The 144,179-nt window shown below is 31.3% G+C and overlaps 7 protein-coding genes and 4 long non-coding RNA genes across 19 annotated transcripts; 3 read left to right on the plus strand and 8 right to left on the minus strand.

Annotated features, from left to right (window-relative positions):
* Positions 1-24,252: 24,252 nt before the first annotated feature.
* LOC143197273 (uncharacterized) lies at positions 24,253-25,052 on the minus strand. The gene is made up of 3 exons (XR_013005967.1): positions 24,926-25,052; positions 24,387-24,501; positions 24,253-24,330 (listed from the first exon to the last, which is right to left on the minus strand). It is a non-coding gene; the product is annotated as an uncharacterized LOC143197273 (long non-coding RNA).
* Positions 25,053-26,540: 1,488 nt separating this feature from the next.
* On the minus strand, positions 26,541-29,089 carry LOC143197272 (alpha-tocopherol transfer protein). The gene is made up of 7 exons (XM_076405584.1): positions 28,379-29,089; positions 28,151-28,308; positions 27,940-28,096; positions 27,373-27,625; positions 27,199-27,309; positions 27,000-27,102; positions 26,541-26,948 (listed from the first exon to the last, which is right to left on the minus strand). The coding sequence occupies exons 2-7, from the start codon at positions 28,296-28,298 to the stop codon at positions 26,800-26,802; spliced, it is 921 nt and encodes a 306-aa protein (XP_076261699.1). The 5' UTR covers positions 28,299-28,308; positions 28,379-29,089; the 3' UTR covers positions 26,541-26,799.
* Positions 29,090-29,217: 128 nt separating this feature from the next.
* LOC143197270 (beta-1,3-glucan-binding protein) lies at positions 29,218-33,096 on the plus strand. Its single transcript, XM_076405578.1, has 8 exons — positions 29,218-29,363; positions 30,022-30,249; positions 30,934-31,100; positions 31,153-31,271; positions 31,703-31,857; positions 31,921-32,151; positions 32,242-32,330; positions 32,797-33,096. The coding sequence occupies exons 1-8, from the start codon at positions 29,231-29,233 to the stop codon at positions 32,995-32,997; spliced, it is 1,323 nt and encodes a 440-aa protein (XP_076261693.1). The 5' UTR covers positions 29,218-29,230; the 3' UTR covers positions 32,998-33,096.
* Positions 33,097-33,601: 505 nt separating this feature from the next.
* On the minus strand, positions 33,602-36,093 carry LOC143197269 (facilitated trehalose transporter Tret1). 2 transcript variants are annotated; one of them, XM_076405577.1, is made up of 10 exons: positions 35,955-36,093; positions 35,661-35,898; positions 35,510-35,600; positions 35,335-35,454; positions 35,116-35,278; positions 34,889-35,057; positions 34,663-34,834; positions 34,405-34,604; positions 34,128-34,350; positions 33,602-34,075 (listed from the first exon to the last, which is right to left on the minus strand). In XM_076405577.1, the coding sequence occupies exons 2-10, from the start codon at positions 35,733-35,735 to the stop codon at positions 33,810-33,812; spliced, it is 1,479 nt and encodes a 492-aa protein (XP_076261692.1). In that variant the 5' UTR covers positions 35,736-35,898; positions 35,955-36,093; the 3' UTR covers positions 33,602-33,809. The 2 variants fall into 2 exon arrangements, with proteins under 2 accessions (XP_076261692.1, XP_076261691.1); XM_076405576.1 differs by having other exon boundaries at positions 35,661-36,075.
* LOC143197271 (mesoderm induction early response protein 1) lies at positions 36,085-39,161 on the plus strand. 4 transcript variants are annotated; one of them, XM_076405581.1, is made up of 7 exons: positions 36,085-36,261; positions 36,449-36,690; positions 36,777-37,008; positions 37,068-37,147; positions 37,199-37,430; positions 37,499-37,662; positions 37,703-39,161. In XM_076405581.1, exons 2-7 carry the CDS (start codon positions 36,487-36,489, stop codon positions 37,721-37,723), a joined length of 933 nt encoding a protein of 310 aa, XP_076261696.1. In that variant the 5' UTR covers positions 36,085-36,261; positions 36,449-36,486; the 3' UTR covers positions 37,724-39,161. The 4 variants fall into 4 exon arrangements, with proteins under 4 accessions (XP_076261696.1, XP_076261695.1, XP_076261697.1 ...); XM_076405580.1 differs by having other exon boundaries at positions 36,086-36,261; positions 37,720-39,161; XM_076405583.1 differs by having other exon boundaries at positions 36,091-36,261; positions 37,968-38,129.
* A 4,791-nt stretch (positions 39,162-43,952) lies between these two features.
* Cadps (calcium-dependent secretion activator 1) lies at positions 43,953-83,050 on the plus strand. 3 transcript variants are annotated; one of them, XM_076405585.1, is made up of 26 exons: positions 43,953-44,070; positions 45,143-45,285; positions 50,485-50,592; positions 50,652-50,924; positions 50,987-51,162; positions 51,229-51,308; positions 54,942-55,084; positions 55,137-55,217; positions 55,316-55,645; positions 60,716-60,982; positions 61,040-61,322; positions 61,386-61,412; positions 61,472-61,660; positions 64,135-64,271; positions 64,331-64,518; positions 66,572-66,685; positions 67,702-67,889; positions 68,003-68,115; positions 70,476-70,664; positions 74,579-74,735; positions 77,050-77,191; positions 77,259-77,568; positions 78,930-79,088; positions 79,560-79,781; positions 79,867-79,997; positions 81,631-83,050. In XM_076405585.1, exons 2-26 carry the CDS (start codon positions 45,172-45,174, stop codon positions 81,809-81,811), a joined length of 4,302 nt encoding a protein of 1,433 aa, XP_076261700.1. In that variant the 5' UTR covers positions 43,953-44,070; positions 45,143-45,171; the 3' UTR covers positions 81,812-83,050. The 3 variants fall into 3 exon arrangements, with proteins under 3 accessions (XP_076261700.1, XP_076261701.1, XP_076261702.1); XM_076405586.1 differs by lacking the exon at positions 70,476-70,664; XM_076405587.1 differs by lacking the exon at positions 70,476-70,664 and having other exon boundaries at positions 66,584-66,685.
* LOC143197277 (uncharacterized) lies at positions 46,820-47,451 on the minus strand. The gene is made up of 3 exons (XR_013005971.1): positions 47,313-47,451; positions 47,006-47,047; positions 46,820-46,951 (listed from the first exon to the last, which is right to left on the minus strand). It is a non-coding gene; the product is annotated as an uncharacterized LOC143197277 (long non-coding RNA).
* Positions 83,051-86,748: 3,698 nt separating the features above from the next.
* Positions 86,749-87,827, minus strand: LOC143197275 (uncharacterized). Of its 2 annotated transcripts, none has more exons than XR_013005969.1 (4): positions 87,648-87,827; positions 87,325-87,586; positions 87,016-87,167; positions 86,749-86,955 (listed from the first exon to the last, which is right to left on the minus strand). It is a non-coding gene; the product is annotated as an uncharacterized LOC143197275 (long non-coding RNA). The 2 variants fall into 2 exon arrangements; XR_013005968.1 differs by having other exon boundaries at positions 87,016-87,273.
* Positions 87,828-89,810: 1,983 nt separating this feature from the next.
* LOC143197276 (uncharacterized) lies at positions 89,811-91,219 on the minus strand. The gene is made up of 2 exons (XR_013005970.1): positions 90,856-91,219; positions 89,811-90,643 (listed from the first exon to the last, which is right to left on the minus strand). It is a non-coding gene; the product is annotated as an uncharacterized LOC143197276 (long non-coding RNA).
* A 6,339-nt stretch (positions 91,220-97,558) lies between these two features.
* On the minus strand, positions 97,559-98,569 carry Cib2 (Calcium and integrin binding family member 2). 2 transcript variants are annotated; one of them, XM_076404699.1, is made up of 5 exons: positions 98,434-98,569; positions 98,314-98,348; positions 98,135-98,252; positions 97,925-98,072; positions 97,559-97,875 (listed from the first exon to the last, which is right to left on the minus strand). In XM_076404699.1, the coding sequence occupies exons 1-5, from the start codon at positions 98,482-98,484 to the stop codon at positions 97,658-97,660; spliced, it is 570 nt and encodes a 189-aa protein (XP_076260814.1). In that variant the 5' UTR covers positions 98,485-98,569; the 3' UTR covers positions 97,559-97,657. The 2 variants fall into 2 exon arrangements, with proteins under 2 accessions (XP_076260814.1, XP_076260815.1); XM_076404700.1 differs by having other exon boundaries at positions 98,310-98,348; positions 98,434-98,542.
* A 9,116-nt stretch (positions 98,570-107,685) lies between these two features.
* LOC143197485 (uncharacterized) lies at positions 107,686-127,061 on the minus strand. The gene is made up of 4 exons (XM_076406023.1): positions 126,936-127,061; positions 124,699-124,854; positions 120,452-120,728; positions 107,686-107,885 (listed from the first exon to the last, which is right to left on the minus strand). The coding sequence occupies exons 1-4, from the start codon at positions 127,059-127,061 to the stop codon at positions 107,728-107,730; spliced, it is 717 nt and encodes a 238-aa protein (XP_076262138.1). The 3' UTR covers positions 107,686-107,727.
* Between the last annotated feature and the right edge of the window lie 17,118 nt (positions 127,062-144,179).

Here is a 144,179-nt window from a genome sequence, read left to right on the forward strand (position 1 = left end):
TGTTATATTTTAAATTTTAGGTATTTTGTTTTTCTTTACTTTTCATTTTATAGCGTAAGTGGAAATGTAGACCTTTTATCGTGCTATAATAATCTTGGTCCGCAGAAGTCAAGCCAAACTGAATAAGATTATTCTATAAATATTTGTATATAAAAGTTGAGTCATGTTTAAAATTATAAAAGTTATTTATGACAATACAGCAGTCTCCTCTCATTTCTATGTCTAGTGCCCACATGTCGTTGTATATGAGAGTAGCGGTTAGATGATGTAGCGATAGCTACAACCCTTTAGGCCACCACGCATTCACCTACATCAAAGTCAAAGGTTGGCAACGCTGGTGCATTGGTACCATACGGTTCCCGGCTATAAAAGAACACCACGATGACGTCTCGCTCTCTTTTCTTTTCTCTGTCCCCTCGTAATAGTACCACTTCCACAGCGCTACCGTACTTCCTTAACCTAACCTAATATCCTGTCCATTATCCTGTCGACCACATGTATCATTCAATATCGAAATAAACAAGTTTTATTCAACCAATGATTTCAGTTCTCGTGTGAATTCTTTCCACAATATAGTAGTGAGTGTTCTGACAAACAATCGCATCGACTACCACACTTTCCGACTGACCAGACGAACATTCCTACAATTGATGACCCCGACGTGGTCGAAGTGCCTAACTGATAAACCAGCTCAGCAGAACGACACGTACATGGAAGGATAGCACGGGGAACGGAACCCATCAACATCACATGGTCGATGTTATCACACGAGACTAGCCTGATGGACGATAACCACAGAAGCCCATCATGCGTAACATCAACAGATGAACACCCTTGCATCACGAAACGGGACATGTAAACCACCGCACTTATAAGTACCCTCAAGCTACCTTCCTAGTAACAAAATTCAATAATAGCGTACTAATTGGACAATAGATACACTCTCACGGAGCACTTGCTTTGAATTGATGATGATGATGAGTGCGTCCCAATAAACCTGCCAATCAGTTAAATGAGCGCAATGACAACGGTAAAAAGCATATTCTAAAATACGACATAAATTAAACAGTTTAAAACACTAAAAATATCTTAAATGTGGATATAATACACGGATATCGATGAATATAAATAATAGATACCAAACAAAAATCCACTATCTGTATTTTTACATAAAATACGGCTACAAATAAATAAAATTTTATTAGGTAAAAATTAGATTTTAAACAATTTTTAAGTTGCTTGTTATTTCATTTTAATATATTACAGCAAACAAACCTATAAACATGCTTGTTATTCTGTAATATTTTGTAAATCTTATAGCTTATTTACAATACCACCATAAATGAATAAATATTTGATATGTTTATTTTTTTATATTTTAAAGTCTGTTTTTTACCGACGAGAGTCTATCTGGACTGGACCTACTGTTTAACGTGGGTTCCGAACCACGGTCCTCGGTCCATTAAGCCTACCGACTGTCGAGTGCCAACTTAAAAATCATCCCAGAAGACATCTGGTCTTACCCAGCCCGGTTACTCGCTTGGCTGGAATCATTTTCTTTATCACACTATCACAAATATTAAACAATCGCAAACATAAATTTACGACCATGCAGAGCAGTATTAGAAACCGCAACTATCGCAACATTATCAGTTTGAAGTCGATACGAGCAACAAATTAGATTTTCGTCAGATTATATTATTACAGTTGGTAGTAGTTAAAATAATATTGTAAATATATAAATAGTAGAATATACAACACGTATAATAGATAGGTTAAATAAGGTTTTTGTTTAATTTTATTTAGTAATTATGATTACTATGTATATTGTATAGTAAAAAATATACTTTTTGGTGAATTCCTTATTTATTTTTTAAAGTCGGTTCATTTTTTTTAAATATTTTGTTTTACTCTTTTTAGTGTTAGATATTTATTTCATAAATTACGCGGTAACTTTATTAAGTATTATAATGGGTGGGTCAAGTAATGATGCAGCCCATATAGAAAATAGGAATTTTAAAAAAATAGGAATAAAGAAAATATAGAATAAAAAAAATCGCTAAAAATAGGAATAAAAAAACAATGATTGAAAATAAAGGACGATTAGAAATGATTTAACAAATGTTATAACGAAATACGAACAACAACAAAAAGTCATTGCCCCCGCCGGGAATCGAACCCGCGACCTCCGCCTGTGAGCTGAATGCTTTGACCACTATACCATAGATGCAGTTGCTTGCAATATTTCTACGGCTTTTCATATGATATGATTAGTGCTTACGATGCAAACTGAACGGCTTTTGCACTGAACGATTTGGGTAAGGAAACCCTTACTAAAATCTCCTCAAAAAACTCTGAAGGGTATAGCGGTGCGGTCCCTGCTTTCATCATCAGCTTACCTAAATAACTTCAAAGTATACAATTAGTTGTCTGTGCGTCCCCATAATATTTTAAAAAATATCCTCTAACTCCTAACCGTTGAGGAGTTGTGTATTTCGTCACATTAGCTCAGCAATAACATTATACAGATATATCTCATGTATCTTAGATTAAAAAATATGTGAAAACACTATTTGTGCCTTTGAAATTTGATGGTTTCCCTCGATTTCCCCGGATTCCACCATCAGATCTTGACTTGGTTCCAAAGGGACCACCTCGGAAAACAACTGACGGAGCAATGGTTGAACATATATAAAAATAGATATATACAAGAACATAGAACCTCCTCCTTTTTTGAAGTCGGTTAATTATTAATCTTTAAACTAATTAATGTTTGTGTGAATATTTTCCAATTCACAAGACTACTAAATTGAAAACGGTCGACCTGCCGATTTTATGCACCTACTTATTGAACCATTATCGATGCCATTCTCCATAAACATAGCTATGTAACCTTTTAGCTTTAATGCACGCTAAACAACACCAAACCCCCACCCCTCCCACTTGCCGCGTTCCTCTACACCAGCACGACAAGACAAAAGAAAACATAAAAATATATATATGTCGCGTTTTAAATTTCGAGTTACTGAATATGGATCATTTTAAAATTTTGTTCTGCCATTTTATATTTTCAATAGAGCTGTAAATATCGTTCTAAACAAACTTTGATATTTTAGCAACAAAAACTGATCAATAACGGAATAAAATGCCCCTGTGACTATGCAAATCATCAAAAATTGTAATTGAAACTAAATATTGACAAAAAGAATATTAGTTCAAAAAATTGCGGAGGCGGGAGAGAAAGGATTAAATCGAATTTTGTTCTAGCAAACTTCAGATTCATGCATAATTATAAATCCAAATTATATATTTCTGTGTCAAACATTTTATGTATTACTGATTAATTATTTATGTTACATATCAATTTAATAATATTTTATGTATGCATATGAATTTTAATCACGTCAAACCCTTTGGCATTTTTAAGTATAGTCTATTTGAAATAACAATGGACTGACGTCATCAAGATGTTTGATGTATTGCCTGTCTCAATTTCTATATTTGTTTTATATATTTGTTTTAGGATCAGACTATATTTTCCTTCTCATTTTATTCTAGTTAAAAAGAGACACAATGCAATCCGATAAGTTCCAACTGAGCAAAATCCTTCAAAATATTATATTTAATAACTATAATAACTATATATCAAGGAAGATTTATTATTTCAATTTGTGTATTTAGATGAGACGTGGATATTTCAGAATGCGGCCAATATATACAATGGTCACTCATGGCAAGATGATAATAAAAATATTGTTAAGATAACAAAAGTTGATGGAAAAAGGTAAACATTGGAATAACAACTGATTAGGTTTTAGTATTATTTTGACATGCTGACAATTTCCAAGACAGGATAATGAGAGTGGAAACAGCCAAAGGTGAGTATATAATTAATACACAATAACTGTAGGAAATCTTATTGTATGAAGTATGAAAGATGTATGTACACAGATATGTGTGTAAATGTTCAAAATATACATCAGCATTTGATATATTTTAATCAAGTGAAGAGAGAAAAAATACTAACTGTATTGCAGATGTAACAAATGCAGTAGGGATGATGCAGTGATTAAATCTCATTTTTGTCAAGAAAGATGTATATAGGTAGTAACAGAACAAACTAAGGAGAAATAGAGTGATTTGTAAGTCATTTTGATACTTTACAAGGAAACCCTGTTCGGAAGTAACCATGCTTTTAATAAAGCTAATAATATATATATAGAATGTATATATATATATATATATATATATATATATATATATATATATATATATATGCTTATATATAGTATATATATAGCTGTTAAATAAATGGTATTTATTTAATTAATTTTTGTTCTCACGCTTTACAGACAATAAAATAGATCAAAAGTTAAACCGGAAAATAACTTTTCAAAAAAACACTGGATAGGATTGTTTCAAAAAGACAGTTTAACTTACAGAATTGATGTTAAAAGATATGTGCAGGATATAAATAAAGACGCAAGAAGATTTTCACGCAAAGGAAAGAGAAAAATCGGAACAATTTTCCAACGTATATTGGATTTGTGTTATTTACATATAGATTTCAATTCAATGATGGAGCAATAATACAAACAAAGAACATTATTTGATGGCGCAGAAAAGCATTCGACGATATACGGGATATTTTATGCTATAATAGATACCAAACGTAGAATATCTAGACCTATAAGGCCGTCCTTTACCAATGATAAATGAAAGGGTTATACGGCTTCAGCATTCAATAAAATCGTCGAGCAAAACCAATACCACTTATATTGTCAATAAAATGCATAAAGCTGATGGTAATTGCATCTTATTTTATATTCTGAATATCAATACGTTATAATTCCACCTCAATATTATAAGTACCTTGACTTTATAATTGAATTTCAATTACGTATATTTCTGATGCAGTATTTAATCTGATATTATATTAAATATATCGTTTTTCTAACAGGTTAATTGAAAAGTCCCCGGCCTGACACATAAATTAAATCCATATAGTTTTAGTTAGTCCTAACCCTCAAAAGATGCGTGTATAACCCGCAAATGTGACTAGATGTGACCGTAAATTGAATTCCAGACCAGTTCTTCTTGATACAAGCCCACTGATAGATGCCCGTTGATAGATGATTGATGATAGATTATGGGCTTAAAGATTTGCTTATACAGCAGTATTTTATTACATGTTGACACGGAAGGTTAATTCGTTTGCTTCCTCGTTGTCTGTACCCAGAAAAAGTAGCTCTTGTACTATGTTGCAACTTATGAACATGACCTGTTGGAGAATTTTTTACAACGATCTTTGTTGATCATGTTCTGTAAATTCATATTTATTGCATAGCATTCCCTTTTTGGTACATTTTTTACTGATTTGACCAGAATCTTATTTATTTAAGGATTCACGTACTAAACCGGATGCCCGATTTTGGTGAGAATCTAAGGGTTGTTTTAACGCCGATTCCATCATCGGGCTCAATTGCTGATTGAACAAAGTAAGTGATGAGGTAAAAATCTACCGCCCTATTCGATATGAACTTGATTACGTATGTTTCCTTTGGACAGAGATTCTGTTTTCTACGAATTAGTCACTGACGAAAATAAGCCGTTTATTTGATGTGTTGTTTATACTCTCTTTTTATTAGCATTATTGAGTTATCTTGACACCAATTAAATCCTCGGCGTATCAAGGGATAACATCTCAAAAGATGCGTGTATCAATTTGACAGCTATCGGATCATTAGTTTGTGAATTATAGCATTTTGAGTGAAGCAACTTTTTTTTATTGTGAAAAAATTGATAAAAAAGAATTTCGCGTATTAAGAAAATATTGCTTTAGTTTAAAATTTAAAAATTAAAAAATACAGTTGAAGCAAAAACTTGCCTTGATGCCGAGTTTCCGGACACTGTCACAGGAAAATTAACCATCAAGGATTGGTATGTTAAGTTTAGAAGTGGTAAAATGAGCACCGAAGACGGTGAACGCAGTGAACGTCCGAAAGAGGTTGATACGGACGAAAACATTTAAAAAATTCACAAAATAATTTTGAATTGCCGTAAATTAAAATTCAATGATATAGCAGACACTCTAAAGATATCAACTAAACGTGTACATCATATCATTCACGAATATTTGGGTATGAGAAAGCTCTGTGTAAACTGGGTGCCGCGCGAGCTCATTGCGTCGATATGTGACAATGGATGAAACATGGCTCCATCATTTCACTCCGAAGTCCAATCGACAGTCATCCGAGTGGACTGCATACGATGAACCCGCTTCAAAGCATGGGAAAACGCAACAGTCGTCTGGCAAGATTATGGCATCTATATGTTGGGATGCGCACGGAATAATATTCATTGACCAAAAAGAAGGATTTGAAAAAAAGAAGGATCACCAGCAGCGACTATTACATAGCATTATTCGTTTAAAGGACGAAATAGCCGAAAAACTGCCGCAATTGAAGAAAAAGTAAGTGCTGCTTCACCAAGACAATGCCCCGTGTCACAAGTCAGTGAAAACGATGTCAAAAATCCATGAATTGGGCTTCAAATTGCTTCCTCATCCACCGTATTCTCCACATCTGGCCTCCTCAGTGACTATTTCCTGTTCTGAGATCTCAAAAAAATGCTCGCTGGAAAGAAATGTTCGTCGAATGAAGAGTTGATCGCCGAAACTGAGGCCTATTTTGAAGCAAAGGTCAAATCGTACTACAAAAATGGTATCGAAAAGTTGGGTCGCTATAATCGGTGTACCCTTGAAGGGAATTATGTTGAATAAGAAAAATTAATTTTGCCAAAAAATGTGTTTTACTATGGTAGGCCGGAGACTTTTCAATTGACCTGTTAGTACTTAGTAATGTTTTCATGAATACAATCGATTTGAAGTTAAATAGCTTGTTACAACTTATAAATTTTGGTTAATGCCTCACGCTGTTTTAAGATATTTTAAAACGAGAATAAAAAAGAACCAGAAGATTCAAATCAAATAAAGAAAAACTGGCTTAGGTAGCACAGTTGGTAAAATGACAGAACTGTTCTCTTACTAATCCCCAAAATGCAAATAATAACCAGGTTATATAAAATCAAATGTTGTCTGGACTATCTCTACATTAATCATTCACTAGTTGATCATTCACTAGGTTTAAAATTGAGATAATCCGGAGGCCAAGTTAAATAGTAGGTTCAGTCCAAAAAAGATTAATTACAGAAAAGATGTCATAAGTGCATAAGATTGATGACAAATATAAAGTAGTGCTTAAATTTTTTGTAATATACAACTGAATTGATAGCTAAATTATGTCCAAAAACTTTTAAAATTTCACTGTTTATCTATCCTTAAGAGCAACATTTCTATTACCAATAACGTATAACATTTTATTTTATTCATGTTACAACAAAATTATCATAATTTACTACTTCTGGTACATATTTCAATCTATCTCTAATATCTAATATCTGTTACAATACTTCTTTCCCCTGTTTCTGTCTTTAGGGATAATTAATAATATACCCAAATTAAATTATTGCTTTCCTCGAAAGTTGTTTTAACGTTGCAAATATCAGATGAAGAAAATATTACCTAAAACAAAACTTGTATTTCTCTTTGTCTCAAAATTAGCTATTTCTTGTGGCGAAACTAACAAATTCTAATATTATACATAATATACTGCATAACTTAAATAGAACCCTACTATTAATTTAACAAATTTCTTTAATTGAAAATGGTATTTTCGTCTTTATTGCTCTCAGACTACTATTAAATTTAACTCGTACTAAACGACAACAATTAACCAAACAATAGGGTAAAATAATAGCAAAGATACGTAGATTAATAAGATCTCTATGCGCTTCTATAAGTTCAGTTAAAATTAGAATAATGTTGTTTTATAAAAAAATACCTTACTATGATTCGACTAGTGTTTAAAATTCACATCAGAAAAATAACACATATTTAGAGATTATCAAACAAAACGACTTATCATCATGAAAATGTAAATTCGAAAACAATGACATAAGTTTTCACATATTTTTCAATATAGTCGATTACTGATGAACCTGCAATCCATATTAAGTGATCGATTAATAAGGATTACAGCAGTAAATGAAACTTAATACTTACCACTTAGATTTAAATAAACTCATATTGAAAAACTAAAATCAAATCAAAACTAAAGTAAAAAAATGTAGATTTTTGTATATCAACATGTTTTTTTTCTTTGGAGGAGGAACACTTTAAGCATTGAACTGACATGAGGAAAGTAAACGCATAACATATATCGTATATTCTTTTATCCATCAGAAGTACCTGCTATTTTCCATTAACATTCATTTTCTCATTATATCAAATACATGAAGGCATACATCAAATGCATACATATATCAAATACAAACATACATCAAATACATAAAGGCAGCATTATCAGTGGCTTCACTAATCACATTGACTCAAATCTCATCATCTTTCTTTCATGAAATATTCTTTAAAAAAAAATTGAACCGACTTCAGTCAGTAGTAGTTAAAATAATACTGTAAATAGACAAATAGAAGAGTAGAATATAGAATATGTGTAGCATACAGTTTAAATAAGGTTTTTGTTTATTTTTATTTAGTTATTACAACGATTATTATGTACATATTTTATTTTAAAACGTCTGATTATTTTTTAAATTTTAGTGAGTTGCTTATTTATTTTTTGAACTCGGTTTAATTTTTTTGTTAAAAATATTTCATTTTTCTTTTTTTAGTGTTATATATTTAGTCAATAACTTACGCAGTTATTTTATTAAGAATTACAATGTGTAGGCCAAATAAAGGTGCAGCCCGTATGAGGAAAAATAGGAATAAAGAAACAATGATTGTGAATAACGAACGCTTCATGCCTCGGGGTCCGCTACCTAAACTGAGTGATTTGACAAATGTTCTACCCAATCAGAACAACAAAAAAGTTGTTGCTCCCGCCGGGAATCGAATCGAACCTGCGATCTCCGCGTGTTAGCTGAACGCTCTAGTCAGTATACCATAGAAACAGTTTCCTGCAATATTTCTACGACTTCTCACATGATATGCTTAGTGTTTAAAAAGCAAACTGAACGGCTTTTGCACTGAACGACTTCCGGTCTTCCGTTACATCAGTTCAGCAATAACATTATAGCCAAATACCTGATTATTTTAGATAAAAAAAGTTAGTCATTAGCAACTTGAAATTGAAAAATTGTTTCCAAGATTATAAAGCAATGGTGTTTAGTTATCGAATAATCCAGACTTCGTTCTATGTTACAATAGATGCACTACTTTAGTTTCTATTCCTTGTGTGCATTTATATGTTTACACATTCATTTAATCATGTTGAATTGTCTTGAACTTCATTCTACCCTAAAATTGCTTATCTTGCTTATAATGTATCTATTCAAAAGTTATTTGGTACTACCTTTAAATAAATATTAAAAACTATATTTCTATAGAAAAACAACTTATCAATAAATAGTGTATTCATTGTTTATCTATAGTAAACGTATATATTCATTTTTTTCTGAAATGATTTTAGTTGTAGTTCCTATATTTAAAAATGAATTTAGCAGCAATATCGATATACATTATAAAAACCTAAAAGTCTTTCACAAATAAAAAGAACATTAATATAAAAATTAATTAGCCATGACTAACATATAATATTTAATAAATAAAATAATGGAACTCCACTATTAATTTAATAAATTTAACTTAATTGAATATGACATTTTTGTCTTTTTTATTCAGAGACCACAATTAAACTTTAGTCGCACTAAGGGACAACAATTAACGAAACAATAGACTAAGATAATAACAAAACTACGTAGATTACAATGATCCATTATAAATTCTATTCAAACTAAAATAATTATGTTTTTATCAAAATGAAACAAAACAAATTTACTAACATAATAATATAGCTGGATTAATTAATCTGAAGTTTAAAAAACAAAAATGATCTCTTTTATTTAATTTCATATTATTAATATGTGTAATCTACAGATAAATAAATATATAATTCCTGTGTTTATATGTTTAGAGTCAATAAAAACTAGAATTAGTTAGAATTAATTTACAGCTGAGTTTAGATTTCGAAAAAAATATTTAATAGTTCATGAAACCTTTCGCAAAATATTCTCCCTCCTTCGATACATCTACATCTTCCAAATCCTTCTTCTTGTTAATATATCTACCCAATATGTAAACAATTATGTATCTTTATTTCTTCACATCATTCCAAAAATTTCCAAAATTTATATTTGCATCATGACATTTTCAGTCGTAAATATATCTTGAACTGTTACATCTTCCTTCTATTTTAAAGAGCTCCAAGAGATGTTAACAGTTTTAGACTTGAAACTTACGTGGTGTTTCACATTTGAATAATTAGTTACCGAATTAGAACGCTTTATTGACTAGAACTATCCCACGTTTTTCAATCGTTGCAAATTGCATCTTCATGGTGGGAGTTTTAATGCTGAAGCTCCTAATCCGAATAAATCAAAGGACCCTTTTCTTCACGCTACATTGAATAATTAAAAAACCCGAGATGATGATGTATCAGATATTGTTGGTCTTACAACCCTTAATTTGTTCTAATGATTGGAAAATCTTAAAACCCTCTAGATGACTTCTATCAAAACAGCCTTATAGGATCGCTGTAGTGACCAATATCCATTCAGTGTTCAGCCAAATCTGAATGAACTGTGTGTTCATATCTCAATCATCGTTGATGTTCTTTTTTCCGCAGACTTATCATCGTCTCTGAGACAATTTACTGTGTGTTCAACTTTCTTGAATATGACTTTAATGGTGTGCCTCTTCAATACCCTCTCAATGGTCAGTTCCTTGAAGAAATCCCATATTAGGTTTTTTTGATAAATAACTTATATATACCTGTTAATAGAACTGTACTAACCAAGCAATAACCTACAATAAACGATAACAAAATTACGTAGATTAACATAGTGTATTCAGAATATAAAATTCATATTTTATTCATAATCATAATTTTATTAAATTATCCAAACTTGTATTTTACTCAGTGTGATTAATACGCATAAAGCGGGAGAAACATTTACAAAAATTCTATTTGAAAAATATTTCTAAAGTAAGAAAAAGATCTTTTTAAATATTATTTTTGTATAACAGTGTATCTTATTTTCGTCCTTCAGAAACAAGAAGGGAAAAAAGGTTACTCTCACCCATAGCTTTATATAAGTGGATAACTCTAGTTTTCCACTTTATATCAAGTTACAATAATTAAGGATTACCCCTTAAAGCTTCTACTGGGGCGTTAAGTGGAGTTTGCCCTTATGTCATTTACTTTCATGGTCTTTTGCTACTGTTTTTTTTAAGCAATGTAGTTACGTTTATTTTGATTTTGACACTGACCGCCTTTAGTGTAACATTATTTCTAGAAAGGAAATTATATACAGGATGATGTTTAAGTAAACACATTTAGTATTTTATATCATAAATAAATTTGTTGCATGCCCATTTTATTAGAATTCTTTCTAAATTAACATTTCAAGTAAACTCTCACGTGATTAGAACAGTAACGTAATATCATAATCTTACGTTTATATTATTCTTTTATTAGATAACAGAATAATAATCGATCCTAATAATAAAATATTAGAGAGTAGATAAAATTAAAAATACGTTTATTTAAAACATATAAGTTTATTAAACAATTGTACAGAAATATATCTTAAAATTAAGCCACTGCAAATGGGATCAACTATCAATCAAAGATAATATTTTAAAATTATTTTAAACTATTTGCAAAAAAAATCTGCATTACTAAATAACTAAAGATTCATTTAAATCTATTAGGTTTAATTAACTTGTTTAAACTAATATTGAGTGGTACCGTAATACTGTACTCTGCGTTTGCTTTTATCTTTTTTTTGCTCTAGATAAGTTTCTTATTGGGCTTCTGAAATAACACGAAGCATTAACAGTACTCCTCAATATATTTATTCTGAAACCGCAGAATCATGTCTAGTCAGTCATCAAACTAATTGTGAATTATAGCATTTTGAGTGAAGCAACTTTTTTATTGCGAAAAAATAGATCAAAAGGAATTTCGCGTATTGACAAAATATTGCTTTTTGAAGAGAAAAAGATACAGTTAAATGAAAAACTTGGCTTGATGCCGAGTTTCCGGACACTGTCCCAGGAAAATTAACCATCAAGGATTGGTATGTTAAGTTTAGAAGTGGTGAAATGAGCACCGAAGACGGTGAACGCAGTGGACGCCCAAAAGAGGTTGATACGGACAAAAGCATTTAAAAAATTCACCAAATAATTTTGAATGGCCGTAAATTGAAATTCAGTGAAATAGCAGACACTCCAAAGATATCAACTGAACGTGTATATCATATCATTCACGAATATTTGGGTATGAGAAAGCTGTGTGCAAACTGGGTGCCGCGCGAGCTCACTTTTGACCAAAAACAACGACCAGTTGATGATTCGGAGCAGTGTTTGAAGATGATAAAGCGTAGTAAACTCTAGTTCTTGCGTCGATATGTGATAATGGATGAAACATGGCTCCATCATTTCACTCCGAAGTCCAATCGACAGTTATCCGAGTGGACTGCACACGATGAACCCGCTCCAAACCGTGGGAAAATGCAACAGTCGGCTGGCAAGGTTATGGCGTCTGTATTTTAGGATGCGCATGGAATAATTTTCATTGCCTACCTTAAAAAAGGAAGGACCATCAACAGCGACTATTACATAGCGTTACTGGACCATCTGAAGGACGAAATCGCCGAAAACGGCCGCATTTGAAAGAAAAGAAAGTGCTGCTTCACCAAGACGATGCACCGTGTCAAAAAATTAATGGGCTTCGAACTGCTTCCTCATCCACTGTATTCTCCAGATCTAGCCCCAAGTAACTATTTCCTGTTCTCAGATATCAAAAGAATGATCGCTGTGTAGAAATGTTCGTCGAATGAAGAGGTTATCATCGAAACTGAGGCCTATTTTGAAGCAAAGGACAAATCGTACTACACAAATGGTATTGAAAAATTGTAGAGCCGCTATAATAAGTGTATCACCCTTGTAACCTTGATAAAATATAATTTTGCCAAAAAAAAAGTGTTATTCTATGGTAGGCCTGGGACTTTCCAATTGACCTATTAAAAAGGAGACTGTAAGATTTTAAAGAAATAATTCTTGTTTATTGATTAAGTTAATAAATATATTATATTAGAATACTATTGAAAGATAAATCTTAAAATTCATAATTTAGTTCAATCATTAAATATTTGCATCTTATTAAAATTCGTAATTATATTCTCTTAAAATCAAACATTTGTATATCAAAACCACGCTCTCGATTTATTTATTGGCGTAATATTTATCTTGTAGCAAAACATGGCCAAATCTATTTCCGAATGACATTGGCTCATCATTTACATGGAACAATTGCAAACTCAATCAAAATTTAATCCTATATTCGAACGAAAGGTGGGTCTTGTTTGAACATGCTTTTGTAGCAGACGGTTTTAATTATTCTTCAATAACTTTTGCTGTTCGTGAGCGGACAGGCAGATTTTCAGATACTACTAATTAATATGGATTCAAAATATGGTCTTTTTTAATATCATTTTTATGAATTTTTATGGCACATTGGCGGAGATGAACTTATTCGCCAATATTTCTTTTAAAGAATTTCTCGGTTTTCTTGTAAAGACATCTATAAATATCCTTAAAAGACAAATGCATTTTTACATACTCAACACAATATATTTACATAATCATTTTATATTAAAATGAGTATGTACATTTTAAAAATGCAAGCGGTGTACACAATAAGTACCACTTCGATAAATATGGAAAATATGAAGAGGTAGTTTTATCACAGAAGAATGAAACTTAGATCGAAACAAGAGGGGGGTTATGGTATACATTTGGGTATTTGGCTCCACAGTTAGCTTATATTCAAAAACAAGCTAAGTAAATGTTTATTGTGAATTAACTCCAAACAATGATTTTCATCAAGCTGAGGTAGACCAAGAGGTACTTGTGGTAGAAACGTATTTTGCAGGTCTTCTGGAAAGCCACTACAGTGATCCCAGAGTCCGAATCCAAAAATTCGATAATCAAAATCGATATCAAGGAAATTATATTGAAGCATCAAGTTATTTTTACAACTAGAAGATACTTTTATCATTTCCATTTTTGGGAACTTCCGTTTAAATGTCACAAACTTGTTGAACTATTTAGTATATAAACTCCTTGAAATTTGAACTGCTCATTATCAATAAGCAATAAAAAATTTACAAACCAACCTTTAAAATTAAAGATCAAAATTATGTATCAATATCAATATATTAAATTATCGACTACGATATAGAGCGTTGTCTTGGTGAAAGACACCATTGTGTTCAACTCGGGAAGAGTATCTTCTTCTGAAGCAATAACCTGCCGTTAGTGCCGCAATTATTTTGACCTCATCGTGAAAATTACTTTTATTTCATTATTTTATTTAGATTGGAATTTTGTACTAAAAATGTACTAAAACTCAAAGTTGATATGGCAACATTGCGATGTTTCGGCTTCATAAATTAAGATGACGTGAGTTCACTGTTTTAATGAACAGGCTATATATAGTCAATCCAAGGAAACAGTCAACATACGTCATCAAGATGTTTAATATATTGTCTACTTCAATTTGTAAATTCGTTTTAGAATCAAAAAGTATTTTTCTTCTCATTTTATTCCAGCTAAAAAGAGATAAAATGCTGTCTGATATGTTCGAAAACATAAGCGAATGAGTTTGCAAACGTCCTTCGGTTGTCAAATTCTTCTAAATATTAGTTATAACAGCTACAGGTTATAAATCTGCAAACGTTGTTTTAACGCTTTGCTCGTTATGATAAATTTCAAATCGCTGCTTATTATTACTCTGATTGAACCATTTTTACTGTTAAATATTAAGTTGCAACAGTTTTTATTGAAAATATTTTAACGTGTTGCAGCTGCACTGAATATTAATATGGACACGGTCATTAAAATATCTCAAATAAATTAATATTAGATTCACAGAAAACAAACAGTCCTCATACGAAACGGGTGACGAACCAAGATCAGCTTGACCAAAGCTTGACAGCAAGATCAAAGATCAAATATATTAAATGTATAAAACCAGTGAGTAGTTTTTCCAATATTAACATAATTTAATACACTTATTTCAAAGAAAACTGTCTGGAAAGTATCCATAAATAGCTTAGATCAATGAAATATGGTCTTTGATGCATGTAGTACACTGTTAGGTAATATAGGATTTAAATTGTGTAAAGATAACCCACGAAGAGATTTAATGGAACTTCCAGACGTTACTTTTAAAAGAATACAATTTTAAAAAGCATATAATAAAATCAAGGAAAACTTATTATTTCAATATGTGTATTTAGATGAGATATGGATATATCAGATTGGGACATTGGGTCACTCATGGCAAGATGATGATAATAAAAAGTGTTAAGAAGATAAAAATTGATGGAAAAAGGCAATTATTGGAATAACAATTGATTAGGTTTTATTAGCCAAAACATTTATTAATAATTCATTGCAGATATATTCTTGCATTATATTCTATATATTCTTATTCTTCTTAGAATTGTTGATTTGGAATGATTAATAACACCTTTGGTTTGGATGAACTCAATCAGATACATTGAAGAAGAAATTGACAAAAGATGAAATCTTGAAGAAATGTTAGATATATTGGAAATTAACAGCTTACTTATTCATTTGAATTAAACTTGCAAATTGTGGGATTGTGATTCCATGCTGACAATTTGCAAGACAGGGTCGTGAGAGTGGATACAACTAAAGATAAGTATATAATTAATATACAATAACTGTAGGAGGTTATATTGTAGAGTGTGAACGATTTATGTGCATAGATATGTATCTAATTTGTCAGAATTATACATGAGCATTAGGTTAGGATGTATGAGGAGAGGATTAATTCTAACTGTATTGTGGAAATACTAAATGCATTAGGGAGAATTTAATTCTTAATAATAATCTTCTTAATCTTCTTCTTAATAATGTGATTAATTTTATCAAAAAAAAAACTATAGCGATATCAAAATGACTTGACAAGGAAATACACCATCGAAGGAAACAAGAACTAAACATAAAAAGGTAAATATGCTCTCTAATGAAAGTAAAGTACGTTATTTGTGAGTCCACTATATAAAAAAACAAGCTTAGAACTCTACCTCATGGGTGGTGAGGAAAAGAGTTCAACGTAAATATAATAAAACAACTCTAACCTATAAACTATTGTGGCTGTACAATTAATTTTAGTTTAAATTATTCGATAAAATATGCATTAGATGTATTATAATATTAAAATAAATTATATTTGTATAACATTTTTGTTTCTTTATTTTATTTAGACTAGAATTTTGTTATATGTCAATGCCAAAACAAACTAAAACTCAGAGTTGATGCGGCAACATTACGACGTTTTGGCGTCATAAATTTAGATGACGTACGTTCATTACTACATTGGATAGACTATATGTAACAACATGTACATCATTTTAAAGATATTAAGTTACAAAATCACGATATTTGTAAAGGAAAAATAATTGTTAGAGCAAAAGACATTCCCGAATATGTTGTTAATATAATTTATGGCTATTATGTTATTAATATTTCGAGCTGTGATAACTTGTTTGTGCATCTAATATTTACAAAAAAAAAAGGTCGACGAGAACCTTCCCAAACATTATTTACACGATGCTGAAATTATTTTATATAATTATGTTCCGAGCATATTCTTCTAAATATATATTTTTTATTCGCTTTTCTTGTATACGTGGCGTAATCATACCATCCAATTAAAATTTTAATTAATAACAATATTATATTTCCAACTGGTCAACTAATTCGGTGAAATAACATATCAAATATGTTCAAGTTCTTTTCGCTATTGATTCATTTTTAATGAATTCAATGCAGACGTAATGGTCGTTTTACGAAATCGAAATGTGTCGTTTCATTACATAACAGATAATGAAAAATAAATTATATCACTGCGAGCGAATTCACAGCTTCATTGTTCTTTTCCAATTATTGTGAATGTCGATTAAGTTTTATAGATAGCTGCGAGTGAATTATTTTATAGATTTTTTTATTAATTACATCTTACATTAGATATGCTTATTAGAATCTTAATTTACAAATTAATTAATTACTACTGTTCTCTTGTACCTGCATTAATATACAAGCAAGGCGAGTACGGGATTAATACACCAGTATGTATTCCCAAATTAAAATAAAACTGAACTATTTAAGCTAAAGTTAAGAATACACTTAAATACTTATATAGAAGAGGATTCATTTATGGTATCCGAAGACCGAGAAACCGTTTTGGAACGCGAGAGCCCTATGCGGGTTTTACTGCTGTGTACACATCAGTAGTAAGTTTTACATTTTGTGAAGAATGGTAGTTGTCGTGGATTTCTAGTTGTGAAAGCCGAGACGATGTAGGAAACTGTTTAAAGAGAGGCCGTAAGAACGGCAAAATACAAAAAAAAAACATATTTTTAAAGAAACGATCAAACAGACCTGTGATGATGATAACAAACCGGTGTTGATACCCAACTGGCTAATTGAGGCCATGAAATGAAGAGGAGGCGGCGTGAGATGAACGTTGTATATCAAAATTATCCATAAATATTGATTTGAAGGAGGCCATAAACCTTTTCTGGTCACAAAGGAGAGCGCTTATAAAGAAGGGTCAGCATAACAGTTCAATTGAAAAGTCCACGGCCTGACACATAGACGGCACTACTAGAATTAAATCCTTATGTTTTTTAGTTAGCCCTAACCCTCAAAAGAGGCGTGTATCAATTTGACAGCTGTCGGAGCATTAGTTTGTGAATTATAGAATTTTGAGTGAAGCAACTTTTGTTATTGTGAAAAAATGGATAAAAAGGAAGTTCGCGTGTTGATAAAATATTGCTTTTCGAAGGGAAAAAATACAGTTGAAGCAAAAACTTGGCTTGATTCCGAGTTTCCGGATACTACTTCAGGAATACTACTACCATCCAGGATTGGTATGCTAAGTTTAGACATGGTGAGATGAGCACCGAAGACGGTGAACGCAGTGGACGCCCAAAAGAGGTTGTTACCGACGAAAACATTTAAAAAATCCACAAAACGATTTTGAATGACCGTAAATTGAAATTGAATGAAATAGCAGACACTCTAAAGATATCAACTGAACGTGTACATCATATCATTCACGAATATATGGCTGTAAGAAAGCTCTGTGCAAAGTGATTGCCGCGAGCTCACTTTTGACCAAAAACAACGACGAGTTCATGATTCGGAGCAGTATTTGAAGATGATCAAGCGTAATAAACCCGAGTTTTTACGTCGATATGTGACAATGGATGAAACGTGGCTTCATTGTTTCATTCCGAAGTCCAATCGACAGTCATCCGAGTGGACTGCACACGACGAATCCGCTCCAAAGCGTGAGAAAACGCAACAGTCGGTAGGCAAGCTTATGGCGTCTGTATTTTGGGATGCGCATGGAATAATTTTTATTGCCTACATTAAAAATGGAAGGACCATCAAAAGCGACTATTATATAGCGTTATTGGACCGTATCAAAAATCCAGCAATTGGGCTTCGAATTGCTTCCTCATCCACCGTATTCTCCAGATCTAGCCCCCGGCGACTATTTCCTGTTCTCAGATATCAAAAGAATGATATATATATATATATATATATATATATATATATATATATATATAGTAGCAGTTCGGTAGTGTGTGCCGGAATAGGGTTGCAGTGTTTAAATGAGCCAAAGCATTCAAGGATGGCCGCGAAACCGTCTAGAATGAGCCGCATGATCGTCGACCGCGACCCAGCATCACACCAGACAATATTCGCTGCATAGAACAACCCAGTTTGGAAGACCGTAGGTATCATCCACAAAAACCTTCAATAATGCAAAATAACGGCGCGATGGGTTCCTAAACTGTTGAACTTCGAGCAAAAATTTACACAGTTGAAAGTTTGTCGCCGCTTGCTGACGCGATACGAGGCAGAGGGGGACGGTTTTTTAACGCGAATCTTCACTACAGACGAGACACGGGTACACCATTACACTCCCGAACACAGATGTCATCTAAAGAGAAGAGGAAGAAGGAGGAAGAGGTGACAGTCAAAGCGAAGACAACCAGGTCGGCGCGTAAGGTTCTGTGTATGGTGTTCTAAGGCCGGCGGGGCGGGCTGTACGTCGATTTCCTGCGCACCCAACGTACTATTAATGCTGCATACTACTCTAACCTTCTGAAAACACAAGTAAAACCCGCTTATCGCTCGAAACGGATGAGCATTCCAGTACGAAGTGCGATTCTTCTCCAACATAACGCGCGCCCTCATACGACGCGTCTCACGCTCGATACAATATCCGAATTAGTGTGGGAGGTACTGGAACACCCCCCCTACAGTACGGATTTATTACCCTCCGACTACCTCATGTTTGGACCACTGAAAGAAGACCTCGGAGGTCAAAGATTCAACACCGACGACGATGTAGAGGAGTTCGTGCGAACATGGCTGTCCGAGTTTCCCAAGGAATTCTTCAATATCGGCATCAAAGATCTTCCGGAAAGATGAACAAAATGCGTAACTAGTGAGGGAAAATACCAAGAAAAACTGTACATTTTTTCAATACTAAATAAACGTGTCAAAGTATTTGCCTCGATCATATTTGAACCACCCTCGTATATGATCTATTCTTATTATTATATAATGACATACCTTTTTTCAATTTATTATAACTATCAGCAGGAGAGTTTTGTCGGAGACAATAGTAAAGAAGCCTCACAAAAATTACAACAGGCAAATGACAATATAAATAATTGGACACAAGCTTGGAAAATAAAGAATTAATGAAAGTAAATTTGTACAGTGCACCTATAAACACACCGTACAAGCACCAATAATATTAAATAATACTATCATTCGCTGGAAGGAACATATAAAGAAGAAAATAAGAGAACTGGAATTGAAATATAGGAAAATGTACTGGCTAATTGGAAGAAAATCACAATTATCAGTACATAATAAATTGTTATTATATAAACAAATACTAAAACCTACATTGGCATACGGAGTTCAATTATGGGGATGTTCTGCAACGAGTAACATAAATAAAATACAAATTTTTCAGAACAAAGTCCTGAGAAGTGTTGTGGACGCATCCAAATACTATATGACTGATTACCTACATCGGGACCTTCAGATACCCGCAGTCAGTCAAATCATCAGAATTGCAAGGGTGCATGAGGAAAGACTCATTTCTCGTTAGAATTGTAGGAATGTTCGTCGGGTCGGTCAGTCGGTCGAAATGTGTGGCTGCCGCTGCGATTATTTGTCAGAACACTCACTACTATATACATATTCACAGAATATTGAAACATTGCAGCTTTTAAGTACCACCAGAATAGGACACAGACTCAAAAGAATCAAACCATCTGATCTTGTGTAGTGTTGTGTAGTGAGGTGCATATATTAACAAAATACAGCAGTGACATGTATAAACATTATTTCACCAGAGACTGAGATAGGGCCGATGGGTCCTCCTAGTTATATACCTAGATTTAAGTTATCATAAAGACAAATTGTAGGTTAGACGGGAACGACTAGTAACGATGTATTAGTTAAATAATAAAAAAAAGTAGGAGAGTTTGACTCGTTCCCAACGCTTTACTCTTTTAAAATATATAACAAGAACAACAATAACTTATTCTATATATTAATATTGACTAATAATATTCATGTGTTTGTTTTGTATTAAACTTGTTCCTGGAACCTTTATCACATTAATTAACGAATTATTTATTGTAAAGTGGTAGGAAGCGAATTTCCCACTCTGTATCTTAGTTAAATGTATCAATATTTGCGTCTTATTAAAATTCGTAATTATATTATCTAGAAACTAAACCTTCGTACATGAAAACGACGCTTCCGTTTTATTTATTAGCGTAAGGTTTATCTTGTAGCAAAACATGGCCAAATCTATTTCCGAATGACACTGGCTCATCATTTACATGGAACAATTTCAAACTCAATCAAAATTTAATCCTATATTCGGGCGAAAGGTAGGTTTTGTTTGAAAATGCTTTTGTAGCAGACGATTTTAATTATTTCCCGATAACTTTTGCTATTCGTGAACGAACAGGCACATTTCCAGATACTGCTAATTAACCGTGTTCCGAAAATGTGGTCAGTTTTTGTCGGAAATTTGTTAGTACAAACCTAGATACATATTTTTTTAAATAATAATAATAATGAATGTATATTGTTTATATTATCAGTATGTCGTAATTGATTATAAAGAATTCAAAATATTTTTTAAATTTATTACAATTACTACAATTACTTTCTGGTTATAATGTTTATGTATTAAAACTGTTCTTAAAAATGTTTTTCTATTAAATGTACCTCACTATATTACACTACACAAGACCAAGTGACTTGATTCTTTTGAATCTGGGTCATGTTGTCCTGTGTCCTGCGCTGTCCAAGGGTTGTATCATAGAAAAATAGAAATTCGACAGTATAGGCGACTTGGGGAAATATTTTGCTTAGTTCAATCAAGGGTAGCGCTGCGATCAATTCCCACATTCAAAAGTCCCTCCATAAAGGTCAAGGTACTGTTAATTTGCTGTTCCCGCTTATCAACAGAGCCAGCAGGGTTCCTCTATCTATAAAATCTCTCCTGTACAAGACGCTGGTTCGATCAGTCGTTCTATACGGCTCCAGTGTCTATCTAAAATACGTCTCACCTAGCCAGGTGGTCCAAGTGTTTCAAAACAAAATTCTCAGGAGAATTATCAATGCCCCCTGGTTCGTCAGGAACAATCAAATTAATAGAGAAACAGACGTCCCCCAAGTTCACGATTTTATATCCGAGGTTTACTCGAGATATTTCTCCACTCTTCGTCTCTCAGACAATAACTCATTCGGCTCTTCGTAGCCTTATTCTATCACAGCCGACACTACCCCGTCGTGCTCTAACTCCTAATTGTCTCGACCTTCTCCTGCGAGCGATTAACTCATGTACCGCAAGCTGCGTGGTGTGATAACGACGCCACGTCCTTGCCTGGCCCTTGTGCCTCTTAACAGTGTTACCGGTTACGGGCACCCTCCTTACTAACAGTAAGAAGTATCAGTTAGGGTCATTCGATCAGCTGATAGGGTGGGGTTTAGTGGGTAGCCCACAGGCAGTCTCCACATAACCAGTCCAACTCGCTTATTCTTGCGGGTCTTCCCGACCAGGTATCCGTAACAGGATTCCCCTACCCGGTTCCAGGCCAAAAAAAAAGTGCTGCGATCGCAACATGTTATTAGCTAGTTTAAATTGCTCTAAAGCACCACTAAAAAGGCGATTCCACTAAAAAGGCATGTGGTTGGCCGGTCAAATTATGCGAAGGCATCATTTTTAAGTTTGTTGATTTAAATCGTTTTGTGTTAAGGTTAAGAAATCTTCGTTTAGAGTTGTATATGTTTTCTGTGTTACATAATTACCAATTTATTTCGAATGCTTTCGATGTGATGTCATCATATCAATAAATCTCCCAAAAAGCTAACTAATATATATTATATAAAAACTATACTTACTAATAAATATTGTCCTTAATTGGAAAATATCTTAATTATATTAGTATTACTTATATATATCTTTTACTTTTTAGAGCAACAATCAGAGTGTTTGTTAAAAGAAACTCCCCGAGAAGGTAATATTTTTTATACTTAATGTGTATAGTTAATACTAAAAAGCCTTTTTTAGAATGTAGAAGCTATAGCAGCCTTATAAATATGTTTGGTTCCACTCGGTGAGTACATTTGTCACAAGAAGGTAGGGATATTTCCAATTTGTATCAATTATCCGATCCATAATGATTTTCAAGGCCAAATTTTAAAAGTTATTGTGAGGTGTTCATTATATTTTTGGATTAAACAAATTCATGCAATATTAACAAGGAAGGATTTAAAGTTTACCTTCAGTATAGTGAATGTAGAATATATAATTCTAATAGACCCCATAAAATTGATAGCACTAAACAAATACGAAAAAGCCAGAAGGCATTATAGAAAAATATATTAATTATTTAGTATTGAGCTCTTAATTTTTTTTTTCATTTACACTTATATATACTTATGTATTTTATATACTTATATACTTTATATACTTATGTATTTATATTATTTACATTTATGTATAGGACCAATCAAAACAAGGTATTTTTCGCTACAGGTTTCTACACGATCACTTTAAACTAACCAATGCAATGTTGTGGCGACCGCCACGACCTTTCAGGCCACCACGAATTCACCACCAGCAAGCACAAAGGTTGGCAACGCCGGTGGATTAGTACCATACAGTTCCAGGCGATAAAAGACCATCACGACGACGTGACGACGTCTCGTTCTCTTTTCTTTTCTCCATTCCCTTGTAATAGTACCACTTCCACAGCGCTGCCGTACTTCCTCTACCTAACCTAATATCCTTTCAATTCTCCCGTCGACCACATGTATAATATATATTAAAAATAAACAGTATTTCTTCAACCAGTGTTTTCAGTTCTCGTGCAAATTCCTTCCAAAAATAGTAGTGAGTGTCCTGACAAATAATCGCAGCGGCAGCCACACATTTCGACCGACTGACCGACCCGACAAACATTCCTACAATGTCACGTTTTCAGCGCCACCCATGATTGAACTAAGCGAAACATTGCCCTACCGCTTACCATTGCAGTTACACTCTCCTGGATTGTATTACCTTCATGTTGACTTGAGATCTGTTCTCATATCTCCATGCAATTCTCTTAATTTCCTGAGTGGCAATAGTATCTGAAGGTCTTGGTGTAAGTAATCAGTCTTTTATTATCTGGGTGTACCTACAATACCTCTCAGGACGTTGCTCTAGAAACTTGCATGGTTATATTTATTGATGCTTATTGTTATTGATAATGATACCTGTTGTAATTTTCATACGTCTTCTTCCCTATTATCTCCGACCGCAAGAATCACAGAATCCTTAGCAAATTTAGCCACCATGATATTTTCCATTTGTGGTATGTGGAGTGTATTCAGCTTCTTTTACTGTAGGGTAGGCTTTCAAAATATTAACCGGCTTCAATCTACCTTTTGTGACCTTGCAATTTCAACTGCTATACTTTTGCTAGAACTTCATTTAATTACACCAAGAAACGTTTCGTTTGATTGCGGAACGATTGCCAACCTATCTTCTTGACCTAATAATTAATTTGATTCCAATTTATTGAATTAATTCAAAAGAAAACAGGCTCACTCGTTACATAATTCGGTCTTAAAACATATGGTCCGATTCCTCGAATACAGTGCAGTCCGTAGCCAGTGACATAGCAGTCGCGAGATATATGTAATGCGATCCTGATTGTCCAAAACTTGTTAAAAAAAATGTGTGTTACATATTTAGGTTTTAAAACAGTGCTCTGGCCATAAATTATTACAATTTAGGATGACTCCAATCAACTGAAATTTGGACTGAAACTTCACTGATACTAACTGATAGTTCAGGGTGTACGGCCACCAAAGGAGTATTGCAATAACTCACTTAGGCAATACCATGAAAGTTTTAGTAAAAACAGTGCAATTCAGAAGATCACCAAATAATTTTACCACAACTATAAGCTGTCCAAACAGTTCATAAATATTTATGTAAAACCGTCTTCTTATTGATTTCGTCCTCATCAACATCGTCCAGTTTAAACAGAAAAAACTCTATTGTTATGTTGCGATATTGAGCATACTTATTTTAAAGGAGTAAAATTATGTCTCTAGCTCAAAATATTCTAGACAATTACTTACTTGATCCTCCTAACCCTACATACGACAATGTTGGTTATTAAAAAATCGATAAAAGTGGAAATGATATTTTCTCTAGTCTATTGCTTCATTTCCAACTCAACTTGATAAACTGTCATGTATCAATTCGTTTTTTTTTATTTCGGGTTTTCACCATTTACTACACTAACACACAAATGGGGACAAATTAAAATATTGATTGAACACTAATATAAAACTTAATAAAATCAACTTTGCAAAAACTATTCCTTAGTAAAAAGTTTAACGTAAAATATGTATCCCTGTCCTAGTTAACGAGTTGTAGCTATATCGGAAATATGTTTACATACATATACTTCGAAAGATAATGAATCACAAATTATGCATAATTATCTTTGTTGTCAAGGTAATATTATTAAAAAATTATATTTGTAATTATTTAAAGGATATTACACCACAAAACTATATAAATATTATGAACAATAAAGTAATAATTATTAAAAGGCTTGCGTTGTTTTACTTTGTTCTACTACTTCAGATGAACAAAGATAACGTTTAAACATCTCAGGTGTCATACTTCTTATGGTATAATACATATACAGACGTTCCCTATCCTAATTAACAAGTTGTAGCAATATCGAAAATATTTTTACATTCATATACCTCGAAAGATAATTAAACAAGAGACTATAGAATAAATAAAAGTTCTTAAAATATTTGATGCCTATAAAATGTGTATATCCATTTCAGAGTCATTACGTATAAATTCAATTGTTTTTCGACCGTTTTTATCGGAGTTTAAAATTGAGCGAGTTCCCAAATATAATATTATCCCAGACAGATATTTTCCAATATTAATTTATTTTTAACAGACAAAATAATGATTATAAATCGACGACAGATGCATTCACGACTTAATAGTCAATTGAAAACTACGCGTTTTTTATTGGCGATGGCGAGATTTTTTTGTTTTCACGTCTGGATTGACGATGGATGGTTATTATAAAATATCCGCACTCTTTGGAAATGGAAAATTAATTTTACTAAATTTGGAAAGTAAATACATAAATTCAATATCTGCTTTATAAATCAGTTGTTTTCGTGTTTTAATACCCTTTTAATTGAAATTACAAAACCACGTTATTGCAATGATCAAAATAATAATGTATCTTCTTATTTATATTATATTTTTCTTCTAGGATCAATATTCGTTATAAATAGGAACAAATAAACTTTTGGATCCAAGAACAAATCTATAATGAATTACTGGTGGCCTGCATATTCAGTTTTTATTAAAAATTAATTTTATTATCCGAAATTAGTAATAAGTCAAAGTATAAATCGAAATAAAATAGTAGACGAACGTCGTAATAACTCAATAGCAAAACTAGCAAACTAAAATACTAAAAATAATTTTAAACAGAAGCAAAAAATTCTACTGATATACTAGTTGCCTACAAATACTTATTTAATAATTATAATTAAATAGTTTATGCTAAGTGATCAAACTAGATAACAAGTATATTAGGTATTACATTTCTAGAAATGTTTTTACACGAATAGTTTAAGTTCCACTTTTAATTATGTGTCTCAAGTAATCCGAAAAGTATATATTAAAAATGTTACTAAAATACAAACCTACACAAGCATTAAGTTTATTAAAAGATATTAAAAATATAACAAAGATATGTTAAACCATCCTGATTTTTTGTATGTTTATAGAAATGATTTGTCCGTTGCCTATATACAAATAATAAATTATAGTATGAAGCATAATTAATTTCCTCAAAAACAGTATTTAAATTAAAATTTGTAGTACCACCAACAAATAAGTATTTTAATAAAAGCATTATAAATCAGCAAAAAAGTCAAAAAATTAAAAATTGTATTGCTTATTTTTAATCAATATCTAGCTTTTTAAAATTGCCATAATATCCTAAAACTTCATCGTTTACTAATTTTGAAGGCCTTAATGATTCATTTACTCTAATTTTACTCAGTTTATCAAACAATCCTTCATATCTTTTGAATGCATCAATCCACAAGTCTAAAAAATAAATTATTACTAAATCATAATTAAAGTTTCATCAGTTCTTACTGTTTAATTCATCAATAGAATCTTCATCTCCACCAACATCTTTAGGTAATACAGATTTAGGAAAACTAGTAAATAAATCATCGCGATTCTTATGTGTGTGAAACTACAAAAAAAAACAGAAATAACACATTTAAACCATATTAACTTTATTATAGTAGTAAATATATGATATTATGTATGTTTCTTTTATTTTACTTACCCTTGATGCCACTTTTGAAGGCAGCAGTGACTTAATAACACTAATAGGTTTCTCCAAACTTGAATTATAGTTAAAGCAATGAATAGAGGCTACTCTATTAGCAAAAACTTTCTGAAATCATAAAAATTACCAATTATTTCTTAGTTTGCTAGACACCCAATGTGTTATAATCACCTCCATAACCAAGGAAGCTTTTTTAACAACCATTGGACTTAACTTAGCAACATGACCTATTTTAACTGATTTTGCATCAAAAACAAAATGGTACCCTAAAGAGAGATCTTCTCTAATCAATAATTCAAAAGTATTAAATATATGGCATAAATATTTTTCCATATCAAATGAATCTGGTCCATATTTTTCGGACAATGTGTTAAACATGATTCTTCTGTTATCAGGAGCTAATTTTGGTAATGGGATACAATATCTGAAATAACAAATTACAAATTACAAATAATTAGGTGTATTAATAAGATTATGTCAATGAGAAAATGTGTTTTTAAATATTGTATTCATAACGAGTTCACAGTAAACATAAAACCATAATTACTTTTTCAAAATATTTCTATCGGTTTAACGATTTTTCATTTTGACATTTGATATCAATCACAAATTATGCATAATTGTCTTTCTTGTCAAGGTAATATTAATTATTACAAAAAATTATATTTGTGTTTTTTTAAAGGATATTACATCACAAAACTAAATAAACAAGAAAGCAATAATTATTAAAGAGCTTACGTTATTTTACTTTGTTCTACCATTTCAGATGAGCAAGGATGACGTTTGAACATCTCAGGTGTCATACTTCTGATGGTATAATACATATCCAGACGTTCCTTACAGCGTTCTATACTAAACTTATTATAAATTAGAAAAACTCTAAGCACATCGGAACCTAAAAATATTTAGTTAATAAAATATACCCAATTAACTTTAAATAAATAATTACCAGGATTTTCTGGCAGGTGAGGTTGTGTTTTAATCCACTCCTCTAGAATCTTTACACTATCATCTATATCCTTCTTACTTTTTCCAAATTCATCACTAAGATATTTATAAGTAGTATCTTCATCTAATTCTAACAATTTTTTCCCCATTTTTAAACACCTACCCGTTAAAAATTAATATCAAATGTTATAGTTAATTCTGAAACATATTGAGCGATAATTAAACTTACCGATGAAGATCGATCTTAATCGCGTGTACATGTAATACATGTCATTTCTGATGACTTATATCACTTTATCTCTAAGATAAGGATATTTATACTTTTATGATTTATCAACATGAAATTAAAATAATACGTAACGTAAAAATGAACTTATCAAAGTATTAGTAATGTAGGTGCAAATTTGATTATTAAAATGAAAATAATAATTTTTTCTTTAATTTCAAATCGTTGAGAAAATATGTAAATTCAAATCGATTATAAATATCCTAAACGGTTAAAAATATATATGAGAACTGGTTTAAACATTAGCCAATAACAATTAACAGGCCGAAGATGTACCTAAGTTAGGTCCGGATTGAGATTTAGTTAATGGTATATTTATCGAATAAATTGTATGCGATTTTGTAAACACTTTTATTTTTTATAAGAAAAATAGGTTGAGCAACATGGAACAACATAGTTTTTTTAATATGAAGACCAGAATCTAAACCTGCTTAAAAATATGCATTAAATAACTGGAAATTGTTATCACATTAATCAAGATAATAACACTCAAATATATGGGAAAAAATCAGTTGTTTACTAATTTACTGAGTTTGAGTACGTTTTGGTTGATATAATATATTTAAAATATCAAAAATACATACTATCCATATATAAAAAAAAGTTTCACTAGATTATCATTATATATTATTTTAACTTAAACTGAAATCATCTATAGAAAAAAACCCAGAAAATTATGGGAAAACGTTGTTTAATATATACGATAAAAATAAACAGTACAACTCTGTCATTCCGCTCGCGACTGACCAGTCTTGTAGTTCTTCGTTTAACAGCATTGTTGTCGGTGAGCTCTCAATGGCTGATAGTCACATATTATTCTTAGTTTTCACGTATTTTATACGATATGTGTTCGGACAAAATACATTCGATATACCAGATCTACGGTTTGAGGCATTTTCCCCAAGAGGTCTTTTAGTTTCAATGCCATGTAAGTAAATATAATTTATTAAATACACAACAACCATAGAATTTTAAATAAATAGTCCTAAACAATAAAGTTAATTCTTTATTTATTTCATATTTTTACGTTTTAAAATTTTTTCATGTAAAACACATTAAACTTTACGCCACTAATGAAATTTTAGAATAATAAAAATCAAATGAATATATGTTATGTAAAATCGGCCGAACGCTTTTATTTCCAATAAGATTAAATCAAATTTTGATCAACGCAATAAACACCAAACCGCCTTCAAACTAAATTAAAGATTTTCAAACCAAAAAAAAATTTAGACAATTCATCAGAGCCGAATGAAGTAATCTCCATTTATATTAAATTGTCATTTTTATTGATTTTTAATATAACGTATAATTTAAATATAAATATAAACACTAGATTAATTGACTGTGATAATGTTAAGCAGAAAAAATGCATACGCAATTACCAATGCCTCATATATATGTAGTAGTAAACAAACGAGGGGATTCCTTTTAACCCACACAAAGTAATTTTTACGAATGTATTGCTTAAATATATATATTATTGGTGACATATAACCTTTTCTAAGATATAGCATATCTCAGTATATATTACCATGTATATATGCAGGAATATGAAGTAATGCAATACGGATGTACATTTTTAGATTCCTCTGACATCAAACTATTTGGTTTTCACGGCAACATCAATAAACCAATACAACAAATAGAACCTGGTGATATTAGTGAAGATATTACAAGACCAACTAATGGAAGATTTAATTATTTCAATCCCAACTTGGAACTAAAGGTTGGCGACGTTATAAATTATTGGGTATTTGTTCAAGTAGACCAACTTGGATATAGAAAAAGCGAATTATCCTGGAAAGTTGATAGTACGTAACTAAAATTGTACTATAAATTGAATTCAGTCATACAAATATATAAGATTATATAAATATAAGGATTAGATAAGTTTTGGCAACGTTGTAACGTACAATACTCAGTATATATTTTCTTTATCATTTAACCTTAACCTAATTGTTTATATGTTTTTCTTTATCAACGGGTTGTTTGTTATTTTAAGAATTTATATATACATTATGTATATAATGTATGTATATAATATTACTTTGACAATCAATTTGTTCATTAAACCTCCAATTGTATTATTGATAAAATGAACATATGGAAATATTTAAGAATTCTGATTAATTTGAAAATAAAGCGCTCATCCAATAATCATCATAACTCATAAAAAATCAAATCATTTTATGATATGAATCAATGAGTAAAAGTTACAAAAGTGGGTCTCAAAGCTAAAATGTATTTTTAAAAATTTAATTAAGACTCAATTTTAAATGTTTTAATATGTTTCTTTCTTACCAGGTTAAGCGTTAACGTCAAAGAAACTTTAAGAATGTTTATTTAATTATGACAAATCGCAAGGTAACTAATTAATAAAATCTGATAGTTATATTAAACATTTTTTTGTTTTAGTAATACTGTGTACTTGTATACATATTTTTATACTTAATTAGTATTAAAATCTGAAATTATTATAAATAATTTATTTTTAGAAATTATGTCCCTTGATAATCCGTCACCTACTAAGTGTCAACTTTCCAGTACATTATTCAATGGTATATCTAGTTGCGTTGGAAATATTCTCCATGAATCCAGATTTAATTTAAATAATGTGGATGGATATTTGTGGCTTACAGAAAAGTATTATCCAGATAAACCAGTAACTATTGTTATATCTTCTAAATAATGTTAAACTTAAAGTATTGTTATAGGATTATGAATATGTAATTTATGGAAATGATGAGGATGTATTAAACGTGGAAGGGAACTTGCTGCACATTAAACCAAAATTTAATGAAAGTATAGTCAGAAGTAACATAAATATTGAGGGGTAAGTGTTACATCGTGTGATTCATTATCTAAATGAAACATGTTCATTATCTTGGGTAATTTTTTCGACTGACATCCTAATTTACTACTTATTATCATCACTTTTGAACTATAAATAAATGATCTAAAAAAATGCTCTAATATGTATAGATTTCCCAAATAAGTTTATTCCGTATTTTATCTATTAATGACACTTTTACCCGTTTTGTTATATCAATATTTAATACACATGGTTTTAATTATGTGGTATTTTGATATATATATATATATATATATATATATATATATATATATATATATATATATATATATATATATATATATTAGATTGTACTACAAGTATCACTTTCGATATTAAATTGTGAGAAACATTATATACAGTGTGAATACTTACATTAACTATCTCATAATTAAATTTAAGTTTATATTCAGGTGTACTCGCCAACAAAGACATGAATGCGAAAGACGATTTGTCAGTATCTATCAGCCACCAATCATTTCAGCAAGAATAAAAACAAAATCGACATTTACTTTTGGAAAATATGAAATAAGAGCTAAACTTCCCAAAGGTGATTGGATATACCCAGGTATAAATTAGTTATATTTTGAATAAATTATTTTTACCTAGCAGTAAATCAATGTTTTTTTAGAAATATTCTTAGAGGACCCTAAAAACCCAACACGAAGAGTTATAATAGCATACGCGAGAGGTAATGAAGTTTTAACTGGAGATTCTGGTGATGATATTGGTGGTAGTCTACTTTTTGGTGGTCCCATGGCGAGCAACATGGAACCACAACGTAGTCGATATTTAAGTTCTTACCGAAACAAGCAACCTATTGCTAACGAAATGCATACTTTTATACTAGAGTGGACACCAGGTAAATATCTACTTTGTCACTTTCAAAACTATATAAAACAAATTAATGCTATTTGTAAATTAATTGATGATTTAATCCATTTATTTTCAGAACAAATGTCACTCTACATTGATGATATTAATTATGGAGAAATATCTAAAACAGCATTACAAGAAACTGGATTCAATAGAGCAACTCCTGTGAGTACTAAGTTCGTATGTTAAACAGTTTTAACAGAATTTAATAATTCCTCATTAAATCGATATTCACAACTTTTACTGCCTTTTTTTGGCGTAAGTCCGTAACCAATGAATGTCTGCAGTATATGGTAAATTCAGCGGGGCATTTTTCTGAGTACCCCGTTATCATGTTGCAACATCGTTTTGTCGCTTTTCTGTTTGTGTTTAACGAATAATTAGCTCAAACGCATCAATTATAATCGATTCCGATGGTTTGCTTTTTGAACTTTCATCGAATTTCAGTCAAGTGTGAAATAATAATTTGCACTTTAGTAAAAATTCATTCCAATGCTGAATATTGATTAATTATTTGTTATGTAAAATTCATTTTTAAGAAACTTACGATGTTCCATATTTAAGTATAAAAAATGTCAGGTGAAAATTATTTTTAACGCACCTTATATTCATTAGTTTACTGTATTTTCAGATGCATTTAGTGCTTGGAGTTGGAGTAGGAGGGCCAATACATTTTCCAAATGGTTACACATCAAAAACTTATGTAATGCCATGGAAATCAACTTCAAGTACACAATTAAAGAATTTTTATGATAGTAAATCATTGTGGTTGCCAACATGGGGTGATGATAGTCAGCTACAAATAGAACTAGTTAAAATAACTGCTATATAACACATCTATATGAAACTTACAATTAAAAAGGCCAGAATAAAATGGAAATTTGCTTAAAATCGACTGTATATATTTTATAATAAACAATATAAAACCCCATTATACTCGTTTTGAGAATAACATCCTATATATATAATAAAAAAATAATGAAAATTCGGAAAACTAATAAAGTCAAAAATAATTTCAAGGAACATTAAAACTGCCACAATAGATTAAAATAGAAATTATTTTGGATAAATTGTAGGATTAGCATGTTTCAAAGTTCGTCAAAAAAATCTAAAGCAGAGTTCGCAATTGTACTTTAAATATTTATCGAAAACACCTCTATTATTGTGCATATTAAAACATAGCCTTTTAGCCTGGGTAATGTAATGTAATAAGCTTGAATATTACAGTTTGGAATGTACAAAGTTACAAAATATTAATGAGCAAAAGCTGCACTCTTGAAAACCTTAATCTATATTACAAGACGACCACACACAGCCAAATATACTTCTGAGATCACTCGACTTCTCATAGTCCAAATAAAAATTTCAACAGTACATAAACACAATAGGTATCTAATACCCTACAAAACTTAGTTAACAAATTAAATAAAAATGTGTCTATATAAATATACATATATTTAAAAATAATTTGTGCTATACAGTTTAATAAAATTTGATATAGTACACTGCCAATATAATAGTTAAGTACTAATAAAAATATTTGTTTCTCATTTGGATTGTTATTGACTACTTTCAGTAAAACTAATACAATCACATAATAGAAAGACATAAAACATCAAAACATTTATGATATAAATTGTTTCATTAAACAATATCAGATAATGCCTCCTGTATCTGTGCCAACGTCTTTCCTTTAGTTTCAGGTACAACCAGATATACAAAAATTGTCCCCAGTAAGGAGGAAATTGTAAAGGCAAAAAAGACAGATGATTGGCCAGCAACCAACAAATATAATTTTGTAATGATAAAAGCTAAAAACCAATTGAAAGTCCCCGCTGCTGAAGTAACAATACTTCTAATCTCATTTGGAATAATTTCTGATGATAACATCCATGGTATAGGACCCAAACCTATAAAACACCCAATTAAGTTATCATTTCAAATAATCATTATTTTACTTGCCTAGAGAAAATGAAATTACAAATAAACATAAACTGCCTATTGGTATGAAGCTAATTTCTCTTAATTCTGACTTATCAAGGTGGGATTTGACTGCTAAATATATAGCCAGAATCATTGTACTCAAAGTTACAATCGATAAAGACACAAATAAAAGATATTTTCTGCCAAGTTTTTCAATAACTAAACTTGCGATAAAAGTAGCAACTACTTGGAATCCACCAACCTATAAATAGACTTATTAACTAAAAACTTTTAAATATACATGTTACAATAATACCATAATAGAGGCTACATTCACGTCTAAATATATTCCTGCCGATTTAAACATATTACTGGAATACAAAATAATTGCATTTATACCAGAAAGTTGTTGGAAGAACATCAAAGCAAAAGATATCAATATTCCAATTTTTATAGATTTATTTGAAAATATTGCCCTCAATGAAATAGTTGTATGCGATGATTCTTTTAAACTTCCTAAGAATTTAAAATTAACAAGAAACGTGGTTTAAAAAATCATTAATATTGGTTTTACCTTCAATTTGAATTAATTCTTGCTCTACATTATAGTTTTTACCTCTTAGTCTCAAAAGAGATTCTTTTGCTTCTTCATATTTATTTTTCTTAATTAAATAACATGGGGACTCTGGTTGAAAAACAAAGCATATGAAAAACACCAATGGTGAAACAGCACAAAATATAGTAAACTAAAAAAGAAAATGTAAATTAAACGATCAAGATAATAATGAAGGAAATGTTACTTGATATGGTGATAAGAATTTTCCAAATAAATAAGCCATAAATATACCAACGCATATCATTAATTGAAAGAAACTTCCCAGTTTTCCTCTAATATCTATATGAGCTATTTCTCCATTATAAAGAGGTGCCGCTACACAGCAACCTCCAACTGCCATACCCGTAATTAGTCTAAAATATAAAGAAACCAAAAACTCCAATATTAAAATTATGTGTACATAATTCCCACCTGCCAAAGTATAGTTCTACAATAGTTGATGCCCATATGATTAAAGCCCATCCTACTGAATATGGTAGAATCAACAATAATAAAGCATTTTTTCTGCCAACTAAATCACAAATAAATCCTGCTGGAAAACACATAGCCATTGCACCTAAAGTAGCAAATGAACCTATAAAAACAGATTAAATGTGTAACGATATTTATCTTATATATGTATATGCATACCAATCCACCCCATTTTATCATTATCTATAGGAATATTATTGTATTTCCCACTGGTCAGAAAGCTTAACATTGGTGAGGTCCATCCTAACACAAGCCCTGCACTTAAAGCTGACAAAGTTGCTAAAATAAACCATAGTTACATATTGAAATACACTGAATAGAACTTAATATTTACCCGAAAATCCTGCGAATAATTGCCTAAAGACTTTGGGGTGTGAATATACTAAATTATTAGGCACTTCAGTGTTTTCAGATGGATGTGTTTCCTAAAATAGAAACCATAACTTTAGGCACTATCTATAAATAATATTGTATGATATACTTACAATAGTATCTAATTGGTTACTGGAAATAAAATTTAATCTTCCATTACTTAATAATGAATCTCCATCTTGATTCATGATTTTAAAAATGTTACTAATATATGTTATAATAATGAAAAGGGATATTTATTCCTCAAACTGTCCCTTAAATTATTTTCTATTTTAAAATACTCTATATACCTTTTGTTGACATCTAATTCTTTCGTATTACTTTGGGTTTAAGATAAGAACCCCACCAAAACTGTAATATTTACAAATTTGAAAATATACTTAAACAATATTTCGTGATGATCTCACTTTTAAAAGTATTTATTCTTAACAGACATTTATTAACAAATATATGTTGATTTAGATTTTACATAATTTAAATATATATTAAAACACCTGTAGCGTGTAAATATACCTTTAGTTAAAAAAATACGGATGACAGATTGATATGAAATTGAGAATTGACAGATATAAACAGCGTTTTGTTTTGTATGTGGTTATTAAAGAATTGTATTTATCGAGCATTTGCCGAATAATAATCGAAATTAAAGTGTTTGAGTTGAATCACATTTTACTTTGTGAATTGTTACAAATAAAATCTGCTAAATTTTAGCAGGTAAGTTGATATTTTATTTTACCTATGGGATACTAATATACCTTGAATGCTGCTTAGCTTAAAACGTTTATTCGATTAAATTTTAGCTTAGTTGCGGACTGCATTAACTTTCTTCCCTTTTAATGTCGCTAAAACATCATGATTGCTGTCTAAAAGTTTCTAAACTTGTTCATCTTTTACTGTTTAGTTTCTAACATTATCTTGTAATGAAAACTGCGAGATAGAATGGATTCAAATGTGCCAAATCACAATGGTGAAAGAAGTAATAACGGGAGTGGAAGTGATTCTCCTACAAAAGACAAACTTTTTGATCCCTCAATTGATATGCTCGTAAATGATTTTGATGATGAAAGAACTCTTGAAGAAGAGGAAGCTTTGGCTGCCGGAGAAGCTAGTGATCCAACTGCTGAACTTTCAAACCTCCAAAAGGTTACTAATTTATGCTCATTCATTAATATACCTGCATGTACATATTCAAAAATATATGGGGAATAATATGTGTAATTTCTTTTTAGGAAGGTAATATGCCATTGGAGGAACTTTTAGCTTTATATGGTTATACAAACTCAAAAGAAAAGGACAGTTCTTCTGAATCAGAATTGGAGGAAGAAGATAACACTCCAGAAGAACAGATCTGTGAGCCACTGGTTGAAAAGGAACGCTCCCCCACACCACCAAAACAATCGAAGTTAAGTCTACTATATGAAACAATGACTGAAGAAGGAGATGATTCCAGACTACTTCGATGTAAGTAAAGTGAATGCAAACTTTTCAATTTTTCACTTTTTCATTGGTTTAAATTTTAGCTGTATCAAGAATAAGTGAATATGAAGAAGATGAGTATGAATCTAATGCAGAAGATGACGATTACAGAAAAATTAAAAAGGTTCATTGTGCAGTTTTATCTTAATTTGTTTTTATAGTATTTATTTTTCAGACTATTATGGTAGGTAGTGATTATCAAGCTCAAATACCAGAAGGCCTTAATCACTATGATAATGCACCACCATATGAAAATGATGATAAATTGCTCTGGAACCCAGAAGAACTTATCAGTAAGAATGTAGAGGATTTCTTAAGAAGAGCCCATGAAATAACCAAGCCACCTATACCCAAAGGGACTCTTTTGCGTGATGATGAACAAGCCTTATATGTACTACAGCAATGTGGTAAGCCATCACTTAATTTATGTAACTTTAAATATTATAAATACTTTTGGATTCTTGTTTGTTATTAGGGTATAACACTGAAGAAGCTTTAAGAAGGCTAAGAATGAATGTTCAAACAAGTCCAGCAATAAGCACTGGTAAAGAGACACTTTGGTCAGAAGAGGAGTGTAGAAATTTTGAATCTGGTGTGCGAGCCTATGGAAAGAATTTTCATTTGATCCAACATAATAAGGTAATATAAATAATGGAATTGTTGTACATTCTGGCGACAGTATAATTTCGTCTTAAGGTAAGAACTAGATCAGTTGGAGAATTAGTTCAGTTTTACTATCTTTGGAAAAAAACTGAACGTCATGATATATTTGCTAATAAAGTTCGTTTGGAAAAGAAAAAATACGCCCTACATCCTGGTTTAACTGATTTCATGGATCGATTTTTGGAAGATCAAGATAAAGACCGTAGTAGTTCTCCATGTGTACTTCCCGGTAGCGGTAGCGTCAATGGGAAACCTCCTGACACCTGATCTTTGCTTTACAGCTATTGGCTTTATAAAAACAAACAGGAGTGATGGGGTGAATTTTCTACCTGAATATTCTTCTACTAAGGCATTGTCATTGCCACAACTTGGAATTAACAACAAAACACATTTAAAATGTATGTACAAACATTTATTTAATTTAAAAAAGTTAATATAAATATTATTTAATTATGTTAGACTAAGGGTGTGATGTTTCATAAGGATGAAGCAGAAATTTATTTTGGATTCAATTGTGATCCTCCGAATACTTTTTACAGTTTTACATGAAGTGCTTTTTTTTAAATTACACTTTTTACAAATCAGGTATTAGCAGAGATGTTAAGTTGCTGTCAGTAAGCGTGCATTATATGCAGTCTACGACCTGTAAACAATGAACTGTATAATGTCCATTACTGTTTATCAGCCTGGGAATGACAACAGAGCTGAAAATTATCGTTATATCAGGTTTCGTCTGGACTTCTTTTGAAGTGTCAATATCGATATGGGAATATTTTTGATAAAAAAGTATGTTAAGATATTACTTTTGATTAAAAACTGAAGTTAATCGAAGGATTCACCATTTACTTTGTCTTTTTGTTCCTAAACAATTATTTCTGCTTCACTCTTTTTTTTTTGATAAAACAATTTTTTTTCATAGGGTTATATTCTAATTTAATCGCTATGTATTTGCTATTTATTTTCCTTTTTTTGTCATTGTTATGATGCATTGTGATTTTTAGTATTTTCCATAATATTATTTTGAAGCTTTTGTTATTCTAGTTCACTTGTTTTGTACTATTCCATTCCAGGGGGTACTTTAGGCTTTTTTATGCATTTTCGTTTTGTTTTTTCCTTATGAATGAAGTGTGCCAACAGACAACAAATACAATTTGTGTCTTTTATTTCATTCATAACCTTTTTATGTATATTAAAATTAAATATATTTGATCGATAGAAATATAAATAAAAAATATAATTTTATTATTGTTAGATATAAGTTTCTTTTTTTGTTTATATATGTATTGATATATACAAATGATTTGTTGGATTTGATGATTCAGATTAGATCAAAATGAAATACCAATAGCATTGAATCAAAAAGAAGTATATATTTGAATTATCAGAAACAATAAATCTATTATTCCTTATATTTGTAAGTTGAAGTATGGTCTTTCAACTAATGATTATATTAAATAAACAAAGTTATATCTATATTTCGGCCGTTTCATTTTTATTTGTCACATCTACCTTCTCAGCTAAATCAAGTAATTCTTTTTTTTGTATAAAAAATTAATTTTAGGTCTGAAAAAATAACAGAGAAGAGATATTTAATAAAACCTAACATAAAAATTTAACAAATATATAAAATGTTAAGCCATAAACAATCATGCCAAATTGATTTTCTGAAAAAAAAATTGTTTGTTTATTAAAATTTATGATATTTTATATCCCATTACAGGGAGTAGTCACTTCGCCAGAAGTAGACATCCCAGAAACTTCATTTCCTGATGACCAACCAGTAACGGATCAACTGCGAACAACATTAAAGTCCAGTAAGTCCATCGGAGTCAACCAAGTGACGACAAAAATGATCAAGGCCGGTGGGAGAACATTGTATCAACGACTTCATGTGCTGCTCACACAAATTTGGTAATTGGAAAGAGAAGCTTAGAAGAAAGCGATATTTGTTCCTACACTGAAGAAAGGTGACAGTCAACAATGTAAAAACTATCTAAGAATAATATAATATATAGGTATGTCTCCTATCAATTCTCGGAAAGCTGTTTATTAAGATCATATAAGTAAGACTTCAAAGAGCTCGCGAAGAGACAAGCCGACAAGAGCAGACGAAATTTAGATCAAATCTTGATTGTGTAGATAACATTTTCACACCCTTCCAGTTTATGAAGCTTTTCACTCTGCTTTCGGCTGTATGTCCTCGCTTTGTTCAAAGTTGAACATGTTCCCCTAAAAATTATTAAACTTCGTCGGGCATCTTACGATGGTTGCTTTAGCTTTATGCGAGTGCGTAATGATTCGGCAGATTAATTTGAGGTCAAAGCCAACATTCACCAAGGAGATGACTCTCCACTGCTTTTCAACTTAGTAGTGAACGCAATTATTGAAAATGTTTTGAAAACAATGATTTTCGCTGAGAATAGCTGCTATATTTGCTGATGCAGATGTTGAGGTTTTTGGCACTCTTCACGATATGGTTCGTATTGTCTATGGCTTCAAAAAAAAAACCAAAGCATTACAAATTGACTGAAAGTCAACAATATATACTTAGATAAGTGCAGGAGATCAAATACTTCAGTAATACAAGCGATGAAAGAGCCACCTATTGCTGAAATAATAAGCGGATTCGGGAAGTAATAAGCCAAGTTCCAGAAACCTTTGCTTGTCTAAGATGGTGGGCGTGGAAAATAAGAAATATTACAATCAAGACTAAAATCGACCTCCTTTCTTCCTCCTCATTCTTGCCAATTGTTCTGTATGGCTTCGAAATTTGCATACTGTTGCAGGCTGACATCTGTACACTTGTGTTTTTAAGACGATGTACTTTGAGAAGTACTCTCACTAAATGTCGGCTATGCATTGATGATGATAATTCTTTAAATACATTTCTTTCGTGTCTTTACTAACTGGGTACCAGTATTATATCTAGTGACTGGGCAGAGATGATTTACTCATTGTTCGCCATTACCACACCAGCATGATGGTTGTTGTGACTGAAATGATTATTTGTCGGATTTGACATTTTTGTTTATTGACAAACATAAATTACATCTGAGATTTGACTATAGCAGCAGTAGAAGGGTCCTTCTTCACCAAACAAAACACTTTGTACACGCTACTCGGATCCAGCTTGATGGTAGGTTAAATTGGAAGCATCACATTAGACAAAAAAACTAAACAAAGACTGTATTCTAAATCAAACAACTATATTAGTTTATTTTGTTTAGTTTGGGAATGTTGCAGCATGTCGCCACTTCTTATTCTTGAAATAAAATAAAATTCTAATTATAAAATTAAGTACAACGAAAGTGTGTGTTACGAAAATTTTAGGTTTTTTACTTTTTATAGTTTAGGGGTTTAATTTATTAGACCATTTAACTGTTTCTGTAATATTTGTCACATGGGAAAAGAACTATGACTTGACACAATATAAAATATCGCATTATATCGATTGTCTGGTGAAGCTAGGTCAAGATAAGAAAGGCACCGAGCAAACAGAAAACACCTGTCTAGCAAACAGGATGTCTCATCAGCTTCTTGTCAAGACTTCCGGATAATGGCGGTTCAGATACAAAGGTTAGACAAAGCGTGTTAGAAGTTAGACCTGGCAGAGAACCTATTATGGTGTCTATAGCCATAAGCTTTAAGAAGGCTCGAGATCAGAGAGACATCCGCGCCTACCAGTTGAGAGTGGAAAAACTCTCAATGTCGTGGCGACGAAAAGCCACATATATCTGCCTCATCTTTGACCGTAGATTCCTATGGTCAACAGATAAATAAAGCAATCTCCAAAGGCTACGGTGTCTCCACAGTGCTTAACCCTCTCATCTACAGAGGAAGTACATTGCCTCGGATGATTAAAGTTTTGCTTTACAAGTTGCTTATCAGATTTGTCATGTTATATGGATCTGACAGTTGGTATGTGTTTGTCAGACCGGAACTAGTAGAAAAGCTTCAGGTAATGCAAAATAAACTTCTCAGGCAAACGTAGAATACGCCATGGTTTGTCAGAAATACCCAAATTCATCGGGAAACTGACACACCAAAAATAAGCCGGTTTGTTTTCTCCTTATACAAGAAATTCCATGCAACCTCAGCTCTCTCCAGAAATTTGCGCATCAGATCCCTGTTAGAGGCTTTCCCAATCCGATAACCCCGAAGAATATTAAAGCGGTTCTCCAAGCTTCCTAACGTTCTCATACTCCAAATAAAGCGTTTTCACGGGCAATTCTCTTTTATATATTGAGTTAACATCAGCAAAGAAACCTTTTCAGCTGGTAAATTAGGCCAAAAAAAAAACAAGAATCAGAATTGATTAAAAAATTGCAGAAATAATTAACAAACTAAGAACAGAACATCAAATTTTGCAACAGAATTAGAATGAAATAGTTACAGAAACAAGACCAGAAAGAGTAAAATAATTATTGATTTAGTCAAAGAAGATAAATTAACAGTCATGAAAGTCGAGATTTAATCAGAATTAAGAAGAAAACAATAATATCAAGAATGGAAGTCAAGAATCAAGAACAGTGGAATTCTTATATGTCGTGTGTATAATCATCAGTTGGGTCCGATGACGGAATCAGTATTACCATAAACTAGACAGACGATTTAGTAAGTCATTTCCAATCAATTCACAATTCTTTCACCATTATGTATCGATTTAACATCTTTAATTGTATATATTTTATATTATTCATTTAAATAAACAAACTCGTGTTTGTGCATTAATTTACGAAAGGAAGGAAGAAAATAATTAAGTATTTCATTTGCTAAATTGTTTTCTCTCCGTAACAAGTCAACAGTGTGCTTTCGTCCATATACAAATCAAAACTGACGTATTTGTTGGGTCATCTAACTACGACAAATTAAAAAAAATATAAGTGGAATCCGGTGACAAATTATTGTAATATATTATTTGGAGCTAATGAAACTAAAAAATCGTCTTGGAAATACATTTTTAATAACTGAATCCTAAAGTTGTATCTCAGCACTACCAGTAGTAAGAAATTTATTAAGGGAGATTAAAAATTGGAGTAATTTATTTTCAGTTAATAATCATATAGTAATATATATTATAAAATGTTTATTATAATATATATTTATAAATAATAACGTATTATTAATATTAGTATAATAGGAAATAAGATTTATAAATCTCATTTAAAGATGTTATGTTAAAATAGATAATCATATTGTGTTTCCAAAATCTATACATTGAATAGCGACAGGTGTTATCGCTTCTATTAGTGTCACACTACATTATTCCTAAAATATTTCTCCGGTTAAGGAGTATTATATTTTGTTATCGAAATTAGGCATTTTCGGGTACGAAGTTTATTCAACAGAAACTGATATGAATTGGTTGGTTTTTGAATATAAACATTTGTCTACACATATTTTAAGTAAAATTGTTATTCCATTAACATAATACTTATTTAATACCTAATATCATTTGCGGAAAATTGGGCATTTTTAGTTGTTTTAATATAAATTTAAATTTGAGTTAATTTTGGGGTACAGCATTGTCATGAAATTTAAAATCTGAGTGATTAACTGTAGTCAAACTTTTCTACATCGTGGTGTTTGATCGTTGGCATTTTTAATTTTACTTGGTGTCGTTTACAGTATTATTACAATTTGCATACAGTATTCATTGCAGACATGCATAACCGAATGACCAGCATCAAAGAGCAGTATTCATAATGGTTTTGATAATGGAGTTGGAATTGACATGAAAAGTTGCAATAAATGGTACTCTCAACAGTAAAAATCGTCAGCTCTATTATTAAAGATGAGTTGAACAGGAGGGAAGAGAAGGGGAGTAATCAAAATTCAATGTTTTTTTTGTAAACTTTTCAATATTCAACTGAATCATAAGATAAATTACTGAATATCTTGTCTAGAGTCTTTGAATATGTATTAATTTTGTTATAATATTTTAATGTCAGTTTACGATTTATATTTGTAAATGACGTTTGTTTGTGATCTTATGAGAAAAATAACTCTGAAATAAATAAATAATAATTTTTTTTTTCTGTACTTTAAAATAATTTAAGAAATGCGTGGAAATGACAGCGTTGTTTGCAGGAAAAAGCGCTGTTTTTCATATAATGACAAGTTTTTGTTCCTCGTGGTAGAAATATTTGTTGGCGATTTTTCTCTGAAAATGGTCAATATTTTCCCTCAGTCTTATCATGGGCGTTTAGGCGCAGCCGCAAAGGCGCACTGACGCTAAAATTGCCATTGATCCTTCAGTTTAGTGTGCGATTTCGCGACTATAACATCCGTTAGATATTCACCACTGTAGACAATATTTTTAGCTTTAATACGAATAATTACTACTAACATAGGGTGACGTCCAAAAGGATGACTTATATTAAGGTAAAATAAAAATCAGTCCCTATTAACAGACGTTCAAGTATCATCATGTGTGAATAGTCATTTTAGGTCAAGTGAGAAAATCGATAATATACAATTTTGTTTGAAACATTGTGGGACTTTGTGGTTTACTGTCGTCGTGTATAAAAATTCTTTTGTTCTTTTATTCTCCCCTTTTAATTCACAAAGGAATTGTCCCATTATTTTCGTCTTTTAAATATCTTATTGCAACTTTATGAAACTAGACCAATCCAAAGTAAGTAAAAAGCGCTTTTTTATTACGAACATATCGATTAACGTAATAATTGTAATATTTAATTCGCTTTAATATTATTGATGGCCGGTAAATAATAATTACGCATTTTTTTAAATTAAATCTTTATTAGTTATAACCTATAATTTACTTAATAATAAATACAATTTTTTCCTTTGTCTTGGTACTTAACATTTTTATCAGAGTTGGCAATTAATTAGGTGTTAAAAGGTGATTTCTGAGACCCCCTAAGCTTATATTTTGACAGATGTAGTTTTTAATGTATACTTTTTATATTTTTTATGTATAATACCAATGTAGTATTATTTTCATTCAAATTATTTTATTAGAATATTATACTAGGCATTACGGAAGTAGTGAATAGTAGTTATGTTGGTAGTTATAATTCTAGTAGTTATTTTTCTTTATTTTTGTTAATGTTGGAGACAGTAGATATTGAAAGGACGTACATCAGAATATAAAACAACAATTTGTAAAGCAAATTACTAATCAAATATTGAAAACATTTATTTTATTTTTTTATTGAATGAATAACAAAATTTTCAATGACACTGTTATTTACTTACATTATTCTATGGAAACCTATAAGTTACTTAATTTTTAATTGAATTAACTAAATCAATACTAAAATTCGAAATATTAATCGATGTTAACAATTGAATTTCTACCCTCAAATTATGGAATTGCGCGTGCGCACTCTGAGATGCACTTGTATTTTACATTAACGATATAAATGTGCTATATTTAACGTGAGCTCATAAAATCGTCTGCGACCATTTCTTTTACCAATTCTAATTGCAGATCAACCTTTTCAAACGAGATAAAAGAAGATGATAGATCCATCATCGTCTGAAGAAGACAGCGAAGAAGAACATGGATCAGGGCATCATGTTGCACATCATGCACCAACACATCACCCTCATTACCAGGCGCATCAGCACCAAGTAAGAAATATTAAAATTTGCTGTTATTATAAAGGCGATTATATCAATATATAACAAAGAACATTTTATATTTGTACAGAATTACAGGACATACGGTTCTTTCATTGCATTTCTCTCTGCGTATAAATACATAAATCTATTTTAAGCATTAGCATTATAAGCATTATTGATTTAATGCCTTGAGCTAATATTAATTTTTTTTGCGCTAGACGTTAAGCTCTGTTATGAAATTTTTTTATTATTCATTTTCAAAGGATTTTATATTAATTTATTATATTAGCAGCAAAAATAACTCTACGTTTTTTCTATAAAAAATTATTATAAAAGAATAGAACTTTGTTTTATTGATTGTCCATCACTAGCTACTGTTTTTCATATTTTTGTCAGCAGACGGATATCATGTCAAAAGAATGTCTTTTGAGGCTATATACAAATCGATGAAAATTTTAGTATCTTGTTGAAGTGTTTCTTAGATAAGCGTCATCGATGGATAAATGTAGTAATTCAGGGGGGTATTCTAATGGTAAATTTTGGGGCAACGGTTCGCTTAGTCCAATCATTGGTGGCGCTGAGAACGTGACATATCATTGGTTAGCTTAAAATGGTTGGTTACTTTATGACGTCACATTTACTGACCAATGGTACTCAAATGAAAACCAAATTTAATATTTAAAATTTATTAAAATAAAATCCAATACAAATATAAATGAAAATATACAAAAATGTAAATAATATAAATATATAAAATACTTATATAAAATATAAAATATATAAACATAAGGCAGAAACAAAAAAATATAAGTGTATAAGTGTAAATGAAAAAAAAAATTAAGAGCTCAATACTAAATAATTAAAATATTCTTCTATAACGCCTTCTCGCTTTTTCGTATTTGTTTAGTGTCATCGATTTTATAGGATCTATTAGAATTGTTAAATTTATTAAAATCCTATACAAATATAAATGAAAATATACAAAAATGTAAATAACATAAATATATAAAATACTTATATAAAATATAAAATATATAAACATAAGGCAGAAACAAAAAAATATAAGTGTATAAGTGTAAATGAAAAAAAAAATTAAGAGCTCAATACTAAATAATTAAAATATTCTTCTATAACGCCTTCTCGCTTTTTCGTATTTGTTTAGTGTCATCGATTTTATAGGATCTATTAGAATTGTTAAATTTATTAAAATCCTATACAAATATAAATGAAAATATACAAAAATGTAAATAACATAAATATATAAAATACTTATATAAAATATAAAATATATAAATATAAGGCAGAAACAAAAAAATATAAGTGTATAAGTGTAAATGAAAAAAAAATTAAGAGCTCAATACTAAATAATTAAAATATTCTTCTATAACGCCTTGTCGCTTTTTCGTTATTTGTTTAGTGTCATCGATTTTATGGGATCTATTAGAATTGTATCTTCTCCTTTTGCTATACTGCAGGTAAACTTTAAGTCCTTCCGTGTTAATATTGCATGAATTTGTTTAATCCAAAAATATAATGAACACTTCAGAATAACGTTTAAAATTTGGTCTTGAAAATCATTATGAATTGGACAATTGACACAAATTGAAAATATCCCTAGCATATGCTCGACGAAAGGAACCAAACTTCTTTATAAGGCTGCTATAGCTTCTACATTCTAAAAAAAGGCTTTGTAGTATTAAATATACACATTATGTATCAAAAATATTACCTTTTTGGGGAGTTTCTTTTAATAAACACCCTCTGATTGTTGCTTTAAAAAGTAAAAGATAAGTACTACAAATATCGTTAAGATATCTTACAATTAAAGATAATATTTATTAGTACTAATTATCCAACTATCCTAATTAATTATTACTTTTTTGGAGGACTTCTTTATGTGATGACATAAAATCGAAAACATTCGAAACAAATTGGCTACTACTTAAATTAATATTTTCACTACCACCACTAACATTTTGATAAGAAGTAGGTTGGCTTTCTATAAACAAACAATATATAGATAATTGTACATGTACCTGATAAAAACAATGTTTGATAGGAATTTACCCTAAGACCTGTTCGTGGAGGAAGGGTTCTGAATTCCTCACTAAAATGTCTGTGACACACGTTAATATATTTGCATTGTGGTTAATCCAGAAATTTACTATTATTTACTTGATCAACCCGTTTTTGGAAGAATAGGATCATTGTTTGAAAAACGATGTCTAATTTTGGTAATAATTTTTTATTACACGGATGCATTGTAATCAACTTTTGTATTAATCACTTAATAAACAATAATGTAACACAGAAAATATGCACAACTCCAAACGTATATTTCTTAACCTTAACACGAAACCACTTAAATCAGCAAACTTAAAAATGGTGCCTTCGCACAATTTGACCGGCCAACCACATGCCTTTTTATTGGCGATTCCGGCAATTTAGATAGGACACGTTATTCTTCAGTCTTCTCCGGATTTAGCGCATGTGCATTTGAGCTCCACTTAATTTTAAAGTAGAGAAGAGTTTGCCGCATGCGTACATACAGCTTTATTTACTTACATTTTTTTGTATAATTTTGGAAATAACACATTTTATTTAAAAAAGTATTGAATAAAATGAAATAATAAAAACAATTTCTATATACCTTTCTATTTTTATAAAAACACCGTATTTAAATTAATTTACATATTTGAACAACTAACAAGATCTCTAAGAACCATATATATAAACCATTAAAACCATAAAAAAGACCAAAATCGTTTAGATCAAACCCAGCCAATATAGTTAAAACCAAATGAAAAAAACACCACTATATATGAAAGCAGTGAAATTTTCCTAAAAATCTCAAAATATGATCAACTATGATCGCTACTATTCTTGATCAACAAATCCCATTAATAAATTGACTACCCCAAGCTTTCGATAAACGTATTATACATTCACTAGCCTAAAATTAATGGATGATCGTACTTTTAAACTGAAAGAAATCTCAGTCAATACAATCATTATTTTTACAAAACAATAATTTATCATTAGGTAGTTTTATATTTTTTTAATTTGATCCAGGTGTACTTTTGTTAGCAAATTTATATATTTCATAGTATCACTGTACACTGTATCTTAGCAAAATGCTTTCTAATTCCTTCTTCCCCAAATTTCATATTCTTCGACTTTCAGTGTAAACAGATTCTAGCTATATCTGACCTATAAAATAAATTTTAAATCATTACTAAAATATATTATGTTTAAAATAAATGTCTAATTATTACCAGTTGTTGCAATTTTTGTTATTATTCTTGATGGACAAACCTCATTAATGACTTGACTAGTTCCAACACAAGAAGAATCATTTTCTTCTCTGTTCTTATTATCATTAAATTTTGGCATATGTTGATACCTATTCGATGTCATTGAAAATGATGTGTTATAAATTTGGCTGCTAACATTCCCATTATAAATAAAATTGATACTGTTTGGATTTTATAACTTTTAAAAACACAACCTTACAGTCTGCATTTACCCTCGTCCTTCTATATTTTAAAACCAATGTATGTTAAGCCATCAAGAATAACAGAACAATTTAATTATTATTAGTTGGAACTGACATGAAAAGTTGCAATAAATGGTACTCCCAACAGTAAAAATCGTCAGCTCTATTGTTAAAGATGAGTTGAACAGGAGAGAGGAGAAGGAGAGTAATCAAAATTCAATGTTTTTATTGTAGACTTTTCAATATTCAACTGAATCATAAGCAAAATTACTGAGTATCTTGTCTAGAGTCTTTAAATATTTATTAACTTTGTTATAATATTTTAATGTCAGTTTACGATTTATATTTGTAATTGACGTTTGTTTGTGATCTTATGAGAAAAATAACTCTGAAATAAATAAATAATAATTAATTTTTTTCTATACTCTAATTAAAATATATTTACTCAGTCAATACAATCATTATTTTTACAAAACAATAATTTATTTACTTATACTCTTATATAATAATGCATTGTATTTTCCTTGTCATTAGATCATTAGGGTGTTATTGGTAGTTTTACATTTTGTTTATTTGATCCAGGTCTACTTTTGTTAGCAAATTTAATTATTTCATAGTATCAGTGTATCTTGTTCTTACATCTTAGCAAAATGCTTTCTAATTTCTTCTTCTCTAAATTTCATATTCTTCGACATTCAGTGTCAACAGATTCTAGCTATATCTGACCTATAAAATAAAATTTAAATCATTACTAAAATATATTATGTTTAAAATAAATGTCTAATTATTACCAGTGATTGCAATTTTTGTTAGTATTCTTGATGGACAAACCTCATTAATGACTTGACTAGTTCCAACACAAGAAGAATCATTTTCTTCTCTGTTCTTGTTATCATTAAGTTTTGGCATATGTTGATACCTATTCGATGTCGTTGGAAATGATGTGTTATAAATTTGGCAGCTAAGATTCCCACAATAAATAAAATTGATGCTGTTTGGATTTTATAACTTTTCAAAACACAACCTTACAGTCTGCATTTACCCTCGTTCTTCTATATTTTAAAACCAGTGTATGTTAAGCCATCAAGAATAACAGTACAATTTAATTATTATTACTATATATCCTAGATTATTTGTTGTTTTAACCTGAACGACTTCGAAAGAATGTACCGCCATTAGAAAAGGAAGATAATATGGTTTTTATATGTATTCTTTTCTATGCAGTTTGTTTATAGTTTATTCTATGCAGGACAGTGCACATGCGCCAAAACCGGAGATGACTGAGGAGTAACGAATTCTAATTCAAACTAGCCATTAACATGTTGCGATCACCGCGCTACTCTTGATTGAACTAAGCAAAACATTGCACCACGGTCGCCTATACACTCGAATTTCTATTTTATTATGGTGGTAATCAGATGGGGCAATATCTGATGAATACGACGAGTAGAGTGGTTTTTCGGATTCCTATGTAGCTTTTTTACATCTAAATGGAAAATTTGTTAATGTTTAGATCTAGAGTGATACATTTTTTCCATTTTATCGAACTAGATATAAAAGAGATAATGAGTTTTACTTAATTATGTTTTATATAATAGTCTAAATTGGTTATTAACACCTTATTATATTAAAAAGCTGTTGTTTAAAGTAATGTTATTTTTGTTAGAATATTAAGAATAAATATTTATACATTTTCACAAATTTTGATAAAGGCGGAAGCGTCGCCGTACCATTCCCACGGATCTGAAGGCAGTGGCGTCTTAGAGATCCCCAACAATGCTGCACTGCAGCGATCTTTATCACCAAGCAGTGCCGTCTCGGTAAATCATCGCCTAGATCTATTTTAGTACTCCAGCGCTATTTCATTTCTGACTTATAGGTGGAAACCCACAGTATTGGGTCTTCCTCGAGAGCTAACTCTCTCCCAAGACCAACCAGCCCCTCCCCTTCAGTTGCATCGGAAAAAACCGAAGTTGACATCCAGGAAAAACAGGAAAGAGAAGAAGAGGAGAGGAAGAGGAGGATACAACTTTATGTTTTCGTCTCTCGATGTATAGCTTATCCGTTTAATGCAAAACAGCCCACCGACATGACCAAACGTCAGACCAAAGTTACCCGGCATCAGCTTGATGCAATTGTAAATAGATTTCAGGTTAAGTTTGATTTTGAGCAACAAATATTAAGTATATTTTCATTGCGCTCTTCCTGTTTTAGAGTTTTTTAAAAGGCGAGACTCAAATAATGGCTGATGAGGCCTTTCAAAATGCTATTCAAAATTATTATGATGTATTTTTGAAATCAGAACGAGTAGCAAAAATGGTACAATTAGGAGCTTGGACACAATACGACTTTCGAGAAGTATTTAGAAGTAATATCGAGAAAAGAGTCAGGTAAAATTTATATTTTGTTTGTACAAATATATTATATTATATAAACGTCACTGTTTGATATTTCAGATCATTACCAGAGATGGAGGGTTTAAGCAAGGAGACAGTGTTTACTTCATGGATGGCCAAATTCGATTGCATATTAAAAGGTACATTCTTTTATATATATTTTTAAATTATTCTGGAATTTTTATTTTTTACAATCTGTGTGTTAAGGAGAGAACACAATGTTGCAAATGAAATCCAATTTGTTTTCACTCTTCTTTTTATATATTAATGCACAAAGACGAGTTTGTTTATTTTAACGAATAATATAAAAATATATAAATTTAAAGATGTTAAATCGATACATAATAGTAAAAATAATGATGAATTGAATGTAAATGACTTACTAAATGGTCTGTCTGGTTTAGGGTACTACTGATTCCGTCATCGGACCCAACTGATTATTATACACACGACATAAGAATTCTACTATTCTTGATTCTTGACTTACATTCTTGATACCTATTCTTTCTTTTTAATTCTGATTAAATCTTGACTCTTTTAACTGTTTCTTAATTCATGCTGTTTGACTAAATCGGTAATTATATAAATGTTTCTGGTTTTGGTTCTATAACTCTTTTATTTTAATTTTGCCAATTCTTTAGTCAATTCTTTCATAAATTCTGATTGTCGTTGTTTTTTGGGACCGATTTGGCAGCTGAAAAGGTTTCCTTGCTGATGTTAACTCAATTTGTAAGAGAGGATTGCCCATGAAGGCGCTTTATTTGGGGTATGAGAACCTTTGGCGGCTTGGAAAACCGCTTTTAGGGGATAGTCTTCGGGGTTTCCGGATTGGGAACGCCTTTGAGAGGAATCTGATGTAGGAATTTTTGGAGAGAGCTTGCATGGAATTTGTTGAGCATGTTGTATAGGGAGAAAACGAACCGTCTTATTTCCAGTGTATCAGTTTCCCGATGAATTTGGGTATTTCATACAAACCATGGCGCGTTCAGAGTTTGTCTGAGAAATAGGAACCATAGGAATCTACGGTCAAAGATGAGGCCGAGATATGTGGCTTTTTGTCGCCACGGGAATGAGACTTTTCCACTCTCAGCTGGTAGGCGCGAATGTCTCTCTGATTGTGAAAGCCTGGGTTTTTTTTGGGTTGATTTGCAACCTCCAGAAATTTAACCATAGGACTGTAGCATTCAACTGAATTTGAAGTTTTCAACACCTTTCTTCATTGGAATATCTGACATGAAGAGGTTGAATAGTGCTGGGGCTAATGGAGAACGTTGGGGCGAGTCCTGCTTTGACTTATTTAGAACTAGAGAGTGTATTACCGATCTTTACTTGAAAGGACCTCTCCTCGAGAAAGAAACGCAGTAATATTATCGGGCCTTCGGGTAAACCTACTTCGATAGTTTTGTATATTAGGCCGTCGTGTCAAACTTTGTCGAACGCTTTTATTAGGTTTTAAAAGACCGCGCTGAGCTTGTGCTTTTTCTTCATGGCGAAGTGAATTTTTGCAGCCAATCTAGTTCCAGTTCGTCTGATATGCCATGGTTCTTCTTAGTGAACCGGTTGAGTGTAAACAGGATCGCACTTGGCAATCTTGGACGTTGAACTAAACAGGCTGATGAGCCTGTAGTCTGAAGGTGAAGACTGATTCTCGTTGTCGATGCATTGTGTTTTAAGGCTGAAGCTCCTCCCTCGGGTTCTTGGTGGTGGTTAAGAAGACTGGTTCAAGAAATCCTTTTCTGTATCCTGATTTATTCAGAATTTCAGGGGGGGGGGGGTGTTAGACTGTTCCAGCTAGGAATTTCTCACGTCGATAGAACATGTACGTTATGGACTCTTAAGGCATGCTCGAAAATTCCACGATCTTGGACCTTCTTGATATTTATGGTTATAGCCATCATAAGGGGTCCTCTACCAGGTTTTTTTTTTGGCCTGGAACCGGGTAGGGGAATCCTGTTACGGATACCTGGTCGGGAAGACCCGCAAGAATAAGCGAGTTGGACTGGTTATGTGGAGGCTACCTCTGGGCTATCCAATAAACCCCACCCTATCAGCTGCTCGATTACCTCTACCAGGTCTACTCTTCTGACACGCTTCGTCTATCATCGGTACCTGAACCCCTATTATCTGGAACACTCGAAAATGAGCCGATAGGACATCCTTTTCCCATGTCATAAAATTCAAATAAAAACCGGTTAAGTGGTTAATAAAACCATTACAATTTTCGTAAACTTAAAATTAAAGAATTTCCTTAAATATAAATAAATGTAGATACGTTTCAACAATATGTGTCTGTGTTTTTAAAAATCTGTTTAAGATATATTAACATAAAGGCACTAATTTTTGTCATAAGATTACTGCGCTGCTATTTGATAGTAAATGAAATATAAAACAATTTTATTATATTTGTTTTTGTTTATCTGATATGATCGATTTTAAAATAACCTTATTAGAATGTTATTTTATGTTCATTAATAATTTGTACATCTTTTTATAGATGGTTATTAAAAACAAGAAACAAGGTTCATAACATATTTAATAAAGAATTATTATTTCAATTGTCTAAAGTAAAGCCGGATTCGAACCTGTGACGTTCTTAACGGTTAAGATTTAATTGCATTACCAATAGTACAGACTGAAAACTAAGCTGGGGATGTATCAGGATTTTTTTTTATTCGATTAACTCTCAGCAGCTTTCTCCAACAACTGCAGGTGAATTTGCACTGAACTGAATTTCAACTGCGAATATGTCGAAAAATACAATATAGGTGTTTATTTTAAATGGGGATGTAACAGTGACAATTGAGGTATCTCATATCTCATGTAATTGTCTGCGTACGTATTTACAAGCTGAATTTTTGAAAACTCCAAAACCGCCCAAAAGATTGTCTAACTTGTCTTTATTTTATTATGACTTATTTCTATCTTACTTTTATTAGGTGCTTACATATATTTTGATTAGCGATTTCTATTGATGAAAATGCGAAGTATCTATATAGTATATTACAGTGATATTTACTATTTTTGCTGTTTGGTTTCAAGAGATCTGCTGCGGAACTCCATCAAACACTTTTAGGAACGTATGGTGATGCATGGTTGCAGCAATTTAAAAGTGATCATTTCAGTGTCAACGACAAATAATGGCTTGGATGATCAAAAAATATCAAGGACAATGAATTGCAAGACTTATTGGACGAAAACCCAGCCCAAACTCTCAGAAAACTTTTAGACATTCTAGCAATTGATGAATAAACTGTTTTCAGATGTTTACCTGCGGTGCGAATGAAGTATCATTCCAAAAAAAGACTAGCAATAGCAAGTAACTAATTCAAAGTGATCCTCTTGCATGAAAACGTACGACCAAATGTTGTAAGAGTTGTAAAGAATAGCTTAAATAGGAATCTTCTACGCCCAGCATACTCGCCAGACCTAGCACCTTCAGATTACTACTTGCTTAGATCGATCGATTTGGCTGGGACACAGTTTCGAAATGCTGAAAAAGTGCATCAATGATTGGATCGCTGCCAAATCAACAAATGTTTTTTAAATTGGAAATGTATCAGAATACATACAAGCACCTAATATATATGACAAAAAGCTTTTTTCGGTCGATTTCTAAATATAAACACGCTTAGGAGTCAAGCAAGTTTTTATTCTTAAAACAATTTAACTTATTTGAATATTTTGGTTAATTGTATTTGGCAATAAAGCAATGTATATTTTTAATTACATACTGATTTTTCAAATTCATTTATTTAATTTATTATATTGTTCAGTTCAAGATGACGAAACAAAAAGGCCTAGGACACAAGCCATCAACTCGGAGCTGATATTATCCAAAGAGCAGTTATATGATATGTTTCAACAAATATTGGGCGTGAAAAAATTTGAGCATCAGCTTCTTTTCAACGCGCTGATGGTAAATAATAGTTATTGAGTGCAGAATACATAATATATGTCATTGATTATAGCTTGATTCAGCTGACGAACAAGCAGCTGCAATTCGAAGAGAATTAGACGGGCGAATGCAAAAGGTCGCCGAAATGGAAAAGGTAAGTGACAACACACAGCATTGCGATGACAGACTATCAACGGACCGAAATATACTATCAGTCATCTCATCGGATGTATTCTCTTTTTTCTCCGTTAGAATCGCAAGCTGCTACCAAAATTTGTGCTCAAAGAAATGGAATCTTTATACATCGAAGAACTGAAATCAGCCATCAATTTGTTGATGACAAATTTAGAATCACTGCCAGTATCCAAAGGATCTATGGATAGTAAATATGGTTTACAAAAACTTAAACGCTATAATCAAAGGTTGCATAACCATAATAATCCGTATAATGTGAAGCACATTTTGATGAACTATGTTACTTCTTTTAGATCGCAAGGATCTTTAGTGAAATTGGAAGGGGATTCGGCAGACAGTGATACAACACTTACTAAAATGGACGTTGTACTTACCTTTCAGCTCGAGGTAAGCTTATCCCATTCCCCAATCTATACATTATGCTATTCTTCAATATACTTTTTTAACATTTAAAGAGTTTAATATTATTAATATTCGCTGATTATTTAAACCAGTACTATTGTTTTTCATTGAACTGGTCATAAATATATTATCCTTAATTTAATCAATTAATGTTTTTAGCTAATTTTAAATACTACATAATATACTACATATTTGATAGTGTTACTATTTTTATTTAATTAATTAATTACGTTAATTAGTGTCTAGGAATCTCTAGGATATTATAGAGAATATATACATATATACGTTTTTACAATCAAATAGGATAAAAGATAATTTTTCCTACTAAATTAAAAAGTTATAATTCATATTTCTTAAATTTAATGGGCTTTATCTATTACGATATTCTAATTAGTATTTTTGTTAAGTTTCGCTGATTTAATTATAATAATAATAATAATCTGAGTGTATAACGTAACTTTTACAACTTCTTGAATAAATTTATTTTGTGTAAGGTCATAGACAGAGAGATATTTTGGAAATAATATCAAATGTTTTCTATGACCGTTTTCAAAACTTGCAGCCGCAAAATTATAAAGTAATTAATGAATTTACACATATAGTCCAGCGTTTTCAACTGTCTGCCCACTAAGTGCTGCATTGACTTTAACAAATGATAGTTAGATGGGAACAAATCTGATAAATATTCCTCGAGTAATTAATCAGCAAGATGAAGTCGAATATAGCCATGCAGCAGTATGACATAGTTATTAAACAAGTCCCTTGGTCCGTGTTTGGTATTTTCTAACATAGTTCTTCGTTCAGTTTTTAAATTGTTGGCTGTAGCGCTCCACATTCACCATTTAAACTAATTTGCAAGAGTTACCCTCTTAATAAAATACCCTCTTCGTATTCCACCAGACACAGAAAAGAATATTTTTTATGCGGATGACAATGATATGGGTTGCCTGTGATTTTCCTGCAGCTTTTTGGTTTAGGATTCTAGTAAATAAATATGTGTTTGGATAACGTCTAGCTGAGATACAAACTTTTGTTGCGTTTGAATTGAATCTTCATCAAGCAGAGCCTGCAATTCTTTATATTTAAACCTTTAGACGACTAGTTACTAAAATCGAAATCATCATTTCTGAAATCCGTAATTACATATTTCATAAGACACAACATAACGACAAAAATTATAAATTGTTCATTGATGGAATTCGTGTAGAATACAGTAGCGAATGCTATTTAACATAATATCTGTAACAATTATTATCATAATATCCGTCATTTTGAAAGGTTATGTAACTTCACACAGGCCCGAAAGACCTCCAAAATATTTCTATTTTAAATTTAAAATTAAAAATTAAAAAAAAAAACAAAGCATAGACATATTTTACTAAAACATGAGTATAGAGTTATATATTATGAAATTGAAATTAAAATTGAAAAAGCTTAATACAATTAACACATGTATTACATTATGCAAAATTGTTACAGGCAAATATTTATATTTTTATAGATAATACACAGAAACATTAATGTTACTGATTTAATTACTAATAATATATTTAAAATCTACTACATTTTCTTTAACAAAAACAATATTGCCCTAATTATAATTTACTTAATTAATTTTACGTTCTATTTATCGATCAAATTTTCAAACTAGCTTTTGCTTTTAAACAATTAATTTAAAATTTCGGAGATTTTTGTTGAATTATTTTTTTAGCTATATACGTGAAAATAAAGTGTATTGAAGAATATTTTAAAATTTCAGAAATGTTCTCTATATTTAATATCTATCCAGTATAATTATTGTTTGTTGATACATAATATAAAAACAAATGTTTTACTCTTAATATATATAAATATTGAGATCATTTCAAAAAAAATATTGTGTTTTTGTGTGCGAAAAAGTGTGAAAACAATGTATTTTTTTCATCGCTTCTGCTTGCTTCTTTAATTTGTTTATTAATATTCTACAATGTTTTATTTCATAAGTACTTGCAGCAAGATGATATATAAAAACAGAATTATTATTGTAATGTCCTAATTTTATACAACAGGAGGTGGAAAATGACAAAATCTGCTTAATTAGTTCATAGATTAATTGCAAATACCCAATTTACATTAAAATAAGCTTCAATGATTGCTTTAAAATAAATTTATGATATTTGCTGCATAGCTTTTTGAGAATACGAGTAGTTAAAATAAAATAGGGTTATTTGTCTACATTTTTATTCACAGTAACTGTTTTAGTTCGATTACTATTATGTTTTTTAATGCATCAGGATCTTGAATAAGTACGGAATGATTTTTGTAAAAAGATATATACAAGGTTAGATCCATATTAGGGTATTTGAATTGAAAATATTGTTCAATCAAATCATGTTTGGTGAATTCAGTAAGTGAAGTAAAACTACGATTTTAGTAAACTTCTTAGTCCATTTTCTCTTGTATTAATTACCCCCTCCTGACTGTATAACGTCATTTTGTTCAATACCACAATGATCTGCCGATATGTTTTCGTAAGATTTCAGCATCTAATATGCTTGATTTCACATATATTAGATTTTTTACGTTCTCTGAAATTATTATATGATAATGAATTAATGATTTTGTTCAACTAACGTCATGAAGTCTTCACAATTTCTGTATTTTGCTCCGATAGAGCATGAGTGTTAAAGGTTTGCCACGACAGTCAGTATGTTTACTACTACTATAAAAAATGTTCTTATTTCTTTAAATATATGAAACACTGCATTTCATGCTTGCTAATATTGTTGGCTTTTAGATGCATTAGCATCGTACGCATTTCACGACCAAAACCCTCATAACGGTATTATGAAAATGAAAACTTATTCAAGGTCCAAATAAAATATTATTTCTTATACACATTTTCACCTATATTGTTATATAAACTGTTATCGTATTCCGAATAAAACTAAAACAGCTATAATATTTAAGTAAATAAAGCTTCAAAATATGCTTTTAACTGTTTTGAGTTAAAGCTATTTAGTGCTTTGTAGTTTAATATAAGCCTAAGTTTCTATCATAATTACATTGTAATGTAACTGCTTAAAAGAGTATTCAAGCGCGTAATTTGATTTTCAGGTTAAAGTCAGATTAAACGATAAAATGTAATGAAAATTTAATTGTGTAGATAAAATAACGATTATAGACTTTTTTAAGAACTAAGCCTTTCAGGCTTTTTAAATAATAAGTGTGATATATCAGAATCATGTTGATGTTTTATTAGGTGCTTGCATGTATTTTGGTCAGCTATATCTATCAATGAAACTGCGAAATATTAATGTGAACTATCAAACTATCAAATTCGATCGATTAGACATTTCTCTTCAGAAAGTAATAGTTTTTCTTTATTTAGTATTGTTAAGTTGTTCAGTGTTGACGCTAATCATGGATTGTTGCTTAATTGAAAGAAATCTGCTGCCGAAGAACACCAAGCACTTTTAAAAATGTATGGTGGTGCAGCTCCGCTATATCGTAATAGCCATTTGTGGATCCAACGACGTAAAAGTAAAAGTGGACTTTTTGATATCAATGAGAAAGAACGGTCTGGACGATCAAAAAACTTCGAAAACAATGAAGATTTATTGGGCGAAAACCTAACTCAAACTCTCAAGTGACTTTCAGATCGCTTAGCTGGTGATGGAGGAATTGTTTCTAGAACTTTACCTACAATGGGAAAAATCCAAAAGAGGGAAAAGGGCTATGTAAGGGAATGTTTCAACATCGCGGTTTCATTACTTGTCAGGCAAAGAAGAAAAGTTTTCAGTGGCGTATTACGTGATTGGCGATCTACTATAAAAATCCCTCAAAATGAACTCAAGAAGTCATCAGTTAGTCCAGGAGAGACACTCACATCGACACCGAAGCGGAATATTCATGACCATAAAATATTTTGGGGTAATGGGTGCCGTTTGGGGTGTTTGTAGTGTGTTTAAGAGCTGTTAAAATCAAATGAAACTGCTACTGGAGAAGTATATCGACGTCAGTTGAACAAATTGTATGGGGTATTGTTACAATTGCGGGTAACAATCCTCCTCTATCGTGACAACGATGGGCCACATGTTGCAAAAATTGTGAAGTATACTCTATTGTAATTCGAATAGGAAGTTCTGTCACACCCAGCATACTCACCAGACAGAATGTCTTTTGATTACTAGTTGTTCTTGACTGGCACACGGTTTCAAAATACTAAATAAGGTCAACAATTTTTAACGGTACCGCTATGTCCCAAAAAGGATAGGAAAAAGCTGTAAAAAATGGTGGAAAATATTTCAATTAATATATATTTTACCAATTTTTCTCAATAAATGCCTTTTTAAAGTGAAAAATTTATCAGAATATATGAAAACACCTAATATTTCGATTTCTACGCATTTTTATAACCAATAAAAATATGTTAAAAAAATTAAAAAACGAATATTAGAAAAAGTGACATTATATTTACTTTGTTTGATTTTCATCATTCGTCATTTTATTTAGGGACCAGGTAAGAGCTTTGAATTGATTGGTTTTTATTAAAATAAAATATTCCTGACCAGAAATATCTTTAATTTGGGTATCAATATATTAAGAATAATAGATGTTTTATGTTTAAAAATATTCAGTCTCATATTCAGTCATATATATATATATATATATATATATATATATATATATATATATATATATATATATATATATATATATATATACCAAAATTAATTAATGGGAAACTAAGTAAATATGCAAATATTTAACTTAACATTATTATATCGAATATTATAGTTTTACTGCAATTCGCAGCTCGCAGATTAATATCGCTCTGTATATTAGCAGTAGATAAATATTTTTGTTGGAGTTAATTAAATTTCCAACGAATAATTGATGACTGAATTCTAAGTAAATGCTAAATATGAAATGAAAAAGAAAAAAATAAGTAATGTAATATTCCTAAAAAACAAATCACAGAAGCAAAAGAGTGATGTTAAAATATTGACGCTTGATTTCAAACTAAATGTTGTAACTAACTGAAAGAGATATACTAACTAATTGTTTCCTTAGGTAATCGTAATGGAAGTTAGGGGAATAAAATCATTACAACCTAACCGAATAGTTTATTGTACTATGGAAGTTGAAAATGGCGAAAAGTTACAAACTGACCAGGCAGAGGCCTCGAAACCCATGTGGGATACCCAGGGCGATTTTTGTACAACGCATCCACTACCAGTTGTGAAAGTAAAATTGTTTACTGAAAATCCGGGTATGCTAGCTTTAGAAGATAAGGAATTGGGGAAAGTAATTTTAAAACCAACTCCTTTATCATCAAAGGTAACATCACTACCATTATGTTATGTTATGCTAACACAAATTTAATTGTATTATCAGGCACCAGAATGGCATAAAATGACCGTACCGAAAAATCTAGCCGATCAAGATCTACGAATTAAAGTTGCTTGCAGAATGGATAAACCTTTGAACATGAAACATTGTGGATACCTCTATGCCTTAGGTAAAAGTGTGTGGAAGAAATGGAAAAAACGTTATTACGTGCTGGTCCAAGTTTCACAATACACTTTTGCCATGTGCAGTTACAAGGAAAAGAAATCGGAACCTTCGGAGATGATGCAGTTGGATGGATACACTGTCGATTATATCGAGGCAGCTAGTGGTAAACTATTTGCAACAATAATACTTCTAATACACCAGTAACTTTGCTATTATTATTTTTAAGCAACACTCATGGTAGGAACTGGTAAACGTAAGTTAATACTAATTCAATCTTGATCGTTAAATGTTTTGAGGGATATTTATTTATAGATTTGGAGGGTGGCCGATATTTTTTTAATGCCGTCAGAGAAGGTGATAGTATCATATATGCGAGTGACGATGAAAATGAGTGCCATTTATGGGTAATGGCGATGTATCGCGCCACTGGACAGTCACACAAACCCACACCACCTGTTACATTGCAAGATAAGAATTCCACTATTTCAAAAATACAAGGAGGTACGTATATTTAGATATTTAGCACATGGGATGAAAAGTCTCATGTAAAGAAAAAGAAGTTTTTTTTGTTCGAAATTGATTTTATTCATCAACGTAATCTCCATCAGGAGCCACACAATCATTCCAGCGCTGCTCTAACATTTCAATACCACTTTACCATAACGAACACAATTACGTAATTTATTATATATTTTTATATTAATATTTTATGATTAAATATTTTTAAAATTTGGAAATGAATATTAAAATAACGTCTTTACAATCATTAAATTAACTAATGATTTTTCAAAACTTAGGTCTATAAAGTAAATAATCAAAATAATTGATACAAAGTTCAAAGAATAAAATGTGATATAGTAACATATCTTATTGAATTAGTGATTAAATACCTTAATATTTATAAATGCTTTAAAATGTTTACAATTTTTTTTCTATTTGTCCTATGTGCTCCATGTATGCAAATTATGTAGTTATTTTAATTTGTACTGCTGCATATTTTCATTACTTCATTTATATATTCATATAGTCCTTATCTTTTATCTATATTTGTCACCTAAAATATATATTATAAAAACAATAAATACATCAGAAACGTTAAATGTGGTCCAAGAAACGATTAGCGACCGATTACGAGCAATGGAGGAAATCCAAAAGATGGGAAGATGGGTTCCACATTAACTGAATGACAGGTAAATGTAAAATCGAAAAATCGTCTTTGAAATGCTGCTTCAAAGGTATGATCGGAAGCCATTTCTGCATTGAATAGTGACGGGTGGTGGAAAGTGGATTTATTTTGAAAACATCATAGAGAAAAAAAAACTAATACCAACACACCAGTTTGGGTTTATTAACAAGCATTCAACAATTAACCAGGTCCACAGAATAACAGATGTTATTGAAAAAGCCTACGAAAGAAAAAATTATACTCAGCTATATTCTTAGATGTAGCACAAGCCTTCGATAAGGCAATAAATAAACATAAACTGCAGAAAATATTACCAAAACAACACAACGAACTATTAAAATCATACATTACAACCAGAATGTTTAGAGTCAAACAAGAAGAAGCTTACTTTACAATAAAAGAAGCTAAATCATTTGTACCACAAGGAAGTGTACTGGGGCCAATGCTTTATATACTCTACACTTGTGATATACCACAAATGGAGAATATTACGATGGCTACATTTGCAGATTATACTGCGATTATAGTTGTCGAAGACAATAGTGAAGAAGCCTCACGAAAATTACAACAGGCAAGTGACAATGTTAATAATTGGATACAAGCTTGGTAAATAAAAATTAATGAAACTAAATCTGTGCATGTGCAGTTCACCTTCAGCCAGACCGGACAAGCATCAATTACATTAAATACTATATAATTAAATTGCTATTATATAAGCAAATACTGAAACATATATGGACATGCGGAGTTCAATTATGGGGAGGTTCTGCAAAGAGAAGAACATAAAAAAATACATACACATTTTTCAGAACAAAGTCCTGAGAGGTATTGTGGGCGCACCTAAATAACCAACACCGAGGCCTTCAGATACCCACAGTCAGTCAAAAAATCAAGAGAATTGCGAGGGGGCATGAGGAAAGACTCCATTCTCATGAGAATATTGAAATATTGCAACTTTTGGATACCACCAGAACAGGACACAGACTCAAAAGAATCAAACCGTCTGATCTTGTGTAGTGTTCTGTAGTGAGGTGCATCTAATAAAAAATACAGCGGTGACATATATAAACATTATTTTACCAGAGACTGAGATAGGGCCGATGGTCCTCCTAGTTATATACCTAGATTTAAGTTATCATGAAGACAAATTGTAGGTTAGTCGGAAACGAGTAGTAACAATGTAATAATTAAATAATAAAAAAAGAAATTTGAAAACCTTAAGCGCAAAATATCATGGTTATCACCTGAAGAAGCCGACCGATCGACTCCAAGGTTAAATCGTTTTGGTCGCAGGAGAATTCTCTGTGGTTGGTAGGACCAGAGTGGCGTGGTGTATTTTGAACTGAAATATCGTGAAACAGTTAATAGTAATCGCTACCTACAACAAAGGATCAATTTGAATTATGCATTGCTCGAAAAACGTCCCAAATGGACCCAAAGACACGGTAAAATGATTTTACAGCACGATAACACGCCGTCTCATAAAGCAAAACCGGTCAATTAAGTGTTGGATGCACTTGTATGGTACTTTCCAAACTTTGCCCCGTTCGACTATCAACTTTTCGCATCAATATGCTTTTATATAGAATTTTTTTTTTAAAAAAACGGGTTCTTTCCAGTATACCTGGTACATAGAACGCAGCTGAAAATACTCAAACGGCTTTTTCGCTGCAGACCTGTGTTATGGTTATCAAACATCAAAATAATAAGAATTTTTTAACTTGTTTTCATAATACATAAAATGTTGATCAACAACATAATATATCTCAACATAATATATTTATTTTAGATGCTGACAGAGCAAGAAAACATGGAATGGAGGATTTTATATCAGCAGACCCTTGTCAGTTTGATCACGCATCTTTATTTAAAATGTTACAAAATTTGACACTAGAATATAGATTGAATGATCCATATTGTTCATTGGTGAGTATTTTAAAATGCGTACTTTATATCAAATTAAATTTGATCATTTTACTTTACAGGGATGGTTCAGTCCAGGTCAAGTGTTTGTATTAGATGAATATTGCGCTAGGTATGGAGTACGAGGCTGTTTCCGACATCTCACCTACTTATCTGACTTGTTAGAAAGAGCTGATAAAAACTATATGATTGATCCAACTTTAATCCATTATAGTTTCGCATTTTGTGCCAGTCATGTTCACGGAAACAGGTTAGTAGATATGTTTACTGCTCAATCAATATTTTTTGGTAGATTAGTTAGAAAAATTCTGCCACAAGATAGGTCGTTTCAGGAGGGCAAATATCTGTCAAGCTTATTTAATATATTTTTTATGAATTAATGCACTATGGGATGAATACAGATTGGCTTAATTATGTCATAATTATGAGGAATCAACAGTTGATGAAAGATGTCTGCATTTGTACAGTGTTTATTGAATTTGAGTCACCTCTTTGTCAACTACACTTAATTTGCCCTTCGTTTGTGAGATATTCGTAATTTTCTTTTATGTATTTCTAAATAATGTTTAGAGTAATTCTGTACTTTAATATATTTCCTTACAGTACTTGTTCAACAATGTGAAGTGTAAAAAACACTTATTCTATAATAGAATTCGTAGTGTGACATTCGTTCTTTAAACTTGAACTGATGAACTGATTTTTTACTACTACTTTTAATAGCAAGGAGACATAAGATGAGAAATTTATTAAATAACATTCATGTATGTTTTATACTCTCTTCTAAATGATGTTATTAGCGTTGGAAACTATCGACTGAAAACAGTCAAAACAGTCGATAGTCGCAAAATAGTCGAAACAGTCGGTAGTCAAAAAACTAGCGTAATTACTATTTTCAGTCAAATGCAAGGTTCGACTGTTTAGTTCAATTCGTGATGTCAGACGAAGATGTACCAATCCTTTCCTGTATAAATTGCGAGAGAAGAGGACGGAGATAATTGCTTGGAACAGTTGATTTTTATATGTGCTTATATTTTCCAACGGTAGAATAAGTGAGACGGAGACGTACCTATTCCTTCACGTACTAACTTTAAAAAAGAAAAGGAAAAAATAATTACTGAATACTATTAACACGTAAGTAATAATTTCATTTAAAAAAAAGTAGAATTACTTTTATATTTGAGTGTTCTGAGGATCAGTAAAAAGGAATCGAATTTTTCTATGGAATGGGATAATACCCCACAAATGTTTTATGGTATTTTAATATGTTAATTGCTATTTTCAAATAATATACTATAATAAATATAGACAATACAATAAAACTTAAACAAAACCTAAAAACTAGAGATAAACAATTAACATAAATACTAAATAAAAATTAAACATATACCTAATCATAGAAAAAAAACGAATTCGTGACATAATTAAAAATGATCGCACAATAATGACTAGGGCTTTTTTAAATAAAGTAAATGCTTTATTTATTATTGAACGAAAATTTGTTTTAACAAAAATCCAAAGAGTAAATATTAAAATTAAAATAATAGGTAATATTTCCAAAAAGGAAATATTACCTATTATTGCCATAAAAACAGTCAAAAGTATTTTACTATTTATCATTCACAATTTTTATCGTTTTACCCTATTACATTAACAATCTTGAAAATTATCGTTCCAAAATGCTTCTATATTAATATACAATATATTGTTATTTACAAGCAAACTACCAAAAAGTCATAAAACTATAAATATTATATATAAATCTATGTAAGCATAAATTGGGTACATTTTTGTCAAAGTCGCGGCTAGGACGACAGAGCCAGAACGTTAAATATCAGTTGAATGCAACTTGAACCAAAAATAGTAACTAAAAACACACGACTGAAACAGTCGATAGTAAATAAGAACAGAATCAGTGGGACCGAAAATAGCAACTGAAAACAGTCGCTGGTAAAAAGTAGTAAAATCAGTCGAACTAAAAATAGCGACTGAAACAGTGGATAGTAAAAAATAGTCAATTACTAAACAGTCGATAGTCAATTTCAATCGATAGTTCCCAACACTAGATGTTATAAATATAGTTGTTTTTTAATCAGTGATAGCATGATATCAATATTAATTTGTTGCCAAAATTTTATGTTTTTTTATTTACAAGAAAATTGTTAAAATATTGCTCAATTGCATACATTAAACAACATAATTGTGATGGCATATTTGATAATTTAATGGATGTTTGCTTAACGAAATGTCTAATTTTGAAGCAGATGTTTTCTAACAAATCTACTCATATTAACCGATAACTCTAGTATTGACTCTAGACCTGATGGCGTCGGAAGCGTGACCCACGAGGAGAAGGAAAGATTCCAGGAGGTGAAAGAAAGGCTCAGAGTTTTGTTAGAACATCAGGTGACCAATTTCAGGTAAAATGACAGCTTAATTGCAATGTTATCAGTGTTATTCTCGTTGTTTGTGGGATCTAATCTAAACACACCACAAGCTTCCGAAGAATATTCAGTGAATGTTGCTAGAGTTGCCACACAACATATACACAACACTTGGAACAACATTGCTTTGAAAGGTTTGGATATGGCATTTTTTGTTACAATACAAACGAAACACATCATTGGTTTTTAGCTTTATATTCTGCTTGAAATGCTTTTGAAAATGCAAGGAACATCTTATAAAATGTCCTTTGCTTTTCCCGAAAAAAATATTGATATAAATAGATTTTTATTCTGGCCCTTATAAATTTATTTTGATATATTTATCGAGGCCGATTTAATGATTAATGTTAAAAGTCTAATAATGTATTATGAAGATCTAATAAATGAGACCATTAAAATAGAAGTGTTCTGTGAATTGTCACATCATTTCCTATTATAACTTTTAAGAAGATTTATTTCGAATATTAAATTCAAAAATATAGATAGATGATAATTTATATTATACCCAATATAATCTATATTTACACATGTATATTTCTATTCATACACTTTATATGTACAGATAATCAAGCATGAATCAGCAAACTGGATATATAATATATCTGTTGATAAGGCTCAGTAGATACTTTCAAAGTGGTTTGAGACACCCTTCACTGAACTCTCCAAATATGGCAACATAGCTTTAAACATGTAACTATTGATATGAAAAAAACTAGACTAATTCCTCGCAGGTGGTCTATGTTTTAGGTTCTGTGTTTACGCCAACTAATATAATTAATTAGCTAATTTTTTTTTGATAGAGGCATACTTTCAGGTTGTTACCATAATTAAACCAGTTCCTAATACCGACCGGCCTATTTTATTGATTAAAACTCAAATAAAAAATCTATTTATATTAAACAATATTTTTGAGCTGAGAATGTTTACTTACTGATCAAAATCTGTTTTGTAATGTTTTTATCATTTATTTAAAAAAAATTGAATGTTTCTAGGTATACATTCCCTTTTGGAAGGCCAGAAGGTGGCTTGAAAGCAACGATTTCGTTGTTAGAAAGAGTGCTAATGAAGGATATAGCTACACCGGTAGCTCCTGAAGAAGTACGAGGAGTGATTAAAAAATGTCTTGAAACCGCAGCGCTAGTTAATTATACCAGATTATCATCAGAAGCTAAAATTGAAGGTAAGAAGTTTTATATTAAAATCTACTGTTTTATTCAGACTTTAACATTTGTGTACCTTATACTATTATATTTTGTTTATTAACAATAACAATAAACACTCTGACTTTTTTAGAGGATTTACGTGGCGAAACAATGGTTTCACCTAGCAAAAAATTGGACGATTTAATACACCTTGCTGAATTATGTGTCGATTTATTACAACAAAATGAAGAACATTATGCAGAGGTAAGTATTCAATTTACATATTACTATTTTAACTCTTATTATAATTTTGAGGTTTATATATTAACACTTGTCGATTAAAATCTACAGAAAAAAAACTCAGAAATAAATATATAAAATAGTTATAGCCAAAACTCTACAATTGTTAATATAAACATCCCTAACTTTCTGATACAAGGAAAATGTATTACAATACAATTTAAACAAATCACAATGGTTTCTATACTAATAACTTTAATTTTCTATTTATAACTAGGAATTTTATATTAAATTTATTATATAACAGAACATGTAAGGCATTTTCCATAAATATATCTATACAATATTTTATCTCTATATTATGAAGAGGGTATCACAACTTTTAAAATATGTTCAAACACTTTTTATGTCAACAAATAATTAATAAACAATTTGTGATATTCTACCATTGTAAATGATTTGAAATATTTTTCTTTTAATAAATTAATGAAACTATACATTAATACCTTGATCTAATACTATTAAATAGCCTTGTATTTTAATGATATAAAAATAAAGATCAAGGTATATTGTCATTGAAATTAAAAATGTGTGTGCATATTGTTAAACTGTGTAAAAACTTATCATTGCTTGACGTAATGATATAGAAATCTTTCATGTTCAGACTGTGATAGCTTTACTTATTGGTATTTGTTAAATATATTGTTTCATATCTTAATCATTGTACCTATTTGTTTCGAAAACCATATTCTCTTTCTTTATTCCACAAAGCTCTAAAATTATTTGGATCCGTTTCAACATTCATATTTATTGAGTATATTATATATTTAGAGTATATTATGAGAATATGTAACAGGCCATTTGAAAAGCCCCCGGCCTACCACAGTAAAACACATTTATTTCGCAAAATTAGCTTTCTTTATTCATCATAATTCCCTTCAAGTCCTTTGCTTCAAAATAAGCCTCAGTTTCGGCGATTACCTCTTCATTCGACGAAAATTTCTTCCCAGCGAGCATTCTTTTGAGATCTGAGAACAGGAAATAGTCGTTGGGGGCCAGATCTGGAGAGTATAGTGGATGCAGAAGCAATTCGAAGCCCAGTTCATGGATCTTTGCCATCGTTTTCACTGACTTGTGACACGGTGCATTGTTTTGGTGAAGCAGCACTTTCTTTTTCTTCAAATGCGCGGCACCCACTTTGCACAGAGCTTTCTCATACCCAAATATTCATGAATGATTTGATGTACACGTTAAGATGATATCTTTAGAGTGTTTGCTAATTCATTCAATTTCAATTTACGGTCATTCAAAATCATTTTGTGGATTTTTTAAATGTTTTCATCGGTAACAACCTCTTTTTGGCGTCCACTGCGTTCACCTTCATCGATGTTCATTTCACCACGTCTAAACTTAGTATACCAATCTTTGATGGTTGATTTTCCTGGGGCAGTGTCCGGAGACTTGGCATCAAGCCAAGTTTTTGCTTCAACTGTATCTTTTCCCTTCAAAAAGCAATATTTCATCAACACGCGAAGTTCATTTTTACCCATTTTTTTCACAATAACAAAAGTTGCTTCACTCAAAATGCTATAATTCACAAACTAATGATCCGGTAACTGTCAAATTTATACACGCATCTTTTGAGTGTTAGGGCTAACTAAAAAACATATGGATTTAATTCTAATAGCGCCATCTATGTGTCAGGCCGGGGACATTTCAATTGATGTGTTATATCTGTATTATCATATTTGGTAAAACATTTTATTTTAAATGTACTGTTTGTATTTTTCTAATGTCAAAGAAATATCATATCTGTCTTTTCCAGCATTTTGTTTTCAAATTTGTAATTCATTAACGGACGTTTTGAATTTAATTAAGCGAGATTCTGTTTCTGATTTTAATTATGATATATGATTTCAATGGCTGATCTGCATATCTAATATTACAGTGCAGGTAATATATTTTAACTTCACCTTCTAAAGTTATTAAAGCCTGCTTGTTTTATCATAGATCCATTATATTTACACTTACAAGTGGTAAAATTTGGCTCATAATAATATTAAATAAAACATTATGTATTAATATTTACAAAACTATAACAAATACAGTTGTCTTTGAAAGCTAATTTAAGTAATAAAATTAATCCGTTTAAAAATATATTATAATTCCGAAATTAAAATAACATTTAAGAATATTTTCATAATTATTAATAGGATCATAAAAAGGAATAAATACAATTTGTAAGTAATTGGTAATAATTTAAAACTTATTTTACACGAGAAATTAACGAGATATTATGTAGTGTAAGTGAAGCAGCAGTCTGAACGCTCTCTACCTGTGACCTGTGTATTTAACTGTCTGTGTAATTCTGTATGTGACTGTAGCAACTGCGCAAGGCCGACAGGCCTTTGGCCAGCCAGGCACAAGTCCAGGCCGGGCAAGGGCAAGCGGCAAACTCGGGGCCTGCCCAAGGTTCCCCAGCTACCCCCAGTCGGCCCGTCAAGCAGCACTCAAACTCTGTGTCTCGCTATTGCATGCCATCGCATGCTACTTTCACCCCACCAGATCCTACGGCACGTACTAAGTTCTTCTCTTTTTCCCTTTGAACTTTTTAATCTATCTACGTCTATTCGTTGGTCACATCGATAGTAAAAAAATAAACAAGATATAGTCTTAATTAATATCAGAATTAATTCGCTTTTCATATATGCGATATATATCTTGTTTCTTTTTATTTAGCACCGATGATTTCAAAATAAATACAACATTATACACTTATCAACACAAGACAAATAATTATACTACTGGGTGAAACAACATCCGCTTGTTCTTCTAGTTTAACTAACTCAATTGTACCAGTACGAGAAATGTTCACTTACCAACCACTAATATATGTATTTTAGGTGTTCTGTTCTTGTACGAGGGTGGTTTAAATATAATCTCTATATACGAATACTCTGACATGTTTATTTAGTATTGAAAAAATGTACAGTTTTTCTAGGTATTTTCCCTCACTAGTTACTCATTTTGTCCGTCTTTCCGGAAGTATTTTAATGCCGGTATCGAAGAATTCCTGGAGCAACTCGGACAGCCATGTGCGCACGAACTCCTCTACCCCGTCGTCGGTATTGAATCTTTGACCCCCGAACGCTTCAGTGGTCCAAACATGTGGTAGTCGCAGGGTGATAAATCTGGACTGTAGGGGGGGTGTTCCAGTACCTCCCACCCTAATTCCGATATTTATCGAGCGTGAGACGTATCGCGGTATGAGGGCATGCGTTATCCTGAAGAAGAGTTGCACTATATAGCTTTAATGGTACGTTGGGTCCGCAGGAAATCGACGTACAGCACGCCCTGCGACACCGGTGTCCCTGAACACCGTACACAGAACCTTACCCGGGGACCTGGTTGTCTTCGCTTTGACTGGTGCCCCTTCCTCCTTCTTCCTCCACTCTTCAGAAGACATCTTGCTTTCAGGAGTGTAATAGTGTACTCATGTCTCGTCTGTAGTGAAGATTCGCGTTAAGAACCCCTTTGCCTCATCTCGCGTCAGCAAGCGGCGACAAACTTCCAACAGCGTAAATTTATGCTCGAAGTTCAACAGTTTAGGAACCCATCACGCCGTTATTTTGCTATATTGAAGGTGTTCGTGGATAATAGACCCTACACTACCAATACTGATGCCGAGTTCAGCCGAAATGTCTCGAACATTCATCCTACGGTCCTCCAAAATGAGTTGTTCTACGCGGCGAATGCTGGTTCGCGGTCGAAGATCATGCGTCTCATTCTTGACGGTCCCGCGGCCATCTTTGAATGCTTTGGCCCATTTAAACACGGCAACCCTACTCAGGCACTCACTACCGAACTGATTTCGCAAACGCAGAAAACTTTCCGTATTTTTAACGCCTTCCCACACTAAAAAACGAATGCCAATACGTTGCGCTACGGCGGTCGACACTTGACGTTCACTCATGAACCGCAAAGCGTGAAACATGCGCTCCCGACGAAAACTATACCACACTATTGACAAGGGACCCAGCTATCACATACTCAAGCCACGACCTTCAAAACATACATGCACAAACTATCTACAGCGTTTGTCTTAATCCTATTTGAACCACCCTCGTAAATGGGCGTGCTTTGAGTTTTATATTACATAAAATAAAACCTTTTAATTTGAGATTTTACATTAATCTACAATTTAATACTTATATATTTAAATATATTGATATCCTGATATATATTTTAAATAATTTTATGATACATAAAGCGCTTTATCTGTTTTGATAGTTATTTGTTTACATAAATGTTGAATAACTGATTTGTTTTGGGAACACCGATGATAAAACAGGTAAACTGTAGGCACAAATCATGTAACCAATGAACAACTATAGCACTATAATCGCTTTAAAGCTTTAAAATGAGTTTTTCAATTCACATTTAACACTAATTGCGGCACGTTTATCCAGACATCATCGGCCATTGAGTAAAATGAACTTGATAATACAGAATATGAATAATTCTGATGCCCGTCTGGAAAATGAGACTGGTACGCGAGAGGAAAATTCATTTAAAAGTTTTTGGTCATTCAATCCAAAATCGATTAGTGTTTTTTTTTGTTTAAGAAAATTTATTTTAGTCATTAAACAATTTAGAATTCGATGATTTGATAATAAACGACAAGGGCTCATTATTTTTTCATAATGGTTTATGATTTATTTTCAGTTTAGTTTTATTATTTTCGAACAGGTGCAGACTGAGTCCTACTAAGTTAATTTTATAGTCATCTACCGAACTTGTAGATAATAAGTAAATATTTTTATTATTTCAACATCTTACTACAATAACATAAAATATCTCAATATTGATGCAATAATAATATACTTTATACTATAAAGTTATAGTACCAGATATTCGGGAAAGTCTTTACTGGTTTTTCCGAAAAAAAATCTACATTAGTTTCAGGAAAATGGATTTTTTAAAAGGCAATTTATTTAATTTATTAGGAGGAAAACCACTCATCCAGCCGTTTTATACGAAATTGACGATGGGGAAGGTCTGGAGAGCGGTGTGTGCCATAATATGTCCCATCTAAGTGCTTTCATCGCTTCCTTGACCGGTTTTGCTTTATGAGACGGCGCGTTGTCGTGCTATAAAATTACTTTACTTCATACATGCGTGTCTTTGGGACGATTTTCGATGGATGCATGGTCCAAATTGGTCAATTGTTGTCGGTAGCGATGACTATTAACTGTTTCACCAGGTGTTAACAGTTCGTAATACACCACGCCACTCTGGTCCCACCTCTGAACACACGCAGAGCATTGTCTTTCGACCAAAACGATTTTACCTTGGAGTCGACCGGCCGGCTAGTAATAACCACAATATTTTGCGCTTGGGGTTTTCAAAAAAAAAATCACTATTCACCACCCGTCACTATTCGATGTAGAAATGACTTCCGATCATACTTTCATAAAGCAACATTTTCAATTTGTCTATCATTCAATTGATGTGGCCAGTCTTTTGGATTTTCCCTATTAATCATAATCAGTTACTAATCGTTTCTTGGGCCAAATTTAACGCTTCTGCCAATTGTTTTTGAGTTGGGGTTGGGTCTAAATTCAATAACTCTTGCAGTTTTGCATCTTCAAACTCTTCATTGTCTTGCACAACGAAATCACCACTTTCGTTTTTAAGTTTGGAGAATGCTCAACGTAAGTTTTTACCAGCAAACGATGACTTTCAGTGGTTTTGATCATCTTTTGTTTAAATAAGAAAAGTAATATATACAAACTTAATATTTTCAAATAGATATAAATCTATGATGGTGTTACTTTTACAAAATATAAAAAATAAAATTTGTTAATAAAAACCGGCAATGACTTTCCGGTATAACTGGTATAATATAAATTATATATTATTATAATAGTAATTCTTTTAAAATACGTTAATATGTTTTTAAATTTAATTTGAAATTAATTATCTTTAATCTTCATGGTCAGTTTTGTTCATAAATTTGCCTATTAACTATTAATTATATTGATAAAAATATCAAATAAATTACACAGGGTATATAAAAAATTGTTTTGTGTGCTTTTTGATTGTAGTAGCAATGTCTTTTGCATTCTAATGCATATTAACTATTTTCCATTTGAACACTTTTCAATGTCAGTCTAGTAATTTGTTGCTTACAACAAATCGACAGTATGAAAGCTGTTTCTATCCACCTGTAATTGGAAAGTGATATTGAATGTGTGGCATTTCAGTCAGCGCCTGAACATGTTGCATGATCGATGTTCTTCCCCATTAGACAAGATCATTACAACTACTATTTCCAGTTTTATTATCGATTATCAAAACCAGATGACATAAATTCGTGAGGAACTCATAAAACTGGATTTAGTTTGGAATAAAGCAATTTTTATTATTTTTTATTTTAATTAATTTAATTTAATAAAGTGTTGTAGTTAATTAATTTTATGAACAGGCTTTCGCATGGTTCAGTGACCTCTTGGTCGAACATGCTGAAATATTTTGGTCGTTATTTGCCGTTGATATGGACAGAGTTTTGGCCGAACAACCTGCCGACACTTGGGATTCATTTCCGTTGTTCCAAATATTGAACGATTATCTTCGAGCAGATGGTAAGCACTATTTATTTTACTAAAATTAATTAAATAATAGTTGAATTAGTTAAGACAAAACTACTCACTTTAATACGAATCTTATATATATATATATATATATATATATATATATATATATATATATATATATATATGAGAAGCGAACATATTACGAGAAACAAATCGGCTATAAAAAACTTCATAATTTTCTTATTTAAGAGCTTCATCTTCCCCAAAATAATACCGTGGCAATGTACAGATTTAAGATTCAGTTCTTTTATATATACATACATCTGCACTTAGTTCATTCATTTTTTAATTCCTATTTCAGAAAATCAATCACTACACCAGGAATGTTTAATTAGTAATCCCTGCTGTCTTACAATTGACTTCTATTGCCAGTAATTTATATTAAAATTTTTCCAATCATTCCTTTTCGTTGCTTTTTGCTGTTGATTAACTAAAAACTACAGCCTCCTTTCACAACAGGTCAAAGAAAAAATTGAAAAGTCCCCGGCTTGACACAAAGATGGCGTTACTAGAATTTATTCCATATGTTTTTTTAGTTAGCCCTAACCCTCAAAAGATGCGTGTATAAATTTGACAATTGTCGGATCATTAGTCTGTGAATTATAACATTTTGAGTGAAGCAACTTTTGTTATTGTGAAAAAATGGATAAAAAGGATTTTCGCGTGTTGATGTAATATTGCTTTTTGAAGGGAAAAAATACAGTTGAAGCAAAAACTTGGCTTGATGCTGAGTTTCCGAATACTGCCCCAGGAAAATCAACCATCAATGATTTGTATGCTAAATTTAGACGTGGTGAACTGAGCACCGAAGATGGTGAACGCAGTGGTCGCCCAAAAGAAGTTGTTACCGACGAAAACATTTAAAAATTCCATAAAATGATGATCCATAACACGATGATCCGATCCAAAGCGTGGCAAAACGCAACAGTCAGCTGGCAAGGTTATGGCGTCTGTATTTTGGGATGCGCATAGAATAGTTTTCATTGACTACCTTGAAAAATGAAGGACCATCAACAGCGGCTATTACATAGCGCTACTGGACCGTTTGAAGGACGAAATCGCTGAAAAACGGCCGCATTTGAAGAAAAAGAAAGTGCTGCTTCACCAAGACAATGTACCGTGTCACAAGTCAGTGAAAACAAGGCAAAAATCCATGAACTGGGCTTCGAATTGCTTCCTTATTCACCGTACTCTCCAGATCTGGCCCCCAGCGACTAATTCCCAGATCTCAAAAGAAGGCTCGCTGGGAAAAAATTTTCGTCGCATGAAGAGATGATCGTCGAAACTGAGGCCTATTTTGAAGCAAATGAAAAATCGTACTACAAAAATGGCATCGAAAAGTTGGAGGGTCGCTATAATCAGTGTATCACCCTTGAAGGGAATTATGATGAATAAAAGAAACTAATTTTGCGAAAAAATGTGTTTTACTATGGTAGGCCGGGGACATTTCAATTGACCTGTTATATGTATGAGGTACAATCCATGAATAGACCAATTATTTGCAATCTTCGTAAGAAGTTAACTCCTGCATATTGCCGCTACCATTTCCTGTTTTGTCATCGAAGTTTTGTCACATATGGTTTATTCAACTCCTAATTATAATATATTGGATAATTTTGAATTTGTCGGTTGTCCCTTTGTTCTTTAAGACAAAATAGTGACTTTTAAAATGCGCAAATTACTTTCAGCATGTTTGATCAGCTAGATCTCAATTCACTAATGTACGACCTTCTGCAGTCCTTTTTATTTTACAATAGGGAATAAAATAGTGAAAAAATAAAATATTTAGTAAACACTTCTTCTTCTAAATTCTTCTCAAAAGCAAAATAGCATTCAGTAAAATAAGAATTAGTGAAATGGGTATTTAATAACCACTGTTTGATTAGAGAAGATTATTTATTCTTATTTACCTATGCAATCTTTTGTAAAACGCTACGAATTAATTCCAACAAATCATACATACTCCTAATGGACTAATTCAGTGTTGCTAATTCATTTGTATTTTTTAAAACTCTATCTAAAAAACAATATACTATGGGTTTTGTAACAATTAAATAAAAATTGATTTTTAAAATTTATCTGAGGGTCTTTATTCATTAAAATGAAGTTATCTCAAGACGAATTAATGTCGTATGTAACATATATAACATATGATAATATAGAAAAATTGACAGAATCTATTAATATTTGAGGATTTTTTTATCTGAAAATAAGTATACTATTGAGTTTACAACAAATACGTAAAAAACGATTTTTAAAAGTTCTCACATTTATCATATTGGGATGTGTAATTTATTTTTAGATAATTTAAAAAATGGACGTTTCCATCAACATTTGAGAGATACTTTTGCACCTTTAGTGGTAAGATATGTGGATTTAATGGAGTCATCCATAGCGCAGTCTATTCATAAAGGTTTTGAAAAAGAACGATGGGAAATCAAAGGGTACGCAATTTTTTATTAGAAACTATTACAACGCAAATAAATATTTTATCATCATTTCTATTTTTAGGAATGGGTGCGCTACATCAGAGGACTTATTTTGGAAACTAGACGCTTTGCAATCTTTCATTCGGGATCTTCATTGGCCGGATACAGAATTCCGCCAACATTTAGAGCAACGATTGAAATTGATGGCGTGTGACATGATTGAATCATGTATACAAAGAACCGAAACTGCTTTCCATCAGTGGCTCAAAAAATCAGTTACGTTCTTATCGACAGACTATATTTTACCATCAGAAACTTGTGCCATGGTGAATGTAATATTGGATGCTAAAAATCAATCTTTCAAACTCTGTGCTGTTGATGGTATTGATTTGGTAAGCAATAGTACTTTATGTTGAAAAGTCTGACAAGAACAATTTGATATTTTAAATATTGATTTTTCTGGTCTGACAAGTTTTACTTTATACTTAACAGGTTAATTGAAACGTCCCCGGCCTACCATAGAAAAACACATTTTTTGGCAAAATTAGTTTTTTATTCAACATAATTCCCTTCAAGGGTGATACACTGATTATAGCGACCCTCCAACTTTTCGATACTATTTTTGTAGTACGATTTTTCATTTGCTTCAAAATAGGCCTCAGTTTCGACGATCATCTCTTCATTCGACGAAAATTTTTTCCCAGCGAGCCTTCTTTTGAGAACAGAAAATAGTCGCTGGGAGCCAGATCTGGAGAATACGGTGGGCGAGGAAGCTATTCGAAGCCCAATTTATGGACTTGTGACATGGTGCATTATCTTGGTGAAGCAGCACTTCCTTTTTCTTCAAATGCGGCCGTTTTTCGGCGATTTCGTACTTCAAACGGACCAATAACGCCATATAATAGTCGCTGTATATGGTCCTTCCTTTTTCAAGGTAGTCAATGAAAATTGTTCCATGCGCATCCCAAAATACAGACGCCATAACCTTGCCAGCCGACTGTTGCGTATTCCCATGTTTTGGAGCGGATTCATCGTGTGCAGTCCACTCGGATGACTGTCTATTGAACTTCGGAGCGAAATCATGGAGCCATGTTTCATCCATTCTCACATATCGACTAAAAAATTCGCGTTTATTACGCTTGATCATCTTCAAACACTGCTTCGAATTATCAACTCATCGTTGTTTTTGATCAAAACTAGCTCGCGCGGCACCCACTTTGCACATAGCTTTCTCATTCCCAAATATTCGTAAATGATATGATGTACACGTTCAGTTGATATCTTTAAAGCGCCTTTAGATCGTTAGAGTCTTTTAATGTTTTCGTCGGTAACAACCTCTTTTGTGTGGCCACTGCGTTCGCCGTCTTCGGTGCTCATTTCACCACGTCTAACTTTAGCATACCAATCCTTGATGGTTGATTTTCCTGGGGCAGTGTTCGGAAACTTGGCATTAAACCAAGTTTTTGTTTCAACTGTATTTTTTCCCTTCAAAAAGCAATATTTCATCAGCACGCGAAATTCCTTTTTATCTATTTTTTTCACAATAACAAAGGTTGCTTCACTCAAAATGCTATAATTCACAAACTAATGATCCGACAGCTGTCAAATCTATACACACATCTTTTAAGGTTAGGGCTAACTAAAAAACATATGGATTTAATTCTAGTAGCGCCATCTATGTGTCAGGCCGGGGACTTTTCAAGTGATCTTTTATTAATATTTAAATTGAAATTATATTTTTTTTTGTTTCAAGCACCAATATCATACAAAAATTGATGATCAAATAGATAAAACTTTAGCCAACATGAATCAAGGCATGTTAAGTAAACTTATGTCTGTACTAGAATCAACGTTATCGAAGCTATCGAGATATGATGAGGGTAGTTTAATAGGTTCTATATTAAGTTTTACGGTGAGTGTAAATTAATGAATAAGTATGCACAGTTTTTGCTTGATTTTTTACACATATAAAAATGATCTTTCAGTTCAGTTTTTGACGATGGAGCGTTCTATAAACATATATTTCCTGCAACTATTTACCATAAATATAAATTTAAAAAAATATATTAATAATAAATTATATTTAAAAATATAAAAATTAGTGTATTTCTCCATATATAATATTTTCCTTAATTGTATCCAAATGAATTAAAGATAGATTTTTACAAGATAGATTTAACATCCCTTTTTATTTATACAAATAAGTTATTTTGTATAACATTTCATATTTTGAATAATTCTGATATAAGTTATAATTGATTTAAATTTATGGTGGAATAAGTGAAAATATCAATGTTTAAAAATACAAACAAAAAAATGCATACATTTTTTATGTATACACATATCTGGTTAAATAATTATTTACTAACAAAGTTTTATTTAGAATGTTTCTGGGTCTGGTAAAGACGTTGGTCAAAGTTATGTGAATTTCTTGAGAAACAGTATGGAGCAAATACGTGGAAAGGTAACTGATGAGCTTTGGATATTAAACTTTTTTGAACAGTGGTATACAGGACAAATGAATATGATATGTAACTGGTTATCAGAGAGATTAGACCATGCTCTGCATCCATACCAATGTACGTGCCTTGCTCATATAGTAAAGGCAAGTGATAATCCAATTATTTTTGTAAACAAAACTATTCCAAAATAGTTTATAAGATAAGATAATATTTAATAATTATTTACAGAAAATTTATTCCGATTTCGAACTTCACGGTGTTATGGAAGATAAACTCAATTCAAAAGCGTATCAAACTATAGCTCAGCGAATGCAAACTGAAGAAGCAACTTGTGCTTTAACATTAGGACAAACTGATGGGTAAGGCTGCTTATTGTTATTTTTTAGGATTAATTAATATTTGGTACATATAGTTATTCTTACTATTTTAACTTCACTAAAAGTAAATAAGTTTCGTAACTAAGTCCTCAATAGTTTTGCATTACGGCATACATATCAACATACATATCAAGGTGTATAGTTAATACTTCTGGATTACTAAGACATAGAAGATTATAAATAATATCCTTGCTCAAACACATGATTGAGCCTCCTCTTCCAAGTAATAGCTATTTGATTCTTTCTTGTAGGGTTATAGTTAGTTCATGAAGACGGTAATTTATTTTTCATCAGTTTCATAAAAAATCATATGCACAAAATGTCTTTCCCTGATTTAGTGAATTTATTCCCTCTTGTAGGTTTAAACTATTTCTTTTAATTGTCTCTTCTATGTTATTCCACTTTTTACTGAAGTATTATAAGCTAATATAACCAATATAATCATTATTTGGGAGATATTTATAATTTCCAGATCTGAATATTAATTTGTTTATAATAATAATAAAGATTCCAAAGATTTATTTTGTTGGTTTCATGACATTATGCATAGTGTTAAAATAAAATTAATGCTTGGGTGATGCTTGAAAACAAAATTCAAAGAAATTAATGGCTTACCATCAATTATTTCATTTAATGTATTTAAGTATAATTTTTCAAAGAACTTAGATATTTATAAAGTATGATATTAAATAAGGGACAAACAAGATGTATACGGTTTCTTTTTACATGTAAGAAATAGGCTTAAAAGTCCCGGACCGATCACATAGCTCTAGTTATATTGCATTCATCGCTTTTTCAGCTGGTACTAACCTTCAAGAGAAAGTTGTTAAAATTTCATGATTTCTAAGATACTTCTAAGTTTGCAAGTTATTGTGCTAAGAATGACAAAATTTTTGTTAATTTTAAAACAATGGATCAAAAACAATTTCGTGTCTTAATTTTACACTGCTTCTTGATGGAAAAAATACCGTTCAAGCGAAGCAATGGCTTGAAATGTTATAAGAACTTCATCAAAAACAACAATAAAACATTGGTTTGCTGACTTCAAACGTGGTCGTAGAGACACCGATGATGCAGAACGCAGTGGACGTCCAAATGAGGTGGTAACACCAGAAAACATCAAAAAAATCCACAAAATCATTTTGAATGATCAAAAAGTGAAGTTGCGTGACATCGTAAAGATATCAAAAGAACGTATTGGTTTTATATTCTATGATCATTTGACTATGAGAAATCTCAGTGTAAAGTGGGTGCTGCGTTTGCTCACTCTTGACCAACGTGTTGATTCTGAACAGTGTTTGGCCATGTTTAAACATAACAAACCGGAATTTTTGCATTGATATTTGACAATGCATGAAACATGGAACCATCACTTCACTCAGGAATTAAAACGATCGTCACCTGAGTGGACAGCAACTGATAACAGGCCTATTTGGAGACAAAAGATAAATGAGTGGCACTGGAATAATTGTGTGGCTCTTGGTAGAGTTTATGTTAAAATAAAGCCAATTTTGAACAAAAAGAACGCGTTTTCTTTGTTACGCCCGAGACATTTCATCCCATGTATACGTTGTTTATCAACGCGTTTTTTATAACCAAGTATTTTTTATTGCAGATTGATGGGTGAGGAAGAAGCCGACACTAAAAGTAAATCCTTAATGGAAACTCTTGGTGGGGATGAGGGAAATCCACTTTCCAACGTAGGCAATATGGTAGCCGGTAGAGTCAGCAACTTCCTCGGTAAAGGAATAGGTGGGATTGGCTCAAAGTTGGGCGGTGGCTCCAGTTGGTTTTAATCCAGCCCAATCCTACCCACACCCTCTTCCACCTCAAATATGTTTTTTACTAAACATTGAAACCTAATTTAAAAAATGAGATATATAAAATTGTGATGTAAAAACCAAGAGCAAAGATGTTTAGTATTATAACGCATAAAAATTTAAAGAAAAAATTATATATATAGTACTGTTCTTGATTATATATTCTTTCGACAGAATTTTTATATTGATGTTATTCTATTTTTATTATTGAAAAAAGTTTTATATCGTTTAGAAATTTGGCCTTATGAAGGGATATACTAAGACGTAACAAACTAACAGTTTATTTTGTTTTGTTACAGCTATAATTATAATATAGCACACAATACTATAAAGTATTGTTATGTTCTTGTTACAGTGGAGGTTTTTAAATCGGTTTTATAATACAGCCAGATAACTTTCAGGTTAAATCTTTTCTATAATCTTAAATTAGATTTCTCTAAGTAATTTCACGTCTAAAGTTCTATTTCAATCTTTCTAAATACAATAAGCAGATGCTTGAAATTTCGGAATATAATAAGTACAAATTTATTTTATATCTTAGATAGCTATAAAAAAGGAAATGAAAATAATTTGTGATAAGTGTCTAGCTAAACATAGGATTTCTTGACATTTATTGTATTATTATTAATTATTAACGGAAAATTAGGTGCAAAACGTACTGAAATATAACACACCATTTTTAAAGGCTACTCATTTATACTAAATTGTGTCTCTACCTATGTTGAATATTACAAATATTAAATTTTTAATTCTTTATAGCTATACAAATTATATATAAAGTCAAAATTAGATTGAGTAAATATATTAAAATTGAGTAAATAGTATTGAGATACAATTCAGTAGAAATAGTAGTAGATACAAAGAAAAAAGGAACTGAATTTAAAACGTTTATTGGATATACAAATTTAACATCTTTGTATTTATATGTGCTTAGCCTTATAACTTGCATCTAAATATATATGTATATTGTTAGAATTAAATAATATTTAGAGATTAATTCTTTTAAACACCAATTATGAATATAAAGTTTCTAGTGTATATTTTCGAATACCTTATAATCCTGCGCTTTTTTCCTAGATATTCAGCTATAGTTTGTGCTTTTCATCCTCCTATACTAACGTTTATACTGTTCATGATAAGTGTGGAGTAAGTAATATTGTTATACTTAATTAATATGTATGGTAACTTGTATGGTAATTATATTGTTTTAAATTACTGTGTTATTTTAATTTGATATTTGCTTTTAGTCCTTAACCTAATATATTTCAAATGTAATTTATCAAACTGAGTGATACTTAAAGAGTCTATGTAAGAAGTCTACATGATGATTAGTTATTATTTTAATTTGAACTGATAAATGTGGATAAACTGCAAAAGTACTTAGAAATTGGAGATGAGACATATTGGTATACACTGTATGAAAGCATAAGTATGTTATTTTAACTATTTAACAGCCCATTTATTTCGCATGGTGATGCACTTCTGATGATTGTGAATGCTACCTTGGTTAAACAAATGGAGCAGAGAAAGAACAGATATCTATATTTGTTCGGATTAACCACTGCTGATTACTGATATAACTGAAAATGTATATATATTATTTCGCGAGTAGTTCGGTCCCAACTTTCATAGACTCTATCCTAAAAAAAGAAACAAATAAGTTTAAACGTAATATTCAGAAGTATAGACGATCTTATGCAACAAACCCTGCTAGCTCTACAAGAGAGAAATCAGAATATGCTGTATAATAAACCCTTGAAATTAGGGAATTGATAAAAGAAAGACAAAAACTAGACGAGTGTGGTACAGAACCAGAAATGCTCTATACAAAACAATATTTATTAGAATTAGTAATCAGACAAATCAAAATATTAAAGAATTTAAGTAGAACTGCTTCGAAAAATATGTAAGTGAATTAAGTGCAGAACCAGACTCTCAAGAGTAATCGCTATGAAAAGCAACTTGAAGATTTAAAAAATATTTAGAGTATGTTCATTTGTAGATATTGTTGACTACTACTTTTTTCTACAGCCTTACGCAGAGATATATTTTTTGCCATGATAACTGTGTTGTCGGCAAATGTTTCAAGTACTGTTTCCTTTGTTGCTGGGATATCAGGTCAAAAGCTTGTGATACGTCCAGTAATATTGCAGGGTAGTATTTCTTTGCTTCGAAATAAATTAATTTCAACAACCGCTGTTACTCTGTGCACTTGGTCGATTGGTGATTTTGAAATACAAACTGGAAATCTGGCATTTCTATAAATTGTTTAATACATTTTAATAGCAGTTTCTTAAATAATTTTGTTATAGTAGGTAGCAGTAAAATAGGCCTGTAAGATCCTACTTGTTTTGCCTATTTGTCAGGATTTTTAAGAATAAATATTTGAGAAACCTTAAAATATTCCGGAACATGTTTCAGTCTCAAACAAACCTATGCATGTCAACGTGATGATTGCTTTTCGTGGCAGCTCTTTCAACAATTCAGGTGAAATATCATCAATACCAAGAATAGATAATAGACTGGAATATACAACTTAATAGCTCCAAATATGTTCATCTTATTTTGCGTTGCGGCGAAATGACAAAAACCTAATTATAACACTTGACGGATGTCCAATTCCTCAAGCAGAATCATCTATATACTTCGAATACCTCGACATACGTCTCGATAACAAATTTTAAATTGGTAAACATCCAGTAATCAGTCAATCATAAAGCCCATTTGGACCTATGGGATGCAAATTTGGGGTAGCACTGAACATCAAACCAACTAGTAATCCAACACAACCAAAACAAAGTTCTACAATTAATTACCAATAATTATCGCTACAATAAAACTACTGGACAACACGTAGGAAAGATTAAAGCGAACCAAACCAATTGAACTGGTATATTGTATCAGTGTATTCTTAACTTTAGCTTAAGTAGTTTAGTTTTATTTTAATTTGGGAAATACATACTGATGTATTAATCCCGTACTCGCCTTGCTTCTTTATTAATGTTATTTAAATTAATTTGTAAATTAAGATTGTACTAAACATATCTAATATAAGATGTAATTAATAAAAAAAAAATTCCTGTAGAAATTTTGTTGGATGTATACTAACTACTATAAAAATGATAACTAACCAATAATAATGTCAATTTTTTATTATACTGCATATATTTTTTAATAGGAAACAAAAACATCAAGATGATCTAAAATGTCATATGTTTCTGCGAAATAAAAACTTATTACTAAAGAAAATGTCTCAATGGCACATACACAAAAACTTAAATTCCAGCTTGATTGGCGCAGTGGTAAAGGCGACAGGACGGTTCACCTGTTGTTGCGATAGCCGCGGCTTCGAATCCTGCTGCGGCATGGTCGTTATGTTTTTTGTGATTGTGTTTAATATTTGTGATTATCCTAGGTAAGAGTGCAAAATCTGATAAGGAATATGATCCCAGTGATGCCAGTAACCAGGCTGGGTAAGACCGGATGTCTTCTGGGATGATTTCCAAGTTGGTCGTCACTCGCCAGTCGGTAGGTTTAATGCCGAGGATCGTGGTTTGGAGCCCACGTTCAACAATAGGTCCAGTCCAGATAAACCCTCGTTGGCAGAATATGAAAAAAAAACTTAAATAATTTTATTATTTGGAAAAATAATTTGAGATGGTAATAGCTCCAATAAAGCATTTAATATATTCTGATATTATTATAAAATGAGGAGAGAAAATTGACTAGATTTTTTTTGGCAATTTAAAATTCTTCTTCACTCCGTCCATTGTTTCTTGGATAATAAAATAAATTAGTCACAAGTTTCATTAAGATTTTACAAAATCCTTCAACCATCTTCTTCTAAAGAATAAATAATCCATGAATAGTAAATCATTACAAATTTTATAGCTATAAAACAGAATATTGCTTAGCCGGCTTGGTGGCGCAGTGGTAAAGGCGATGTGACGGTGGGTGGGTATTGGTGCGATAGCCGCGGGTTCGAATCCTGTTGGGGCATGGTTGCGTAAATTTATGTTTGTGATTGTTTCAAATTTGTGAATGTTCTAGGCAAGAGTGTAAAAATCCGACGACCCAGTCACGCCAGTAACCAGGTTGGGTAAGACCCCGGATTGTCTTCTGGGATGATTTCTAACTAATTTGATGATTTAAACTTTGGTCACTCGCCAGTCGGTAGGCTTAATGTTGAGAACCGTGGTTCGCAGCCCACGTCAAACTTTTAAGCCCAGTTTTCAGATGAACCCATAGTTGGTAAAAGGAGACTTTAATATAAAATATATTTAAAAAAAATATTGCTTAGTTAGCCATTCACAACTATAATTTACTAAATACACCTGTATTTATCATTACGATAAAATCACAACTAAGTTTTCTATATAAAATAAACCTTTCGTTAGTATTTGTAAATTTCTGTAGTGAGCTGATTTTAACATCAAATTAGTGATAAATATTAGTGTTTAAGCAGCGAATAATCTTTTACGGATAGGTAACCACACATTCACAAGCTGTGAATCAGCGGTTGCTTATGGGCTTGAATAGGTATCATAAATATAGTGCACAATTTGATTCATAGATGGCTCTCAAATGCATTTTTGGGTGCTGCTAATCTAAATAATTAAGAATTGCCATCTTATTGTTAAATTTAATTATTAATTGTTTAATTTATTTTTTAAATACCTTTTTATTTCCACGCAGTAAAAGAACAAATTCATATAATTTTACACATTATTAAGACGAATTCATATTATCTACAGTCTATTTTAATATATTTTTTTAGTAATGCCTCCTGAATATTTGTGACGTCGAAACGTTGCAATGTTGCCCGACCATTTCTGAGTTTTAGTTCAGTTATAGCTCAGTTTGACTTTGACATGCAAGAAAATTCTAATCTAAACAAAATAATTGAACAAAAATGTTATCAAATATAATTTATTTTAACATTATAGTACATCTAATACATATATTATCGAATGACTTAAAACTACAATAAAGAACACAGGTATAATAGTTTGTAGGTTAGATTTGTTTTGTTTACATTTAACCATTGAACTACTTTCCACGTCAAGAATTTCTAGGTGAATTTATTTATGTAGTGGTATCCCCATGGAGGCCTAATCCACCTAATTGACAATTGTATATTTTAAAAAAGGTATTTTACTTTCATTCGAGAGCATATTTACCTTTTTACGTTTACTTCTTCTTTTCTTCGATGGTGTGTTTACTTCTCAAGTCAGCTTGGTATGACTGTATATTTTATTTCTTCTGCTACTATCTTTGTACACCATTCTTCATAAAATTAATCACTGAATTCTGTCTAATGCATTTATCATATCTACAAAGCAGGTAGTATTCATTTTCTCCTCATACGTTCTAACCTAATGCTCATGTTTAATTTTGAACAATTACAATCATATTTGTGCACACAAATCTTTCACGCCCTACAATACCATTTTCTACAGTTATATCCAATCAATTAATTATGTGCATACCTTTAGTTGTTTTCACTCTCATCACTGTGTCTCAGAAATTTCCAGCATTGCACAGCATTATCACATATCCTGGAAGCTTCCTTCAGTCACTTTCACTCACTGTCGTATTCAATCACTAAACTGTTAATTTCTAATCTTCTGTCTAAAACATGTTCACGATTCCACCATTTATCAATTACTTCCTCTGTATGTCTTATCGAATTCTTCCTTCCACATATCCAAAGAGTTTTTGATGGAATATCCTTCTTGACCAGCCATATATCTGCAATTAATTATTAATAAATATAATGACCAACCTAATCGAATACTATTGTAACTTTTACCTTTTTCCATCAATTTTTGTTGTCTTTACACTTTTTTTGTTACTGTCTTGCCAAGAGTGCCACAATGAACCATTTGGATATATTCAAATTTCATCATGATACACAAATTCAAATAGTTTATATTCCTTGGTCTTATTGAAAATTGAATATCCTTTAAAAATTAAATTATTTTTAAGGGAACGTCTGGAAGTTCCATTAAACCTCTCCGAAGGTTATATTTACACCATTTAAACCCTATGCCCTGTAAGAGGGTATGAAAGTATGTCTTACATCTGTCAAAAAGCTACATGTCCCTACTCTTTTATGTATACTTTTATTAAATTATGTTAATATTGATAAAATTGTTTGTGTACTCACTGTTCTTATACATTTCATATATTTGGTCTCAAATACAGTGAATATCAAGATGATTAAGATCCGCCACCCACTTTGTATGCAAATAGGTTTTCTTGGGTGAATCTAACGTACTATTCTTCATTTTGTAAGCGATGTTATTCACAGTACCCACACTAATATATAGCGTCTATATTATATACTCCTTATCATTAGACATAAGAGACTTTTTAAAAATTCGTTTCAATTTTATTTATCTATTGTGAACTTTTTCCACAATTTAGTCCTTCAACAAATTCCTAATAATGTTTGGGCATATGTTCATTAATTCTTCCAAACTTAGCACCAAAACTTGTCCAGAATGTGTATTTTCATGAAACCAAAATTACTTTTTCACCTTCTCTATTGCTCCTTGGAAAATGGGGTGAATCACAAATGTACTATTAATTTGTTCATATGTTGTTGCACTTGAATTAAGGCCGCTTTTTACCACTGCTTTCTTTCCTACAACCTTCATATTATCAGAAGGGCTCTATCTACAGAAAACATTACGATTTGATATCTTGATCATCTTTTTTGTAGGGATCCAATTTGTTTCATTCATCTTGGTACAACTGCATTTTATTTATTATTTCAGGCTCGTTTTCTTTTTCTAATTGGTGACAAACATTTTTAATAATGCATCTAATTCAACTAATAAATAATTCTCCTGATGCCATCAACACTGTGATAAAATATTTTATTGAACGAAACACATATTTTTCACCAATATTCATATTTGTAGTAGACATACTCACTATTTCAATGGAACTTGTTGATCAAGAACATTCAAATTTGAATCTAGGTCTTTTTTCCTTAACCTTAACATAACTGATTTGACATCAGTAATAAATAAGTTTACGAAGTGTTACGAATACATCTCTATGGCTATTTGATTTGGTTCATTCATTTTCGTATAATTGCACTATATTCTACAATTTTCAGATGTGTTTTTTTCCAATATATGACTAACATTTTTCATAATGCATCTAATGCTAAAATAAAATATTTTTCTTCTGATGCAATGAATATGTCCAAACATTTTTAATGTGTTTTCTAATCCTCACTTGACACGTTAAATATATTGCTCGAGAGCATTTTCTGTTAGATCTTAACAGAAAGTTGAAATTTTAACTATAATGGAAGGTTGAAAATACCTCAGTAACAGTTGGAGAATAGCTTAAAGAAGTTTTTTAAATTAAATTGTACAATGTTGCATTTAACTTTTACCGTAAATTTGGTTGTTATTAACAACAATTAATAATATATACAAATGCAAGTAAAATATAAATTACAACAATACTTACATGGTTTTCAGTTCTTACTCAACGACAAATATTTGATGACGTAAATATTAATTCCATGATAAAATTAACAATATTAAAAATAATATATTAGTAGTTATATCGTTGAATTTTTACACAAAGCGCGAAATGCTTATTAGCATCACTGACACCTTCAAATTGTTGAAGATTATATTAAAGTTAAATGATAATCTGTATTTTAAAAAAATACGTTTTTTTAATCTTACAATATTAGCCCAAAGTAAAAGTTATATAAAAGGAAACTACAATATTTGACACTGAAATAAAAAAAACCTCTAACGAATATCTAAGTTATAATGCAGTTTTAAACTCTTAAAAGATAATTTGTGATCTTAAACAGTTTACATTCACAGCTTTAAATGATAATATTAGATACTTTTAAAGTTTAGGTTTAAGTACATAATCCGTGTCATAGATGGCACTCAGATGCACTTTTTGGGTACGGTTCATTAAAAAAACTACTGAATGTAGCATTTGTATTTTTTATATTAATATGGAAATAGGATAATCTATATATTTTTACACTTTATTAAGAAGATTTCATATCTTTAATACAATATTAAGAAACAATAGACTTTTTAATAGTCTAAAAATTCCTCTCTGTTTTATATGTCTATTGTGAACTTATTTTTATATAACTCACTCCTTTAGGGAAAACATAATAATATTTGTACTAGAACTGTTATAATCCAGCAATTTGTTTATTTTCTCACTTTTAGCATGAACACTTGACAGAATTTTTTTTGGCTTTTTGTGAATCCAAATGAAAGTGGTTTTTCATATTCTCTATTGCTCACTGCTAGGATAAACGACAGATGCGTTATTAAATTAATTTATTCTTATCTATTCGTACAATCACAACTAACGTTTTAGTAAAATATTGTTTTTAAATTTGGCAAATATTTTTTTTTCCTATTCATATTAGTACATTCACTAGTTCGGTTGAAGCACTTAGAACTTTCAATTCTTATTTGTATCAGTGCTTCTTCCACAACTTTAAAATTATTGATTTCGCGCTTGTAAGAACTACGTTTAAAAATTCATGCTCTTTTACTCTTTCTTTTCGTTCACAGGGTTCTGATTAGTACCATTCGTTCTGGTACGTTTGTATTTATATTACAGTTTCCAGGGTCCTTTTTCTTTTCAAAAAGACGATAAGACTGACAAGATTGAAATTAAGCTTTGGATGCTTTTATTGCTTTACAATATCCAATTGCCTTGTTTACTCTAATGCTATGATTCTTAAACAGCTAAAGTGTTCTCGTAATCATTCATTGATAATGGCTAGTCTAATTTTGTCTGAAACAATAATTTTAATTATTCTTGAATTTAAGGAACAGTTTTCTAATATTTGTGAAGAACTAATAAGTATCAAAAGTTTTATCATCTTGTTTTCTTAGATAAAATTTGGAATGCTCAAGTACAATGTTTCTCTTTCGATGGTAATATGCTTCGATTGCCTTTTAAATTAAATTTTTTAAAATCTTTTTTGGTAGATTAAAGATACTGACCTACTAAACAGTATGTTCAATTAATCTTAACAAAATAGTGGACATTTTTAGTATTCTTGCACCAAATATAAAATAAAATTTTGTATACATTTCTTCCAGTTAAATTTTAAATTTCCCTCAGAGCCAAATTTGTTCAGTAATCTGATATAATTCATGACTGAATATTTATATTTATATTTTTCTTTTTCTTAATAGAAATTAGTGTAATCTCACTGGGGTGTTTGAAGAATATTTGCAAGGCCAACTTGTAAAACTTTCACATAAACTGGGTATTGTGTTTTTTCAATACATAGTTTTGTTTTTGCCGAGTTTGGCACTGGAACATTTATTAGCACTTAATAACAATCAATGTTTATATATAATCACATATGATTGACATTTCATTATAGGGTTGTAAGAAAAATATCGATATATAGATATTTAAAAAAAATGATATCCATATTTTTGGCCGATATTTTTATAACTAATAACATATTAATTTCTTTTTTGCTCTTCAGCATAACAAATCTAGAAAATACCGATATTTTTTCAAGGTGACCTTTTTGCTGTTTACTAATAAACCTAAAAAACAGTTGTAATTTTTCAATTCGTTTTTCCAGCAACTCGATATTTTTTTAGAACTAATTATGTTTTTATCTTCAATCTAATAAACTTTGGAAACATCGATATTTCTTTCAGATATATATCGATACACTAGGACAAAATTTAAAGCATTGGACAGATATACCCAGTAATTATATTTATTATTTTTAAATGTTTACTTAAAGCCCAAATTGTTGATTGGCGTTAGAGACGTTTCAAAATTAATCAAATTTAAATTAAATAATAAAAACGATACGCAAATGAAAAATCCAAAAAGAAGTAATGAATTCTGAGATGCCTAAAATCTGTTTGAAAATAAACACCTTAATAGAACTTCAATCTAGAGATCGTGGAAGAATTGAGAGCAGGTCTACAATTACTATTTTTTTGTACAGCATTTTAAATTAAAATTATTGTATCGACTTTGGGTTTATTATTACTATTATTGGAATTTGATATTGAGTAGATATTTGAGAAATATCGTTTCCTTAAAATTCGAATTACTTTTTTGATAATTTAACAATACCTTTGTGAGTGTGTTTAAATTTTTTTCTGAGAATAAATAACGCACAAGGGGGATTTTTTTCCTATTTTAAAGTCTCCTTTTACCAATTATGGATTTATCTGGACTGGACCTACTTTTTAACGTGGGATCAATTCAGAAATGATCCCATAGGTAATCCAGTCTTACCTAGCCTGGTTACTGGCGTGACTAAACTACTAAAGCTAATAAAATCTCCACTATATCTAAATCTTATACAGATCTCAAGTTCACAAATGAGCAAAATAATGAACAAGTTGAAAAAAGAAACAATAATAAAATGAAAAAAGCGAAATAAATAAATATATATATATATATATATATATATATATATATATATATATATATATACACATATATATATATATATATATATATATATATACATATATATATATATATATATATATATATATATATATATATATATATATATATATATATATATATTTTTTTTTTTTTAATATATTTTAAAGTCTCCTTTTTCCAACTATGGAATCTGGACTGAGCCTAAAGTTTAACGTGGACTCCGAACCACGTTCCTCAGTATTAAGCCTACTGACTGGCGAGTGATCAACTTTAGAAAACCATCCCAGAAGACATCCGGTCTTACCCAGCCTGGTTACTGGCGTGACTGGGATCATTTTCCTTGTCGGATTTTACACACTTGCCCATGACAATCACAAATTTTAAACAATTACAAACACACATTTACGATCATGCCCTAGCAAGATTCCAATTAGCTTTGTGGACTCGCAGGATTCGAGTATCGCAACAATAGGTCGACCGTTCTGTCGTCTTTACCACTGCGCCAACCAAGCCGGCTCAAATAATTCTATTTGCATGTATTTAAAAAGATTAGTAGTTTATAAATATAGACTGCGAATAATTTTAAGAAAAATATAGCTGGTTATTTAAAATGTACGTAAGTGGAAAGTTGAAAACAAAAATAAGTCTTAAAACTTAATAAACGTCAGATACTTTAATGACGTTCTTAGTTATTTGTTGATGATTCTTGGTTTTCAATTTCTATTTGATCCGTAAAAGCAAATATATATCAATATTCCAATGAGTTTTTATCAAGGATATTGTTATTTTCAAACTCTGTAAATGCAAACTCAAGTATTCGAAGACGAATTAATTATTAATAGGCTTACCATATGTTTAAAATTCATTGTTTATAATATATATTAATATCTAAAGTTAATAAAATCTCCACTATATCTAAATCTTATACAAATCTTAAGTTCACAAATAAGCATAAATTATCAACAAGTTGAAAAAAAAACAATAATAAAATGAAAAAAAGAAATAAATAAATAAATAAATAAATATATATATATATATATATATATATATATATATATATATTTTCTTTTTTTTAATATATTTTAAAAGTTTTAAAAATTTTTCCAGTTATTAGCTCATATCCAGCCACTTTTTACATTTAATTTCCCTCATTATTATTTGTTTAGCTCAATTCACAGTAGTTTTTTAAATGAGGTAGATCGATTTCAAATTTATTCTCAGACGGGAAAGGTTTAATACATTTTTTAAATGATTAAAGAAAATTTGAACGTTTTCTTTATTGTTTCTAGGCCAATTATTTTCATTATTTTGATTATGTTGTTGACGTCCTTTGTGCTTTTCATAGTGAATATTCTGTTAACGTCAGATTTTCAGTCTTTTGAAGTCCAAAGAATTCAAATCACACAAATTTAGTGACCAATTTACGCCCATTCTGAGAAAGATAACTATATATAAGTATATCGTGCGATTTGGTTCGCTTCAATCTTCTGATTTCCATTATACATTCTCCAGTATTGCTGTCACGTTAATTCGCGTCAATGTCACGTCTCAAGTAATCGTGCATTTGTTCGTTGCTTACGGCATTGTATAACTAGTAGGTTTAATATTTTAGTGCAACCCCATATTTCCAACCTATGAGTCCAAAAAGCCTTTATTATTTAATGTTATATTTGTTTAATTTTGAGTCTAACAATTGGTCTACTCAACTTATTATCTAAGGTGATGTTTCCAATTTATCGTGCTATTAAGGCATTTCGCTAATTCTGCTTGAAGAAGTAAACATCCTTCTAGAGATATAATTCTCCAGTCTCTAGTCCATTTGTTCATATTATTGACTACAGAAATTGACAATAGTTCTACAGCAACAATTTGTTGGTTTTGTGGATTAGTCCCAAGTGCCATATCCAGTCAAACGCCTGTAAGACGTCCAGGAATATTGAAAGGTATTTTTTTTCTTCAAACACCTTTTCAATAACCGCTATAACTCTATTACACTATGCACTTAGTCGACTGTTGAGTGATAAGTTTCTAAATCTAAACAGGAAATATGGTAACACTTATTAGTAGACAAAACTTTTTGCCACTGCCAATTATAATTATTTGTGCCACCTTAAAACATACCCGAAAATACATAGACTGAAGCATAAATTTGAAGAATACATTAAACATGTATGTTAAGATAAAGTCTCCTTTTTCCAACTATGGAATCTGGACTGGGCCTAAAGTTTAGCGTTGACTCCGAACCACGCTCCTCAGTATTAAGCCTACCGACTGGCGAGTGATCAACTTTAAAAAATCATCCCAGAAGACATCCGGTCTTACTCAGCCTGGTTACTGGCCTGACTGGGATCATTTTCCTTGTCGGATTTTAGACTCTTGCATACAACATTCACAAATTTTAAACAATCACATGACCCAGTAGGATTCGTACCCGCGGCTATCGCAACAGTAGGAGGACCATCCATCCCATCGCCTTTAACACTGCGCCACTAAGTCGGTCTATATGTTATTTTAATATATCTTAACACGTTAATACGCCTTTATTTTATATTGATAATAGTATTAAGAAAATTATTGTAGGAAATTAGATTTTATACCACATATATTATAAATAATCTAAAGCATCTATGACTAGAGTATTCGAACTCGCGATATCTTACTTTCGAAGTGAGCGGAGATATCAATTTAATTACTACAACATATAATTTAGTTACTAGAACATTGCAACTGAAGTGAAAGTGTACAGGAGAATTCAGGAAAGTTAATTCTTCGCTTTGCACAAGTAGTAAGTATTTTGGTTACTTCAACTTACTTTACTAAATTTTGCTCATTCATAGAAATATACAGCTGACCCCAGAATCTCAAAGATGTGCGTTGATTGAAATTCGGTGCATTTTTTGGAAGGTTTAGACCCTAATTTTGTATAAATAAGTATAACTGCAGAAGAGTGTGGCACATAACACGAAGTAATACAGATCAATAGAACCTTCAATACAATTAATAATCAGACCAATCAAAATTGCTTCAATTACTTCAATTCAAAAAATATATTAATTCAAAAAATATCTTAGTGTCTTGAGTCCAGATACAGAGGAAGGCAATTTACAAAACCTGTTTATCAGCCCGAAAAGGCTATAAAGCTAGTTTCTAGTTTCAGCGGATTTTGCCACGGAAACTGAGAATAATCTCAATCCTAACAAGCCTCCTGGAATTGAAAAAATGTTGACCTGGATTATTGTAGAGCTGTCACGAAAAGACTCATCTTAACATACATATTTAATGTATTCTTCAAATTTATGCTTCGGTCTATGTATTTTCGGGTATGTTTTAAGGTGGCACAAATAATTATAATTGGCAGTGGCAATAAGTCGTGTCTATTAATAAGTGTTACCATATTTCCTGTTTAGATTTAGAAACTTATCACTCAACAGTCGACTAAGTGCATAGTGTAATAGAGTTATAGCGGTTATTGAAAAGGTGTTTGAAGAAAAAAAATACCTTTCAATATTCCTGGACGTCTTACAGGCGTTTGACTGGATATGGCACTTGGGACTAACCCACAAAACCAACAAATTGTTGATGTAGAACTATTGTCAATTGCTGTAGTCAATAATATGGACAAATGGACTAGAGACTGGAGATTTATATCACTAGATGGATGTTCACTTCTTCAAGCAGAATTAGCGAAATGCCTTAATAGCACGATAAATTGGAAACATTACCTTAGATAATAAGTTGAGTAGACCAATTGTTAGACTCAAAATTAAACAAATATAACATTCAATAATAAAGGCTTTTTGGACTCATAGGTTGGAAATATGGGGTTGCACTAAAATATTAAACCTACTAGTTACACAATGCCGTAAGCAACGAACAAATGCACGATTGCGTGATATTGACGTGAAATAACGTGACAGCAATACTTCAGAATGTACAATGGAAATCAGAAGATTGAAGCGAACCAAATCGAACGATATACTTATATATAGTTATCTTTTTCAGAATGGACTGGTTGGTCACTAAATTTGTGTGATTTGAATTCTTTGGGCTTCAAAAGACTGAAAATCTGACGTTAATAGAATATTCACTATGAAAAGCACAAAGGACGTCAACAACATAATCAAAATAATGAAAATAACTGGTTTAGAAACAATAAAGAAAAGGTCGAAATTTTCTTTAATCATTTAAAAAATGTATTTAGACCTTTCCAGTCTGAGAATAAATTTGAAATCGATCTACCTCATTTAAAAAACTACTGTGAAATGAACTAAACAAACACTAATGAGGGAAATTAAACGTAAAAAGTTGCTGGATATGAGCTAATAACTGGAAACATTTAAAAAAAGGAAAATAACTATCAGAAAAGTAAAGACGAAATATTTATTTGCTCTGACGGGTACTCCAGAGCACTAACTATATAACATTAATAACATTTATATTTAATACACGTTTCGAATGAATTACTTCCTTAGCATTTGGAAAGTGGCTGATATTATGATTTTCACACTCAAACAAAAAAGTCATCTCCTACAGAATTGTAAGTTTATTGTCTGAACTCATAAACATTTTTGAGAACTTATACATCAAAAGTCTTAATAAAATAATTGAAAATGGAAATATTATTCCTGAATTTTAATTTAGGTTTTCTAATAAGCAGGGAACTATAGAACAAATATATAAACTACTAAACCAAATAAATACAGATCTGAATGCTAAAAGATATTGCTCAGTTGTATTTTTGAATATATTTCGGCCTTGTGATAAAGTACGGTATACAATGCTGCAGATTAAAATAAAAAAGCTTCTCTATCATTCGCACTTTCAGCTAAAATCTTACCTTACCATTAAACGACGGTAAAAGAAGAGTTCCACAAGGCAATGTAGTGGGTCCAGCATTCTACTGATCAAATAATCACAACAATCACTAAGTTCGCAACATTGTACATAACACGGCATCTTACGAGGAAGATATTTAAAATTTTTAAGGATAATAAAAACCCATTTCTTCTTGTAGGTATATGCCAACCGCAATTAACCGATGTCCTTAAAATCTGTAAATAAAAGAAACTATTAGTTAAAACAATAAGTTATTAATACTCATTTCTTACCAGCTTTTTTAAACTTTCTTCTTTTCTTACTTTCTTAAAGAAGATGCTGCTGTCTCTAGATAAGGTTTCAGTAAAATTGATGCGATTGGACTTGGTGATTTATAACGTTCTACTAAGAAATAAAATAAAAATTTAGTTGTTTATAAATAAAAAAGCGGAAATAAAGATACAAATTATTTTATTTCTGTATTTTTAAAAACATTAATACGTTCTTATTTGATATTTTAAATACTCGGAACTTTAGTAGATAATCTAGAGTAATTTATATACGTATGTGGAATGTAGAGAGAAAATCAGGTGCTCTAGTAATACAGTGTTGAAACTCAATGAACGATAATTTGCCATCACCATCAACATCAGATTCTTCAATGACTTTCTCAGTTATTTGTCGTCGTTCTTCCGTTGTCAATTCTTGCCTAGTAAGTAAAAGTAACGCAGTATCAATATCCGATGGTCCAACGAAATTGTCATTATCAAAATCTGTAAATAGAAAGACGATTATCTCGAAAAGAGATTCTAATAAGCTTACCATATATTCGAAAGGCATAAAATACTTTGATGTCTCTAGGTGCAGCTTCGCTAAAAACCGACAACATATCGAGAAAATCCTCAAAGGTCAGATTCCCCTTTAAATCACGCGAGAATACTTCAAAAATCCGCTTTTTAAAAGGGTTTTCCTGAAAATAAACAGACACGTAAAATGTAAGCTGAAAACGACTTTTATCAAATTCTACCATACTCGAAATTCTGCCAATTCCTCGATGAATTCGATAGGCATTTTAAACGTGTACGGTTCAGTTTTCTTCATAACCATGGGAACTAAATCCGGTTTCATATCACGAAACTTTTTATAAACCCTAAAATACGATAGCTTAAAAAGAGACTGGTCCTTAGTAATAGTCCGGATGAGTTACCTGCCTTAAAATGTCCTTCCTTGTAAAAAACGTACAGTCCTGGAAGAGAATGAACGATTTCGCTGTATCAGGATTGTTTCCCTCACATCGATCGATGCATTGAACAATAAAAATTTTGTATTACCTGATAATTGATAAGCTGTTGATCGGTAAAAGTTACTAGTTTGTTTCCCATTTTCACACTATAACAAACGCAAAATCACTGACCACTGGTCGGCTAACAGAACTGGCCTCTGAAAATAGAGGTGCGGCTGCTTTAATTAATCAACAAAATCGATTTATGACATAAAGCGTGGCCGAACTATAATAACACCAAACAAAAGCTTTCCATAACGTTGTTTTTTTATTTCTTTACATTTCGTTTATATTTTTGTTTCAATTTTAGTCAATATACTATATGTTGATAACAGTGTGTAACACATTTTTATTTTGTTCTATAACATTAAATAAAACGACTCTTTCTTTTCAAATTGTATCTACTGAACACAAAAACGGATTTTTTGTAACACGTACGCACATATTTTAAAGTTACGATAAATTAAAGTACTATAAATAAATACAGTCTGAAATTTTTAAATATTTATTTATTTATATTATTAATTTTATAAAAAATAGCTCAGGTTTAAGTGGATAATAAAAAAAAGAGCCATATATTCTGAAGAAGTGAAGAAATATTAACATTTCCTCTTGTGAACAGTAGAATCCTCTTTAATTACAAACCAGCAATAATCTACTGACATTTTAGCATTCCATCTTCATCGATAACGATCTTCTATCTGTTTTATACTCCGGTGAAAGCGTTCACCTTGTTCGTCACTCACCATTCCAAGATTAAACAAGAAAAATTGAAATGCGAATGCAAGAAATGTATTTTTAAAGATTAATCAGGTCATTGACTAACAACTCGGCATTTTTAGCATTAAAATTGCCTAAAAATTCATGAATTATTTTCTTTGGAGATAACCAATTCGCTAAATAACTCTTTTGCGGTAAAATTTTCATCGAATTCATTGTTTTTTAATAAGTTTTCTTATTTGAGGGCCTACAAAAATACCTTATTTTAATTTAGTATTACTTAATTTAGAGAAAACAGTTTTCAAATAAAAAAATCCTTTACCATTTTTATCCATGGCTTTGACAAAACTATAAGTTCTATATGTAAGGGTGGAAAAATTACATTTTCTTGTGGAATTAGAGGTTCATATTTAACGTTTAATTTACCATAAACAAAGTCAGTTCTTTTTGGCCAATCTGTAATTTCATAGTGGTTTTTGGTTTCTTTACTGTCCCACAAACAGAGAAAACAACAATATTTCTTGAAACCACCCTGTAGTAAGCAATATGGCAACAACTTTAAAATCAGCACAATCTTTCCAATTCAAACTAAAATTAGTTTTATGTTTTCATACGTTTCTTTTAAAATAGCTGACTGCATAATCGACTGCATGGAATCTAGCTTTTAAGGGTAAATAGTATTCACACTATTACTAAGGAACGTAACGTGTTAGGCAGCCATATCAATAAACAATATCTTTAACAATGGAATAAGGAATTCAAAACACGTAATCTTATTTATATTAGAAAAATTGTGTCACACAGTGTAATTAACAAAAATAACCTTATGCATATGAAAAATACATATAACATAAATTCAATACTCATAAACAAATGATAATTAATAAATATGCAATAGCACCAAAATCAATATTTAACTGAAAAATTAACTAACTATAAATAGACATAAGTGTTTTTCAAGATTAATTTATAATTTGTAGTTATACCTGAAAGTCGTAATAGCTATACATCTATAGTTATTTTATTGTTCATATTTTTATTTCTAAATGATTTGTTAAATTCATTTGACATCCGAGCTAGTGTTTGTTAAGAAGGTGTCATCGCTCCACTGTTCTTCAACATAGTAGTAGCCGGCTTGGTGGCGCAGTGGTAAAGGCGATAAGACGGTCGTTCTACTGTTGTCATAGCCGCGGGTTCGAATCCTGCTGGAGCATGGTCGTAAATTTATATTTGTGATCGTTTAAAATTTGTGATTTTCCTAGACAAGAGTGTAAAATCCGACAAGGAAAACGATCCCAGTCACGCCAGTAACTAAGCTGGGTAAGACCGGATGTCTTCTGGGATGATTTCTAAAGCTTAATGCTGAGGACTGAGGTTCGGAGCCCATGTTAAACTATTAGGTCCAGTCCAGATAAACCCATAGTTGGTAAAAATTAAAAAAAAAACATAGTAGCAGATGAAATTATGCGAAATTTTTTTTAAGAACAGACATGGCGTTCAATTGGATGTTCACTCAAATCTCTATATTCGCTAGTACAGATGTTGAGGTTTTTAGTACCCTTTATGGTATAGTTCAAATTGCAGAGCCATTTATCTTGAGCATTAATGAATAAAATACTAATATTTCTTGAGTGCGAACTGACGTAATCTATTGCTATTATCTATTTTAACGGGATCCAGTTCATCCTGCAAGAGTTCAAGTACTTGCAATCAGCAATATAGAAGAAAAAGCGACATATACTGCTGAACTAATAAACTGCGGACGATTTTGCTTCTCTACGGTATTGCATGTAGAAGAGAGGATATGTTACAATCAACACTAAAATCTGCCACTTCTAAACGTTTATCTGGCTAATCCTTCTGTATAGCTCTGAAACCTGGACACAGTTACAGTTTAACATCTGTGAGTATGAAGATTTTCAAATGCAATGCTTATAATGCATTATTAATGAATTCGCCATTTTTTTAGAGTCGAGGAACAATTTCAGAGATGCAGATTACGATGCTTTGAAAGGTGACCGAATTCCTTACAGAGTGGTGAAATTGATCTTTTGGGTGAAAGTCAACAGCTCTGAAAAAGTCATGAATCAATACCATAGAAAGCGATTTAAAAAATATGAGATTAGTTAAGGAAATATTCCCATGAAAATAGTTAAGAATATGTCCTGCTGTACCAACATTGTATGAATAGACACTCTCTCCAAGAACAGGCTTTAGATTGATTATGATGATTTTTATTATATAGTAACGTTAGGATTTTTATTATCTCTCTACATAAAGTACGTAGAGGTAATATCACAAGGCTACTCATTCATTAATACTGACTAACTACTCTTATAAATAATCACAAACATCCATGTCCTAAATCGAAACCTATTTAGGACGTACAACATCATGTAACATATCGTTTCTTTTCGTTTTAAAAATAAAAAGAAAATCATGGAAATATAGAAATAAAGTGATACTTGGCTTAACACAAATATTATGCTCGTTCCACACGAAGCGTTTTAGCAAATAGTTGTGGTACGCGATACGTCGTGTCCTATTTGACTGTATTGTGGCTATTCTATTCGTCTGACATCCGCAAGAAATTTATGTCAGAAATTGTCCAGAAATAGATATAAGAAATAAATATAATAATAAATAGTAATCCCTCGTTACAAGAGTTCTCACCAGCCGCCAATTCATGTTCACCCTTTTAGCGCTTGAAAAATAAAAATAAGGACTATCTCTCTGCGTTTGAAAAGCAAATCGTAATGCTTGGGTTACGATGACGCAATTTACAAATTGGTTTACTAATTGTTTTGTCCCTAGTGTTAAACAGTATTTATGTTCTTCTGCTTATTGACAATGCGCACGGACATTCGGACACCTGATATTTAATCGATCCCAATTTGAAAAATACAATGTTTACCTCCCAACACAACTTCATAGAGAGAAAAAAACCTAATACTAACACACCAGTTTGGGTTTATTAACAAGTATTCAAGAATTGACCAGGTCCACAGAATAACAGATGTTATTGAAAAAGCCTATGAAAGTAAAAAAGTATGCTCAGCTATATTATAAGATGTAGCACAAGCCTTTGATAAGATTTGGCATGAAGGCCTTGTTCATAAACTAAAGAAAATGTTACCAAAAACAACTCACCGAGCTATTAAATCGTACATTACAACTTAGAATTTTAATTAGAATTAGAATGTTTAGAGTCAAACAAGTAGAACCTTACTATACAGTAAAAGAGCTAAAGCAGGTATACCACAAGAAAGTGTACCGGGGCCAATGCTTTATCTACTCTACACTTGTGATATACCCCAAATGGAGAATATTACGATAGCTGCATTTGCTGATGATACTGCGATTATAGCTGTCGAGCACAACAGTGAAGAAGCCTCACGAAAATTACAACAGGCAAGTGACAATATAAATAATTGGACACAAGCTTGGAAAATAAAAATTAATGAAACTAAATCTGTGGATATGCAGTTCACCTATAATCAGACTGTACAAGCACCAATAATATTAAATAATACTATCATTCCATATAGCAACAACGCTAAATATCTCGGAATGAACCTTGATGCAAAACTTCGCTGGAAGGAACATATAAAGAAGAAAAGAAAATAACTGGAATTGAAATATAGGAAAATGTACTAGATAATTGGAAGAAAATCACAATTATCAGTACATAATAAATTGCTATTATATAAGCAAATACTGAAACCTACATGGACATACGGAGTTCAATTATGAGGATGTTAAGCAAATAGTAACATAAACAAAATACACATTTTTCAGAACAAAGTCCTGAGAGTTATTGTGGGCGCACTCAAATACTATAAGACTGACTACCTACATCGAGACCTTCAGATACCTACAGTCAGTCAAGAAATCAAGAGAATTGCAATGGGGGCATGAGGAAATACTCCATTCTCATGACAATATTGATGTATTGCAGCTTTTGGATACCATCAGAACAGGACACGAACTCAATAGAATCACACCATCTGATCTTGTGTAGTGTTGTGTAGTGAGGTGCATAAAATAAAAAATACAGCAGTGACATGTATAAACATTATTTCACTAGAGACTGAGATAGGGCCGATGCGTCCTCCTAGTTATATACCTAGATTTAAGTTATCATAAAGACAAGGCAAATTCTAGGTTAGTCGGAAACGACTAGTAACACTGTAATAATTAAACATTAAAAAAAAACATTTTACAAGTTATCCATCAAATACATGGAAGCTTTGAGGATTTTCAGTCAACAGATGTTGAAGTTTTAGCCGCTAATGACAATGAACTCATAGAAGAGGAACTTTTTGGAAAGCAATACAAATAATGAATCAAATGATGAAGACGATACTTTTCAAGAAAAATTAGTTGGAAAATCAACTACATCTTTAACTATAGACAACATAAATAAGATTTTGTCATCTGCTCATGTACTGCAGGGTTTGGTTTTGGACCTGGGTCCTTCACTGGAACGAAGTATAAAGTTTAATAATGGTCTAGACGGTTTAATACAATCGTATTAAGAAGCACAGATAGCCATTTAGAAAATAATAAATTTTATAATTTTTCTTAAATAAATTTTGTTTTATTATATTTCTATTATCTATCTATTATCTAAGTAGATATAACTTTGTGACTTGCGTACTGTAAGTGTTTATTGTTATTTTATGTTTATTGTTATTTTTATGTTTTTACCAACAACTAAGATATAAGTAAAAATAAATTTTATATTCATGTAAAATTATCTTCATTAAAGAATAGAAATATAAAGTCATCTATAAATGTAACAAAACACGCTTTTCTCCTCTAAATACGTACATGTATGAATAAACCATCATTTAACCAATCAAAAAATAATTAATATGATTGTGCATTGTCTTCAATAATTTTTTTATGAACTTTAAAAAATAGTATTACTGCAAATACCATTGTGTGTTAAGAATCCATTTTTTCTAGAAACTAGAAGTGATTTATGCTGTACCAAATTACACTTAAAATATTACTTATTGCGAACGCATTTATAACATAGGACCTCGTTGGATTGTTTTTCGCCAAACGCGACAATTTGGCTTATTGACGTGATTATTTAGTTAAAAATAGACTTCGTGTTAAACATGAGTTACCATCAAATAAAGAGGTAAGAAGATTTTAGAAAACTAGAAGCAATTTTGTGCGTAATATTCGATTCATACATTTTACAAATCGAAAAAAATGCTATTTGTTTCTTACAGATAGATACTTGTGATGTGTGAACATCACAGCAAAGGGTTGTACAAATATATGAAAGCAAGGAGTCCCAACTCTTGGGCAATGTGGATACTTATAAATATTTAAAGAAGTTATTTAACTTGTTATAAACTGTTTATGTGTATTATATTTTGAAATAGCAAAAAAACTTTAATAAGAGAATTTATATGCAAGTACGTAAGTTATGTAAGGTGTAATAATGGTTTTTTTAATTACATCTTACATTAGATATGTATTTCCCGAATTAGAATTAATTTAGAGACAGAATTGGAGATTATTTAATCTTTTAGGGCGAAATCTTGGATAATTTCGTAAATCAATTTGATTTCGAGGTTATCGTGTAGTTCTTGATTACATGACGAAAAAAATGGGTAATGAATTTCATCGTTGGATTACTAGTTGGTTTGATATTTTAGTGTAATCTTATATTTGAACGCCATAAGTCTAATTAGGCTTTATAATTGACAGTTTCTTTGATTTTAGTCCGATCCTCCGACTAACCAGTACAGTTCTTTGATTTTGAGTCCTTACCTTTACCTTTTTTACTTTTATTTTACTTAAAACAATTTTATTTTACGGGAAGAAGTGGCGATATTTTAGATCGATATTACAGAAGCGATATTGCCAGCTCAATCTTATTCTAATATAAACGAAACCTTTATGTCTTGATACCCCACTAATCATATCTTCTTCAGTTTAATATAAACAAACAGTTTTGTTTTTTAAACAACTATAGTCATATCAGTCACGCGATATAACATGAATTTACGTATATGGGTTCCAGTTATGGTATATGCCATCAAGCCTACCGTCTGGTTACTGGCGTGACTGGGATGGATTCTCTTGACGGAATTTATACTTTTGCCTATAGACAATCACGATCGTAGTATTTATTAGATAATTTAGTATTTATTTATTATTACTGGAAGAATATTCACTTACACATCAAATGATAATTATTTTATATCATTATTATTTAAAAATTCAATATTATATCAGAAAATGTAGGTCCAAAAAATATTGTACATTACGCCCAAATTTTCGATAAATTTTGCAGGCAAATTTATTATATAAATGTTCTTAGGTTGGTCCTTCCGACTACTATTTAAGCTTCATTTAACTAAATCTTATTAAGACATATCAAGATGGAGCCTCAATAATACTAGTCAATGAATCAAATCTACCACCTGACGAAGGCTTAAGAATGAATTTGGATCAATCAAAAACCGATCACTTCAATTATTGGCTTCTTGGAGAATATTCGAAGTTATCAATATATAATAAGTTTCTCTTATACATGCAGGCACTTATGCCTATAGGGAGTTATTGCTTTTAACTACGGGGTTATGTAAGCAACGTCTCTATAACAAAATATCGGGTGTTTGAGCATATATGCGGTTTTCTTTATTAATAGGTGGTATAAGGATTATATACATTTGTTAGTATCGATCTTAGATCATATTCTTTAACGCTGCTTAACTTTTATGTAAAACTGTAACCAATATTATAAAAAAAAAATGTGTAAAAATGAAATTTATGCGGAAATTTGTTATAGTATACCATAATTTAATTAAATTTTTTTCGCTGTGTGGATACAACCGAATTAAAATTCTGGTTACAAATTTTTTTTTTCTTTTAATTTTAACTGCAATAAACTCTTATTTTGAAATAAATGATTAATTAATTTAATAGTGTCTATGACGTGGATACTAATTTTGCTTTTTTTACTACAGATTTATTGAATTTGAAATAAAATCGACTAATGAGTGACCATATATTGTTGCAGCAAACATTCTGTCTTACTCAACCTGATTGTTCCTGTGACTGAGATTGTTATAGCTTTCTTAATTTATATTCTTATTTTCAGAAAAGCAAACATGCAACAGCAGGATAGACAAATGTGATAAATTAGCAGCAAATTAACTTGTTCCTTTATCCACTACTCCACTGTTGCTGAGAAATTGTGTATATTTTGAAATGTTTGTATATTAATTAGAATTTTTGATACTTCCCTTAGTCTTTGCTTTAGTTTTTCTTCTTTTGGAATTTAGAATGTTGTAATATAAAATACAATATTGCAAATACGTTAATCGTTAATAGTAATACGTTAAAAAATACATTTTAATGGAAATTGATAATTGAATTCTAACATATATATCATTATAAAGTGAGCGTTCTATAAAGGGTAATAGGGTAATAAAATAACAAACGATTTTGACAATAAATATATATTTGGTTAAGGTTGACAGATCATTTGAAGGTTTGAAACAGGACGATCATTCACCTTGTACATCGAACAAATTCCTGTAAATATATATAACGCCAATATAATAGAGAACAAAAGACAATTAACACGATTAATATATGAACAATATCAACAAACAGGCAACATATATATTTTTAATATGCAATATTTAGTTTCTATAAATATCAGGTACACATATCCAACGATGTTTTCATTGGCTTTAGTCTCATGAGGTCTTAGGAAGCATGCATATCTAAAATTAGGGATCATAGTATTATTATGATCGTCCTCAATTGAGATCTTCACATATAGAAATAATTAGTAAGTCCTTTTACATATATAATAGAAACATTAATTTAAATTTGTGTGTAGATAGTTTTTTTTTTAGTTCTTAAAATAAATTATTACAGGTAGATAACAATTTTGATCAGAAAAAAATCTGCATTTCTGTTTGTTTTAGAGTAAACTTTATAGAGGATTTTTAATATATTCTCATGGATACTGTTATCTCTCCATTACAAAATCCACACCAAACAATTTCTCTATATAAATAATTCTCTATATGATGTATTCGCAATTGATGATCCTCTGAATGCAAATATGTTTGCTGATATTAAAAAAAATGAAAGATCAGAAATAATAGCAGAGTAATGAATAATTAGAAAAGTTAAATGTTGAATACAGAGGAGAATTGAGGAAATCAACAATGCAGAATGGAGAAGTAAGAATATCAAAACATTTTTCCACCAACAATACCGTATTGATTAATACACAGCAAAGATATTAGTGAAGGGGTTTTCAACAGCGTAAAACTGTAAGTGAATATCATAGTACTAAGAATTACGTTAATTTAAATTTCAGAAAAATATATTTAGAACAATGAGCGTTTTGTTTTGATAAATAAAAACAATGTAAAACCTTAATAAAACGTGTTATTAACAAGATGACAGGCCTAAAATAAGAGCAGATTTTTAATTGATCATAGCGACTTCTAGTGCGCTATATATAAAACAATTATTTTTGTTAGATCTAAGATTTATATAAAATATAACATTTATTAAGTTTTGCGTCAAGAGAACAGTAGAGATATATTTATTTGTATAGAAATCACAGAGTTTAATAGATTAGTACAGAAGATGAACGACGATTGTAGTTTGCTTTTTTGCTTGGCTTTACAAAACGTGGATTGAATGGTCCTAATGCATCCTCATTAGTTGACGATGGCGATTTGTGTTCGTTGAGGTGATCTAAACCTCGACAAGCTGCGAAGGTGCCTGCAAAAAATACTTAAAATAACTTAGAACACTATATTTTGTGTTGAAAAAATTTAATGAAATCGTCAAAATAACAACAGTAGAAAATATCGTCGTTGTTGGGTGAAGAAAATATTTCAACTTTCGTGATTATTATATATTACATAATTTAAAACTCTTAAGGGTTCAGTAATGATATGAAACGAGTGAAAATATATTCAAGTACCATTTTAAAAAATACTAAAGATATTTTGTTTTGAATTATCACTATAGATATAACCTTGGGCGTACCACAATGCATCATCTAAAAAAATTCTTGGATGGAAATCAATTTTCATCAAGGAAAAAATAAATTATACTCAGCAATAAGTTATTTTTAAAACTACAAATCGCTTTTTATTTTCATTTCCAGATACTCATTCGACAACCTTTGTTAAAATTATTATGCTTTGTTATGCCGCGGAAATTTGCCAGCTTCGATTGATAACCGAGTCTTTGAATATTGCCCCTAAGTGGTTGTATTTTTGAAGTGTGTAGACGTGGATTTAATTATGTTTTCTGTTTGGTTTACTTTATGTATAAACTTCCTCTGAAAAAACTCTCATTATAATTAAGTTAAAGTTATAATCCCTCAAAGATCATTATGTTCTTTATTTAACTAATAACACCAAAAAAATATAGTTTTGTACATAGAGTTACTGTATGAAATAAATTTTATATTTAATATATTATAAGGACAGTATTTTAATTTGATTTTATTATTATTTTAAGTTTTTTAATCACTATAATAACCAGAAGTCTGTCCTAAGTAAAAATGTGTTAAACTAGATTTCCAACATTAAACTTTCTGGTTTTTGTCTGTGAAATGTATGAAAACCTAATTTTATGATGTACATTTGTTGACTGTTGAATAGATTTTTAGGCATTAGACAAGAAAATAATTTGCACACATAATTTTTTACATTAAAATTTTGATTTTATAAAAAACATTACTCATTTCGTAAACAAAATTAAATTTGCTCGTTTTATTTCCACACTTGGTTAAAGTGAGAGGACCTACTGCTGTAATAGTCGCGTGTTCGAATCCCGCAGGACATAGATGCATTTTATATTTGTGATTGTAATTGTAAATGTCTCTAGGTAACAGAGTAACATCCGACAAAGAATTTTAGTCACGCCAGTAACCGGGCTGGGTAAGACCAGAGGTTTTCTGGGATGGCCTCTAAGTTTGTGACTGGAAATTCGGTAGGCTCCATATCGAGATCCGTGGATGAAGCCCACGTTAAGCAGTAGGCTAAGTCAAAATAAATCCTAACTGGTAAACATTAGACTTATATAGAGTATATTTAAAAAAACTTTTTATGTATTTGACTTAAAATTACATAATATTGAGATGGTATGAGTACACTTTTACGTAAATAATAAATTATTTATTAGACTGTTAAAAGGATACAGTAATCTACAAAAGTAAGCATAATAAAACCGAAATTACTGTCAATCATGCCAATCCGGTTTCATAATTCTAAGCAATTTTTAGACTTACGAGATACATATTCTTAAAGCTCTTAAGATATTAACATATCAATTAAATGCTATAAAGGTTTTAAAAGAAAATTTTGTTTCATATTTTTATTTTTCTGTTCATTTCATTTTACATATTGCTTTTAGAGGTGTTTTATCATATCATCTTAATTTTTATTAATATTTAATCAAAATTATGCAAGAAGGAAAGGTCTTTTGATTTTGATTTACCAAATTTATGCAATAATCTTATTATAAATACACAAACATTAGAATCAAAGGAAAAATATTAATTATTAATATATTTTTAATTTGGTTTAATTAAATGAGATTAAAAAGAAGTGCTTTTATGTTGTTGTTATTTATGAGTTATTTGACATTTATTAGGTCCCTTATTAAAATTTTAAAAAGCTTGATAACGAAGTTATGTAAAAGTTGATGGTAAAAAACAAATACTATAAATCCCCTATAAGACAAAACAGATACAATAAATGAAAAACTTTTCTCTTGAAACAAAGGACGATGTTGGTTTTAAAGATTATGTTAAACAATTTAAAAGTCTTGTTCGGCAAGCCTTTGGACCTTTTCGATCCAGAAACTCTAAGACATAATGAAATTATTTGTGGAAAGGCCCTGTCTGAATATATGGAAAACTGTTGTAAATAAAAGATGGTAAAATGATCAAGAGTTGATCACAGAATAGTTTCTTAGCGCTTGCGATGTCTTACGAATTCTTTAACTGAAAGGAAATTATATAATATGGAAATAGTCTTTATAAAAGCAGAGGTTATATCAGATTAATATTAATATTGTTATTAAATATTTACCAATATGCTCGGCTATATTTTTAGATGTAGCACAAGCTTTCGATAAGGTTTGGCATGAAGGCTTTATTCATAAGCTACAGAAAATGCTACCCAAACAACACACCGAACTATTAAAATCATATATTACAACCAGAATGTTTAGAGTCAAACAATAAGAAGCTTACTCTACAATAAAAGAATCTAAAGCAGGTGTACCACAAGTAAGTGTACTGGGACCAATGCTTTATCTACTCTACACTTGTGATATACCACAAACGGAAAATATTACGATAGCTACATTTGCGATTATAGCTGTCGGAGACAATAGTGAAGAAGCCTCACGAAAATTACAACAGGGAAGTGACAATATAAATAATTGGACACAAGCTTGGAAAATAAGAATTAATGAAAGTAAATCTGTACATGTGCAGTTCACATATAAACAAACTGAACAAGCACCCATAACATTAAGTAATACTATCATTCCATATAGCAACAACGCTAAATATCTCGGAATGAATCTCGATACAAAACTTCGCTGGAAGGAACATATAAAGAAGAAAAGAAAAGAACTGGAATTGAAATATAGGAAAATTTACTGGCTAATTGGAAGAAAATCACAATTACCAGTACATAATAAATTGCTATTATATAAACAAATACTGAAAACTATATGGACATACGATGTTCAATTATGGGGGATGTTCTGCAAAGAGTAACATAAATAAAATACAAATTTTTCAGAACAAAGTCGTGAGAGGTATTGTGGGTACACCCAAATACTATAGGGCTGATTATCTACATGGAGACCTTCAGATACCCACAGTCAGTCAAGAAATCAAGAGAATTGCGAGGGGGCATGAGGAAAGACTCCATTCTCATACGAATATTGAAATATTACAACTATTGGATATCACCAAAACAGGACACAGACTCAAAAGAATCAAACCATCTGATCTTGTGTAGCGTTGTGTAGTGAGGTGCATATATTAAAAAATTCAGCTGTGACATGTATAAACATTATTTCACCAGAGACTGAGATAGGGCCGATGTGTCCTCCTAGTTATATACCTAGATTTAAGTTATCATAAAAATAAATTGTAGGTTAGACGGAAACGACTAGTAACAATATATTAATTAAATAATAAAAAAATTAAATATTTGTCAGAGTAAAGATTTTTATATTAATATTCAGATTTTCATATGATAGAAAAATGACGATTTCGAGTTTGGTTTTGTCAAGGCCAAATATTTTTTGCAGTTACAGTGAATTCTAGTTCGGCTTGTATCGATTTGGAAAATAAATTTGTATTATTTGCCAACACTGTCGTGGCGATAATATTTTTTTGAAAATTCGTCAATATTTGCTGAATAAAACAATTGTACCATATGTCCGTTATTATTTTAAAAATTCACTATAAAAATGCCTTACATATATATTTATGTATGCTTTTTATTTAAATAAAAGCGAATTTAAAATTTGCTATATCTGTATATGACAAGTATAGCAAAAACATGTACAGCTGAAATTTAATAAACCGCAACAGAAAATAAACAATTTCATATAGTTTCGTAACCATCAGTCGCTTCTCCGTTCTTTCCATTACGCACTACCTCTACGTTTATCTCTTATTTTTCTTTTACTTCTTCCTCCTAGAGCTTTTATACAAACCGATAAAAATGTCGGAGACCCATCATAACGACCAGAATACTTATTTTTATTTTTTTTTCCTTATTCTTTACAAAATGCCTGTAATATAGTAATTTTCTTTTATCTTACTCGACGGTAAATGTTAATAGAACAATATACAGAACATGGGCAAATTATTATACAGTATTTTTCTATAGTTATATTATTCGGATAATCAGCTGGTTAATCAGGAGTTGTACAACTACAAATTGTACCCGATACATTTTAAAATGTGTTATAATACTTATTAGATGAATGAGAAATTAATTATTTAATTAAATTTTGAAATTAAATTAAGAATTTTTACTCCTCTTTATACTTGATATCAGCTATCTGTAGTTGTTATATTCATGAGAATTTTTAGTATGTTACGCATATTTTACAGGGATACAATGGCAATTTTTGTCATATTTGACTTTTATATTTCCAAAAAAGAAAGAAAAATCTAATAAAGAGAAATGTGAAGTTTATGGCATTCAGTTTATAATAAAGCGCAAATGTCAGAATTTCTTTAAAAAATTGTCCTAGAGATTTAGGTTCTAACGTTGATTCGAATAAATAGCAGTAAGGAGACAAATATTTATAAATAATCAAACCATATTTGGGTGCAGTTTACTTTACAGTATTCGACTGTTTTAAAATTTATGAGTAATGAATTGATAATGTTCAATGGAATATTCAGCAGTCGAAAGGATTAAACACTGTGTTTAGAATTTAGACTGTAACATAGTTTTAGGTTCAGGTTCGTTCTTCAAGTTTCAGATCTTTTATCGAACAATCTAACGTGAACAAGAAATTAAGATGGTTAATATACATTGTTATTACTTAGTGCTAATAATAATTATAACAAAGTGACACTAACTGTGAACTGTGATGGCTTAAATGCGCTTTGGTTTAGTTTGATTGGTAATAAGCCCGAGAATGTATATAAGTTTTAATTTTTGTAAGGATGAAAATATATATTTATTTTACTTAGAAAATTTTATTTGAAGAATAAGAACATTTTGAAACCACTGAGGTGCTAGTAATACTATATGTTCTCTATCTGAGATAAAACATGATATATGATATGAGATGATATAATTGATGATATATATACATGAGTTATATAATTGTGAAATATGATCACTTATATGTCGCAAAAAATGTTAAAATATGATGTATGTCTTTAATATATGCAAGAAATAGGTGTGGAAATTTAATAAAACAGGAGAAATTTCAATATTAACTCGATACGGGAAAAATAAACTCTTTGATCCAGTTTGACGACATTCAAACGAACTGTCTGTTATACGTTTACGTTTTTCCGGCACGTCTCTACTTTCAGCTGTCATAAAGTTCTTTATTTTTCTTTTTTATCTGTTGTACAAACCGATAAATTTTCCGAATCCCCATTTTTTGATATCTTGTTTCCTACATTATTAAGTTTAAGGTAAGAGTGGGAAAATTAAGATAATAGAATAATCAAAATTGAAACGAAATCTTCTTCAGCAAATAGCCAATTCGATAACGATAAGATATAGGGTGTATAAATAATACATAATAATAATAATATATAAATGTTTTAAGAAGCTTTTTCTCGAAAAATTCGTATATTTTATTTTAGTCAAATTGTTGTTTATTAATAACTACTGTTTATAATAATTTTCTCATATTTCAGGCAGCATACGGATTACACACTAAAAAAATGCCTCTTCTTTTGAGGGGATTCAAAATTTAATTCAATATTCGTATTTTCGTAAGTGGTGATGTACTTCCTAGACAAAGTACGAATTAAATATTTCCATATATGTACGCATGTGGATTTTTTTTATTGAATAGATTCCTTAATGTTGGCTCCTCGGTTATTTAAATTTATCGAGTGATCAACTTAGATACCATCCCAGCATTGCTACTGGCGTGAAATGAACGATCGTTCTCATTTTTATGTAGATTTTTATAAATTTTAAAGGATATAGATGTAGATAATTTAAGCTCTTAAACTTTTGAAACTAGTCCCGATAACTTCTTACATTTTCTCACATTTGTCTTATTTGACTTGATGATATTTTCAATATATAGAAGCAAAATCAAACTGACTTACTTGGTTCTAAATTTTATGTGTTGCTAATGTAATGCTGATGAAAATAATAAATACTTGAAAGTTGTTGACAGCTCAGATAATACACTCTTAGGATATGATTGGACCATTTTAAAGTACTTAAATTTATTATTGTGCTGAATGTAAGAAACCTATTTGAATACCTAATATGACAACTTATTTTCATATTTAGTAATAATGAATATTAGCCAAATTTAGAATGTATTTTGGATTTTATTAAAAAGGCTATATAAAACTGCTGATATATTATTATTTAAGATAACGTAGACTTTATTAATATAATGGGCGACTAAAATCTATGTTAAAACAACTTTTTGTTTCTTTCGTTAAAAATCTATTGTTAATCTACGTAGCATCATTCGAATAAATCAAAAAAAAGTTCCAGGGATTAAAAGATAAAGCACAAACTTATGACCAATATCGCTTATTGTGTAATTCATAGATATTTTTTGTTTTTATAAGTTTACAAGTATGTCTGTAAATCATTCTTTAGATAAATAGTTATGGAAAGTATAATATTGTCTTTTATTTTTACATTATTTCATTTACTGTAGCTTACATTACAACTGCAAACATTGAAAGGCATTAGAAAAGAACTTAGCTTTGCTTATTTTCAACATTACACATATGTGCTTATTTTACAATTAATAGTCACTACGACTTTACTGTGACTGTTTTTTTTTCTGAAATTAGTCGTTGAATTTTGTCAATTTACAATCATATATCAGTATTATATATTAATATCGATTTAAGCATTCTAAAGCTTAAATTTTAGTTATCAGTGTTAGTTTTTATTGAAATCAAATTATTGAAAGCAGTTCATTCATATTCATACACTTTTTTTTATCAGTTTAAAGAACTTATATTATTGTGTCAGTTATTTAGTTACTGCCTGATTTATCCTTTACAGAGTTCCTACAATTGAGTAATTTAATTTAATTCTTTTAGGGTTAATGCTAATAGAATCATTTTAAAGAATATTAGTTCAGTAAAATAGTAATATCGATATTTGTATAAATTGTTTTTGCCAATACTGTTTTTTGCCCTACTGTGTAAGATTGGTTTGTTCTGTAATTATTTGTTGCTGCAATGCTCCTTAAATAATTACATGTTTCAGATACGGCACATTTGCTCTACTTATCAATATATTTTTTTTATATAGCAAATAAATTAAATTATTTTAAACTTTTAAAAGTTTTTATAACGTCTATTATTTTTCAGTATTTTTAATAATTATCTTTGTTTTTAATAACCTGATAGATAATCAAGAACACAACCAAATAACTCTTTTAGTATAGTAGCTGAAATTTTAGTTCAAGGAAGTGGACGCCCAAAAGAGGTTGTTACCGAAGAAAACATTTTGAATTTGAATTACCGTAAATTGAAATTGAATGAAATGGCAGACACTCTAAAGATATCAACTGAACATGTACATCATATTCACGAATATTTGGGTATGAGAAAGCTCTGTGTAAAGTGGGTGCCGCGCGAGCTCACTTTTGACCAAAAACAACGACGAGTTATTAACTCGAGTAATAAACCCGAGTTTTTGCATCGATATGGGACAATGGATGAGACATGGCTCCATCATTTCATTCCGAAGTCCAATCGACAGTCATCCGAGTGGACTGACTGCGCAAGATGAACTCGCTCCAAAGCGTGGGAAAATGCAACAGTTGGCTGGCAAGATTATGGCGTCTGTTTTGGGATGTGCATGGAATAATTTTCATTGACTACCTTGAAAAAGGAAGGACCATCAACAGCGACTATTACATAGCGTTATTGGACCGTTTGAAGGACGAAATCGGCGAAAAACGACCGCATTTGAAGAAAAAGAAAGAGCTTCATCAAGACAATGCACCGTTTCACAAATCAGTGAAAACGATGGCAAAAATCCATGAATTGGGCTTCGAATTGCTTCTTAATCCACCGTATTCTCCAGATCTGCCCCCAGCGACTATTTCCTGTTCTCAGATCTCAAAAGAATGCTCTCTGGGAAGAAATTTTCTTCGAATGAAGAGGTGATCGCCGAAATTGAAAATGGTATCGAAAAGTTGAAGGGTCGCTATAATCAGTGTATCGCCCTTGAAGGGAATTATGTTTAATAAAAAACTAATTTCGTCAAAAAATGTGTTTTACTATGGTAGGTTGTGGAGGTGCTTTTCTATTGACCTGCAATGGAAGATTGCAGAAATTATCATGATATCTAAACCTAGTAAATCCCCCAACTGCTACCAACTATATCTAAATTATTCGAGTTATTCATAAAACAATTAGCGAAAAAGTACCAAAAAAACGTTGACGTACTAAAACAGCTTGAGAATAATAGACTTACCCGGAAATTAAAAAGATAAAAACTCTTTGAACTAGGATTAATAAGCTATGCGTGAAAGCTTTGTCGTATTTTGAATTTATGTGGGGTGCACCAGTGGAACTACATCCATAATAACGTTGATCATAAATTAATATTTTATTTAAAATGTTAGATCTGCACTTTAACAACAATACTCAGAAAAAATGTGAAGATAGTGAATAACTAGTTATAATATCTGTATAAGTTGATCTGTTTTTATAACTTCTTAATTTGTAAATTTAAAAAGTATTTTTAATTACATTTTTAAAATAATTTTGTCTAAAAGTGTAACTGTCGATCGGTAAAGTTACATAGAGGGAAATACGTATACAGTTATTTAGCTGTATTTTCTACTAAACAAATACAGAATACAACATAATACGTTTTATCCTATGTTTTAGTCATCTGCCATTTACTTTGTTTACAGTGTTCGATCTTGTGAGTTCGGCTCAAATGCGTATTGTTATTATTACAAAGAATAAACAGATCGAACAATGTCTTAAATTTTGTGTTGTAAATTAAACTTCGTGCGCTGTGCAATTAAATATGTTGCTGTAACCCTTGGCCCAGCGCTTCGATGAATCGATTTTATCAAAAACATTTGCATATAAGTGGGACAGGCCTCATCCTGGTCTGTCATTAACAACTTGATTGAAAATCGCCATTTAAGTTTGAGTCGAAAAAGGTCAGATTTGTTGAAAAAACACGTTTATCTTACATCACTTTCCAATGTGGCGAAATAACTTACCGCCGCACAAGGCTTTCAGTCAACGAATTCCTGGCTAAAACTTCAATAAACTTCAACGAACAACCATGGTACTCACCTGATATAGTTCCGCTCGATTAGTTTCTCTTCCCTAAATTTGATTACTTCAGGGCATTCATGTTCAGACGATATAAGTTTTAGAGGCAAATACGTTTAAAAATGTTTTAAGAAGTACTGCTGGCCTAAGTATAATATTTTATTTCAGAATTTGCCTGTTCTAAAGGCGATAGATTAAATTTGCATAAATAATAAATATTTTGACAAACCGTATTAAAATAATGGTGGGTATTTATTCAGAGCAAAGCATGACCATTAAAACAACAATAGTTTCAGTTTCGGTAAAATTCCCTTAGTGGATGAACATTTACCTCGAAAAGAATATAGCGAAGTTACTGATCTCAGATGCTCGAGGAAAAAAATTTAAACTAATAGTAGCCATTAGACTTGAAAAATAGCATAAGGTCAACGATTAAAATGGAACATACCAGGTTTAATGGTCTTTCGTCGATTCAAACGTAAAAAGCTCCAGCAAATTTACTGTTAAAAAACCGCAGTATCTTGAGGGCCTAAATAAATATTAGTTTAGACGCAATATTTCGTGGCCTTATCAACTTGACACTTTATTGACACTTATATTGTTTTTAATACGTTTTAATGCGATTTTAATAAACCTAAATCAACTTTATAGCTGTCCTTTGTTCCTGTTAGTTACCGCTAGTTAAGATAAACGGTAATTTATAGGGGTTATACTTAACAACATGTTGTAAATAATGAATCGGATTAAATATTTTAAACCAATATAATTTACAATGGTATTTTCAAACAATCAAGCGTCACAAGTTACTTGTTACAATTTAATAACCATATTTCTATTTCACTGCTCAACAGTCAAAATATTTCGAGTTTAAAAATATTGGCTATATGAATGTACCAGTTTGTACCTATATATCTAAAAAAAAATCTGTTATCTGATGCATCCAAAGTTTTTGAAAAGAAAATATATCAAGATAACACTATAAGATTTGGTAGTGGGATCCAATATCGGCCACAAGGAACATACAAATTAATTTCATCAAAATCCAATTGTGGTTGAAAACCTAGCGTATTAAGGCGAATGAGAAAATATATTTGCGTGACGTCTACATTGTGTAGAAGAATTTGTCTCCGACAAAATATAAATAATTATGAACTCTGTATCTGGTGGAATGTATTTGGATCGACGCTTGACTTGGTAAATACATATATTAACAAAGCGTAAAGAACTTAAAACTAAACGGGAATCGAAGAGCTTAGACTACCCAGAGGTATTGGATTATTGTGCCTAAATGGAAATTATCCTTAAATAATAAGGTAAATCTATTGCATGATGGTGTCGAAGAGGTTCCAGAAAATATGTTGAGTACCATTGTCGGTGCCCCCTATTACCTTTCCGACAAACTTATTTAGCGCTAGATCATTCTGGAACCCACAATAAACATGATCAAAAGTGGCAGGGTATCCTGAGTATCTACGCGTTCCAATCGAACAATTCTAAGTTCTAATTTATAAGTGTAAAGGAGCTTATTTATTGAAGTGATCCTCTACATGCTTTTTTATAAACACAATCACATAAGATACTTTAATACCACCCAAGGAAATCACCAGGCTATGATTTAATAACAGGAGAATTACTGCAAAAACTACCAAAGAAGGGAATTATAAAACTCAACAACTTGATCAATACAGCAATTAGATTATAACATATCCCAGGTATTTGGAAGAAGGCGGAAATTGTAATGATCCCAAAACATGGAAAGTCACCAAACGGCATAAGGCCTAAAATTCCTATTGAAAAGAATAAAACCGATTATAGAGAGAAAAAACCTACTACCAATACTTAGTTTGGGTTTATTAACAAACATTCAACAATTGACCAGGTCCAGAGAATAATACGTATTGTTGAAAAAGCCTACGAAAATAAAAAATTGTGTGCAGCTATATCTTTAAATGTAGCACAAGCCTTCGATAAGGTTTGGCATGAAGGCCTTGGTCATAAACTACAGAAAATATTACCAAAACAACAAACCGAACTAATAAAATCGTACATTACAGCCCGAATATTTAGAGTTAAACAAGAAGAAGCTTACTCCACAATAAAAGAAGATAAAGCAGGTGTACCACAAGAAGTGTACTAGGGCCAATGCTTTATCTACTCTACAGTTGTGATATACTACAAATCGAGAATATTACCATGGCTACATTTGCTGATGATACTGCGAATATAGCTGTCGGAGAAAATAGTGAAGAAGCCGTACGAAAATTACAACAGACAAGTGACAATATAAATAATTGGACACAAGCTTGGAAAATAATAATCAATGAAAGTAAATCTGTGTATGTGCAGTTCACCTACAATCAGACCGTACAAGCACCAATAACATTAAATAATACTATCATTCCATACAGCAACAACGCTAAAAATCTCATATGAACATACGAAGAAGAAAAGAATATAACTGGAATTGAAATATAGGAAGATGTATTGGCTAATTGGAAGAAAATTACAGTTATCAGTTCATAATAAATTGCTATTATATAAGCAAATACTGAAACTTATATGGACATACGGAGTTCAATTATGGGGATGTTCTGCAAAGACAAAAACACAGGGGGAAGAAGGATTTAATACTGTTTCTATACGCCAACCAAGACTGAGTTAATTTGAATTGTGTGATCTCTATCAAGATTTCTGTTTGTCGAAGGAGACAGGTTTTGGAATTAAAACTACAGAAATGGAATTTACTCCATTATTAAAGGAATCTATAGGAATTTTTAAGAAAGCTATTATTACGATATAATGTTTCTATTTGAAAGGCTCATGCTTGTAATTATATATAGAATATAATATTGAGCCTAATTTTTAACAATTCTATTTCATAGAGCAATTTGTTTTGGAACGCCAGGAATTTTAAAGGCGCCAGTTCAGAAAAGTCCACAAGAAAAAGCTTGACGGGATTAACTGGCACAATTTTTATTTATTACCAATTTTCGACATATATTAGAAAGTATCACAGCCTCAAATTGTTCATGTAAAATATCCATTGTGACGTCCACTGTGTGACATGTGGTCACTCAATATCAGGACCAAATAATATTTTTTGAATCCTATCGAGTCTTGTGTAGATTAACGTTGTGACGTAATTATGTTTATTAGGATGTAGTGTAATTCAGCTCATAACAGCGTTTTATTATGTGGATGTATTGTTCAGTCTTGTAATTTGCCATGGCGGTTTGACATTATCAATTTAATAATAAACAACAGGTTAAATTGATGCTTGTAAAACAACACTTAAAATAATATGAATACTTACTTTTATTCCAGTCTCCATCCATGCTGGCTATCGATAGCAATGGATTTATGCTTGAATGTAGTAGGGCAATACATCTGGTAAATTCGAAGAAATCATTATCTACTCCACCTTCTAAGATAATATTAAAAAGCTGACAGAATGTGTAGGGGGTCCACATGCAGACAAAACAAATGGCCATCGCCAGCATGAAGTTTCCCAAACGTTTTCTATTCCGTAGGTTGTTAGGAACACTGTTTTCAGCTACTGCGTTACTGTCAGCTTCATTCAAATCTTCGGGCTGCAGCATAAAGGTGTTAAAATATAAAAATAATTATAATAGGACTGTGAATTGATTTCGCGAAATTTCATGTGTGCTAGAATGTAAACAACATAAGTATCTATCTCTTCTAAAAGCAAGCAAATGAAGCACCACTTGTTAGGAATTTTAGTGTTTATATTTATATCAAAGAAAAGTGCCGTCAACGATTTTTTAAAAATAATTATTTTGTTTAATTTTAACGTAAATGTCAATATTTATTTGCATTTAGTTACTTCATATTTTTTAAACAATTTGTAGATATTTTTTTTTCATTTACTGCAAATAAGTTTTTTTTTAATAATATAATGTTGGGGAAATATACCGCATATAAAATACCTAGTAATCGCATACCTAGTAATACTTAGTTAACAAGGAGGTATAAAAGGAGTTCGACACTTAACTTCCACATGAATTAACAGAAAAAAGTTTGCAGTGCTGAAACGAAAAAAATAGAGCTATTTTTGAAACGAATTATTACGGGTGATGAAAAGTGGATCACGTAATATATTAATGTACGAAAAATGTCATGATCAAAGCCTGGAGAAGCTTTAAGAATGGTTGCAAAGTCCGTATTACCTCCATTTTAGGTGATGGTTAAATGGTCGGTGTCACCAATGCGACAGATTAAAAGAAAATACCAGAACCAATGAATAGAAAATGTATTGTCTTCTATCACGACAACACTATATAGTCTATCCAAAGAAGCAGTGAACTTACGTCATTAAGATGTTTAATGTATTGCCTGTCGCAATTTGTAATTTCGTTTTAGAATCAGACAATATTTTCCTCTTCATTTTATTACAGTTAAAAAGAGATATAATGCTGTCTGATACGTTCGAAAACGCCAATAAATGATCCTGCAAAAGTTTGGTTTTCAAATATCTGCAAAATTCTTCAAAATATTAGTTATAACAATTACAGGTTATAAATCAGCAAACGTTGTTTCAACGCTTTGCTTGTGTTCGATATATTGCAAACCGCTGCATACAGAACAGATTGTGTCTCTAATCAGTTACTTCCGACAGGAATGAGATAATGGAGACCCTTTCTTGCCAGTAAAATTCGTTAGAGAGGTAAATATATTTACCGTTAAATATTAAGCTATAATGGTTTTTTTTTTGAAAATATTTTTTATCGTGTGGCAGCTGCACTGAATATTGCTTTGGGCACGACATTAAAATATCTCAAAAAATGAATTCACCGAAAAGAAACTGTCCTCATACGAAGCGGGTGACGAATCAAATCAGCTGGATGTTAACTCTATCAGAGACCAAATATATGAAATGTATAAAAACAGTGAGTAGTTTTTTTCAATATTATCAAAATTTAACACAAAGGAAACTGTTTGGAAAGTATCCATTGATAATTTCGAGCTATGAGATATGGTCTTTGAGGAATGTAGAACATCCCGTCGTATTCTGTTAAGTAATACAAGATTTAAATGGTGTAAAGATAACCCACGAAAAGGTCTAATGGAACTTCAAGACATTGTTTTTAAAAGAATACTATTCTTAAAAGCAGATAATAAAATCAAGGAAGTCTTATTATTTCAATTTGTGTATTTAGATGAGACATTTCAGAATGGGACATTGGGTCGCTCATGGCAAGATGATAATAAAATGTGTTAAGACAATAAAAGTTGATGGAAATATGTAAACGTTGGAATATCAATTGATTAGGTATTATTAGTAATAACATTTATTCACTGCAGATATATGGTTCTTGTTTTTCTTAGAATTGTTGAGTTGGAATGGTTAGTAACACCTTTGGTTTGGATGGACTATTTGAAGAAGAAATTAACAGAAGATGAGATCGTGAACAAAAGTTAGATGGATTAGATATTGCCAGTTTAGTTATTCCGTTGAATTAAACTTTCTGATGTGGTATTATGATTGAATGCTGACAATTTCCAAGACAGGGTGATGAGAGTGGAAATAACTAAAGGTGAATATATAATTAATATACGATAACTGTAGGAAGCTGTATTGTAGAGTGTGAACGATTTATGTGCATAAATATGTGTGTAATTGTTCAGTATTATATATCAGCAATTGGTTAGAATGTATGAGGTGATGAATGCTAACTGTTTTGTAGATATGGTTAATGCATTAGGGAGAATTCAGTGATTCACAAGCCTTCGATAAGGTTCATCATGAAGGCCTTGTTCATAAACTACAGAAATTATTACCAAAACAACAAACCGAACTACTAAAATCGTACATTACAGCCAGAATATTTAGAGTTAAACAAGAAGAAACTTACTTTACAATAAAAGAAGCTAAAGCAGGTGTGCCACAAGAAGTGTACTAGGGCCAATGCTTTATCTACTCTACACTTGTGATATACCACAAATGAAGAATATTACAATGGCTATATTTGCTGATGATACTACGATTATAGCTGTCGGAGAAAATAGTGAAGAAGCCGCACGAATATTACAACAGACAAGTGACAATATAAATAATTGGACACAAGCTTGGAAAATAATAATCAATGAAAGTAAATCTGTGCATGTGCAGTTCACTTACAATCAGACCGTAGATCTATTGGCTCTTTGGAAGAAAATCACAATTATTCATTATTTTAATTAGATTAAATTTTAATGTTTTAATAATTTGTTATTTGTCTAATCCAAAATATTCCAAAAATCAGGGATGATGCGACAACATTGCGACGTTTTTACCTCATAAATTGAAATAACGTAGGTTCACCGCTACTTTGGATAGGCTATATATTTAGTGACTCGGTCAAAAATTGAAAAAGATTGATTGGGAAGTTTAAATGCAGCCATGCCCCGTTTAACTACTGATTTTTAGTGGTCTCAGCAAAATTTTCATAATGATGTAATGCAGGCCTCAAGAGACGACTGTAAAAATTGCTTGTATGAGTTTTTTGTCCAGAAATCTCAGAGAACTTCTTTGGTAATGGAATTATAGTTTTACCATAAACGTAATGTGGATGTCGATAGGACATCGGTTAAAGCGCCCCATATACCAACGATATACGTTTGAAATGTATGTGGAACAATTTGTTTAAAAATATGAAAAACATGAAATTATTTTTTCCCCAAAATTATATATCTATGTTTTTTATTTTCAATGTACCATAAATAGTGATTAGTGATTAACTCAAATAAATATTAATTACAAATTTGTAAAGGCCTTTATAGGTCTGTTTAAAAATGAGTGGACCATAATATATTTATTTGTACAAAATTGATTCTTTTGAGAGAACAAAATGCATGTTATCCTGTCAAACCGCTTGTAGCTAATCCTCAAAATGATTTGATTTGCCAGCGTAAATATAAAAACAAGCGAAATATATTTTTGGTTAGATAGACATCAATCATAAACAAATTAAACTAATCTATAGCCGGCTTGGTGGCAAAGGCGATGGGACGGTCCTCCTACTGTTGCGATAGCCGCGGGTTCGAATACTGCTGGGGCATGGTCGTAAATTTATGTTTGTGATTGTTTAAAATTTGTGAATGTTTTAGGCAAGAGTGTAAAATACGACAAGGAAAATGATCCCAGTCACGCCAGTAACCAGGCTGTGTAAGACCGGATGTCTTCTGGGATGATTTCTAAAATTGGTCACTAGCCAGTCGGTAGGCTTAATGCTGAGGACCGTGGATCGGAGCTCACGTTAAACTTTAGGCCCAGTTCAGCCCCATAGTTGGTAAAAGGAGACTTTAATATACATACATATATATATATATATATATATATATATATATAAAACTAATCTATATCGTATTATTTCCTATATATGTCCAAATTAGTCTGCACAAATAAAAACGAAACAAAATAAAATTATTATTCTAATATATATTAGTAAATTAAAAATCGTACAATAAAATTTAGAAAAAATTATATATGTGCGATCCATTTGACTTGTCGAATTCCATTTGACGCCAAAAAATAATTAACTAAAAACGTCGTATTATTACCTTCGACATTCCAGCTACTATAATAACATGTGATTTCAGATCAGGCTTTTTACTTTGTATTATTGGTATTGGCAAAGGAAGCTCTCCATGTTTTGCCCTGGCTGTCAAAGATACAGCCGTTAAATTCTGATATAAAAATATATGACTAATAAGTACCTAAAAATATACATTACAATATAATGTATCCAAAAAGCTTTATATGTGAAAAAATAAAAAAAAATGAGTGTAGATATATATATGCAACTTTGAAACATTGGCACATGATAAGTGAAATAAAGTATAATTTTTTTAATATCCTAAAATTTTTGTTGTATTATGAGTTGGTAATCAATTATTTTCTTGGAATATCAGACAGTGTTTTAGATTTTATAAGAGTTATTTTCACGTTTGCATGAGTGTTGCATTAGGGTCATATAATGATTTCAATTAAAAGGAATTGCACAACTCTTTAAGATTGCACTTATGTTCGATTCGATACGAAATTCGATATTTAGGTTGTTCAGGAAATTATTTATTTAGAACTTTATTTATTTCTTAAACATTTGAAAATCATAAAAATATTACCCTAGCCAATTAGGAGAAATACAATATAAATAATAATGAATTTTCATTCATTAATAAGAAATGTAAGATCTGCATAATATAATTTTAGTGTTGTAGTATTTGTTTTCCAATCTATACTTTTAAAGAAATTTATGAGGATTTTCTTTTATGTGGGCTTTAAATGTTTTATTTTTTGAATTCAATTGAGACTGTTCATTGTTAAAGCTTTTTCGAATGAGAGTGTCTAGGGATCGTAACAGGTCAATTGAAAAGTCCCCGGCCTACCATAGCGAAACACATTTTTTGATAAAATTAGTTTTTTTATTTAACAGAATTCCCTTCAAGGGTGATAAACTGATTATAGCGACTCTCCAACTTTTCGATACCATTTTTGTAGTACGATTTGTCCTTTACTTCAAAATAGGCCTCACTTTCGACGATCACCTCTTCATTAGACGAAAATTTATTCCCGGAGAGCATTCTTTCCAGTTCTGAAAACAGGAAATGGCAGATCTGGAGAATACGGTGGATGAGGAAGCATTTCGAAACCCAATTCATGGATTTTTGCCATCGTTTTCACTGACTTGTGAAACTGTGCATTGTCTTGATGAAGCAGCTCTTTCTTTTTCTTCAAATGCGGCCGTTTTTCTGCGATTTCTTACTCCAAACGGTCCATTAATGCCATGTCATAGTCGCTGTATATGGTCCCTCTTTTTTCAAGGTAGTCAATAAAAATTGTCCCATGCGCATCCCAAATTACAGACGCCATAACCCTGCCAGCTGACTGTTGCGTTTTCCCACGCTTTGGATCGGGTCCATCGTGTGCAGTCCACTCGGATGACTGTCGATTGGGCTTCGGAGTGAAATGATGGAGCCATGTTTCAACCATTGTCAGATATCGATGCAAAAACTCGGGTTTATTGTGCTTGATCATATTCAAACACTGCTGCGAATCATCAACTCGTCGTTGTTTTTGGTCAAAAGCGAGTTCGCGCGGCACCTACTTTGCACAGAGCTTTCTCATACCCAAATATTCGTGTATAATATGTTGTACATGTTCAGTTGATATCTTCAGAGTGTCTGCTATTTCATTCAGTTTAAATTTACGGTGATTCAAAATAATTTTTTCGATTTTTTAAATGTTTTCGTCGGTAGCAACCTCTTTTGGGCGTCCACAGCATTCACCGTCTTCGGTGCTCATTTCACCATATCTAAACTTAGCATACCAATCCATGATGGTTGATTTTTCTGGGGCAGTGTTCGAAAACTTGGCATCAAGCCAAGTTTTTGCTTCAACTGTATTTTTTCCCTTCAAAAACCAATATTTTATCAACAAGCGAAATTCCATTTTATCCATTTTTTTCACAATAACAGAAGTTGCTTCATTCAAAATGTTATAATTTACAAACTAATGATCCGACAGCTGTCAAATTTATACACGCATTTTTTAGGGTTAGGGCTAACTAAAAAACATATGAATTTAATTCTAGTAGCGCCATTTATGTGTCAGACCGAGGATTTTTAAATTGACATGTTAGAAGAGTGAAAGCGTGTAAAACTAATCTATCTCGAGAAATACTGTAAATCAAATAGAGAGTTTAGACAAAACCAAAGACTAGAAAAAGAAGCTTATTGGAGTAGTGGCCGACAATTTCGAAGTTGCTGCACTGAAACATGAATATCAAACATTGTACCAAATACTTAAGGGATTGAGCGGTAGGCGCAACTCCTTCAATAGGCAGACCATTGTAAGGTGATACTATGAGCATCTCGAATGATGGAAGGAGTTCTTCATGCAGCTCTATGACAAAATCGACCATATGGATGGAATACGCCGCGAAAATTATAGAAAGCTATTTGAAAAACAGAAAGCTAAAAAGGCAGAGTATTCGTTGAGAAGTAGATATCCTTCATGAGCGTTGGCTACACATAGAAATCAGAGCATTTCTCCACAGGCCTATATCGTTAAGATATAATTTAGCCGTAAATAAATGACTAATAAATTGATATAAATTTTTTTCGAATAAGTAGATTTGTACTGTATTTGTTTTTCGAATTTCTATTATCTTACATTGCTGGCGACAAATTTACAAGTTCATCCAATTCCAACTAAATATTGCATGTAACTTTAATTTAACAATGCGCTATGATATTTGTGAAATTATATTTTTTATAGACCTGGCAACATAGCAAAGTACATAAGAAATAGCTGTAGCTTTCAAATAGCAAACTGCTTACTAAACTTACTGTTGTGTGTAATTTATGAATTATACTTTTATATTTCATTATAAAATACAGATAGTTAATAATATATGGTATAGATGGTAATTAAAATGCCATGTAACAAAAGTGAAAGTGATTATTTTGGGGTTTGTTGAATTTCCATAACAAAAAAGATGTCTTACACGTGCCAAATACATATGGCCCCTCCAAGTTTAATAATATCTGGAATTTCCAGACTTGTAAGTCTTCAAAATCTCTGGCAGGGAATTGCTTAAATCAGATTTAATTTCATTGTGAATTGAGAATATATTCTTGTTACTTGTTCAGTAAGTTTTATTTGTTACAGAAATATTATATCACTCTATAAAGCCATACATCATTTTGAATAAATGTAAAAAATGCATGTCTTGGTCTAGTTTTACTATGCATTATTGTTTCATTAAAGCTGAATATATTTATACACTCTTTATAAAAAAGCATATAAAATATAAAAAATAATATTTACCATTACAATAGGTATAACATTAACAATTGCAATCTTTGAACCAATTATTAGAACTATCCATGAATAATTATGATAGTATGTGATTATTTCAACTAGAACCATGAATGAGGAGACCAACCATACGAGTCCTACAATGTAAGGTAATGTCCTTCGTCTTGTGATTTTTCTGTTGAATGGCTCGAATTTTTTGACGACACAATAACGGTCTATAGCTAAACACAACATGGAAAGTGTAGCGCATGAAGCTGGGACATCCTAAAACAGCAAATATAATATTATATTTGTATAATACACAAAAAGTAAATATTTCGGATTTTTGTTGATATGTGTACTATAGATAAGATATCTAATTAAGGAAGCATGTCCTTATAAATAATTATAATCTATTCATATTATATTTACTTTAAAAATACTGTCTGAATAATATTAGGTGATGTATTGTGATCATTTTTTTCTTAAAAAAGCATTTATGGAAAAAAGTTGGTCGAATATATATTAATCATAATTTTTTCCATTATCTTTGTCGCAATATGACGATATTGTCTTGAAAGAACGATATTTATTTCGCACAGAATCATCACCGATTCATTTTCACACTTCTTTTTGCAGGTGCAGCATTTCTTGCAACAATGTGTCATTTAATTTGTTCATTTGAGGTCGGTGGACATCTGCAGAAATATTTTAGTCGGTTTTAGTAGGTTCCCATATACCACTGTTTCCTGATTACACCATATGCACAGTAAAACTTTATGGTCATGAATTACCGCCTCATCAAGCTCAAAGAGAGCCACTTCACTAACCTATGAGTTTTTTAGTTTGAAGTAATCAAAATGTAACCACTTTACATCGCCAATTATAATAAGTCACAATCATTCATTCCTTTTATTTTGCCTGCAAATAATGAAACCACGATATGTCACGAGATGTTGTTTTTGCTTTTTTTTAATCTTTCCCATTGTATCTGAACGTCAGGAAATAGTTGAATCATCAATTTCTAAGGTTCCTTAAAATTTTTTTGAAAATTTGAGCAGGGTTTTCGTCGAACAAATCTTGCAATTCACTGCCGTTCTTTGTCATTGATCAAAAGACTCCACTTTTAAATAATTGGTCTAAACTTTAAATTATTAAAAATTAAAATTTAAAATGAAAAGTGACGATTGGCATATACTGAAACATCATCACCATATATTTTTAAACGTGTTTCATGAATTTCGGCAGCAGACTCTTTAAATGAAATAATAAATTGTCGGAATTCAATGTAAATTTTGTCACTAGATGTGCAATTTTGTAACAGATGGGGCAAAAGTCCCGCTGCTATTTTGAATGCGCGCCGCGCCATCTTGGTTATGAGAGTTTTAGCTCAATTTTGCTTCAACCATTGTGTCGTGTAGACGTCCAAATTTTACTATGGATAAATATACGCTACACGAACGAGCAGAAATAGTGAAAATATTTATTGAAATTAATCGTTCCATTATTGCCACTCAGTGGAAATTACGTCAAAAATATCCTAATCGTCCGGTGCCTCACAAAACCACCATTTATTGTTTACACGCGAATTTTTGACAGTACGGTACGACAGCAGACAGGCCTAGTTCTGGAAGACAACGGACGTCTGATAACGCTGAAAATGTTGCTCTCGTGCGCGATAGTGTTGCAGAGTCTCCAGAAACATCAATTTTAAGACGTGGTTCCCAGTTACACATTTCTTCATGCCGTTTAAGGTGAATTTTGAAAACCGATTTGAAAATGTTCCCGTATAAAATTCAATTAGTCCAAAAATTTCTACCGAGAGATCCAGATCAACGAGTTGAGTACAGTAATGCAATCCCAAGGCTGCCTGGTGTAATTGAAGATTTTTCCTCTAAATTGATAATGAACGATGAAACCTACTTTCTTCCCAGTAGCCACGCCAATAAACAGAACAGTCGGTTTTGGGGAACACAGAGTCCGCAATTAATGCATGATTATCATTCATCCACTAAAACAATTCTATGGTATGGAATTCATGTTAGAAACATCATTGGTATCTATTTTTTTTTAAATAAAAATGATTGAATTAGGTGTTGCAGTTACTGTTATTGCTGAACGGTACCAAGACATGATTCGAAATTGTCTTGTGTCTGAAATCGAAGAGCCAGGACTAGAGGACTTGTGGTTTCAGAAACATGGGGCCACTGTATACATAGCTCGTTCAACAATTCAATTGTTGAATAACCTTTTTCGGTGAAGACTAATTTCGCAATGTGGCGATTTAGTATGGCCAGACGGATCTTCGGATTTAACAGCACCAGAATTTTCCTTATGGGGTTTTTTAAAATCAAAAGCTTATGTGAATAAGCTCCAAATAATTCAACATCTTTAAAACAATATTCCTCACGAAATTGAAGAAATTCGTAATCGAATAATTTCATGCTTTACAACGACAAAAAAAAATGTAAAGACCAAATACACATTTTATGAAAACTTTTCTTTGAGCAAAGTTACAGGCAATCAAAATGGTAGCGGGAGTTTCGCCCCACGTTGTATGTTCTATGATTAACGAAATATATATATATATATATATATATATATATATATATAATATTTGGTGTAAGTGCAATATGAATAGATTATAATATCAATAGAATCAACTTTAATATAACACTTTTTACGTAGCATACATTATAAGAAAACTATATTTGTGCATGTTCTATGTATGCTAATTAAAAAAAATATGTATAAAAAGCCACTATTTTAATTTTTCTTATTGGTTGTTTAAATATATATTTTTAGAAGCACAATTTTTGTGTTACTTGTATATTGTAGAAGTATATTTTTATTGAAGTATTAACTATATTTTAAGCATATTAATTTAATATTTGAATTTTATAAAAACATTTAATTTATATTTATTTTATATTAAAAAACCGGAAAAACTAATACTAATTAAAAAAAGACTAAAATAATTTAAAATATATATTTATTTCACATTCCAAGATAAAATATATTAATGGGAAATAATTGTACAAAGATATAAAAACTACAAAATAATTATTAAACTAATAAAATTATAAAGTTACATTTACAAAACGAAATTATTAGGTTAGCATAAAATAACAGAAAGATTTTTAGAAAAAAATGAAAATTGTGTTTAAAAAAGTTATTTTTTGCTAATTTAATAACTAATAAATACAATATGTATATATAAAAATTATACAATTTAACTACGTATTTTTACATGAAATAGTACCGAACAAAACAAAACCTATTAAATAAACAAGTTGTATTATACAAAATAAAATAAACATAGATACATTAAATCATTTTTAGATTTTTGGGTGTAAAAAGCAATCACAAATCAAAATATATATGTGAAATTTTCACTTGGTATTATTGGATAACTTTGAATGAGCAACGCTTGAGTAGACCAGCAACAACCAATAATGCGATTTAATATTTATCTATAACTTTATATATAATATGTGACAAGTTTGAGGAAAATATGTATTTTCTCATACTGAATAATATAATTTCAAAATTGCTTTGATGAATAAAAACTAACCATTTAATTTAAATTATTAAATAAAATTTATATTAATTATTATAAATATTAATTTAAATTATGTAATTTTTTTTAAAAATATGTGAAAATTAATATCAAAGTCCAAAATGCATGTTAAAAAAAAATGAATAATTTTAACTAGTATATTTAATACTAGATTTTAGAAAAGTAAAAGTTTAAGGGTGAAATTTCAAAATTAATATCAGAACACTCAGTCAGTACAGTTCGTTCAAGACATCAATTAAACATCTTGTAGTAGAATGGGGACAAATATTCCGAAAAAGAAATCCTTACAAAAATAATATCAATGTATATATATATATATATATATATATATATATATATATATATATATATATATATATATATATATATATATAACCGCTAGTGTGTAGTATTAAAGTTTAAAGGAGGTGTTTCCGATGCGATTTTTTTTATATATAATCTCTATGGTTATGAAAATCAAACATAAATTATCTAAATTATTTATAGACAATTCTGCCGATGAATTATTCATATAATAAATACGTTACATAAATTAGTTGCAAACTTTTTTACCTAGTACAACGTCGATAACGATAAGATGTAACAATTCAAAATGTATGTGTATTTTTCTAGAAAGTTAATTGCTAGTATGTCCTCACACAATTATTCGATCTTTCAAATCAGTCATAAAATATGTATAGCTTAGACATGGTGTGTTTAGTGAAACCCTAAATTTATAAACTGTATGGCTATGTAATTCAAACAAGGCATAAATTATCTAATTTACTTGAATTTACAGAATGGTCTATCTGCCAATGAATTATTTATATAATTAAAACGTTACATAAATTAGTATAAAGTAATATAAATTAGTTGAAGACCATTTTACCTAATATAACGCCGATAACGTTAAACAAAGTAACAAAATAAGTATTGCAATATCATAATATATTGAACAAGTATGGTTATATAGTTAAAACATGGAATAAATTAATTATCTAAGTTAATTGTAGACCTAGATTGATACCAAAAGACATAGCGAATGGGGACGAGACAGAATTTCTCTAGATAGTAAACTGCGTGGATGTTTTTACAGGATTCCTGCAGCTCAGAAAAAAATAGTGTATTTTCATGAATTGAAATTGTGTTCCGATTTTTTTTTCTACACAATATTAAATGACAAATATCGAAATTATTAAAATCTTTTCGAAATTCTCTTGTTATTAGAGTGAAGTTACACATGATTGAAAATAGTTTGCTTTTACTAGCACAAAGATTAAATAATGAGTTTCTTATTATTTAGAAATTCATAATATAACAAACTGTTTGCTATCCGCAGTACTAGAACCTGAAACATTCCACAAAATGTTAAGCCTTTAAGTGGTTAAAGTGGTTCAATATTTCCTACTTAATTAGACGGAACAAACCAAAAGCGGCCGAAGAAAATTATTTGCTTACGGTTGGAGAAATATGGAGATAGAGAACGGAGGTTACCGATTAACTCTAATTGTTATATTTTGGCGAGCTATTCGTCTATTGTGGTTTTATAAATATCAATATTAGACTGTTAAGGGTTAGTCTAAAAGTTATGTTGTTCACAGTTGAACCCTGTGGATCGCTACTGCTATTGCATTAAATTTGGGGATATGGCACGGGCTGATCGGGCAGCCGTTATTGGGCACAAGGGTCCGGCGATTCTATTGATTCGCAAACCTGAGTTAACACACAATTGGATACTGTTGTATGAGGGCAAAAGTTATGACTGTAGCGACGGATGAGGTCGTTTCAGCCTGGAAAAGGGGGGAGCTTGGCGGTGACGCGGTGTTAAGCTCCCAGCATGTCGACCAGCTCGCAAACAAGCACGTTTTCAGAAGAAATTGAGCTGAATTGTTATTTGTGGAATGATTTGAGACATGAAGTGCTTGATTTCTGTAGTGTCAGTTTCTCTATGAATTTGATTATTTCTGATAAACCATGGAGCATAAGATTCTCCTGAGGAGCTTATTTTGGAAAACTTGAAGCCGTTTCACCTGGTTGGGTGTCACAAACTTGAAGTAGTGAATCCGAGGGTTGAGCTTCAAGAATAACAATGAATGAATGACAAACCATGGAGCGTTTAATATTCTCCTGAGGAGCTTATTGGGTGTAACTAACTTGAAGTAGACATTAGATCCGTAGAGGAGTACGGACCGAATGCACGCAGTGCGTAACGCTTCTTATGAAAAATGATGACCTGGGTTTTCAGGGGGTTGATTTGCAACCTCCAGAATTTGAACCACTTGACCGCATGATCGAGCTGCTTTTGTAAACGTTCATGAATTGTAACTTCGAACCTGGCGGCCGTGAAGAAAGCAGTGTCGTCAGCGTAAAACGCGACGTCAATGTGCTCTTTTCTCGGCAGATCTGAAATAAAGAGGTTAAATAAGGCTGAGGCCGTGGGTACGCCAGCATCGATTTGTTTACGACTGGAAAGTGATTGCCTGATCTTGACCTGACAAGATCCAGGATGTCCGAGAGTTAGTTATTGATGAGAGCGGTTAGGTCTTCTGGGAGGCCTAACCGCACGCACTTTGCGATCAATCCGTCGTGCCAGACCTTGTCGAAGGCTTTGGTGAGGTCTAGAAGAACTGCTCCAAGCTTTTTACGTTGGTTAAAAGCGTGATGGATGTGTGCGGCCAGACGAGTAGCCTGATGGGCGGATGAGTGGTGAGCGCAAAAGCCGAATTCTTCATCTGGAATGATGTTGTTTTCCTCTGTGAAAGAGTTGAGAGCGTAGAGTATTGCCTTCTCGGTAAGCTTCGAAATGGCGCTGAGAAGGCCGATAGGCCTGTAATCAGATGGAGATGATTTTGCTCCTTTCTTGGGTATAACCGCTATATGTGCGTGTTTCCAAGACGCCGGAAAATGTTACAGCCTCATGATGGAGTTAATGATGTTTGCCAGTCCTGCGAGCTGCTTCTGCGGGAGCTTTTTTAACTGGGTAATAGATATTCCATCGAAACCTGAAGATTTTCTGGTTTGAAGTTTGCCGATCACAGTCTGTAGAGACTTTGGAGACACGAAATGGTTGAGAAGAAAAGTTGGGGTTACTGGTCTTTTGATGGAGTTGCATTCGTTGATGACAGTGTCATTGTCTTTAGCTTTAGTGTTCTCTGCGTGTGGGAGGCATTTCATTTGAGCTTCGTAGGTCTCTGCAAGGAGCTCGAGTTTTTCTTGGTCAGTGACTGCGAAATTTCCTTTAACCGCTGACTTCAGGGGGGGATGACATTGTGCGTCTTCCCTACGAGGCATTTGGAGACACGCCAGAAGGAAGGGGGGCCATCCGATCTTGGGTCCGCGAGAATTGAGTTCCATTTCATTGCTCGCCAAGTCGAGAAGGCCGCCCTTACCCCCTTGCATGCTCTCTTCGCCTCCCGTTTGTCTGCAGCATCAAGGGTGAATGGAGCTAATCTGCATCAATTTTTGATGCAAATTTCACGTTTAAGAGAACAGGGAAGGTTGTTTTTCCACGGCTGGGGTTGTGATAAAATTTTGACTGTGGCAGATTCGTTAGCAGACTGAATATCACGAGTTAGCTTGAGTACAAACTTAAAACAAACACAGGAGTCAGAGTGCCTGTCACGGCATACTATTTGTGGTATTGTGATTTGTTGTTAAATGCAAACTTGACGCAGAATTAACATACAATTAAAATCACAACCCGATAAAGTACATATAAATGAAGTTTTATACTTGTATCATCATTCCATCTATAATCTGCAACCGCAAATTACAATTGCTTTGCAAATGAAAAGAGTTTATCCATCATCTTTTCATTTATAATGTGCAAACGTAACCTGCCTAAGATCCAAAGGTGAAAAGGATTTATCCAACCTGTTGCTATAAAACGGTTATAATGCAAATTTGGCAATAAAAGATTGCAAAAATAGTTATGTATGATCAAACTGCCTCTTAATACCTGCGTCAGAATTAGATGCAAAAGTCAAACGAGAATTATCTTTCAATTAAACCAACAAAGTACTTACAAAAAAACTAGCATACCAACGATGAAAATGTCACGAACGTTCAGTAAATAACTACCACCTAAAGGAATAATAACATTTTTGTATTAAAAAAAGGTATAAAGACCTTTATTTCAGGAATATAGATGGTCAATGATTATATGAAGACATTGCTCAAAAGCTGTTACTTACTCAAGTTCGGACAACGTTTAAGTTAAAGTTATTCATAGGAGATAGAATACTTATCAGAGCATATTGTTGCTTGTATTGTGATTTATTGGTAAATGGAAATTTAATTTAAACTAACAAATTTCCATTAAAATAATTTACAAACTTATAACAAACACAGGAGTCAGAGTACCTGTCACGGCATACTATTTGTGGTATTGTGATTTGTTGTTAAATGCAAACTTGACGCAGAATTAACATACAATTAAAATCACAACCCGATAAAGTACATATAAATGAAGTTTTATACTTGTATAATCATTCCATCTATAATCTGCAGTCGCAAATTACAATTGCTTTTCAAATGAAAAGAGTTTATCCATCATCATTCCATTTATAATGTGCAAACGTAACCTACCTAAGACCCAAAGGTGAAAAGGATTGATCCAACCTGTTGCTATAAAACGGTTATAATGCAAATTTAGTAATAAAAGATTGCAAAAATAGGTATGTATGATCAAACTCCCTATTAATACCTGCGTCAGAATTAGATGCAAAAGTCAAACGAGAATTATCTTTCAATTAAACCAACAAAGTACTTACAAAAAAACTAGCATACCAACGATGAAAATGTCACGAACGTTCAGTAAATAACTACCACCTAAAGGAATAATAACATTTTTCTATTAAAAAAAGGTATAAAGACCTTTATTTCAGGAATATAGATGGTCAATGATTATATGAAGACATTGTTCAAAAGCTGTTACTTACTCAAGTTCGGACAACGTTTAAGTTAAAGTTATTCATAGGAGATAGAATACTTATCACAGCATATTGTTGCTTGTATTGTGATTTATTGGTAAATGGAAATTTAATTTATACTAACAAATTTCCATTAAAATAATTTACAAACTTATAACAAACACAGGAGTCAGAGTACCTGTCACGGCATACTATTTGTGGTATTGTGATTTGTTGTTAAATGCAAACTTGACGCAGAATTAACATACAATTAAAATCACAACCCGATAAAGTACATATAAATGAAGTTTTATACTTGTATAATCATTCCATCTATAATCTGCAGTCGCAAATTACAATTGCTTTTCAAATGAAAAGAGTTTATCCATCATCATTCCATTTATAATGTGCAAACGTAACCTACCTAAGACCCAAAGGTGAAAAGGATTGATCCAACCTGTTGCTATAAAACGGTTATAATGCAAATTTAGTAATAAAAGATTGCAAAAATAGGTATGTATGATCAAACTCCCTATTAATACCTGCGTCAGAATTAGATGCAAAAGTCAAACGAGAATTATCTTTCAATTAAACTAACAAAGTACTTACAAAAAAACTAGCATACCAACGATGAAAATGTCACGAACGTTCAGTAAATAACTACCACCTAAAGGAATAATAACCTTTTTCTATTAAAAAAAGGTATAAAGACCTTTATTTCAGGAATATAGATGGTCAATGATTATATGAAGACATTGTTCAAAAGCTGTTACTTACTCAAGTTCGGACAACGTTTAAGTTAAAGTTATTCATAGGAGATAGAATACTTATCAGAGCATATTGTTGCTTGTATTGTGATTTATTGGTAAATGGAAATTTAATTTAAACTAACAAATTTCCATTAAAATAATTTACAAACTTATAACAAACACAGGAGTCAGAGTACCTGTCACGGCATACTATTTGTGGTATTGTGATTTGTTGTTAAATGCAAACTTGACGCAGAATTAACATACAATTAAAATCACAACCCGATAAAGTACATATAAATGAAGTTTTATACTTGTATAACCATTCCATCTATAATCTGCAGTCGCAAATTACAATTGCTTTTCAAATGAAAAGAGTTTATCCATCATCATTCCATTTATAATGTGCAAACGTAACCTACCTAAGACCCAAAGGTGAAAAGAATTTATCCAACCTGTTGCTATAAAACGGTTATAATGCAAATTTAGTAATAAAAGATTGCAAAAATAGGTATGTATGATCAAACTCCCTATTAATACCTGCGTCAGAATTAGATGCAAAAGTCAAACGAGAATTATCTTTCAATTAAACCAACAAAGTACTTACAAAAAAACTAGCATACCAACGATGAAAATGTCACGAACGTTCAGTAAATAACTACCACCTAAAGGAATAATAACATTTTTCTATTAAAAAAAGGTATAAAGACCTTTATTTCAGGAATATAGATGGTCAATGATTATATGAAGACATTGTTCAAAAGCTGTTACTTACTCAAGTTCGGACAACGTTTAAGTTAAAGTTATTCATAGGAGATAGAATACTTATCAGGGCATATTGTTGCTTGTATTGTGATTTATTGGTAAATGGAAATTTAATTTAAACTAACAAATTTCCATTAAAATAATATACAAACCTAGAACAAACACAGGAGTCAGAGTACCTGTCACAGCATACTATTGGTGGTATTGTAATTTGTTGTTAAATACAAACTTGATGCAGAATTAACGTAAATTTAAAATCACAACCCGATAAAGTACATATAAATGAAGTTTTATACTTGTATCATCATTCCATCTATAATCTGCAACCGCAAATTACAATTGCTTTGCAAATGAAAAGAGTTTATCCATCATCATTCCATTTATAATGTGCAAACGTAACCTGCCTAAGATCCAAAGGTGAAAAGAATTTATCCAACCTGTTGCTATAAAACGGTTATAATGCAAATTTAGTAATAAAAGATTGCAAAAATAGGTATGTATGATCAAACTCCCTACTAATACATGCACCAGAATTAGATGAATAATTCAAATGAGTGGTGGCGTAGTTTCCGAGTTTGGTGGTGGGCGTTGAAATAGCCTCCTATTATTTTTGGAAATTTTCCTTCGACGAGTGATCGGTATTCGGCATAGTTGAATGCAGAAGATTTCCTGTAGAGGGATGTAATCACGAAGGGACGTTCTTGGATATCAATTTTAATGGAGGTTGTTTTGAAGTTGTTTGCTGATAACGATGGAAGGAGCTCGTGTTTGACTCCTTTTCTGACGAGAATGGCGGTTCCACCGCCTCGACACGGAGTTCTATCGTTTCTGTAGACAAAAAAGTGTTCGAATGAGAAACGATGCGAGGGTTTTAGGAAAGTTTCCTGGTTGAGAACGATGTCGACGTCATAGAATGTTATGACGTCTTCCAATTCCTTCATAGGAGATAGAATACTTATCACAGCATATTGTTGCTTGTATTGTGATTTATTGGTAAATGGAAATTTAATTTAAACTAACAAATTTCCATTAAAATAATTTACAAACTTATAACAAACACAGGAGTCAGAGTACCTGTCACGGCATACTATTTGTGGTATTGTGATTTGTTGTCAAATGCAAACTTGACGCAGAATTAACATACAATTAAAATCACAACCCGATAAAGTACATATAAATGAAGTTTTATACTTGCATCATCATTCCATCTATAATCTGCAACCGCAAATTACAATTGCTTTGCAAATGAAAAGAGTTTATCCATCATCATTCCATTTATAATGTGCAAACGTAACCTGCCTAAGATCCAAAGGTGAAAAGAATTTATCCAACCTGTTGCTATAAAACGGTTATAATGCAAATTTAGTAATAAAAGATTGCAAAAATAGGTATGTATGATCAAACTCCCTACTAATACATGCACCAGAATTAGATGAATAATTCAAATGAGTGGTGGCGTAGTTTCCGAGTTTGGTGGTGGGCGTTGAAATAGCCTCCTATTATTTTTGGAAATTTTCCTTCGACGAGTGATCGGTATTCGGCATAGTTGAATGCAGAAGATTTCCTGTAGAGGGATGTAATCACGAAGGGACGTTCTTGGATATCAATTTTAATGGAGGTTGTTTTGAAGTGGTTTGCTGATAACGATGGAAGGAGCTCGTGTTTGACTCCTTTTCTGACCAGAATGGCGGTTCCACCGCCTCGACACGGAGTTCTATCGTTTCTGTAGACAAAAAAGTGTTCGAATGAGAGACGATGCGAGGGTTTTAGGAAAGTTTCCTGGTTGAGAACGATGTCGACGTCATAGAATGTTATGACGTCTTCAAATTCCTTCATAGGAGATAGAATACTTATCACAGCATATTGTTGCTTGTATTGTGATTTATTGGTAAATGGAAATTTAATTTAAACTAACAAATTTCCATTAAAATAATTTACAAACTTATAACAAACACAGGAGTCAGAGTACCTGTCACGGCATACTATTTGTGGTATTGTGATTTGTTGTCAAATGCAAACTTGACGCAGAATTAACATACAATTAAAATCACAACCCGATAAAGTACATATAAATGAAGTTTTATACTTGTATCATCATTCCATCTATAATCTGTAACCGCAAATTACAATTGCTTTGCAAATGAAAAGAGTTTATCCATCATCATTCCATTTATAATGTGCAAACGTAACCTGCCTAAGATCCAAAGGTGAAAAGAATTTATCCAACCTGTTGCTATAAAACGGTTATAATGCAAATTTAGTAATAAAAGATTGCAAAAATAAGTATGTATGATCAAACTCCCTACTAATACATGCACCAGAATTAGATGAATAATTCAAATGAGTGGTGGCGTAGTTTCCGAGTTTGGTGGCGGGCGTTGAAATAGCCTCCTATTATTTTTGGAAATTTTCCTTCGACGAGTGATCGGTATTCGGCATAGTTGAATGCAGAAGATTTCCTGTAGAGGGATGTAATCACGAAGGGACGTTCTTGGATATCAATTTTAATGGAGGTTGTTTTGAAGTGGTTTGCTGATAACGATGGAAGGAGCTCGTGTTTGACTCCTTTTCTGACCAGAATGGCGGTTCCACCGCCTCGACACGGAGTTCTATCGTTTCTGTAGACAAAAAAGTGTTCGAATGAGAGACGATGCGAGGGTTTTAGGAAAGTTTCCTGGTTGAGAACGATGTCGACGTCATAGAATGTTATGACGTCTTCAAATTCCTTCATAGGAGATAGAATACTTATCACAGCATATTGTTGCTTGTATTGTGATTTATTGGTAAATGGAAATTTAATTTAAACTAACAAATTTCCATTAAAATAATTTACAAACTTATAACAAACACAGGAGTCAGAGTACCTGTCACGGCATACTATTTGTGGTATTGTGATTTGTTGTCAAATGCAAACTTGACGCAGAATTAACATACAATTAAAATCACAACCCGATAAAGTACATATAAATGAAGTTTTATACTTGTATCATCATTCCATCTATAATCTGTAACCGCAAATTACAATTGCTTTGCAAATGAAAAGAGTTTATCCATCATCATTCCATTTATAATGTGCAAACGTAACCTGCCTAAGATCCAAAGGTGAAAAGAATTTATCCAACCTGTTGCTATAAAACGGTTATAATGCAAATTTAGTAATAAAAGATTGCAAAAATAAGTATGTATGATCAAACTCCCTACTAATACATGCACCAGAATTAGATGAATAATTCAAATGAGTGGTGGCGTAGTTTCCGAGTTTGGTGGCGGGCGTTGAAATAGCCTCCTATTATTTTTGGAAATTTTCCTTCGACGAGTGATCGGTATTCGGCATAGTTGAATGCAGAAGATTTCCTGTAGAGGGATGTAATCACGAAGGGACGTTCTTGGATATCAATTTTAATGGAGGTTGTTTTGAAGTTGTTTGCTGATAACGATGGAAGGAGCTCGTGTTTGACTCCTTTTCTGACGAGAATGGCGGTTCCACCGCCTCGACACGGAGTTCTATCGTTTCTGTAGACAAAAAAGTGTTCGAATGAGAGACGATGCGAGGGTTTTAGGAAAGTTTCCTGGTTGAGAACGATGTCGACGTCATAGAATGCCATGACGTCTTCCAATTCCTTCATAGGAGATAGAATACTTATCACAGCATATTGTTGCTTGTATTGTGATTTATTGGTAAATGGAAATTTAATTTAAACTAACAAATTTCCATTAAAATAATTTACAAACTTATAACAAACACAGGAGTCAGAGTACCTGTCACGGCATACTATTTGTGGTATTGTGATTTGTTGTTAAATGCAAACTTGACGCAGAATTAACGTACAATTAAAATCACAACCCGCTAAAGTACATATAAATGAAGTTTTATACTTGTATAATCATTCCATCTATAATCTGCAGTCGCAAATTACAATTGCTTTTCAAATGAAAAGAGTTTATCCATCATCATTCCATTTATAATGTGCAAACGTAACCTACCTAAGATCCAAAGGTGAAAAGAATTTATCCAACCTGTTGCTATAAAACGGTTATAATGCAAATTTAGTAATAAAAGATTGCAAAAATAGGTATGTATGATCAAACTCCCTACTAATACATGCACCAGAATTAGATGAATAATTCAAATGAGTGGTGGCGTAGTTTCCGAGTTTGGTGGTGGGCGTTGAAATAGCCTCCTATTATTTTCGGAAATTTTCCTTCGACGAGTGATCGGTATTCGGCATAGTTGAATGCAGAAGATTTCCTGTAGAGGGATGTAATCACGAAGGGACGTTCTTGGATATCAATTTTAATGGAGGTTGTTTTGAAGTTGTTTGCTGATAACGATGGAAGGAGCTCGTGTTTGACTCCTTTTCTGACGAGAATGGCGGTTCCACCGCCTCGACACGGAGTTCTATCGTTTCTGTAGACAAAAAAGTGTTCGAATGAGAGACGATGCGAGGGTTTTAGGAAAGTTTCCTGGTTGAGAACGATGTCGACGTCATAGAATGCCATGACGTCTTCCAATTCCTTCATAGGAGATAGAATACTTATCACAGCATATTGTTGCTTGTATTGTGATTTATTGGTAAATGGAAATTTAATTTAAACTAACAAATTTCCATTAAAATAATTTACAAACTTATAACAAACACAGGAGTCAGAGTACCTGTCACGGCATACTATTTGTGGTATTGTGATTTGTTGTTAAATGCAAACTTGACGCAGAATTAACATACAATTAAAATCACAACCCGATAAAGTACATATAAATGAAGTTTTATACTTGTATAATCATTCCATCTATAATCTGCAGTCGCAAATTACAATTGCTTTTCAAATGAAAAGAGTTTATCCATCATCATTCCATTTATAATGTGCAAACGTAACCTACCTAAGACCCAAAGGTGAAAAGGATTGATCCAACCTGTTGCTATAAAACGGTTATAATGCAAATTTAGTAATAAAAGATTGCAAAAATAGGTATGTATGATCAAACTCCCTATTAATACCTGCGTCAGAATTAGATGCAAAAGTCAAACGAGAATTATCTTTCAATTAAACCAACAAAGTACTTACAAAAAAACTACCATACCAACGATGAAAATGTCACGAACGTTCAGTAAATAACTACCACCTAAAGGAATAATAACATTTTTCTATTAAAAAAAGGTATAAAGACCTTTATTTCAGGAATATAGATGGTCAATGATTATATGAAGACATTGTTCAAAAGCTGTTACTTACTCAAGTTCGGACAACGTTTAAGTTAAAGTTATTCATAGGAGATAGAATACTTATCAGAGCATATTGTTGCTTGTATTGTGATTTATTGGTAAATGGAAATTTAATTTAAACTAACAAATTTCCATTAAAATAATATACAAACCTAGAACAAACACAGGAGTCAGAGTACCTGTCACAGCATACTATTGGTGGTATTGTGATTTGTTGTTAAATACAAACTTGACGCAGAATTGACGTAAATTTAAAATCACAACCCGATAAAGTACATATAAATGAAGTTTTATACTTGTATCATCATTCCATCTATAATCTGCAACCGCAAATTACAATTGATTTGCAAATGAAAAGAGTTTATCCATCATCATTCCATTTATAATGTGCAAACGTAACCTGCCTAAGATCCAAAGGTGAAAAGGATTGATCCAACCTGTTGCTATAAAACGGTTATAATGCAAATTTAGTAATAAAAGATTGCAAAAATAGGTATGTATGATCAAACTCCCTACTAATACATGCACCAGAATTAGATGAATAATTCAAATGAGTGGTGGCGTAGTTTCCGAGTTTGGTGGTGGGCGTTGAAATAGCCTCCTATTATATTTGGAAATTTTCCTTCGACGAGTGATCGGCATTCGGCATAGGTGAATGCAGAAGATTTCCTGTACAGGGATGTAATCACGAAGGGAGTTCTTGGATATCGATTTTAATGGAGGTTCTTTCAAAGTCGTTTACTGATAACGATAGAAGGAGCTCGTGTTTGACTCCCTTCCTGACAAGAATGGCGGTTCCACCGCCTCGACACGGAGTTCTATCGTTTCTGTAGACAAAAAAGTGTTCGAATGAGAGACGATGCGAGGGTTTTAGGAAAGTTTCCTGGTTGAGAACGATGTCGACGTCGTAGAATGTTATGACGTCTTCCAATTCCTTCATAGGAGATAGAATACTTATCACAGCATATTGTTGCTTGTATTGTGATTTATTGGTAAATGGAAATTTAATTTAAACTAACAAATTTCCATTAAAAT

Source organism: Rhynchophorus ferrugineus, unplaced genomic scaffold, assembly GCF_030347505.1.
Source record: "Rhynchophorus ferrugineus isolate W39M unplaced genomic scaffold, kcgeb_rfMv2 rfM5, whole genome shotgun sequence".
Taxonomy (NCBI): Eukaryota; Metazoa; Arthropoda; class Insecta; order Coleoptera; family Curculionidae; genus Rhynchophorus; species Rhynchophorus ferrugineus.

What these genes read in the sequence shown, in the direction of transcription:
- Cib2 (XM_076404699.1), bottom strand. Translation starts at nt 98,484, where the DNA reads ATGGGAAACAAACTAGTAACTTTTACCGATCAACAGCTTATCAATTAT. An exon ending in ACAAGGAAGGACATTTTAAG is followed by an intron (nt 98,253 to 98,313) that starts GCAGGTAACTCA and finishes ATCGTATTTTAG; the next exon opens with GGTTTATAAAAAGTTTCGTG. An exon ending in TTATGCCTTTCGAATATATG is followed by an intron (nt 97,876 to 97,924) that starts GTAAGCTTATTA and finishes TTCTATTTACAG; the next exon opens with ATTTTGATAATGACAATTTC.
- LOC143197272 (XM_076405584.1), bottom strand. Translation starts at nt 28,298, where the DNA reads ATGGGGAAAAAATTGTTAGAATTAGATGAAGATACTACTTATAAATAT. An exon ending in TCACCTGCCAGAAAATCCTG is followed by an intron (nt 28,097 to 28,150) that starts GTAATTATTTAT and finishes AAATATTTTTAG; the next exon opens with GTTCCGATGTGCTTAGAGTT. An exon ending in AAGCTTCCTTGGTTATGGAG is followed by an intron (nt 27,310 to 27,372) that starts GTGATTATAACA and finishes TTATGATTTCAG; the next exon opens with AAAGTTTTTGCTAATAGAGT.
- LOC143197485 (XM_076406023.1), bottom strand. Translation starts at nt 127,061, where the DNA reads ATGGTCGATTTTGTCATAGAGCTGCATGAAGAACTCCTTCCATCATTC. An exon ending in CTCAATCCCTTAAGTATTTG is followed by an intron (nt 124,855 to 126,935) that starts GTACAATGTTTG and finishes GTATATTTTTAG; the next exon opens with GTACTTATTAGTCATATATT. An exon ending in TAGTAGCTGGAATGTCGAAG is followed by an intron (nt 120,729 to 124,698) that starts GTAATAATACGA and finishes TTTATGCTGCAG; the next exon opens with CCCGAAGATTTGAATGAAGC.
- LOC143197271 (XM_076405580.1), top strand. Translation starts at nt 36,487, where the DNA reads ATGGATTCAAATGTGCCAAATCACAATGGTGAAAGAAGTAATAACGGG. An exon ending in ATATGTACTACAGCAATGTG is followed by an intron (nt 37,431 to 37,498) that starts GTAAGCCATCAC and finishes GTTTGTTATTAG; the next exon opens with GGTATAACACTGAAGAAGCT. An exon ending in ATTTGATCCAACATAATAAG is followed by an intron (nt 37,663 to 37,719) that starts GTAATATAAATA and finishes TTTCGTCTTAAG; the next exon opens with GTAAGAACTAGATCAGTTGG.
- LOC143197270 (XM_076405578.1), top strand. Translation starts at nt 29,231, where the DNA reads ATGGCTGATAGTCACATATTATTCTTAGTTTTCACGTATTTTATACGA. An exon ending in TCTTTTAGTTTCAATGCCAT is followed by an intron (nt 29,364 to 30,021) that starts GTAAGTAAATAT and finishes GTACATTTTTAG; the next exon opens with ATTCCTCTGACATCAAACTA. An exon ending in AGTAACATAAATATTGAGGG is followed by an intron (nt 31,272 to 31,702) that starts GTAAGTGTTACA and finishes GTTTATATTCAG; the next exon opens with GTGTACTCGCCAACAAAGAC.
- LOC143197269 (XM_076405577.1), bottom strand. Translation starts at nt 35,735, where the DNA reads ATGAATCAAGATGGAGATTCATTATTAAGTAATGGAAGATTAAATTTT. An exon ending in GTAACCAATTAGATACTATT is followed by an intron (nt 35,601 to 35,660) that starts GTAAGTATATCA and finishes TTTCTATTTTAG; the next exon opens with GAAACACATCCATCTGAAAA. An exon ending in AATTCTTATCACCATATCAA is followed by an intron (nt 34,835 to 34,888) that starts GTAACATTTCCT and finishes TTTCTTTTTTAG; the next exon opens with TTTACTATATTTTGTGCTGT.
- Cadps (XM_076405585.1), top strand. Translation starts at nt 45,172, where the DNA reads ATGATAGATCCATCATCGTCTGAAGAAGACAGCGAAGAAGAACATGGA. An exon ending in TATTTCAAAAATACAAGGAG is followed by an intron (nt 61,661 to 64,134) that starts GTACGTATATTT and finishes TATTTATTTTAG; the next exon opens with ATGCTGACAGAGCAAGAAAA. An exon ending in GCCTTGCTCATATAGTAAAG is followed by an intron (nt 79,782 to 79,866) that starts GCAAGTGATAAT and finishes AATTATTTACAG; the next exon opens with AAAATTTATTCCGATTTCGA.